The 139,938-nt window shown below is 40.1% G+C and overlaps 1 protein-coding gene, 1 long non-coding RNA gene and 2 pseudogenes across 2 annotated transcripts; 1 reads left to right on the top strand and 3 right to left on the bottom strand.

Moving 5' to 3' along the window:
* Positions 1-22,123: 22,123 nt before the first annotated feature.
* On the top strand, positions 22,124-98,921 carry Trank1 (tetratricopeptide repeat and ankyrin repeat containing 1). The gene is made up of 21 exons (XM_048348658.1): positions 22,124-22,195; positions 28,108-28,206; positions 31,126-31,209; positions 31,857-31,995; positions 34,195-34,326; positions 49,152-49,322; positions 56,181-56,342; positions 61,855-62,109; positions 63,943-64,119; positions 64,732-67,620; positions 71,271-71,470; positions 71,745-71,882; positions 77,521-77,664; positions 83,339-83,495; positions 86,513-86,601; positions 90,466-90,569; positions 90,680-90,812; positions 90,955-91,100; positions 92,315-95,358; positions 96,313-96,411; positions 97,453-98,921. Exons 4-21 carry the CDS (start codon positions 31,887-31,889, stop codon positions 97,551-97,553), a joined length of 8,250 nt encoding a protein of 2,749 aa, XP_048204615.1. The 5' UTR covers positions 22,124-22,195; positions 28,108-28,206; positions 31,126-31,209; positions 31,857-31,886; the 3' UTR covers positions 97,554-98,921.
* LOC125353165 lies at positions 48,090-75,533 on the bottom strand. Its single transcript, XR_007211283.1, has 3 exons — positions 75,445-75,533; positions 57,602-57,605; positions 48,090-48,153 (listed from the first exon to the last, which is right to left on the bottom strand). It is a non-coding gene; the product is annotated as an uncharacterized LOC125353165 (long non-coding RNA).
* LOC125354042 lies at positions 67,747-67,873 on the bottom strand (annotated as a pseudogene).
* A 12,644-nt stretch (positions 98,922-111,565) lies between the features above and the next one.
* Positions 111,566-112,683, bottom strand: LOC125352303 (annotated as a pseudogene).
* Between the last annotated feature and the right edge of the window lie 27,255 nt (positions 112,684-139,938).

The raw sequence follows: 139,938 nt of genomic DNA, 5'->3' as shown, positions 1-139,938 counted from the left end.
AGACAAGAGGCAGATCATAATAATTTTATAGGTGAAAAAGTTGAGGCTAAGGAAAAAACATTACTTTTTAGTCATTATCTTCTAGGTAGTGGTGATCTGAGTTTAGATACTTGACTTCTTGATTTCCAGGATGAATAGAGATTTTACCTTTATTGGTATTCTTAAATTTCCCTTCACTAGTTGGTCCCCTTTTCTTGTGGTTGCTACCAGAGATCCATTTGGTGTATTCCCTCTTAGGTTACTTTGCTTTTTTGGAGGAAGATTCTTTTAGCATCCCAAATAGAGCCTATTCCACGTTTGGAGACAGTAAAGTGGTCCTGAAGACATTTAAGAACTGAAGTGATGTGGGCTTTCTGACCATTGTTTTTTTTTGGTTGTTGTTTTGTTTTAATTGACTTTGAGAAATTATCCCTCCTCTGCCTTTCCAGATGGGGAAGTGGAGCTGACTAGTTAGGATTCTGCTCTAGAGTAACTAGGAGTTCATGATTTTTCTAACAAGTTTCTTTGGAGCTCTGGATTAGATTCTCAAGGACAAAGGCACTCTCCTTATAAGGTATCTTTATAAACAAGAAGAATGAAGTCTCTCTTTGGTAAAAATGATACTTTTAAAAACAGAATTGACAGTGGGAGTAGTGGTGGAGTGAATGGTTGAATTTAAACTTTAAAAACAAAAAGTACTGAACCAGGTAAACAGGCATCTCTGGATTCCAAAAATGCCACAGTGCTAATTTGTGTGTGTGTGTGTGTGTGTGTGTGTGTAATTATTTATTCTCCATGACTAGACAATTTTCTTGGTCTCAGGTTGTACAAGTAATTATTATTTTACTCTTTCGTTGAAAATCTGGAAGGGTTAATATTCTTTACCTTTGATGCCATGGTTTGTTTGTTTGAATCAACTGGAGATATTGAACTTAGTTTTATTGTCCACTGCATTATTGTAAATACTTAACTAAGATCTAGCCTTAGTGAGTGGGTGGGACGATGTCTTTTGGAGCCAAGCCATGTCTGGGTTTAGCTCTGTCTGTCTGAAGTTTGAATGACACTGAGGTTGGGATGTTTTGATTTTTAAGCACCGGGTCTTCCTGGAAATGGGGGCAGCACTTAGAAAGAGACAGGATTACTGGCCCTGAAAACCATTGATGGTAGTTTGGAGAAAACAAAGTCAGTAGTGCACTTGCATGTGCGTGTGCACACATGCACATGCACACAGAATTACAGCACCATAGTGCAGATGACAAGAGTGTTCACATAGAAGCTTTTCTTTTTTGTGCCAGTCCTGGGGCTTGGGCACTGTTCCTGAGCTTGTTGTTCAAGGTTAGTGTTCTACCACTTGAGCACAGCTCCACTTCCAGCTTTTTTGGTGCTTATTTGGAGATAAGAGTCTTATGTACTTTCCTTTCTGGGCTGCTTTGAACCATGATCTCCAGTTCTCAGCCTCCTGAGTAGCTAGGATTACAGGCCTGAACCACAGCGCCAAGTGACACATAGTAACTTTGAACAGTGATGGGCTCATCTTTCTTATCTAGTTGTAGCTTCTAGAGTGATATCCTTTGGTCATCCTTGAACTAGCTCAGTCTACCCTACTTGTGATGAGGAAAAAAATTGGTAATTTCCTTGACTCAATTAATCCTGAATACATTGACCAGGTTTTTAGTGTCCTTGTAATCTGGCCCTCAGACTTCCTGATATGCCTCTGTTCTCACCTTTTGTTTTTTTGTGTTTCAGGTCAGTTTTCCTCAGATATTACTGAAGGTTCTATTCTATATTGGGCTGAGGAGAGTATTAATGTATAGGCAATGATAGATTAAGAGTCAGTGCCCAGTGAAGTGTGAGAATCACACTTAATCATTTTCAGAAGAAAGTATGGGAAGCCAGTATTGGTCACCTAGACAGACAAAGAGATCTTCAAGCAGGAAATGAGAGTTCCCAGGAAGAAAAGGAGAATATGTTATATATAAGTAGCTTTTTAAGAATAATGGCAAACAAAAAGGTTTATACTCTATCAACACAATAATAAATAATAACAATAGTTTACTCCATGTCAGGCTCTAATTAAAGTATGTGTGTGTATACATATACATATATATGTATATATATATATTTTTTTTTTCTTTGCCAGAACTAGAGATTGAACTCAGGGCCTCATGCTTGCTCATTTATTCATGGCTGACACTCTCCCACTTGAGCCAGACCTCCACCCTGGCTTTTCTGTGCTAATTGGAGATATAGTTTCTTGGACTTTTCTGTCCTGACTGGCTTTGAATCATAATTCTCTTAGATCTTAGCCTCCTGAGTAGCTAAGATTACAGGGGTGATCTACCAGTGTCCAGCTTTTTATATGTTACTTAACTCCCACGGAACCGTTAGGAATAGCACCCATTTTATAGATCTGCCTGCAGTAGAACGTGAGCTTCCTGAAGGCAGTAATTTTTTTAATCTGTTTATTCACATATTCCAATCATCTAGAAGAGTGTCTGAACATACGGTCACTCAGTATTTATTAGCTGGCTGAGGAAATGAGTCAGACCATTGTTTAAGGGGATTTCTGGTCCTTTCACCCCAAAATCTATACAACAGTAGTTGATGTTTTAGTTTCTCCTCAAGGTTTGATTTGCCCTTCCTACTGAGGGAATCAGATTGCTGTGATCTTGGGAGTGTAGGAAGTGGATAGGAGACCAGCAATTAGCAGTTAACATACAAGAGCTTGGGTATATAGCTCAAGTGTTAGAGAATCTGCCTGACAAATGCTCTGAGTTCAAACTCTAATACTGCAAACAAAATAAACTACAAGCATCCTTTGATTAATGGACTGCTGAGAAATTCTTCCTTAAGTGACGTTGTCATCATGTGAACATCATAACATGTACTTACACAAACAGAGAAAGCTGAAATGTCACTAAATAAAGCAGTCTGATGGGACCAACATCCATCTATGCAGTCTGCTCTTAATAGAAATGTGTAGTACTTGGCTGGGTGAGATGCTTGAGGCAAGGTCTAGAGGAGGGAGGAGATGTCTTTTTGAACAAGAAAGTGCCTTTGTTCAAAGCTGTAATGGAGTGCTTTGTGCTCCTGTGGCTTCTTTTAAGTGCACAATTATCTATAGCTTCTAGGTGTTCCAAGGGAAGCTGAGGCCTTCAAGGAGGGACTAGGATAGTACCTGGGCATCTTGTATTTAACACAAGGTTTAGATGTATGAGTACCCTGTGGCTGGCCAGTGTCTAACTTCCTTGTTTATTTTCAGGTGGGTCAGAGTGCTCAGGTTTTGGTTATTCTTTTGATTCAATTTTCCAGTGATTTGGTTTTAATTTTAAAGTCCAGACTTTGCTTTTCCTAGTCATTCTTTGTGCTCCCCATATCTTATGGGGATTGTGAACACAGGTTTGGTTTCAGACTTGAGTTTCTGCCTTACTTGGAGAAATCCCTTCACCTTTATAAACCCATTTCCTGATCTGTAAAACTGGGGAAGTTGTACCTTCCTTCCATTGAATGTTTTTGTCTATATTCAATAAAAATGTATGTAAAGGGTTTTACACATAGAAGTGCTATCACATAGTAAGTACTCAGTATATTTTTCCTGTTACCACACCGTGTCTTGGATTACTTTCATTCATATAGCAGGCTGTGGCACATAAGGAGGTATTGTAGGTTCACTGTTGGCCATAAACTGAGAGAGAAATCTCTTTTGGGTCTTTTCATTAGAAATCAAACGTACCAGAAACCGAAATTGATCCATTTTTTCCTCTAGATCTCAAGTGTATGCTTACTTGGCATTTTTGCTTATGGTTGATGCTCTATTGCAGTTCCAGTGTTTTGTTGATTGATAAGAGGTAAGAGTCTCTTAGATTTGTCTGCTTGGGTTGTCTTTGAAGCTTGATCTTCATATCTCAGTTTCTAGAGTAGCTAGGATTATCCTGTGAGCCACTAGCATAGAGCTTTAGTGGTATTTCTTGATTGTTTCTTAAGGACTTGAGGACTTGGCATGTCTGTCTTTCAAAGCCCAAATCATGCAAGACTAAAATTTTGGTGTAGATTGTTCTTGCTTGAGAATGACTGTCTTAGGTCTGCATTTATTTTTATTTTTTTATTATATATATATATATATATATTTATTTTTTTGTCCTGGGCCTTGGACTCAGGGCACTGTCCCTGGCTTCTTTTTTGCTCAAGGCTAGCACTCTACCACTTGAGCCACAGTGCCACTTCTGGCCTTTTTGTGTATATGTGGTGCTGAGGAATCGAACCCAGGGCTTCATGTATACAAGGCAAGCACTCTTGCCACTAGGCCATATTCCCAGCCCCCTTAGGTCTGCATTTATGTGATTCTTCCTTTCTTTGGCATTGGAATATTCCTTTTGTGAAATTATTAAAAATGGTTGTTAATTGGCAAAATGGGGTTGGAAAACCTATTTTAGGTTCTCTTCGATTTCTTTTATTTGTGTGTGCAAATGTTATTGTTAACCACTTCCAATAGTCTAGATGCTCCTGATCTCAGGGATATTCTTTGCTTTTAACAGTTTTGAATCTCCAGCACTATAATTATACATGGAGATATGTGGCTTTGTCAGTTGACCAATAAATTCCAAACAAGTAGTTATTAATTTGTAGACATCTTCCTTTTTTCCCCCTCCTGTAGCTAACAGTTTTAGTGATTTTCTTTTGATTGAACTTATATAGTTGTTTCTGGTTTGTACTTAGTCGGCTTTTATTTATTTAGTTTGTGTCTTTATCCAAGGGAACAGCTGATAGTTTCAGGAAAGGAACAGAAATTCAATATTACCAGTGAATCATCTTGTCCAAATTAATCCTTCCCACACACAACCTTTCTTTGTTACCCATTTCTTTGGCTCCATCATCTGTCTACTAAAGAAGTAGCCAGAGAATTATTTGTTCAATAATGCTGAGCTCTTAGGTTGCAGAAATAATACTTATTCCTGTGTTAGGAGTGCAGACTGCTGGGGAAGCATTTAAATAAGTGTCTAGCACAGAGCTTCTGAAATCTACCATAGTGTCTAAAATGTGGAGACTGTGTATAATTTATGTCAAAAGACTTACTATAAGGTCACACCCTGGTCCTTAAAGAGGTATTAGGAGCAGTAGCTGTTACTGTGGCCAGAGAATCTGAAAGTCCCTGGGGAAGAGCTGGTGTGTGTGAATTGTGCTTGGGACAAATGGAATGGAAGCATGGGTGATCGTGGATGCATTGAAAAAAACAAACCTGGATACAGCAGGTTAATATAGGGACGGACTTGTTCATGCTGGCCTGGAGGCTGGGCTGGAGCTAGCTGAGACTGGCCAAGGAGAACAATGAAAAGACATTAATGGAGGCTGGTGAGGAAAATAGATGCCTGTGGAAGGTGTATAGGCCAATGCTGGGTCAGATATTTTGGGGCTTGCATTCCTCTAATGGGAGGCAAAACTGAGGGTGACCTGGGGATCAGATGATTTCTTATTTTTGTTGATTATACACTCTGGGTCCTTGGGCTTGATACAGAGTTGCTTCTCAGCTCAAATACTTGTTACCATACAAACTAGAAATGGCACATAGGATTAATTTGAGTTATGAACATCTGGCCACCTGGAATGAATGTGGCACAAAGAATTCTAAAACCTTGTAAGGCTCTGCAGGAAGGGAAGGGGTAGCATGACTAGAGACTCCAGAGCATGATGGACACCCCTAATATAGACCTTTACCTAATGTCAAGCTGTAGAAAGAGTGAATTTTTGCCTGCCTTCCTACCTTGCTTCCTGCCTGCCTTAGCAAAAGAGGAAAGTTCTCAGATTTTCTGAGTAACTAGGAAAAGAAGAGAAGGAGGCCTGGGTCTCAATTTCCTGCCTGGGCTGGCTATGAATGTGATTCTCAGATCTCAGCCTCCTGAGTAGGTGGGATTACAGATGTAAGTCGCTGGTACCTGGCCAAATCTCATTTTTTGTATTTTATTAATATGGTCTACCTCCGTGTGTGTGTGTGTGTGTGTGTGTGTGTGTGTGTGTGTGTGTGTATGTGTATATATGTGCTTAAACTTAGGGCCTGGGCACTGTTCCTTAGTTTGTTTTTTTTCCTTCCTTTAAGGTTGTCACTCTCACTTGAGCCACAGCTACGCTTCTAGATTTTTGGTGATTAATTGGAGATAAAAGTCTTACAGACTTTTCTGCTTGACCTATATTCTAACCAATATCTTCAGATCTCAGCCTATTGAGTGGCTAGGATTACAGACATGAGTCACCAGTGTCTGGCTTAACTCATATTTTTAAACAACTTTATAGTGTTCTATTCTAAATGGTATGACACTTTATAAACTTCAGTTGTTGACCTTTTCAGTTTATTTATTTTTTGCTTTTAACAAAGAGTGAAATGGAATATCCTTATGTACTTGAACAGAGTATAAACACAATAATTATATTGTAGAATAAATTTCTAGCAGTTAAAATGCTGGGCCAGATTATATATTTAACAGTTATGGGGCCAGATGCTCTATCACTTTATCCTGCCATAAGCTGTAGGCTGCAGTAGTAGGCTCTTGCTGGTGTGGAGTGCTCTTCACCTCTTTTCAGGACCCTTTGATGTACAGAAGTTTGTAATTTTTGTGAATTCATGTTTATTGCTTTGTTTCTTAATGAATTATGCTTTTAGTATCATGAGAGTAGCCTTCTCATATGTAAAGGGAAACTACCTAAAATTAAATTTCATTGTACCAAAATGTTTTTGAATTGATGTAATTTGAGATTCCAAAAAGATTATGAAGAGTTGGGATTCTGGTAGATAACACCAGTAATCCTAACTATTTGTGACATGAGGATCAGGGATTGAGGTTCAAGGCCAGCTCAAGCAAAAAGTTTATGACACTCCATCTTAGTTAATAGCCAGGCACAGCAATATGCACCTGTTATGAGAGCAATGGCTCAGAATGTAAATGGGAGAATCAAGGTCCTGATTGGCCTAAACAAAATGTGAAATCATATTTCAGAAATTATCAGAACAAAAAGGGCTGGAAACAGTGATACAGTCATAGGCTGCCTGCCTAGCAAGTACAGGTTCTGAATTCAAACTCCAGAACTGAAAATTAAAATAAGATTTGGAAGAGGGCTGGGATATGGCCTAGTGGTAGATAGAGTGCTTGTCTTGAATACATGAAGTCCTGGGTTCAATTCCTCAGTATCACAAATATAGAAAAAGCCAGAAGTGGCACTGTGGCTCAAGTGGTAGAGTGCTAGCCTTGAGCAAAAAGAAGGCAGGGACAGTGCTCAGGCTCTGAGTTCAAGCCCTAGGACTGCCTACCCTCTCCCCCCACCAAAAAAAAAAAATTGGAAGAGAAGTCTGCTTTGCCCTCTGTTTTGTTCTCAATAATGGTATATAATTTTATTTCTGTTGGTTCCTTCCATAATTTCTTATGTATGACAAACAAATGCAGATAATATTTTTAGCCTTTCTTATTTATATTTATTTACACAAAGGGGGAGAATAATGTGCACTGGAGTCTACACAGGCCTTTTTCAAATATATTTTGGAAACTTCCAGATAAAGAGTATGTTCATTCTTTTAAAATATTTGTATTATGTTCTGTTGTGGGGTCTATCTATCATTGTCAGATTTTGGCAATTTGTATCTTAGAGTGTATGGAGATAATTTAAAATTACATTTCTCAGTACTTTTTATTTTTACAGTTTTAAAAAAATGTGGTATTTATATACAATAACAGGCACAAATTTTAAGTGTACTTGGTCAGTGGTTTTTAGTTATATATGCGACATAGCCAATAACAACCATGGTCAAAATATAGAACAATTATCTTCTCCTAGAAAGTTTACTTGCCTCTTTACAGTTAACATTCCTCTTTCTGGTTACCAGTTTATTTCTTAGATTTGCATGGCTTAGAACTTTGTCTAAATAGAATCACACAGTATATGCTCTTTGAATCTTCTCTCTTACTTAGCACAACTTTTTTTAATTCTTTATGCTTCCACAAATATGAGAAGTTTATTCCTTTTTATTCTAGTGGGATCTTTTTCTGCCTCTTTTGTCTTGTATATTCTCTTAAAATTATATTTTCATTATCTTTCAGTAAGTTTACAAAGCAGTTATTTAGCAAATTGGTTTGTATATTCTTTTAGATGAGCTTGCTAATTCTTGCTAATTTCTAAAATTTTGTTTTCAGGTGATATTCTGCAAAAAATACACATTCATTAATAAAAATAACTGACATTTTGTAATAGTGAATTTGCTCATACAGAAGCAATTATTTTCAAAATTCAAGACTATTTTTTGAGGGCTATGTTTTTGAGTGAAATTTTGTTCTGTCTGTAAATAACTTGCAAATTTAAGGATATTCACAAATATTTTTACAAGGAGTTTTAAAAAATATTCTTATGAAAACTACATATATATATTTTTTTCTTTTGGGTAGTACTGGGTTTGAACTCAAGCTTCACACTTGCTAAGTAGGTGTTCTACCACTATTCTTTTTTGCTCTATTTTTCAGACATAGCCCTGTAATACTCCTATCTATACCTTCTTTGTAGCTGGTATTATAAGTGTGAACCATCAAACCTGGATTATTTGTTGTGATGGGGGTCACACTAACTTTATCTTGGCTGATTTCAAACCCATCTTTCCCAATCTTTACCCACTCCTCCCAAGTGTCTCGGGTTGTAGGCATGAGCCACTATGCCTGACTACATAGACACATTCTTTTTCAATTAATTTTTTCTTACTACTGTAGTTTTTATTTGAAAATCTGTTTACTTTCTCAAGATGGATAGATACAGGGTATTTTAATTCTGTGTTAATTTAAGCCTGCAAACGTCAAATCATAAAGTAGTGTTGTGGTAATTAACCTCCTCAGGAGTCTTGTTTCTGCTTTTCTCACATAGTGAACTGTTTCATTTGTAATCTAAAATTTAATGAAAAACATGTTTTGAAATACTGTTTAATCAAGGGTACAGAGTGAATCAGTTTGAGGGGAGTCAAGTCCTATATGCACATCAGGGAAATTTAGGACTTAAACTTAGTTGTATTATACATTCTGAACAGCTGTTAGGCAATTTGGGATCAAACCAGTAGACGAACAGCATGTTTTGCAGAAAACAAGCTGTTTCATATAGTTATATCAGAAAATTTTCTTTATGTTCATTTTGCAAGGTCATTCGTAGTTTTATTGAGGTGTACTTTTATTTCCCAAGTATTGCTCTATATGTTTAAAGCAACAAGTAGGACAGAAACAAAATTCTGTATTTGTAGGGAAGCTATGGAGCAATGAGCTAGTTTCTTGGAGGAGATGTGCCAGGTTTACTCATCATAATCCAAAGTATAATGCAGAAGTACTTCCAAGAGAACTTAGTCCATGATTATAGTTATTATTTGTCATCTTGCATTAAATGCTTTGCAAGATAGCATTTGTTCAGGGATGACAATAGAATAGTGCATGGCGCATGGAAATACCCAGCTCTGAGATTCAGATCCTGTACATCAATCTGGGAAACTGCTTTCACACATCTGTCATTCTTACACATAAGGGACTGAAAGCTAAATTTTGCATTGAGCAGAAAAATAATATTTCAGCTGTTGCACCTACTTTAGATGCTGTTCTATTCAGAACTACATTCTTCTAATACAACTTTCTTCGGTGATGGAGATGACTAGCTCTTTGTTTTCAAATGTAGTAGTCAGGGCTGGGAATATGGCCTAGTGGCAAGAGTGCTCGCCTTGTATACGTGAAGTCCTAGGTTCAATTCCTCAGCACCACGTATATAGAAAAGGCCAGAAGTGGTGCGGTGGCTCAAGTGGCAGAGTGCTAGCCTTGAGCAAAAAGAAGCCAGGAACAGTGCTCAGGCCCTGAGTTCAAGGCAAAAACACACCACAAAAAAACACTGGCTCCAGCAAGCTATGGAGCCCTTGAGATATAGCTAGAGTGATTGAGGAACTGAAGCTTTAATTGTATTTTAGTGAAGTTAAATAAAAATATCAATGCTATTTGTGCCTAATGGCTGACAAATGGGCAGAATGATCCAGACAGAACTATAATAAAAGAGTAATAGTAACTAGATAAAATGGTAGTACAGTTGTCTGTGTGTTTTTAATTTTAAACAACAGAACCTGACTTTCTCAATAAGGATATTTACTGGCTCATTCTGGGATACTTCATTATTTGACAAACCTAACAACTCTTATCAATCTCTTCTTTCGTGGCTACCAGCTATTATTACAGAGCTAATTGCCCTCCTCTCCCTCTCCCTGTCCCCATTCTAGTTCTGATTGATGGAACATAAGAAGTCTATTTGGGAGCCTTAGAAAAGCTTTTTCTTTTTACTTTAATTTTGGTGCCAGTGTTAGGGCTTGAACTCAAGACCTATGCTTTGTCTCTGAACTTGTTTTGTTCAAGGTCATCACATTATCACTTGAGCCATAGTTTTACTTCAGACTTTTGGTGGTTATTTGGAGATGAGAGTCTCATGGACTTTCCTGCTTGGGCTGGCTTTGAACCGCAGTCTTCAGATCTCAACCTCTTGAGTTGCTAGGATTAAAGACATGAGCCACTCACTGGTGCCCAGCCTCAAGTTTTTTCTTTTAGAATTTTTTTCTTCTTTATTGTCAAAGTGAAATCAAGCTTTTCCTTTTATAAAAAAGCATAGTGGTGCCAGCGAGCCAGGTGGCTCTTCTCTTACCTTTTCTCCTGCCTTGAAGGAAATTTCTGGAGGCTTAGCAGCTTTTTTCTACTCTTAGAGGGGAAAGTGAGAACAAGTGTGCCTAGAATGGTATAACTGAAAGATAAAGAGGAAAACGGTTGCTTCTTCCTAGGTTATGTGAGAAAATTAATCTTCCTGGTTCAAGCCACTGTTACATACTCTATTTCTGGAGCTAGATACATTCTTACAGATAACATAAATAATATATACTCATATAAGTAGAAGTCCAGAGATAGGGTAGATTACAGTGATTTTCAGGTCAACAGTTCCCATCAAGTTTCCCGTGCTTCCCTGGGCTCTGCCCTTTCTCTGAGTTTTGGCTTTATCCTTAGGTCAGAAATAAAATGCAGCTGAAGTTGAGGTCCCTTATCTACATACCTCAGTGTCTAGATTTATAGCCTCACTTCCAATGTCTCTTGGTTCTCCAACAAACATCTTTGTAAGTTCTCTGAGCCAGAATTGTGCTCCATATTGATACACAGTTCCTAGAAGGAAGATGAGCTTTACTCATAAAATCCCTAGGAACAGGTGGTATGTTCAGCTTTCTCAAATGCTGAGAAGCTTTTTGAGGTGGAAAAGGCAGTTCAGGGCTCAGTGAGGCAGGAATGGCTACTTTAAAGAGAACAAGAATGGTTCATTATAGCAAAGGAGTTTCTGGCCCAATTTCCTAAGTTATAAATATTATTGATTATTAACAAAGGTCAACTTTCAAGTTTCTGTCATATAAGTTTAACTTATTTTTTAGTTTTTAATTTCAAAACCACGTTGGTAGCATCATGTTATTACTAGAATCTAATAGAACCTTCTTACTAACTGATATTTGGTGTCTTTAGAAAATATATTTCATGTGGCTATTATAGTTTGTATATTGTACAGTTGAATAACAAGTAAGGTGTTTAGGTCAGAATCCACTCTGCTCCCAGCTGTCTAGTAGTATATTTTTGCTGATGCAGAACTAACATTTGTCTGACATATTGTTAGGAACAATATAAACTCTGGGTCACTTTGGAACTTCATGAAAGAGGAGATTCATATGTCCAAATAAACTTTTTTTATTGTCAAAGTGAAGTACAGAGGGGTTACAGTTATATACCTTAGGTAGTGAGTACATTTCTTGAGCAACTTGTTATCCCCTCCCTCATTTTTCTCCTACCTTTCCTCCTCCCCAACCCCCCTAGTTGTACAGTTAGTTTACAACATATTAATCATAAGGAAAATGATAATTAAACTTTAGTGAGATACTACACTGGCTAAAAATTTAAAAGCGTGCCAGTAACTGGCATTGGAAAGTGTTGACGGTTTACACTTCCAGTATATTGCTATTGGGAGTATAAATTAAGTCAAGCATTTGGAAAACTGGCAGTATTTACTCAAAACAGTGCATATCCTCTGAGACCCAGTGATTCTACTTCTGGGGATGACCCCCCCAACCTCCCAAAATGCAAATAATATCCATTGAAAGACATGTGCAAGAACATTTATAACAACTTCATTCAATTATCTCAGGCTGGAAACAACCCAAATGCATCAAAGGAATAAATAAGTAAATTGTGGTACATTTGTATAATCCCACAGTATATCACAACAAGAAAATGAACTATTGATACCTGCCACAATAGAGATGGATCACACATTAGTAACGTTTAAGGAAAGAAACCCATTAGGAAAGGAATCCACTGTAATTCTGAGGTTCCGAAACAGGCAAAACTCATTTATAACTCAAAATACTTCTTACTGTTGTGTCTTACTTGCACAATGAAAGTATTGACAGCCTTTTATCTTTTCTCCAACTTATTCAGGATGCTGAGTTTTCCCTCTATCAAAAAACCCCTCTGGGCACAGTGACCCAGGCCTGTGACCTTAACTGCTTGGGAAACAGAGATGTAGGAATGTGGTTTGAGGTCCTACCTGGGCTAAGCAAAGAATTCATGAGATTCTATCTCAACCAAAAGCTGGACATAGTGGTGCTGGCTGGTTATCCTAAACTACAGGGGCTGAGTGCTGTGCAGTGTACCTGTCATCCTAATGATGTGAAGCAGAAGTAGAAGGATCTCAATCCAGTCCAGCCTGGGTTATAAAATGATACTCTATTTTGAAAATAACTAAGACAAAAGGGAGCTGGTGGTGTGCACCTGGCCTAGCAAGCAAGCTTGAGGCCTTGAATTCAAATCCCAGTACCTCTTAAAAGCAAGACAATACAAACAAATGAAGCAATTTTGACTAGTCTCTGATAACATCTTTTCTTTCCTGGGAGTGCATGTAAATCAGCACTACTAGAGACAAGAGAGAAGAGAGAGGCTCTTGTTTTCTACTTTTTGAAGTATCTTGGTAGTATTGAGTATTTTTGGAGTATTTTTCTGTTAAACATGGAATAGAAGTACAAATATAGTAAAAATTCTTTTACATTATTTATTTCTTCTTATGTTTTGAGATAGAGTCTCCCTGTAGTTCAGGCTGGCCTCAAACTTACTATTTTCCGTCCTTGGTCTCAGAATGTTGGGGTTTAGACCTATGTTCTCATGCCTGGCAAGTTTTGGTAGGACCACTTCACTAGATTTTGGTGGGTTGAGATAGGCTTATAGTTGAGATAAATGGCAAGATGAGTTGTCTTTTTGTTCTGTATAAACATTCTCTGTAGGTAGGCTTGGACCCGGCTCTTCATTCTTTTCCAGAGGTCTTTGAAAGGTTTTGAGTAAATTTTTTAAGGAAAAAACCCCACTCCTCTCCAACAATTGCATCTTTTTTTCCCATGGAGACAGGAGAAAGAAGGTAAACAAATTGAAGTCCTCAAAATGAATTCTGAATTTGGATTCTTTTTTTTTCAAATTTTTATTATCAAACTGATGTACAGAGAGGTTCCAGTTTCATATGTTAGGCATTGGATACATTTCTTGTACTGTTTGTAACCTTGTCCCTCATACCCCCCTCACCTTTCCCCCCTGAGGTGTTCAGTTCACTTACACCAAACAGTTTTGCAAGTATTGCTTTTGTAGTTGTTTGTCTTTTTTTTACCCTGTGTCTCTCAATTTTGGTATTCCCTTTCAATTTCCTAGTTCTAATACCAGTATACACGGTTTCCAATATACTCAGATAAGATTACAGAGATAGTGTAGGTACAACCACAGGAAGGTGATACAAGAACATCATCAATAATAGAAGCTACAGATCACATGGGACGTTGAAAGTAGTCACAACTGTGATATAACAATTGTCTCCATAACATGGAGTTCATTTCACTTGGCATCATCTTAGGTGTTCATAAGGGTATAGCTATTGGGCCTTGTGATGCTCTGCTATGACTTGCCTAAACCTGTACTAATTATTCCCAATAAGGGAGACCATAGAGTCCATGTTTCTTTGGGTCTGGCTCACTTCACTTAGTATAATTTTTTCCAAGTCCTTCCATTTCCTTACAAATGGGACAATGTCATTCTTTCCGATAGAGGCATAAAATTCCATTGTGTATATGTACCACATTTTCCTGATCCATTCGTCTACTGTGGGGTATCTGGGTTGGTTCCAGATTCTCGCTATGACAAATTGTGCTGCGATGATCATTGTTGTGCTGGTGGCATTACTGTGATTTTGTTTGTGGTCTTTTGGATAGATACCCAAAAGTGGGGCTGCTGGGTCATAGGGGGAGTTCTATATTTAGCCTTCTGAGGAATCTCCATACTGCTTGCCAGAGTGGCTGAACCAGATTACATTCCCACCAACAATGAAGTAGGGTTCACCTTTTGGCCACATCCCCTCCAACAATTGTTATTGTTAGTTTTCTTGATATATGACATTCTTACTGGGCTGAGATGGAATCTCAATGTTGTTTTGATTTGCATTTCTTTTATGGCCAGTGATGTAGAGCATTTTTTCATATGTCTCCTGGCCATTCTCATTTCCTCATCAGAGAAGTCTCTTTGTAAGTCTTTAGTCCACTTGATGAGGGGGCTATTGGTTCTTTGCGGTTTTGTTTTGGAAGAGGGTAATTTTTTTAGTTCTGCATATATTTTAGATATGAGGCCTTTGTCCGTTGAATGTCCGGTAAAGATCTTCTCCCAGTCTGTGGGCTTTCTGTTTATCTTGCGAGCTATGTCCTTTGCTGTGCAGAAGCTCTGCAGTTTGATGCAGTCCCATTTGTCCAACCTTTCTTTGATTTGTAGCCTTTCTGGGTCTTTGTTAAGGAAGTTCCGTCCTGTGCTGAATTTGGATTCTTATCCTGGATCAACTATGGATGCTTTGTCAGGAAGGAGGAAGAAATTTTAATTCCGAGCTGGTTTCAGTTTGGAGTCATCTCTACCCTCAGCATTCCAAAGATAATCTTGAATTATTGATTGCTCTTGGAGCCATTTTAAAGAACTTCATTTCATTTTGTTAAAAAACAGTGGGTCAGGCACCAGTGGCTCTTGCCCATAATCTTAGCTACTCAGGAGGCTTTGATCTGAGGATCGCAGCTCAAAGCCAGCCCAGGCAGGAAAGCCCATGAGACTATTATCTCCACTAAAGTACTGGGGGGGAAAAAGCCACCAGTGGCTTAAATTGGTAGAGCACTAGCCTTGAGCACAAAAGCTCAGAGATAGCACTCAGGCCCACAGTTAATAAGGAATGCACTTGCTTTACATATGAAACTAATCCCTCTGTACTTCACTTTGACAATAAAGAAGAAACATAAATAAATAAGTAACAAAAAAATAAAAAATTTTAAAGGTGGTGGTTGGTGAACCCCCACCCAAAAAGGAAAAAAAAAGTGAATTTTTGACTGGATCTGGTAAATCAATTAATACAAGAACTAATTTTCATGAGAAGTGCATAAAGGTTTGATCATTTTTATCTGTATAAGGAGATATTCCCAAGTAAATGAAGTTTGAACAGATGGCCAAAGGTACATTTTCATTTTTTAAACAAACAACAGTAAGTTCATGAAGGAAAAGCAGAGGACAAATGGCTATCTTGAACTAGGGGAGTAAGTTCTGGGGATGTGATTAAGATATACACAGGGAGGAGATGTACAAGTTAGTGAAAGACAAGTGTCAGTTTCATGTGTTTGTTTTTTCAGGCTCATTGTGTTATAGGAATTGAGGAGGCCCAAGCGAGGTTTCCAAAAAGATGAAGGACTCTATCTGGCCTTCACTTTGTGTGCCAAGTTTATAACATTGTCACAAAATAGAATTTTAGGACACAATGAGGTAGAGATAAAGAAATTACTTTGTTTAAAATAAGTCACCATGTATATGTGCTTGGTTCTGCTCCTTTCTTCAGTCCCAAGGACCCATTACCAATGTTTGAAATGATAAAAACAAGTAAGAGCTGTCCAACAAGACAGCCAATAGATTTTATGAATCCGTGGGTACATACCATATGTATCTCTCCTTACCTCTTTGTCTTTTTTTTTTTTTTTGGCCAGTCATGGGGCTTGAACTCAGGGCCTGAACACTGTCCCTGGCCTCTTTTTGTTTGAGGCTAGCACTCTACCACTTGAGCCCACTTAAGCCACAGTGCCACTTCTGCCTTTTTCTATATATGAAGAATAGAACCCGGAGCTTCATGTATATGAGGCAAGCACTCTACCACTAGGCTATATTCCCAGCCCACCTCTTTGTCTTTTTAAACTGCTGTCCTGAGAGGGAGAAATCCTAAGGGACACCTCTCTGTCTCTGTCTGTCTCTGTTTCTGTCTCGGTCTCTCTCTCTCTCTGTCTCTGTCTCTGTCTCTGTCTCTGTCTCTCTCTCTCTCTCTCTCTCGCCAGTCCTGGGGCTTGAACTCAGGGCCTAGGCACTGTCCCTGAGCTTCATTTTTTGCTCAAGGCTAGCACTTTACTACTTGAGCCACAGCACCATTTCCAGCCTTTCTGTGTATGTGGTACTGAGGAATTGTACCCAGGGCTTTATGCATACAAGGCAAGCACTCTACCACAAAGCCACACTCCCAGCTCAAGGGACATCTCTTTTAACACTTTTTCCCTGTTGTTTCTTGAGACTTTCTTGGGTCTCTCCTCTTGGAACTTATTCTCTCCAGCCCTTAGGTCATAGCTGAGACAATTAAAATGTGCACCATTTCTGGATCTGACATTCAAATTATTATTCCACAGATAATTTAAGTAATCTTGTGTACTAGGCTATAGAGCTACAGAAGTGAACAAAATAGATATTGTGGCCCTCAAGTTAAGAAATCATGGGGGGGGGTACTGATAAATTCTGGGGCAAATACTCGACAACTTGTTCTATAGAGTATGAGGAAGTGAGGCTAGAGAAGTTGTGGCCTCATCTCCTTGCTACTTGTCTCTGAGGCCTTCAGGACTACCCTCCCCTCTCCATTCCAGTGTCCAAGAGGGTAGGAGGACTGTCAGTTGAGTATTAATTGCACTCAAGTGGTATAGTGGCCAAAGGGTGGAAACTTTGAATTGATTAGATCTTGGGTCAGAACTGGGAAATACCCTCAGCAGATATTTTCATACACATATATAATATACTTTGGTCAAAACCTCCTCCTGTGTTATTGTTTCTTCTTTTCCCTTCCCTTCCCTCCTTTGAAACAGAACATTTTAGCAAGTCTCATTTACCTCTTCTTTCAATGTTTGCCATACCTTGTTCTGCAGCCTCTGTATACTTGTGGGAGAGTAGGTATGAAAAAACATGTAACATCTTAGTGCTATTGTTCTTTTAGTTTCTCATTGCTATGGTAACAGATTGCCACAAACTTAGTGGCCTAAAACAATAAAAATTATTCCCTTGTAGTTCTGTAAGTCAGAGGTCAGAAATGAGTCTTCTGGTACTAAATTAAAGTTTTAATAGTGCTATAGTTTTGTGTAGGCCCTGAGACACTGTGATCATGAGACCTTACTCTGAGTTGAGAGTCCTACAGACAGGAGTGTGTAGGGCCTCATTCATCAAGTCTTTTCAATCTTTGAGAGGCTACCCATGTTTCTTTCCTTTTGTCTCGTTTTCCATTATCTCAGAGTGTGCCTCAATCATCATTTCACTGCCTCCTCTGCTATAATAGTGTGTCCCCCTGTTTCTCTGTCCTGAAGATCCCTGAGATTATATAATAATGCAGGATGACTTCGCTTTTGCAACATCTGTAAATTAATTGCATCTTCAGTTTTTCTTTTGCTATGTATGAAAAGTGGATTATTTGAAGGCCATTGTCCAGACAATCATAATTGTGAAACATTTTCACTTTATGGGCCACCTGAAATGGTCTTATGGACCCCTAGCGGTTTCTAGATCATCCTTGAGAAACAGTTGTGGTGGAGGAAGTAGAAGTTGACATTGTTTCAATGATTGAAGCATGGCTCTTAACTCCCATCATTTTCACATGCAATGCTTGATGATTTTAGATGATTTTTACTGTTTCAGTTTTGTTTTTATCATCATTGCCTATCTTTCTCACAGTGGTATTGTTTTATACTTAAAATATCAAATAAGTTACAAGCCTAGGTTTTAGTTTTTTAAAAAATTTATTTAGTTTCTCATGGGGCTTGAACTCAGGACCTGAGCACTGGCTTTGAACAGTGATCCTCACATCTCAGCCTTCTGAGTAGCTAGGATTACAGGTGTGAGCCACTAGTTCCTGGCTTGGTTTTTGTTTTGGGTGTCTAAAATGTCAGTAACACCTGAACTTGTCATACACTGTGGTATATTCTGTTTCTCCTTTCAGTCTGGTTAGCAATACTCTTGCTGCTGTATTACCTTTGGACACAGGCAAAAGAGGGAGACCTTGCTTTAGAGGGCCTCTTTTAGCCATTCTCCAGTTGTTTTACTCATAGGCAGGTGTCTGGGGTGCACTCACCTAGAGTTCCTGCTTGCCCTTTGGTCTCCACTATGGGTTTCAAGGTCTCAGAATTCTTTACCAGTGGTTCCTGTTCTCAGAGCCTGCACACACCTTTTATTTTCAGCCTGTTCTTCTGAGGGTTGCTCAAGGATATAGTGTGATTGGGTGTTCCTATGAGTCCTGTAATATACTCTGTGCTAACATGCATGTGAAGTAGCTTATACCATGTGGAATCAGTGGGAGCTTTCATCCTCTCCATCCTATGACAGGCCAACTTTTTTATATCTTCTCCAAGAACTCTAAAGAGAAAAAGGGTTGTGATGATCAATGGGAAATGGAACCAAAGTGTTGTAGACATTTGCTATTAAAAGGTGAGAGCAGAGAATCTAGGAGTGAGGAAGGACAGGCTTTTACATTGTAAATGTTCTAGTCATCCTAGGAGTCTGTAAAGGACAGATAGATCTGATAGACATAGTTGAGACATTGCCTGATGAAAATCCTTATGGCAGTAGCCAGCTCCAAAATGGTGGCCTTCAAAGATTATTTCCTATATTTGCAGAATTATGGCCTTACAAACAGCATTTTGTTCTTTTTTTTTTTTTTGCAGGGTTCCCCCGAGGGACTTGGCTGTGCTTCTGTGCAACAAATCCAGTGCACTTTACAGCCTTGGTAAATGGAATGAAGCATTTCTTGCTGCCAAGGAGTGTCTTCAGTGGAACCCAACCTATGTGAAGGTATGGGGTGGTGTCTGTTTACCTCTTCTTTTCCTTTGCTGTTTTCGCTCCCTTCTTTCAAATATGGACATGCTAGGAATACTTTTTCTCTAATGCACTCTACACTTAAGACAGAATCCCATAGTCAGGGGAGCATTATCATGAGAAGAGCAGAGGCATACTTGTTGGAGAGAGTGGAGCTTGGCCACCTGGCAGATGAAGTACAGAGAGATTGCAGAAGGGCTCATTTTTATCCTGATATAGTTACACAAACACTTAAAGTATATATTCTTCACTGTCTATAGGTTTCATTTTAGTAAAGCCTTATTTCAGCTGCATCTTTGTATAAGGCATGGTGTTAATCCAGAAAGCATTTCTGAAAGTAGAAACCAGTCTCGTTGGAGGGACTAGGGAAGTATCACCATTCTTGGTGCTCAAGGCAGTCAAAAGGACTGGAAGACACCATCCTCACTCAAATCGGAGAGAGGAATAGCATGCAAGTAAAATAAAAATTAAATTCTTTAAATTAAATAGCAGTTCTGGAGGCATCTGAAGTAACAACAATGTGTCAAATTAGTGGCCTAGATGAAAGTTACAGAGACTGTGATAAGTGGGAAAAGCATCAGTTTTTCTATCTCATTCCATCTATGAACTGGTTTCAGTAGTTCCACCAAGTTACTCTTTTTTTTTTTTTTTGGCCAGTCCTGGGCCATGAACTCAGGGCCTGAGCACTGTCCCTGGCTTGTTTTTGCTCAAGACTAGGACTCTGCCACTTGAGCCACAGAGCCACTTCTGGCCATTTTCTAAAAATGTGGTGCTGAGGAATGGAACTCAGGGCTTCATGTATATGAGGCAAGCACTCTTGCCACTAGGCCATATTCCCAGCCCACCACCAAGTTACTCTTAAGCTTTAATTTCCTCAACTGTAAAATGAGATAATACTTGTGCCTTAGAGTTGCTTCAAGGAGATACTAAGTTATTAGTACTCAGTAACTAGGAGTTTTTATTATTATATATGACTGCTGTCTCCTCTTTTTATCCCTTCCTTTCTCCCTTCTATTCTTCTTCTGTTTTGAGGTGCTTGGGATTAAACCCAGGTCCTTGTTAGGAAAGTGCTTTCCTATGGAGCCATACCCTTAGCTCAGAGAATGGAAATGCATTTTAAGACATTCTTCCTAAGGACATTTAAAGATGTTAACATCCTCTAGGTAAGATTGGGTGAGGCATAGTTGGGCTTTTCCCAAATCCCTGAGATTGTGGCTCTGGTCTAAGGCCTGAAAGGGTTCTGAATGATACTCCTAGCTTTACTAGTGGCCAAACCTGCAGCAGAGGTCCTTAATAGCATTACAACCTGGGCCACTTTCCCTTTCTTGCCCAAAGCTCTTGGATGTTTCTCTTCTTCTCTGTCCCTTCTTCACTCTTTTCCACAGAGAAAGGTACAATTTTTTTCCTCTTTGTATTTAGATTCAGTGGCTGTGGCCTTGTGAATTAGAATGACAAGAGATTTGCATTAGAAAAACATTCCTATTTTATTTAATGCTATTTTATGTGATTTGGGGACCTTCCTAGAAAAGAAGTGAAGATCACAAAGAAAGGAGCAAGCCTATACACTATTTTTTGAGAGAGCTAAAAATAGGTAATAAACTGTAGTGACATGACAAGACAAATGAAAAGAGTTTTCAGGTTGTAGACTGTAAAAACTGCAGGAGCTAATATAACTGTATGGAGATAATAAATGGAGGAAAGGGGCTGTTTTATTTTAGCAAGTTTTGTGTAGGTTCATCTTAGTGTTTACTTCTTGTTTCTTTATGAATTCAAACTTCTCCAAGAGATGAGATTTATGGTAGTCTTTATTTCTTAGGAATTTCTGCTTTTAGTTAAGGAAACTTATCTATTGAGTTAAAAAATACCTTCAGCATAGTATGTCATAGTGGTATATTCTGAATACCTTCACCTTTCTAAAAAAAAATGAAACTTAGATTTGAGGAAGCAAAGAAATGGAGAATATATACAAACTTGCCTAATTGGTTAAAAAAAGCACACACAATACACAATACATTTTTTCTTTATTTTACTGATTGTTACCTTAGGTCTTTGACTTTCAAGTGAAGGTTAAAACAGTAATTGAGGAGAGCTCAATGTTAGGTGGAGTTTTTAAGTGTTTGATTATAAAGAACCCAGTGTGCGAATATGTCCTGTTGCCAAAAAAATGTTTCAATGGACCCTGATGCTGCATTGGATAATTATGGTGGAAAAGGCAGAATCATATTACTCCTATTCTAGAGTCATACAATTTCCATAGAGGCAAAACTAGACTCCTTTTCCCTACTAATCATAATTTCTTCCTTCTATAAACATTAGAAAATGGCCTATTGTGTATTTTGTTTATAATGTGGAACTCAGTAAATCAAAGAAATGCTTGTCATTACAAATTTTCTTATATACCCAATGGGAATTATGATTATTTTTCTGAAAGAAGTAGAGAATAATTTCTGTGTTTACATGAAAATCTTATTTTCCTGAATGATAGTCATGGTATTTTTTCATTTCTCTGTTCTGCCGCAGATTGTGATTAGAGGTATGAATAATAAACTGCACATATAATTGAAACCAGGCCTGCTTCCTTATTTCAATACCATATGTTAGATATGTTATTTATGGTTCTGAAAATGATTATGTATTTTCTTGACAGTTTATGAGAGAGGAAAAAATATGGCACAGAATATATTGTGGAAACCTCTGTATTCAATGTTTGTTAGAAATTTGTGTTTGCAAAGAATCAAGGGTTTTGGAATTGGATTTCTTGTGCTACAGTCTTAAATTTTTTTTCAGTAGCAGATTGGAGGAGATGGGGGCCAATACATCTTTGTTCTTTATTCTGTTGCAGGGATACTATCGAGCTGGTTATTCCTTACTGCGCTTGCACCAGCCTTATGAGGCTGCTCGCATGTTTTTTGATGGTTTACGACTTCTGCAGAGCAGCCAGGACCAAGCACAAGTTCCAGATTTCCTTGTTGGGATCTTCACCACTGTGAGCAGTAAGTTGAATTGGGGGACGCTTTTTAGTTTTAAAAAATCGTATTGTTATTATTAAAAGCTGTACAGAGGGGCTACCATTTCATAAATCACATACACTTCTGTTTTTGGACAATGTCATCCCTTCCTTTACTTCCCCCTAGGTTCCCCATCCTAGCCTGCCTACAAGTTACGTAGATAATTTTCTACATAGTGTATACTGAATAGCATGACTACATGTGTTCATCCTTCTTCTCTCCCTTTCTGTATCACTCTCCCTTTTCCCACTAAAAAATAAAAAAGAAACCCAAAGCAAAAACAAACACCATCTCTATCACTACCAGTACCACCAACAGTAACAGTAACAAAACAAAAGCTATGCTTCCATTTTCTGGAGTTTGTTTCAGTAAATAGTATTTTAAATCTTCAGAGAAGTTGCACCTTTGTGTTTCAGAGGCTTTAAAAAATTTAAGTCCTTGTTATTTTGTTTGAATGCCTTGTGGAGAGATTAATTATAGGATATTTCTTTTTGTAGTTGATGTATGTATGTAGTCTGAGTGAGACTTTTTTGGTGCTACTCCCTGGCTTGAACTATTGCTGATCTTTTGTGCTCAAGGCTAGCATGCTACCATTTGAGCCACAGCTTCATTTCTAGATTTTAAGTCGTTAATTGAAGACAAGAATCTCACAGATTTTCCTGCCTGTCTTGGCTTCTAACCTTGATCCTCAGATCTCTGCCTCCTTAGTAACTAGGACTGCAGGTGTGACCCACCAATGCCCAGCAAGTACTAGGCAAGTGCTTTGCCACTGAGTTACATCTCTATTTTATTTGGACTCTTAATTCATTTAACTCTGGTTTAATTTTAATTATTTTGCTTGATCTACTGAATTGGGGGTTAGCTGGTTGCTCTTTTTTAAGGAGCTTAAGATACATCACTAAATGGTTGGTTTGAGATTTCTTCAATTTGTTGATAATGGCATTCAAAGCTATTCATTTTCCTCTGAGTGCTACCTTTGCTGTGTCCCAGAGGAGCTGGTATTTTGTGTGTTCTTTTTTGTTAAATACCATGGATGTTTGAATTTCCAATCTGTTCTCTTCAATGACCCACTGATGGTTCAATAATGTGATGTTCAGTCTCCATGCTTTACAGGATTTTCTATTGTGGCTTTTGGTGTTGAGCTCTAATTTTATTCATTGTGGTCTAAGAGAATGCATGGAATAATTTCAATATTTCTGAATTTGCATAGATGTTCTTTGTGTCCTAAAATGTTATCTATTTTAGAGAATGAACTGTGTGCTGCCAACAGGAATATATATTTTGGGGTTGCTGGGTGCAATATTCTGTAAGATGTCTGTTAAGTCTAGTTGGTCTATGCAGTTGTTTTGTTCTGAAGTTTCTCTGTTAATTTTTTGCCATGTTGATCTGTCCAGAGGTGACAGTGGTGTGTTAAAATCACAAACAATCAATGTGTTTGGCTCTATGTATATTTTTAATGTAAGTAGTGTTTGTTTGATGAAGGTGGTGCTTGGCATTTGGTGTGTAAATGTTTTAAGATTGTTGTGTCTTCCTGTAGGAGCAATCCCTTTGTTAGTATGTAATGACCTTCTTTGTCTTTTCTCACAAACCCCCAAAGAAACAACTACTCCATTTACAAGTGGGCTAAAGACTTTAAGACTTCTCTGAAGAGGAAATATGAATAGCCAAGGGATACATGAAGAAATGCTCAACAAAAAAGAAATGCAAAAAAAAAAAAAGAAATGCAAATCAGAACAACATTGAGATTGCACCTCACACCAGTTAGAGTGGCCATTATCAAGAAATGGAATAAAAACAGATGCAGCAGGGATGTGGCCAAAGGGGAAAACTACTACACTGCTGGTTGGAGTACAAACTGGCTCAACCACTCTGGAAAGCATTATAGACTACACTTAGAGCTTTCCTATGATCCAGCAATCCCACTTCTGGGCATTAGCCCAAATAACCACAAGCAAGGCCATACTAAAGTTACTAGTACAACCATGTACATTGCAGCATTATTTACCATAGCTAAGATATGGAACCAACCCAAATGTCCCTCAGTAGATGAATGCATCAAGAAGATGTTGTATGTATGTATGTATGTGTGTACACACACACACACATGCGCGCGAGTTTTATGCCTCCATAAGAAAGAATGACGCCCCATTTGTAAGGAATTAGAAAGACCTGGAAAAAATTATACTAAGTGAAGTAAGCCAAAACCAAAGAAAAGTAGGTTGCATGTCTCCTCATTTGTAAGAGCTAGAATATATCTATGATATTCTTAACAGGGGATCTAAGCAACTCAATTGCTTAATACATAGGACCATATATGATGAAGTGACTCAACATGAACTCCAAGATATGGAAAAGAAAAAAAGAGGTTCTTATTATGTCCTGTATGTAGTTTTTTATTTTGTTAAATTTTATTTATTTTCTCTCATTTCTCATAATTTTCTGTACCTTGTGTCTTGTATATAAGATTATTCAACTAGGGGAAGGGAAAGGAAATCACAGAAACAGCAGGTAAAAGGATGAACTAATGCAACAATGAAACTCACTTGACATCAGGTTGGATATCAACCTTACAACTTGCAGGTGAGTGGAGAAGGGAGGGATAAGCGAGAGAACATGAAGGATGGAGTAGCAGTGTTCAAAAACAAAAATAATTACTATCTTGTATAACTGTAACCCACTTGCTCATCACCTGTCCAATAAAGATTAAAAAGAAAGAATAAACATAAAAAACTTATAAACCCTTTGCCAGTAATGGTACAGTCGAAAGTCCTGCCACTATTGAAGCTATTGTTAATGAATACTGTTTGATCAAATTTAAATTGCACTTAAATCAGTGTTTAGTTTATGCTCTGCCAGTAGAGACAGCATCAGTTGTAAGATAAACTTCTATTTCAAACATGTTAGAATATGAAAAAAAAATGACACATAGACGAATCACTGAAAAATGTTTTTTGACTTTTAGAAGTAGAGAAAGTGATTCAAATGCAACAGACTCAATTATTCCCATTGTTATTTGTGGGAAACAACTTCTGTGGTCTGTGGAAGGAGTCTTACAGATTTTGACAAGCCTGGAGAGGAGATTAGCAAAGTATCAGGCATAAGTTGTAGGCACAGCCATGGACCCTAGACAGGAAGTAAAAGCTCTTTAGGTAACTGCTGATGAACCACAGCTTTCTAGTCTACCTTTTTGTGCACAGTGGCCAAAGGTGACTCTTACCCCTTACCCCCAGTGTATTGACTTGGTCCATTCCCTAAATTTCCTACCCTTTTTGTCTTGCTGTATTTTTAAAAAATAATCCTGGGGCTTGAACTCAAGACCTTGTACTCTCAATTAGGCTTTTTTGCCTACAGTTACTACTTCAGCCACTTGGAGTTAAGAGTGATGGATTTGTCTGCTTAGGATGGCTTCAAAAATTTTTTTTAAATTTAGGGCTGGGAATGTGGCTTAGCGGTAGAGTGCCTGCCTAGCATGCACAAAGCCCTGGGTTCGATTGCTCAGCATCACATAAACAGAAAAAGCTGGAAGTGGCATTGTGGCTCAAGAGGTAGAGTGCTAGCCTTGAGCAAAAAGAAGCCAGGGACAGTGCTCAGGCCATGAGTCCAAGCCCCAGGACTGGCCAACATTTTTTTTTTTAGTTTAAATTTTATTGTAAAGGTGATATACAGAACGATTGTAGTTATATAAGTCAGGTAATGAGTACATTTCTTCTTGAACAGTGTTACCCTGTCTATTTTCTCCCACTTTTCCACCTCTCAACACCCTTTCCCCAAAGTTGTGAAGTTCATTTCCAACCTTGTGTCTAGTGAGTATCATTGTTGAATTGGTTTACCCTTTATCTCACCATTTCTGTGATTCCCTTTTCCTTCCCCAAATCCGATAAACTTATATACAAAGACAAAGGGTACAGAAATAAAAAACAGTGACATCAGAAAATAAACCAAAGGGGAAAAAAGAAAGAAAAAAGAAACAACTGCAAATTGTACAATAAAAACCCTCGTGTTTCCATTTCTTGGAGTTCTGAAATATAAGCATCATTTTATATGGTCATATGCACATAGCTATCGAGCCATTGTAATCCTCTACTAAGAATATCTTGGACATATTCTAATTACTACAAATGAGAAAAACCATGCAGTCTATGTTTCTTGGGGTCTGGCTTACTTCACTTAATGTAATTTTCTCCAAGTCTTTCCATTTCCTTACAAATGGGGCAATATGATTCTTTGTGATGGAAGCACAGAATTCCATTGTGTATATATACCAAACTTTCTTGATCCATTCATCCACTGGGGGCACTACTACACTGTTGGTGGGAATGTAAACTTGTCCAACCACTCTGGAAAGTAGTATGGAGGTTCCTCAAAAGACTTAACATAGAGATTCCCTGTGACCCAGCAATCTCACTCCTAGGCATTTACCCAAATAACCATAAACCAGACTGCACTAAAGCCACCAGCACAACCATGTTCATTGCAGCATTGTTTACCATAAGATATGGCTTCCAATTTTTATTATCAGATCGCAGACTCCTAAGTCTCTAGCTTTATAGGTGTGAATCAGCAGTACCTGGCTTTTATGCATCTTGTAAAAGTCAGTGCCCTTTCAGAAGCCAGGAATAACATGGGAATTCGCACAATTGCTTCTTGGTGAGTATACCCTAAGATAACCTGGATATATGCACCCTGAGGAAGTGCAGTTTTTAGGACATGTATCAGATATTTTTCTATCAAAATACTATGTTTTAGAGGGTGGCTGTGTGCCTATGGTTCATTTTCATTTTTTTATGCAATATATTTTTATACAACATATATTTGTTTTTGTTTTCATATCCACTTACATTTTGAAATTAGTAAATGTAAAAGTACCATGCTATTCTGCAACTTAACTTGTCTTCTTGGAAATTCTCATCTGAGTTTGAGAGATGTGGTTTGGAAGATTATGAGTTGCAGTATATTGATGAGGCACTAGGTTAGAAAAATACATATTACTAAAGGAGTTGGTAGGTCTGAATTCCAGTCTTGATTTTTGTTATCAGTTAACTGTGCAGTACAGTGGCTCATGCCTGTATTTCTAGCACTTAGAAAGCTCGGACAGAAGGTCATGAGCTTGAGGACTACTTGAGGTACATAGTGACCTGAAAAAGTCCTTATTCTATACCCCAAAGCCCTACCACCAACAAGAAAAATCATTCAGGTACTTACCTGAATAATGTGCCATGAGACTTGTATTTATGTAACATAACTTCGTTCTGTTAGATAGCAGTAGTATTTGTCTATTACAGAAAGTGAGAATTTTTTTTCTTAAATCTCACTTAAACTTGAATTCCTTCCTGTGTCTATGGAAATAATAGACACTGTCTTAGTGGTTTGAGAGATCAAATATACTCAAAATACTGGGTTCTACAAACAGAAAAGCCAAGTGAATACACATTATACTTCCTGATCTTTTAGATTGATTACATGGATAAACTTAGAAGATTTCCACCTCAGTTAATTATAAAGGACTGGGTACTTTGAAAATGCTTTTGTTTTGCTTTGCTGGTACGGGGACTTGAATCCAGGTCTCATGCTCTGGCCTGGCTTTTTTGCTCACAACTAGTGCTTTACCTATGCCTCCATTTCTGCTATCTTTTTGGTTAATTGGATATACTTTTTTTTTTTCAGTTTTGTCAGCTTCAAATTGCTATGATTATAGATGTGAGCCACTAATGGCTGGCAATGCCTTTCTTTTTAATATCTTCATTTACTATTTATCTATATGATTCTCTTTTATTTTGGGGGACCTCCTGTCTCCTGCTGTCTTCATTGGTGGACTTTCTGTTCAATGTTCTAGATTTCTCCACATTAAAATATCTAAACTATAGAACTTTCTTTCAGGTGACTCCATTGTTTTGCAGAATTTCTTGCCCTGCTTTGATCATATTTTCACTGCTGAATTTTCAACAGAGGTATGGCAATCTGCCATAGAAAAGTTGGCAAAGAAAGGATTATGGCATGTGAGTAAACAGAGATGCTCTCTTTTGGAAAGTTCACTCTTGATTAAATGATTTTTTTTCTGTTGGCACTGAGGGATTGTACTATATTATTTATCTTGATATAGAATAACCTTTTAACTCAGATACCATTTAAGATGTTGCTACTTGCTCTGTTGTCACCATAGCAATAAACAGTTCACATGCTAGTGGTATGGTGAGATGAGGAAAATAAACAATCTTATGCTCATCTTCATAACCCTTTTCATCTCATGTTAGCTAATGTATGTCTGGAAGACCTATCTGTTCTGCACAGAAAGGTTTCTGTGTAGTTTTAAGAGACTTTTATGAAGTCTAGCTAAATAAGATGTAGATATACTCTACCTACTATTTTGGGCTAACTTACATCCCTTTTGAGCCTCTCTTTTTCATTTGTAAATTTCAGTGTACAAATTTGTTTTCTCAGAGTTTTGTTGAGAATTTAGAAATAAGGACTAATGCACCTAATAATATTAGCTAATGTCTTATAGTGTGCTAGGCACTGAGCTAAGGAGCTTTGTAATACCTGACATATTCTAAGTGTCCAGTGAATACTGTGGTTTTTGATATTGGTGAGTTATAAGTTCTCATGAGAATGGATGGGCCAAGGATGGGAGTTTAGTTAGAATGGGCTGCTTGACTATAGATTTGGACAGTCTAGAAAGTAACCAAAGGCAAGGACAACCTGTTAAGGACTCTAGGCCAGGCAAGTTGAATGACGTTAGAATAGATAATTTTGAAATTTTTGGCAAAGTCATGAATTTTATTGGAAATGTATCTTAATGTTTGGGGCTCTGTCTATATTTATAGACAATTATATATGAAGTTTAAGGGGTTTATGGGAAACCCCTAACCAACTAATCATGGACTTCCTGATGTTTACTCCCACATTAAGAGATATTGGGAAGTCAGATAGTGAGGATAAGAAAAGGAGATTATTCTCTTATGGAATAGGGTGTCAGAAGACCCAGCCCTGTTAAAAGACATTTGGGGTCTTCTCTTTAATAAAGTAGCTAGACTATGAGATCTATAAGGATTTTTGCATTTTTTAAAGATGAAACTTTTAAATATTTGTTTATTGTTCATTTAAAAATACTTTTGTTGTCTTTAAGTAGTGGTAGAAAGAAGTTGCCATTCAACAAAGCAGTTTATGAATAGTGTGTCTTGATCATTGTCAACATTCTCACTGAATTCCCCCAACATACCCCTTCCCTTTTCTTAATTTTGTGGGATATTTATTGATTTTTTGCTATTTAACAAAGCAGTTTATAACAATACACCTTGATCTCTGTCACCAATTTAACATTTCACCCTCCCTTCCATTCACCCTTTTCCCTAATTTTTCTTAATTTTGTAGTATGTACAATTAATTCTTAATTGTATTCATCCTTCTTCACTTGTCTTCCCATCTTCTCTTGGCTCCACCCTCCTGCTTTGCATCTTCATTTAAAAAATAATTCTGAAATTCCATTATTCCTGAATGTAGGACATGTTTAATGAGGCTTTAGTCCTCCTTAGTAGCAATGCAGTTCAATTTATTAGCCAGGATCTCCTAGTAGATTATCACCTTTATAGTCCAAGGAAGGCCAGAGAATCCAGCACAACAGGCAGTCTAACATCCTGGCCTTAGTGAGACCCCAGTAATTCCTTACTACTGTAGAGCAAGGCACCTTGTAAAAGCCTGGTTCCAACAATGGGATAGCCTGAATCTTGAATGTGTCTTCTGTGATTGACTATAGGGAATGAGTCTTCTTAGAATGTACACTTAAAGTTAGATACCAAGCTAAGAGATCAAGTAGCAAGATGTGGCCTCAGTTCCTGTGGTCCTAAATCTGCTGGCAAGGGCACACACAAGGAAGGTTGGAGCTGAGACTAAACATTTAGTCATCATCACACAGGAGCCTGGATTCTTAGGCTTATTACCAAACATGGATGGTCTCATTAGGGGCCTCTTGGGATGTGCTACACGACTTAGGAAAAGTTTCTTAATGTCTGTGGGATTCAGTTTATTCAGTGTCTTTAGGTAGGGGTCATTGGTTTAAAAACTGACTATGGTAGGAGGCATGGTGATGGGAGTCTTGATTTATAGCACATAGCAGTTTCTGTAGAATAAGTACTCTTTCATCAGGACCATTTTCCAGCCAATAGTACAACATGCAGGTCTTGAAGTTGGGAAGAGATAGATACAGTTAGCTCACTAGTGAATAGGAGCTGGCTGTAACATACCACCTGATAAGGTCTAATAGATCCAAAATACTTGACATCATGGAATATAGATATGCTAAAGAATCGATTAGGAAGAGATATTTCAGCAGGATTTGAGTCTTCTGTTATCTGTGCTTCAAGAAGTTTGCAGGAGGGGCTGGGGATATAGCCTAGTGGCAAGAGTGCCTGCCTCGGATACACGAGGCCCTAGGTTCGATTCCCCAGCACCACATATACAGAAAACGGCCAGAAGCGGCGCTGTGGCTCAGTGGCAGAATGCTAGCCTTGAGCGGGAAGAAGTCAGGGACAGTGCTCAGGCCCTGAGTCCAAGGCCCAGGACTGGCAAAAAAAAAAAAAAAAAAAAAGTATGCAGGAAATTACTTTTTTAAAAAAACCTTATTGCTACTATCCTCTGCAATGCTGCTCAACATCAGCTAGTCTTGTTCTTAGCAGGCCTTGAGGACATGTGGAGTATATGTAGCCCCCAGTAAGACAAGTAAAGTGGCTAGACAGAGACACTTGATTTTCATGGATCAGGCTAACAGACTTGGTGAGTAGTTTTCAAAAATAGACAAAGTTAGAAGATACTTTGTTTTGTACTACTTTTGTTTAAAGCTTAAAATACTTTTTTTTGCTCTAGTAACTTATACAGAGAATATTAATGTTCCAACCTTCTTTTTAAAAATTCCTTCCTACCAGTCATTTTTACTATTGTCAACAAAGAAAGACCAACTGCCAAGAAATATCCATGTCCCTGACTTAACACTGAAAAGACTCTTTGAGGTAAGAAGTCTTCAACATGTGGCTTCAAATCAGACCACTTACCTGTGTTTAGCACTTCCCTTACCACTGATACATATTATAATATTATATTTCAGGTGTGTATGATGTATGTACACATACATGTGTATACATATGTACTTAGAGTTTGAACTCAAGGCATTACACTTACTTGGCTTGCTGGCTTAGCTGGATCTCCACTTGAGCTGTACCTCTAGCCCAGCTTTTGCTGGTTATTTTGAGATGGAATCTGGCCTTTAGCCACCTGGAAGTTAGGATTACAGACAAGGGGCACTGGCATCCAGCTATTTTTAATTTTTTAAATTCTTTTTGGCACTGAGAATTGAACCCAAGGTCCTATGCATATTTCAGTTTACCACTTGAGCCATAATCCCAGCCTTTTTGTTTGTTTGAATTAGAGTCTTGTTAGCCTGGTTTGGCCTTGAACTCACCATCCTCCTATCCCTGCCTCCAAAGTAGATGGGATTACAGGTATACATCACCACATATGGCAAAATACATTATTTATAGTAATCTTGGGCTTGAGACATAGGGAATAGGATTTACTGATTCCAAACTATGTAGATGAGAAACTTAATTTCATATTAATGTAGCAGCTTCCATGATTTTTCCTGTATTGATTTTTTCAGAAATATATATTCATTGGGATTTATGAAAAAATGGAACAGGTGCCCAGATTGGTCCAGTGGCTGATCTCCATTGGTGCAAGTGTTGAGACCATAGGACCATACCCTCTCCATGCCCTCATGAGACTCTGCATTCGAGCAGGTAAATGCTGTCCTGTCAAACACTTGCCTCTCTCTTCTTTTCCAGCTCAGATGGAGCCCAAGGACCTTGCTGAGCTCAAGTGAATGCAAAATTTAGCTGCTTAGATGTAGACTATTCAAATGATTTGAGTTTTTAAATGAAAGAAAGAGAGAAACATCACTTTTATGTCTTCTGGGACCTAGTAGCCACACAAGAGGTCAGAATGAAAGGATTTTGTTTTCTTAAACACAGACTCGTGTCTACGAGTGAGCAACAGCTGGGCGCTGATGGCTCACACCTGTTATCCTTGCTTCTCAGGAGGCTGAGATCTGAGGATCCTGGATCAAAGCCAGCCCGAGTAGGAAAGTCTCCATGAGACTCATCGCCAATTAACCACCAAAAAGCTGAAAGTGGAGCTGTGGCTCAAGTGGTAGAGTGCTAGCCTTGAGCACAAAAGCTCAGGGACAGCACGTATGGCCCTGAGTTCAAGTCCCAGGACTGGCATGCATGTATGTGTGTGCATACGCACGCACGCACACGCACAGGAGTGAGCAGCAGAGTGAAATCCTTGGACTCAAAGCGAGTGTTTGGGAATGAGAACTGTTGCTGGCATCACCTCCAAGAGATCTGTGGTCTCTCTACTAGCAAAAACAGATTATGTGATTTCCTATCCTCCATATTTCTTTCTTTCTAGCCCAGAGGATGCTATATTATTGGACTGTAGCTGGGGATTTCTAAGGGAAGCAAGGACTATTGCTGATGGAATTGTTGTGGCTCTTTTAGAATACAACTATTTTCATGAGACTGTTCTTTTTTTAAAGATTCACAAGATGGTTATAATATTTAATTAAAAATATTTTTATTCTGTCATTTCACTCATACACACACAATAAGGTTATAGTATTTAATTTTAAAAATATTTTTATTTTGTCATTATGTGCGTGTCCACGCACACACACACACACACACACACACCCCACACTGACAGGAATACACACACACACACACACACACACACACACACACACACACACACACACTGACAGGGAGCATCACTGGTGAAATCTAGTTATAACATTTTAGAGCCAAAAGGGACCAAGAGAGTTTGTCTACTTGGCCTTTTAGGTTGTGCTATTTTCCTAGAAGGGGTGTGGGGTGACCATCGCTTTAGGCTTTAGACACTCATTTTTGTTTTAGCCATACTTTCCCTGCCATTTCCATTTTATATATTGGGGCATCCATAAGAGAGTTTATTCTTATACAGGGATTGGTGGACAGAACATTTACAAGTATAGTATGATTGAAAGTAGTATAATCCAACTGTCCCATTTTCAGATTAGGAGACTGCAACCCAGAGAAGTGTGCCTCTGGTCATGAATGTCATGACTCTTGTGTCTGCTCTTTAAGTTAGCCCCTGCAGTTACCGGCTGTCTTGATAAGATCAAGTCTTCAAGTTTATCCCTGATTGGCTTCTCAAAGGACAACTCTGACATGGTGACATTTGGTGTTCATAGAATTGGCTGAGGTGTGTAGCTTTCCTAGATTTCAGGAGCTACAAGGAAGATGTCTAAGAAAAGAATTAAAAATATATGTAGTAATGCAGTAATGAATCATGCTGGCTTGATGACTCAAGTGGAGGTTGCTGGTGACTCTCTTACACCAGTGCTTTGTCCCTGCCTGCTGTCAGCATTGGCTGCTAACGATGATTATTTACCCCTTTAGGCAGAGAATTATTTTTGGCCAGTGTACATCATTTCTTCTTCAACTTTGTTTTCTTCCCTTGGAGTTCTGTAACTTTGGACTGACTGACCAGGGGATACAAAAAGCCAGTCCGATGCCTCAAAGTGTGTCAGTGCTGTAGTTCAGGTCATGCTCCAGAGCTTTTCACGGCCATCAGGCTAGAGCTAATTTCAGCTGTGACTACTTCCTTGCTTAGCTCCTTACCCACTCTGTCCTGTTTCTCATTCTTTTTCTTTTGAGTCTAAGTCACATGTTAAGAATCCTTGTCCTAGGATTCCAGCACCTTGACCTAAGGGATAATTTTTTTCATCATTCTGGTTTACAAATGCCTGTCCTTTCCCCTCCCCATACTTGTTTGTGGTGAGTAGGAATGTGTGTTGGGTTCCCCATTTGGTTACATTAGCATGGTACATATTGATTTATTTGCTGATTTTGTGTATGCAGAAAATTATATTTATAAATTACTTTATTTCACTTCAGGTGAAAACCAACTTTTTAGATGGCTAATGAACAACAGGCCTGAGTGGAAAGGTTGCATCAACCAGAAGGATGAAGCTGGGTGCACTGTCCTGCATGTTGCTGCTGCCCACTCCCCAGGATATTCCATCAAGCGTAAGTAACAACATCATACCAGAGGGTGTGTTGTGTGCCAGGTGATCAGGCATCCACACCGTCCTCTGAGTTTTATTTATCCTACCCTTTGTCAGGCTTAAAGGTCTGAATTTTCCCTTGTACTCTTTTGGCTTTAAATGGCTTTTTGTCACAGTGAATGATTCAATGACCTAGGCTTTGGCTGCATTTTTTCACTTCCTCAGTTACAGAGTGCCTTTATTTTGTGCCAAATCTGTAGTAGCTGCTCAAGATAAATTGTGAGCCAGACAATTAACATAGTTTGGCCCTTCATGGCATTTAAAACTTAACATAGGAATTACATGTCGCTGTACTCCCAGGGGCCAACCAAGCCAATGGAAGGGATTGGCACATGTGAGGAAAAATTATTATGAGATAGACAGCCTTGCTAGACCGCAAATCAGGAAAACTCTGCTGCCAAGAAATTCTTTTCCCTTACATCATCAGATCCATTTGTGTGTGTTTTCTGTTTTGAATAGAGGAAAAAAAACCTTTTGTTTTCCATTATGGTAAATGAGTTGGTGGGAGAGAGGTGACAGAATGGCAACCTTAAACCTGGTGCTGCTGCAGCGTGGAGCTATCTTGCAAAGAAGGATGTGTATGATCTTCTGACAAAAAACATTTTGAAATCCGAATTAAAAAAAACCTGAAATAAGGATTTTCAAATGTTAGACCAGAATAAAATGTGCCTGTGGACTAGACATGGCCTATAGCTTGCCTCCTTTCGGGGGGGTCCTTTGGTTTGGTAAGGCCTTCTAGGAAATTGCATCTTTTCTATTTCAGCAGGTCTCAAGAAGAGCCCAGTAAGGCTTGCTTTAATGTCATTCCCCATTGGTGCTGGGCTTGAATTTAGAGCCAAACATTCTTGCTTGACTTTCTCCCTTAGGGCTGCTGCTGTACCACAGGAGGAGATATGCCTCCAGTGTCAGATTTTTTTTGAGTTGTAGTTGAGGCTCATGGATTTATTTGTATGAGCTGGCTTCAAACTAGTCTCAAATCTCATCCTCCTGAGTAGCCAAGATCATGGGTATGAGCCACCAATGCCCCTTCCTTCCTTCCTTCCTTCCTTCCTTCCTTCCTTCCTTCCTTCCTTCCTTCCTTCCTTCCTTCCTTCCTTCCTCCCTCCCTCCCTCCCTCCCTCCCTCCCTCCCTCCCTCCCTCCCTCCCTCCCTCCCTCTCTTCCACTCTCCCTCCCTCCTTCCTTTTCTCACCACCAGCACTCAATTTGTTTTAGTATCTCTTACAGGCAATAATGTCCTAGTAAATGTTTAACAACTGGCACACCCAAAGAGAGTCTTAAGTTATAATGTTTATTGAGTTTCATGGTATAAATGCCCCCTCAGTGGTTGATTTTATGCTACCAATATGACATTACTGGCCACAGAATTGGGAAGAAACAGCACAGGCACTATTATATTAATTATATTTTCAGTATACAGATACATGTTAAGGTAAATGTAAAGAAACTTCATTATAGATGATAGCAAATGAATAGAATGATTTGAGAGCAATAAGTTTTGTTTTTAATATATTTGTCATAAACGTTATTAATCAGCTTGAATCATTTTATCATTAGCAACTGTAAATCCGTATGTGCCAGCTAGAGTTTTCTTTTGTTGACTTGATCTCTGTATCATTATATAGTGACCTATTTTATCTTTTTTATACTTTCGAATCAAAGCCTCCTCACTTTTGATCTCCATTTATATAATGTATGTCTTTTTTCATCCATTCACTTTCAATTTTTGTGTGTCTTTACTGATGATATGAGTTTCTTGTAGGCAGCATATTATTAGATCGAAGTTCTTAAAAAATTCATTCAGCCAGGCCAGGTGCTGGTGGCTCACACCTGTAATCTAATCCTAGCTACTCATGTGGCTGAGATCTGAGGATCTTGGTTTGAAGCCAGCTTGGACAGGAAAGCCCATGGGATGCCTATCTCCAACCAACTACCAAAAGCCAGAAGTGCAGATGTGACTCAAGTGGTAGAGTGATAGCTTTCAGCAAAATATATTTCAGGGACAGCACCAGGCCCCGAGTTTAAGCTCCAGGCTCGGTACTTGTGCACACATACACAGACACCATTCAGTCAATCTAAATCTTCTAACTAGGTAAGTTAGTGATTTTAAATTTGAGGCATATAAGATAAGTAAAAATGTTCCTTTCATTTTTTCCCTAAAATATTATTATTTATACTTGTGTTTTTCATATCAATAGAGATTGAATATCTTCTTTTTCTCTTGTGTTTCTTGTTTTTGTGTTCTGCTGAGTTTTGTATTACTGTATGTATTCATGATGGTTATTACTAGCTCCCTGCTTTTAGTATAGGACTCACTCTAGCATTTCCCTTTTACTCTTTTCTTCTTTCTCTCTTTCTTTCTCTCCCCTCCCTCCCTCCCTTCCTTCATTCACTTCTTCCCTTCCCTTCCCCTCTCCTTCCCTCCCCTCTCCTTTCCTTTCATTTTCTTCTATTCCTTTTTTTCCTGTCCCCCTCCCTTCTTGTCTCCCTCCCTCCCTCCCTCCCTTCCTTTTCTCTTCTTTTGTCCCTCCCTCCCTCCCTCCATCCCTCCCTCCCTTTCCTTGTTTCTTGTTTTATTACTGGGATTTGAACTCAAGTCCTTGCACTTGCAAGGCAGGTGTTCTTCATCTACATCCCCCAGTCCTTTATGGTCTCCTTATTTTTCAAATAGGGTTTTGCTCCCTGGCTAGCCTGGATCGTGACCACCCTAGTTATACCTCCTAGATAGCTAGGGTGGTAGGTCACATGCCATTGTTTGAGATGGAGGGAAGGCTGTCTTGTGAATTTTTTGCACAGACTGTCCATCCTACAGATCTCTACTTACTGAGTAGCTAAGATTACAGGCATAGCCATCCTACTCTATGCTTAAGCATTTATTGTAGGACCCATCTGATGGTGCTACATTTCCTCAGTTATTGCTTATCTTTGAAAGTTTTTATTCCTTCTTCATTTATGACAGATAGCTTTGCTGGATGTAGTTTTCTTGGTTGAAATTTTCTTTCAGTATTTCAAACATATTATCCCATTCTGTTCTAACTGTAATATTTTCGTAGCGACATTTGCTATTTATCCAATGGCAATTACCTTATAAGTGACGATGCTTTTGTAGTTTTTAGAAATCTTACTTTGTATATTAGTTTTGACAGTTTGACTACTTTATGCCTTTGAGATCTGACTTTTTTCAGATCCATTTGATTTGCCTGCACCTGGATGCACATATTGTTGAAGGTGAAAGTCTTTTCCTTTCCTTTCTTTTCAAACACCACTATATTATGGTTGCTTGCGTATTGGTGTTAGTGCAATTGTAGACTAGTTCTTATAAGCACTAAAGCCTTTTCACCTTTCTGAAATGGACAGAATACATATGAAGGTCCAGTCTTCATATAGATTTAAGTATAGGCTGCCTTCATGACTTCTGCTAAAGTTAGACCTGGAAACTCATATGGTTTTCTTTCTCCCCTGTCTTTCTCCTTTATCTTCTTTTTTTTTTTTTTTTTTGCCAGTCCTGGGCCTTGGACTCAGGGCCTGAGCACTGTCCCTGGCTTCTTCCCGCTCAAGGCTAGCACTCTGCCACTTGAGCCACAGCGCCGCTTCTGGCCGTTTTCTGTATATGTGGTGCTGGGGAATCGAACCTAGGGCCTCGTGTATCCGAGGCAGGCACTCTTGCCACTAGGCCATATCCCCAGCCCCACTCCTTTATCTTCTTATCTTCTTCCATGTTCAGGTTTTCATTAGAAAAACATATTCAATTTTTTATTTTGAAACAAATTTAGACTTACATAAGGTTGGCAGAAATAATTTTCTTTACTCTTCACCTAGCTTCTTAAAATGATAATATATTCTACAATCAAAGCTGAATTTCAAAATTGAAAGAATGACATTTTTGGGCACTGGTGGCTCACATCTGTACTTCTAGCTACTCAGGAGGTTGAGACTGGAGGTTTGTATTTTGAAGGCAGCCCAGGCAGAAAAAGCCCAGAAGGCTCTATCCCCAATTAACCAGCAAAAAGCTAGGCTGGAGGTATGGTTCAAGTGTTAGAGTACCAATTGTGAGCAAGCAAGCTGAGAGAGCTTGAGTTCAATCCCTTGAAGCAGAAAAAAAGAGAAACATTGACATAGTACTAATATAACCAATATATACTCCTCATGCAAATTCCACTGGTTGTTCAGATGGCTCCAACTTTAGTACCTGTGTTTCTTCAACAAACCTTCATTCATGTTTGAGCATTTTTTAATTTTCAGGAACCGTAAGATATTTCAGCTTTGTCTTGAGTATCTATTCCATCCCAGGAAGCAGCCACTTCTCTAAGAATTTCTGTTTTGTATTACTGGAGGTGGTACAAAAAGCAATATCTAGTAATAGGTGGGATATTGTTAAGTGACATGCTGTTATTTATAGGGCTTCTCAGCATATAGAGCTAGAACATACACATTTATAAAATAACCCATAACATCTACATCTGTATTACTCTGTATATATCTGTATTAAAATGAGTTCATATGATTCTTCTGATTCCAGTTCAATTCCGTGGTGATTTTGCCTTTTTTTTTTTGCCAGTCTTGGGGCTTGAACTCAGGCCTGAGCACTGTCCCTGGCTTCTTTTTGCTCAAGGCTAGCACTCTGCCACTTGAGCAACTTCTGGCCTTTTCTATATATGTGGTGCTGAGGAATTGAACCCAGGGCTTCATGTATACAAGTCAAGCACTCTTGACACTAGGCCATATTCCCAGCCCTGATTTAGCCTTTTAAAAATTGGAACTATAAAATAAACTCTGTAATTTCAGGGTTGTAAAAATAAATAAAAGTTATAACATCTCTTATCTACAAATATTTATTTATTTGTTTGGTTCTATGAGTTTCAAACTTGTTAATTTACACTGCTGGAAGAAACATATTACTGACTAGGTTTATGTTCATTTTTACACTCATTTTTTTAATCTTCAGCTTTGGAGTATCCAAGAAAAATACTCTTTTCTTTCTCATCTCCATTACTATGGTTATATTATGCTAAAGCTATTTAAAAAATTTTTGTATTACATTTTTTGGTTATCTCCATATCCTGATTGATCTTTTATGTTGTTGCTTATGCTCTGAGCATTTGAAATATTACTGGAAGTTCTAGGAATCTGACTTTATAAAACAATACATTAGAGAAGCATGACTTCTTCCTCATCGCTGTTCCACTTGCCTAGTTCCTACTTCTCTGTCCTTCTACCCCTTTTCTATCTACTCCTGTATAAAAATAAATGTTTTTAACTTTATGCTTTTCCCTTTTGAATTTCTTTTGTTGCAATAAACGTGTGTATTTTATTTCATCTTTTTTATACAGAGTCATTTTGTATAGATGCTCGGTACTTGGCTTTTTCTCATTAACAATATATGATGAAATCACTTCATATGAATTCATAGGTATAAATATACATGCAGTTTTATTTGGTATTATCAAGTTTTCATGTTAGAAAACTGCAACAATTTCATTATAACCAACAGTGTATGAGGTTGCTGTTCCCACATTCTCAACAACAGTTTCTTGTATTTATTTTTCCCCTAGTCTGGTAGATGAGAATTGTTTTTTCAATATTTCTTTGAATTTATGTTTTTATAATTAAATATGAGTTGAACTTTTTATTCTTTTGATATCCATTATATATTTATCCTTAATTCTCAACTTTAATAATTATTTGTTCATTATATCTTTGTGGCATGCATTATGAACATTTTCCAATGTGTCAGTTTTCCTCTAACTTTTTCCTATTTTTGTCCTGTATTTTTCTTTTTAAATAGATTTGTTAGTCTATTATTTTGTTACCCTTAAATTTGGAGTTAGAATTAGAAAGTTTGTCCCTGAAGCAAAATTAAAGAGATTCATGCCAGGCATTTGGTTTCTCATATCTGTAATCCTAGCTACTCAAGAGGCTGAGATCTGAGGATCATGGTTCAAAGCCAGCCCAGGCAGGTTAGTCTGTGAGACTCTTATTCCAATTAACCACCAAAAATCTGGAAGTGGAGCTATGGCTCATGTGGCAGAGTGCTTGTTTTGAGCAAAAGCCCAGGGACAGCATCCAAGCCCTGAGTTTAAGCTCCAGGACTGGCACATACACACAGAATAGATTCATGAATACCTACTTCTAGTATCTCTGTGTCTTTATTTTTATACTTAAGTTGCTGGACCTTTGGAATTTAATAAGAATCAAACTTTGTCTTTATCTAAATGGCTATTTGGTTCTGCTTCATTAATTTAATGGCCTGTATTGACTTCAGTGATTTCACATGCCACTAATTCTGGACTTTCTGTTCTCTTCTGCTCATCTTGTACCTGTTCATACATTGTAGACTTCTCCAAATCGCCTTTTCTATCTAGTTAAAAAATTTAAGGTACATCTTATTCCCAGTAGAATGACTAAAACAAAACCAGCAGTAACAAATGTTGTCAAGTATGTGAAAAATTAGAAAGTTCATTTGCTGGTGGATAAAAAAAATGGTGTTTTCCACACTAAAGCTACCAGCACAACAAGGTTCATTGCAGCATAATTTGTCATAGCTAAAATATGGAACCAACCCAGATGCTCCTCAGTAGATGAATGGATCAGGAAAATGTGGTACATATACACAATGGAATTTTATGTCTCTATCAGAAAGAATGACATTGCCCCATTCTCAAGGAAATGGAAAGACTTTGAAAAAATTATACTAAGTGAAGTGAGCCAGACCCAAAGAAACATGGACTCTATGGTCTCCCTCATAGGGAATAATTATCACAGGTTTAGGCTAGTCACAGTAGAGGATCACAAGAGCCGAACAGCTATGCCCCTATGAACACATACAATGATGCTAAGTGAAATGTCCTCCATGTTATGGAAACGACTGTTATATCACTGTTTTAATCACTTTCAACATGCCATGTGAAACAGTAGTTTCTATTGTTGATGATCTTCTTGTATCCCCTTCCTGTGGTTGTACCTGCACTATCACTGTATCTCATCTGAGTGCACTGGATACTGTATATACTGGTATTAGAAAGAGAATAACAAAATCGAGAGACAAAGGATTAAAAGACAAAAGACTCCAAAAGCAATACTTGCAAGACCTTTGGTGTAAACCAACTGAACAACTCATGAGGGGAGAAGGAAAGGGGGAGGTGGAGGGGGGAATGAGGGAGGGGGTAACAAACAGTACAAGAAATGTACCCAATGCCTAACGTATGAAACTGTAACCTCTCTGTACATCACTTTGACAATAAATAAGGAAAAAAATTTAAAAAAAAGAAGAAAAATGGTGTTTTGGAGCTGTATCAGTGACTGAAAAAGTTAAAGTTATCATAAGACCTAGTAATATACTCTTGGATATATAGTTAAGATATAAGTTAATATAAGATATAGTTAAGATATATATAAGTTAAAATGTAAGAATATACCCAAACAAAAACTTACACATTATTTTAATAGCACTACTATTTATAATAGCACCAAAGTAGAGACAACTTAAGTCTCTACAAACTTACAAGTGGAGACAAAATGTACTATATCTATATAATATTCAGTCATAAAGGGATTACCAACCCTTATCTCGATTATAGGGTAGATGTAGGTAATATATTACATGATTTAATTTATGTTCAATGTTTAGAATAACAAAATTCTTAGATACAGAAAGTAGATTACTGGTACTGGTTTCCAGAGATTGGGGACTGGAAATAGAAGAGTACCCACTAATATGTATGAGGTTTCTTTTGGGGATAAAAATGTTATAGAATTAGATAGTAGTGGTAGTGAACAACATTCTATTAATATACTACATCCCATTGGGAAATTTGGTTTGAAGGCAGCTTAGGCAGACAAATCTTCAAGAATATCTTAACCAGAAGTAGAGCTGTGGCTCAAAGTGGTAGAGCCCTAGCCTTGAGCAAAAGATCTCAGGGACAGCGCCCAGGACTTGAGTTCAAGCCCCCAAACAAGCAACAACAACAACCAAAAAAAAAAAATGTGTTTGGGCTGGGAGTATGGCCTAGTGGCAAGAGTGCTTGCCTCCTACACATGAAGCTCTCAGTTCGATTCCCCAGCACCACATATATGGAAAACGGCCAGAGGGGGCGCTGTGGCTCAAGTGGCAGAGTGCTAGCCTTGAGCAAGAAGAGGCCAGGGACAGTGCTTAGGCCCTGAGTCCAAGGCCCAGGACTGGCCAAAAAAAAAAAAAAAAAGAAGAAAAAAAAAGAATATCTTAACCAACAAAAACCTTCACTTCTGGTGAAAGTGTGGCTCCATGACTAGAAATAGCTGAGCAAGTGCACAAAGCCCAGAGCCCCAACTAACACACACACACACACACACACACACACACACACACACACACACGATCCTTTTCTATAGTGTTAGCCACCAAACTTAATGAGTCTTCTGCATGTATGTGTGTATGTATGTATATGTAAGTTGGGGCTTGAGCTCTGGGCCTCAGTGTTGTCCCTGAGCTCTTCAGCTCAAGACTAGTGCTCTACCACTTGAGCCACAGCGCCACTTCCGTTTTTCTGGTGGTTAATTGGAGATAAGAGTCTTATGGACTTTCCTGTCCAGGCTGGCTTTGAACCTCAATCCTCAGATCTCAGCCTCATGAGTAGCTAGGATTACAGGTGTGAGCCACTGGCACCCAGCCCTCGAGTGTATATTATGTATATTTATAATATTCATACCACTTTTCCCTTTTATTTATTTATTTTTATTTTTATTTTTTATTTTTTGCCAGTCCTGGGCCTTAGACTCAGACTCAGGGCCTGAGCACTGTCCCTGGCTTCTTTTTGCTGAAGGCTAAGCACTCTGTCACTTGAGCCACAGTGCCACTTCTGGCCGTTTTCTACATATGTGGTGCTGGGGAATTGAACCCAGGGCTTCATGCATAGGATGCAAGCACTCTTGCCACTAGGCCATATTCCCAACCCCCCCCCCCCACTTTTCCCTTTTAAATATAAATTCAGGCACACGGAATATATACTGACCATCTTTCTCTGATAGTGCGGTCATAGCTGTTTCATGATATCATTATGGTATTCTCTATGTGGTATTCTCTATTCTCCATATGCTACTAATGAGTGTTTAAATATTTTTTATACTCAGACACCACTTGTATATATGCTTTTCTAAATTTGTGCATGTGTAGGACAATTTCCTAGTTGAGACTATCACTAGTTTAGTCCTTTGGAAAGAGATAAATTGTATTTAAATTTAAAATAGAATATAAGGTTAAAAGGTACCAGTGGCATATGTGGAGAAACTCTATCCTTCAATAACTTGGGAACAAATGTTACTAAAATCTTTTAAAAAATTACTTATATATTGTCAAAGTGATGTACAGAGGGGTTACAGTTTCATATGTTAGGCCATGGGTACATTTCTTGTACTATTTGTTACCTCCTCCCTAATTCCCCCCTCCTCCTCCTCTCCTCCCCCTTCCCCTCTCCCTACATGAGTTGTTCAGTTGGTTTACACCAAATGGTTTTGCAAGTATTGCTTTGGGAGTTGTTTGTCTTGTTTATCCTTTGTCTCTCAATTTTGTTATTCTCTTTCACTTCCCTAGTTCTAATACCAGTATATACAGTATCTAGGGTACTCAGGTGAGATACAGTGATAGCGCGGGGACAACCACAGGAAGGGGATACAAGAGGATCATCAACAAAAGAAGCTATGGTTTCACATGGCATGTTGAAAGTAATTACAACAGTGATATAACACTCATTTCCATAACATGGTCTGTGTTTATAAGGGCATAGCTGTTGGGCTATTATGATCCTCTGCTGTGACTAGCCTAAACCTGTGCTGATTATTTCCTATAAGGGAAACCATAGAGTCCATGTTTCTTTGGGTCTGGCTCACTTCATGTAGTATAATTTTTTCCAAATTCTTCCATTTCCTTATGAATGGGGCGATGTCATTCTTTCTGATAGAGGCATAAAATTCCATTGTGTATATGTACCAGATTTTCCTGATCCATTCATCTACTGAAGGGCATCTGGGTTGGTTCCATATTTTAGCAATGATAAATTGTGCTGCGATGAACATTGTTGGGCTTGTGGCTTGTGTTCTTGTTTGTAGTCTTTTGGGTATCTAGGAATAACCTTAACCAAAGAAGTGAAAGACCTATATGATGAGAACTTTAAAAACATGAAAAACGAAATTAAGGCAGAATTAAGGAAATGGAAAAACCTCCCATGCTCCTGGATTGGGAGGATTAATATTGTGAAAATGGTAATATTTCCAAAGGCTATTTACAAATTCAATGCAATACCCATTAATATCCCAACACCATTTTTTTTTTTTTTTTTTTTTGGCCAGTCCTGGGCCTTGGACTCAGGGCCTGAGCACTGTCCCTGGCTTCTTCCCGCTCAAGGCTAGCACTCTGCCACTTGAGCCACAGCGCCGCTTCTGGCCGTTTTCTGTATATGTGGTGCTGGGGAATCGAACCTAGGGCCTCGTGTATCCGAGGCAGGCATTCTTGCCACTAGGCTATATCCCCAGCCCCCAACACCATTTTTTAATGAAATAGAGGAAGCAATCCAGAAATTCATATGGAACAATAAAAGACTCCGAGTAGCAAAAACAACCCTAAGCAGAAAGAACAGTGCTGGAGGATTTACAATACCAAAGTTCAAGCTGTATTACAAAGCTATAGTAATAAAAACAGCGTGGTATTGGCACAGGAACAGGCCTGAAGACCAATGGGACAGAACTGAAGACCCAGAAATGAACCCACAGAACTATGCCTACTTAATCTTTGATAAAGGAGCTAAAAAATAGGACGGAAGAAAGATAGCTTCTTTAACAAATGGTGCTGGCAAAACCGGTTCAACACCTGCAACAAACTAAAACTAGATCCTTATATATCACCCTGCACCAAAATCAATTCCAAATGGATCAGAGACCTCAAAATAAAAACAGATATCCTGAAAACACTACAAGAAAGAGTAGGAGAAACATTTGGGCTCCTTGGCACAGGACGAAACTTCCTTAATAAAGTTCCAGAATTGCAACAAATCAAAGAAAGGTTGGACAAATGGGACTGCATCAAACTGCAGAGCTTCTTCAGGGCAAAGGACATAGCTTGCAAGATAAACAGAAAGCCCACAGATTGGGAAAAGATCTTTACCGGCCATACAACAGACAAAGGCCTCATATCTAAAATATATGCAGAACTGAAAACATTAAATTCCTCCAAAATAAAACCCCAAAGAACCAACAGCCCCCTCAACAAGTGGGCTAAAGACTTAAAAAGAGACTTCTCTGATGAAGAAATGAGAATGGCCAAGAGACATATGAAAAAGTGCTCTACATCACTGGCCATAAAAGAAGTGTAAATCAAAACAACATTGAGATTCCACCTCACCTCAGTAAGAATGTCCATTATCAGGAAAACTAACAATAACAAATGCTGGAGGGGATGTGGCCAAAAGGGAACTCTACTTCATTGTTGGTGGGAATGTAAACTGGTTCAGCCACTCTGGCAAGAGGTATGGAGATTCCTCAGAAGGCTAAATATTGAGCTCCCCTGTGACGTGGCAGCCCCACTTTTGGGCATCTACCCAAAAGACTATGAACAAGTTACTAAAATTTCATGTTTTCTTCAAGTATTTTATGATATACAAATGAAAACATGTAAATTTAAAATTCCAGCGCAATTGGTCTATATTTGGACTTTCAAAACTATTGAACTAAAGAAAAGTTGCTCTAACAGTGAATGATATTATCTCCAAATTAAGCATTGAGTTTTTTTTTTCTTTGTATGTTAAAAGTCAAGAACTTTTCAGAGTCTTTTATCTGGCCTGAATTTCAAATGTGTGATTTGATGTTGCAGCATCATTAGGGCATTAGTTCTATCTTCAGTTCTATTGATGTTTTGATGGCTATTACTAGTTAGAGCATTTAATGGAAATACTCTTGGTTCTGAAGCAGAATGAGTTTAGAGGCCTAGGAAGACAACATCTCAAGGAATTGATTGTGAGTCAAGAGCAAACCCAAGCCTAAAAATTAGGCCATCTCCTAGAACTGAAGAAGTGAGAATTTATAGGGACTTGTTGGAAGTCACAAACTCAACCTGGTTTAGAAAAGAAAGAGAGCAATTTAACTTGCTCATATGAATGAAGACTTCTGAGTTTGATTCGATGATATCTTCAAGTATATTTTTATCTTGAATCTGTTTTTTAAAAATTAATTTTGTTCCTAGTCAGGTGCTCTTTAAGTTTAGGCATTAGAAATTCAGACTTAAATTTTCTGCCGCATTTTGCTTTCAGCCAGATATACCTTCTCCTTATATTTCACTAAAAGTTTTAACAGTGTGTCTAAATAATAAAGGATAGAATGATTTGATTGTGGCTAAGTTTTGGTCAAGTGTTAGTCTTTGAACAGAGCTAGCAGGATAGGATGATTTGATTGGCTAGGTGATGGTGAGGCCTTTGCTTCTTCTTCTTTTTTTTTTTTAAGTACAAAGCTTTATTTTTCAGTAAAATGTTGTAAATGACATTGTAGAGATCAAGACTCTGGAATTATAAACATTATTTCTAGATAGCTCAGACTGACATAATATATACTATATATACAAAACAAAATGAGTTATCTGTGAGGAAATAAAATGGAGCAGATAAGTTTACTGGTGTGAAAAATTATAATAATTTAGTGTAATATTTATTAAAATCATGTTCCTGGTACATTTTGTATAAAGTTATTTTTTAAATAAGAAATTGGTTTCTATTTGTAGAAGAAAACTTAAGAATTCACACACATATATAAACATAAACAAGAAGCCATTAAGAGATTACCTAATTAGTAGAGTTAGCAAGATTATAAGATACAAGGCTAATAAAATGCATTTTATATACTAATAAACATATAAAAATCAAAATTAGGATCACAGTGTTGAAAAATTTGAGACAAAAATAAATAAATAAATAGAAATAATACAGTACAAAGGACTAAAAGACTCCCCATAATAAAATATTAATTCTGTTTCAAGCATGAGGTTAATTTACATCCTACCAAATTTCCAGCTATTTTATTAACGGACATAGGCAGTCTTATTTTAAGATGTAGATAGGAAACAGGCCTTTGCTTCTTGAGGTGTATACTTTAATTATATTTGTAGAGTTTCATCACCTACATTAATATTTGATTGAATAACTGAGAGGTATTTATATAACATGAATCAGGAGTGTTGGATGCTTAGAATCCTGCCTATCACAGTAAGATTCTTTGTTTTGGGGGGGGATATATTTATTATCTTCAAGTAGTTGTAGGAAGGAATTACCATGCAGCAAAGCAATTTGTTAGTACAGAGCATCTTGATCACTGTCACCCCTTTCAACATTTTCACCCATCCCTCCCAACCTACCCCCTTCCTTACTTAATTTTAGGTTATATTGTGGAATTTTTTTGTCTTTTAACAAAGGCACGTCAAAACTTTCTAAGTAAAGATTCAGAATCATAAATTAAAAAAATATTGCATAAACAGGATTTCATCAAACTTAAAGTTTCTTCATGGCAAACACTATAGCTAACAAACTAAATAGAAAGTCCACAGAATGGGAGATTTTTACCAGCTATATGTCAGACAAGGGCCTAATAATCAAAATATACCCCCACCAAAATAAACTCAAAGAAACAACAACCCAATTAATAAAAAGGGCTAAGGACTTCTCAGAAAGGAAGAGTAAGAATGGCCAAAGGAAGAGTAAGAATGGCCAGATATTGAACACGAAGAAGTGTTCAATATCTCTGGCCATAAAGGAATTGCAAATCAAAACAACATTGAGATTCTACCTCACCCCAGTTACAATGGCCAGTATCAAGAAAGCTAGTAATAACAGATGATGGCATGGATGTGCCCAAAAGGTAACTCTTTTACACTGTTGGTGAGAATGTAAACTTGTTCAGCCACTTGGGAAAGCAATATGGAGGTTCCTCAAAAGACTAAACATAGAACTTCCCCATGACCCAGCAATCCCATTCCTGGTCATTTATCCAATAGAGCACAGTGGGATTCTTGATGGGTAAGAAGAATGAATTTTATTTGTGTAAAGCAAATGATGAGAATGTGTGACTGGGGAGATGGAAAAAGAGAATACCATAGTGAACAGAGATGATATTTGAAATAAAGATGACAAGCTGAGTTTTAGTAAAGGTTACATGTGGAAGTTGGATTTCAGGTATTGATTATTTAACTCTATGTGCCTACTTAAGTGTTTGTACATCCCCAGGAATATATGGTTTATTCTGAAAACTGTTGCATCAGTGGTCACAGAGTCACCTTGATGAGTAGCAAATAGGTAAATCAAAGCAACAAATAGAGCGGACAGCCAGAGGGATGGAACTGGGAGGGTTATAAGAGCAACAAAAGCCCTGATGCCAAAGCATTGCCTCTCTTTTTTTCTGTCCTCAGGCAGGCTCCCCCCCCCCAAACAATATTCTATTTCCACTCTAGGGAATAAAGAAATCTGAAGTCACAGCTTGCTCTTATCCTTACAGCTGTAGCTGTTGCCTGGTAACCAGATTTCCCCTCTCCTTGCTGTTGCCAAGGAGAGGGGAAAAAGGTAGAGAGAGGAACGCACTTCTGAAAAGCTATTGTCCTTCCCACTCCACATAGGACTTCTTGCTTTGGGGAGTTGGGTGGACTGCCAAGGCTGGTAATTTAGGTTCCTTAAAGAGGGGGCCTGGTCCTTTTTCTCTAGACAGTTTGGAGAAAGACTACTCATGGGAACATCTCCTTATGGAAGGAACCATGACAATCCCCCCTTTTCATTTTGGCCCGACCTAGGACAGACAGAGAATGTGCAGATGCTTCTGCGCCTTGGAGCAGACCCCACTATTCTGAATCGACAGTCTCGGTCTCCTGTGGATGTCCTGAAGAGGAATAAGAACTTCAAAGCCATTGAGAAAATCAACAGTCACTTGGAAAAGCTGGCTACATGTTCTAAAGACCTATCAGGTATGGCTACAGTTTTTTGGGGTGGGGTGGGATGGGTGGGGTAAAAATGGTTTTGTGATACTAGATACAAATTAGGTTATCTCTTTTTGGTACACATAAATGAAGTGAGACTCCTTGCTCTCCAGTGTTCAGAAAACTTACTTTTTAAAGACAGACTGAGACAACTTTTACTTAGAGATATTCTGGGAACTTTTCCTAGCCTACCTTTGGAGAGGCTGGATGATTTCTCCATGCACGCACATAGCAGAAAAGAAAAGTCAGAATAGTAATGACAAAACCCAAGGATGCTCCTCAGAAGTAATTACTGTTAACAATTTGAAATAGTTTGTTCTCCATTTCTTGATTTGACTATGTCAGATAGTGTTCAGGTGTTAGTCCTACATGGTGGGATTTATCTTGTAATACCACCAGCATCATCTACATTCTATTCCTTAACTCGTTAAGATTTTCATGCTTCATCTATGGATTGATTCTAAAAATTGAAAACCAGTGGAGAACATTTTTGTGATAGTATGATACACATATAAACATTACTCTTTAAAAAATTAATTGTTAGAAAAGTGATGTACAGAGGGGTTACAGTTACATAAGTCAGGTATTGAGTACATTTCTTTTTGGACAATGTAACCTCTTCCTTTGCTCTCTCCCAGTTTTTCCTTCCCATCCCCACCACATGGCTGGATCTGTAAAAATGAGTGTCCTGAAACTTTACTTTTTAAAAAGTGATATCTTCTAATCATCCTAGTTTAATGAAACATGGATGCATTTTTATGGTTGTTTTTTTCTTGCACTCACATATGACTCATGTGGCTCTTGTGATCTGCATAAATTTTTTTTCTTTTCTTTAAAATTTTTTTTTTATTGTCATGGTGATGCACAGAGGGGTTACAGTTACAAACATAAGGCAGTGAGTACATTTCCTTGTCAAACTTGTTACCTCCTCCCTCATTTTTCTCCCACCGTCTCTCCTTCCTAATTCTCCCCCCTCCCTCACTTTTTTCTTGATCTACCAAAGAACTTACTCAAATTAGCCTATTCTTCCTCATGGGGAAGGTATGGATAATAAACTTAAGATTAAAAAAAATTTTAATTTTATTCCTATATTGATCACTTGTTTGAATATAGACTTTGAGTTTCATTTATAGCAAGTCACACTTTTCCTTTGCACATTTTACCATCTCTGAGTGAGAATGTGTTTTACAATAAGTAACAAGCCATAGTTTAATTTGTTTGTAACCCATCTATCTTTAGATTCATAAACTATATTATATATAACCTTGTTACTTTGTCTTTAAATTTATAAAATATATCACATTTAGTCCTGTCACTCACAACTGTGAAAAAAGCTTCTGTTGCTACTGATTAGATGTGTCTGCTGTCTCATAATGTGTCTACTCCATAGTGGTATCTGTTCTTGAGTTCTGAAATTTCCTTGTGGAAATTTTTCTTTCTTTTCAAAGAGAAAATTAATTTTCAATTATTTTATTCCTTTCCATTATTTTTTCATTTTCCAGTAGCATTAAATGGATGAGTTTATTGAATTGATAATATATCCCTTGGATTCTTTTTTTCCCCCCAAACTTTAAGTTGACCTTTACATTTCTCATTTATAATTCAGTTTATCTACTGCTACATTTTATAATCTGGGAAAAATCATAGTTTTATTTTTCTAAGAATTATGTATTTTTTTATCGCTTCTTGTAGCAGCTTCCTTCTTCCTTCCTTTCTTTCCTTTCTCTTTTTCTGTCTTTCAGATTGAACTTAGGGCTTGGCATTTGCTAAGCAAGCACTCTACCATTTGAGCTAAGTCCTGAGCCTATCATCTTATATTTGTATGGCATTTGTCACAGCCTTTTAAGTTGCATTTAAGGATATTAATTTTATATGTATTTTACCTATATTTGAAGAACATTTTATTCCTGAATCATGCATGTTACTTTCAGGGATAGTTGTTTCTTTTTGCTTCTCTTTTGTGCTTTTGCTTTTCCTTAATCATCTCCTGTCTTTGGTCTGATAATATTTATGAATGAGGGACTAATCAGTTAACATGTATGAAATGGTTAGTGTTCATATCTTGTAGTTACTTAAATTTGTTTCCCCAGAAACCCTGCCTTCCATGAATGGGTAGGTGAAGACAGCCTGCAAGGGATTTGTTTTGGGGACAGGAGACATGAATGATTACATTTCTCTACTTGTGTTTTATTTTTTTACTTAATTACTTTTTCTTTTGTATCTTGCCATGATAATGAGGAGAGAGAAATGAATTTGTAGAGATCTTTTTTTTTGATGGATGTTATTTTCAAGTTGTGATATGCCATGTTTCATCTTTAAAGCAATTCATATTTTAATGATTGTGATTTTATTTCTTTGCTGAGGTGGGGTAATTAACAAACCACTGTAAAATGCTTTTTCAGTTTCAGAATGGCTTCTACTATTTGAAAAATTTTAAAATAGCAAAACAGGTTACTTTGTTCATGAATTTCTAGGTTTGAAAATAACAGTAATGAAAAGAGATCACTAGTTAATGGTAGGAAATCCTAATTTGTTTTCAAAATTATCTTTTATCATAACTTTTAATTCTTACAGAAATATGTATGTATAGTGTCTCAGTTTTTTAGCCATATCATTTGGTTAGTTTTAAAAATTTTAATTGTTTGAATATCTGTTAATCCTAAACACACTCCATATCAGACAAGTTTTGTTTTGCTTTTTTTTGGTGGTGCCGAAGACCCATGGCCTTGCCCAGGCAAGGCAAGTGCTCTTCTACTGAGCTAGCCCTCAAAGAGAGTTCTTGATCTTCTGTTTTCTCTTCTTTCCAGTTTATAGGATTTTGCCCAATGCACACATCTTTCTAGATCAGCTCTATGCCACATAATTTTCTGACGGAAATATTTTGAAACTGCTTTTTCCGATATGCTAGTCATTAGTGGCATGCAGTGCATGTGGCTGATGCATCTGAAGAACTGAAAATTTAATTGTATTCAATTAACTGTTATGTAAATCAGTTACTGGCTACCATATTGGACAGTGTAGTTTTAGACTTTAAACCTCAAAAGATCTTTCTGTTCAGAATAATAGCTTAGATGGTGAAAAAGTCAAAGAAAAGGGCCCTGGGCCATAAGAATGAAGATGGACTACTTTGTTCTGTGGACCTTAATCCCTTGTTATACACTGGCAGAACAGAAGGAGGCTTTTTCTTTGGGAGGAGCTGCTGTTAAGATGTTCCTACCTTCATTCTTTTTTTTTTTGCCAGTCCTGGGGCTTGGACTCAGGGCCTGAGCACTGTCCCTGGCTTCTTTTTTTTTTTTTGCTCAAGGCTAGCACTCTGCCACTTGAGCCAAGCGCCACTTCTGGCCATTTTCTGTATATGTGGTGCTGGGGAATCGAACCCAGGGCCTCATGTATATGAGGCAGGCACTCTTGCCACTAGGCCATATCCCCAGCCCCTACCTTCATTCTTGAGTAGTCTGAATTAATGTTTATGGTCTCCAGTACAGCACCATTAGGACATGAATGTTTTATATTTAGACAAGTTATATATGAGGACTAAAGATACTTTCATTTTTTCTTCTTTCTGAAGTTCTCTGTACTCCATTGCTGATCTCTTTAGTTAGCGATGCTTATGGCATCTATCTAGATGCGGACAAAAAACTTAAGAAATAAATATCCTTGAGGAAGATTTTTTTTTTTTTGCCAGTCCTGGGCCTTGGACTCAGGGCCTGAGCACTGTCCCTGGCCCTTTTTCTCAAGGCTAGCACTCTGCCACTTGAGCCACAGCGCCACTCCTGGCCATTTTCTATATATGTGGTGCTGGGGAATCAAACCTAGGGCTTCATGTATACGAGGCAAGCACTCTTGCCACTAGGCCATATTCCCAGCCCTTTGAGGAAGATTTTTGCTATTCTCTAAACAGGAACTTTCTCAGTGTTAACATGGACATCACCTATTGGGAGCCTATTAAGATGCAGATTTTGATTCAGAAGATTTAGAGCAGAATCTGAGATTCTGTATTTCTCCCCTATCGCCAAAGTGGTTACCACTTTGAATAACGAAGTTTGATCTTAAAAAATAGTCAACATTGCAGAATTATATTTTCCTGCCTTTTCATGGCCGCCACCAGAGGGCGACGTGTTCACTTTTTCTACTAGCTGTTACTGCTAAACTCTTTAGAACCAAGAACAAGATTTGCGGACTGGGAGTATGGCCTAGTGGCAAGAGTGCTTGTCTTGTATACATAAAGCTCTGGGGAATACATATATAGAAAATGGGCAGAAGAAGTGGCAGAGTTCTAGCCTTGAGCAAAAAGAGGCCAGGGACAGTGCTCAGGCCCTGAGTTCAAGGCCAGGACTGGCAAAAAAAAAAAAAAAAAAAAAAAAAAAGAACAAGATTTGGATGCAATACTTGAAAAACCATTTGGTGTAAACTAACTGAACAACTCATGGGGCAGGGGAAGAATGAAAGAAGGAGGAGGGAAGGCGGAAATGAGGGAGGAGGTAACAAGTTGAACAAGAAATGTACCCACTGCCTTATGTATGAAACTGTAACCCCTCTGTACATCACTTTGACAATAAATAAATAATAATTTTAAAAAGATGATAATTTTAAAAAAGATTGGATGGAGCCTTTGTCTCATTACAGCTTGCATTCTCTCTGGTTCACTAGTACTTTGGCTTTTCAAGGGAATATAGATCCAAGTAGCTGAAACAGAGCTAGATGTTTAAAGTTTTTAAGAAAATCTATGAAATGTAAGAAACAGCATACTAATTTCCAACAAATCTACCTTCCAGGAACAGAATTAATATATTTATGAGTTGGTCATTAGTCGTTTTAAGCATTTATAGTTAACTGTTTTTATTTTATAAAAATGAGATTGATATGCTACTTTAGCCTGATCAAATTATGTACAGTAAAATTTACAAGTTTTGCATTTTGTACCTGAAAGAAAGATTTTGGGCAAAAATGAAGTCTTTTTGAAATGATTTCTTTTTTCTAATGCTTTTGAACATTGTTGCAACATCAGGAGATTCTTTCCAATTTTAATTTCAAATCTGCTTATGTGTATTTTCTAAGTGTGGTTATTATAAAAAATATTTTAAGATGTAATTTATATAACAAAATTATTGTAATTATACTTTTTCAGACCTTTCTTGTGGATTCAGGCTGGAGCCATGCTCCAGCTTTGCCTAAGCTCGCATCCTCAATTGGCCTCCTCTTCCTGCTTCCCTTAACCTTTTGCTGTTTTCCTCCTTAATAAACCACTTGTACACAGCTCCTTGACTCAAGGTCTGCTGCTGGGAAACTTGTTTGAAGACAGGATGCTTTAAATTTTTCTTTCATTTTCAAATAGTTTATCCTTTAACTGGTTTCCACTGAGGTAAAACTTGACATTGAACATTAATTCATTTCTTAACAGTCATGAAAAGATGTCACTTCTGAGGTTGGGCCAGTCTCTTCCTTTGTTGGGAAAACAAATGTTCACTTTTGCTCCCTGTCTGTCCAATAAGATTCCACTTAAACTAAGAATGCTCTTGGAGAGTATAATGTAATTTTTAACACATTATCAATGGGCGTTTAATCATATTGAACCAAAAGGATATTGTCTTTTCTTGGCCAAAGAGATGACTTTTTATTTAACTGCTAATAAAGCATTCAGATTCAGGTGGCTGGCATGTAGTTGGGTGTTGCCATTGCACTAAGATAACTTTCTGCTCTCACTCTCCTTAATTATTGTATTGGCTATTTAAGCAAACTATCCCAAAGCTTAGTGCTTTCAATAAAAAGTATTTATTTAGCTCTTGATCCTGTACATAAGAGATTTAGTTTGGGTTGCTCTTAAAGTCTCAATTGAATTTTTTTTTAATGTCTGAAAACTACTGATTTTGGCTGGATTCAAATACCTCTGAACAACTGGGTTGGTTACTCTTTGTTGTATATTGTCTTATTTCCCAGCAGGCTAAGGAAGATAGTTGTTCTCAGGGAAGAGGCCAGGGCCTCAAAAGAACAATAAAAGTACCAAAGCTTCTTTAGGCCTAGACTCAGAACAGATAAAAAAATCACATCCCCTGGCTTGGCAAAGTGGCTTAGTGGTAGAGTGCTTGCCTTGCATGCATGAAGCCCTCGGTTTGATTCCTCAGTACCACATAAACAGAAAAAGCCAGAAGTGGTGCCATGGCTCAAGAAGTAGTGTTAGCATTTCCCTAGCCTCAGGTCCTCAGCTCCTCCCACTAGCCCCCAGATCCACCCATACCTAATGAGCCACACCTACTCACTACCTACCTACTTCCCCTTCACCGCCAGAGAGAGAGAGAGAAGCTGCCACCTGGATAAGGTGCAGACGTCATGTAGCTCCCTCTCCTGTGGGAACTATGGCCCTACTAATAAACCTCCTTATGAACCTTCTTCTCCTGTGATTATCTCCGCGTGGTCCTCTGGGATGGCCGGGAAATATCCTTTCAAGTAGAGTGTTAACCTTGAGCAAAAGAAGCTCATGGACAGTGCCCAGGCCCTGAATTCAAGTTTTAGGAGTGTGTGTGCACACAAGCGCACACACATACACATACACACACACACACACACACACACACACACACCACACCACACCACACCACACCACATCACATCATATCACATCCCATCCCCTGCAGTTTGTTGGCCATACCAAATCATGAAGCCAGGTCAGAATGAAAGGAGAGTGGGGGTGGGGGGAGGCGAGAATAGTCTACTTCTTGATAAAAGGAGTTGCAAAGTCATAATGCAGAGGATGTGGATACCTGGGGGGGGAGGGTGCTTGTGGGTATTCGTGCAATGTCCCACAGCTGTAATCTGTATTCAGAAGCATCACCTGGTGGTATTTTGCAGGACTCAGAAATGGTAATGGATCCATTACTGATGGTGACATTTTCCGGAAGACTTCTGAGCAGCTGGTGCAGTACATGAACTCAGGAAACTGGTTATTGCATAATAATTTTCTGAAGGAAGAAGTAGTTCAGAGGTTCTTGTACCTCCTTTCTTCTCTGCAAGGTATTTCTCCCCACAACTTTCAGCTGTGTTAAAGATGGTTAATGTTCATTAAAAAAACTTTCCTATCGGGGCTGAGTGTGATGCTTCATGCCTATTTGGACGTGGAGACTGGGAGGATGGCTATTTTAGGTTAGTAATGCCTAATATACATTTTTGTTAAAGTGCATGCACTAGTATCTAAGACAGGGCATATTTCAACTGCCTAATATACATTTTTGTAAAAGTGCATGTCAGTTATTCAAAGGGGCTTCACTCTAGTGTCTCACACATGCATATATCATACTTTTAGTCAGATTGATCCCGTATATGTATATGACACTGTATGTGTTGCTGTATGTATTTATTTTTTAGGTCTAACATCCACAGATGAGGGGAGAACCCAGTTTACTTTTCTTAGTATGATGGTTTTCAGATCCATCTGTTTATCTGCAAGTGATATAATTTCATTCCTCTTATGGCTGAATAATACTCTGTCCTGTGCATCTGTGTCTGTGTATCTGTGTATATGTGTGTGAATCACATTTTCTTGACCCATTCATCAGTTGTAGGGCATCTGAGTTATTTCCATAGCTTGGCTGTTGTGAATAGTGCTTCAGTGAACATATGCAGGTGCTTTTATTATATCCTGACTTTCATTCCTTCTGGTAAATGCCCAAGTGTGATATTGTTGTATCGTAGGATAGTTCCTTTTTTTTTTTCAGTGCTGGGCATGAGATATTTTGCTAAAGAGTATAAGCACTCTAACATTTGAGCTATGGATCCACTTCCTACTTTTTGGTGATCTCAGTTGGAGATAAGAGTCTTAACAGACTTTCTTCCTGGGCTGGCTTTGAAACACGGTCCACAGATCTCAGTCTTCTGAGTAGCTAGGAATATAGGCATTAGCAATCAGTGCCCAGTTTCTTTTATTTTTTCTTTTAAAATATATTTTTATTTTCTTTATGTAGTTTTACAAAAAAGTTGCCATTCAACAGAGCAGTTTATGAATACAGTGCCTCTTGATTAATGTCACCCCTTTTCCATTCTCACACCTTCCTCCTATTCCATGTCTACCCTTGCTTTTCTTAATTTTGGGGTTGTGTTGAATTTTCTGCCATGTAACAAAGCAATCTATATATACAATGCATCTTGATCTGTGTTATCCCTTCAGCATTTTCACTCCCCTTCTACTCATGTCTTCCCATATTTTCCTCAGTTCAGTGGCACATACAATACATTATTGGCTTCATTATACTCATTTCCCCCATTCATTCTTCTACCCCTCTCCTCTTGACCTCTTCTACCCCACAAATACCCATTTCCTAGTACTCATTTTGTTGGGCTTTGACTTAGCCTTTCTAAAGAATTATACTATTTGTGTTCTCCATAAGTTCTACTATAATTCAGTTAATTCATTTATAACTGTTTGAGTGCGTCCTTGTGTACTTACTTCTAAATTTATAGGCACATTCTAGTTCCCACTAATGAGGGAAAACATGCACCCTGTGCTTCTCTGGGCATGGCTGCCTTTAATGTAATCCTCTACAAGTCTTTTCATTTCCTTATGAATTGTTCAATGCCATGCTTTCTGATGGATGAGTAGAATTCCATTGTGTACATACGCCTCATTTTTTTTATTCCATCCATTCATTCATTGAGGGGCATCTAGGCTGATTCTATGTTTTGGCTGTTGTAAATAAAGCTGTAGTAAACATGGTTGTAGTTGTGGCTTTAGTGTATACTTGTTTGTGCTCTCACAGAAACAGCAGCCCAATTAACAAATGGGCTAAACACTTAAGAGGTTTCTCAGAAGAAGTAAATATGGCCAATAGATACATGAAAAAATGTTCAGCATCTCTGACTGTAAAGAAAATGCAAATCAAAACAAAACTGTGATTCCATATCATCCCAGTTAAAATAGCCATTATCAAGAACACTAGCAATAACAAGTGGTGGTGTGGATATTACCAAAAGGGAACTCTATTACATTGTTGGTGGGAATGTCAACTTGTTCAACCACTCTGGAAAGCACTATGGTTGATCATCAAAAAACAACATAGAACTACCATATGACCAATCAATTCCACTATTGGGCATAGAGCAACAACAAGGGTACACTTCTTTTGTTTTTTTGAGGAACCTCTATACTGTTTTCCATAGTGATTGCACAAATTTACATTCCTACCAACAGTGTACAAAGGTTCCTTTCTCCCCTTGTAAGTATCTGTTATTGATTCATGATGGTCATTCTTACTAGAGTGAGATAAAGTCTTAGTGTCATTTTGACTTGCATTTCCTTTGTGGCCTGGGATGTTGGGTATGTCATTCTATATTTATTAGCCATTTGTACTTTGTTTTAGAAGTATCTCTTCAGTTCATTTTCCCCTTTATTACTTGGGTTATTGATCCTTTCAGGTCTTACATTAAGATTCTTTTTTTTTCCTTCATTTCCTGGAAACATTAAGATTCTTGATCAACTTTGAATTGGAATTAATGACAATATAGTTAGTCACCTAGTTTCAGTCTTTGGATATGGATATTCAGTTTTCCCAGCATCATTTATGGAAGAGGTTATCTTTCTCCAGTGTACATTTTGGGCTATAGGTATGTAGATTCTTTTCTGGCCCTTCTAATTCATTCCATTGATCTTAAAACGTGTTTTTTTTTTTCCTTTTGCCTATACTTTGATGGTTTTGTAGCTTTTCTTCCCTCAAGTTTGCTTTGAGCTTTTGGGTTTTGAACTTAATGTTGAGGGTTGGGAATGTGGCTTAGCACTAGAGTGCTTGCCTAGCATGCACGAAGCCTTGGGTTCGATTCCTCAGCACCACATAAACAGAAAAGGCCAGAAGTGGTGCTGTGGCTCAAGGGATAGAGTGCTAGCCTTGAGCAAAAAGAAGCCAGGGACAGTGCTCAGGCCCTGAGTCCAAGCCCCAGGACTGGCAAAAAAAAAAATAGTGAACTTAATGTTTCTGACCCATGAAGATTGTCTTCATGTGTACTTACTCAGCATTGTAAAAATAAAACAACTTACTGGTGTTCAACAGAAAGCTCACAAAAGATCACAAGTGGGCTGGTAATGGTCTTCTTTTTCCTCCTCTTTTTGTGATCTGGGCATTAAATTCAGGGCATTGCATTTGCTAAGTAAGTGTTCTACCACTTGGGCTACAGTTGTTTTATTTCTAAGTTTATTTTTCAGATAGAGTCTTATGTTTTTGCCTGGGCCAGAACTTGAACTGGGATCCTGATACCTCTGCTTCCCAAGTAGCGGGAATTACAAGCATGTACCAATAAGCAATGATACTTCTTTAGTTCCTATTATGCCTTTATGGTCTGGGTTCCCAGACTTTTTGTTTCCTGGAGAGGAATTGTGTATGTTGATATGGGTTCTCTGGCTAGAATACTTTTTTGCTCATGGTTTTTGCTCCCTATGTCTTTTTTTTTTGGCCAGTCCTGGGGCTTGGACTCAGGGCCTGAGCACTGTCCCTGGCTTCTTCTTGCTCAAGGCTAGCACTCTGCCACTTGAGCCACAGCGCCACTTCTGGCCATTTTCTGTATATGTGGTGCTGGGGAATCGAACCCAGGGCCTCATGTATATGAGGCAAGCACTCTTGCCACTAGGCCATATCCCCAGCCCCATCCCTATGTCTTTAATGATCTTCCAGATCATTTTTAAATTGATTGGGTTTGCAATCACTTAACTCTTTGGTCTCTTTCTCTTAAAATTTCCTTTTCTGTCTTCTTTACATCCTTAACTGACTATATAGTGAAATACTTTGAGCTGTTTCTGTTGGAAGTGACTTCGATTGGCATAATTGTAAAGCAAAAGGTGATTTTTTGATCATATGCTAGAAATGCCTTCATTATCACTAGGACTCATCCTCTCTCATTTTTTAACTCATCTGTCCTCTGGACAGCTTTCAGCTTTAATCTCATATTCTCGGTGGAACAAATCTAGGTAGGTCTCTAACCTGTGACTTGGCTAGCATTTCTGGACTTCTAGGCCTGCCCCCATCCCCCTGAATAATTTGGTCAAAACTTTTATCTTCTCTCATAATCAATAATTTTGGTAGGAAGCTGCGAAATCTTGATGGCTATAGGCCCAGATTTCATGCTGCCTATCCTTTCTGTAGGAGGGGTGTGGGAAGGTAAGTGTATTATTACCAGAAGATACACGAACAGATTCTAGAGTTAAGACAGCAAATTTATATCTAAAATGCTTGCATTTACATTTGTATTCTAAGCCGTATTAAAAATAGGATGATAGACTAGACTATATTTAATTTTTCTTGTTTTAAGTGAATATTTAAAATTCTTCAAAAATTTGGAAAAGATGAGAAGAAAATCTAGCAAATACAAATAAATTGCTCTTTTTAGGTAATCTTTGACTTCTTCCAATCTGCTTTTCTTCCCTGCTTTCTTATTAGTAAGATTGTCCAACAAAACACAGAATGTCCAGTAGAGTTTGAATCTCAGATAAATAACATTTTTAATATAAATACATCCTGAATATAGTATGAGATCTACTAAAAATCCACTAATTTGAAATTCAAATTTAAGCAATGTCCTATATTTTGAATCTGCTAAATCTCACCTTCTATTTACTGAGGACTTTCCTTTAAAAATTATCTTTAAGTAGTTATACCAAGGGCTTCAGTTCAACCTGTCAGTTTATGAGTACAATGTATCTTAATCATTGTCACCTCTTCCATCATTTTCCCCTTTCCAGGATCTAATTTTTGAGTTTCCCACTGTTGAGAATGACCAGCAGTAGGGGGCTGGGAATATGGCCTAGTGGCAAAAAGTGCTTGCCTCGTATACATGAAACCCTGGGTTCGATTCCTCAGCACCACATATGTAGAAAACGGCCAGAAGTGGTGCTGTGGCTCAAGTGGCAGAGTGCTAGCCTTGAGCAAAAAGAAGCCAGGGACAGTGCTCAGGCCCTGAGTTCAAGCCCCAGGACTGGCAAAAAAAAAAAAAAAAGAATGACCAGCAGTTTGAAAAGGCTAACCATTATTGTGTTTCTAGGTTTCAAAGATCAGATTATAAAATTAAGATCAGGTTATAAAATTAAGAATTGAGGGATAGATCATCTCCTCCTTGTTACCCTAGTACTCGACTTTTTAATTATTTTGTATTATTTTCCAGTATTTCAAGTGTTTTTTAAACAAGGCATAGTGTTAATAATGTGAAAATGGGAGTCACTCTTTTGCCTGACAAGTATTTACCCCAGACTCAAGCATTGTACCTTCAGACACAATCATTGTTTTCTTGTCTCTGGGACAGAGGCTCTGTTTTGTCACTATGGTGTTTTTAACCTCTAGAAGTTCATGCGGTCAGTGCTTATGCTGATGTTCATTTGTGGTTAAGCAATTTGCCCAGAGTAGTTACTTTCTTACAGTAAGTAAAAATGTTTATTTTAAAAGCTTTTTAGTGTTTAGAAATATTAGTCTGTAATCCATATTATGTATGTATATTGAGTTGTAGTTGGGAAAGAAACCTCTTTTAGAATGTGGTTTATTTTTATTTTTGAAAGAAATTCCTTCTGATTTGATCTGTGACATTAATCAAGATTGTGCCAACACCTTCATCAAGTTCCTACTGGAAAACCAGAAATGGCCTGAAGTACTTTTGCTGCTGACTCGAAAAGTGAGTGGGGAGCCACCCCTGGGAGATTGCCTCATCAAAGACTGCAACCTTTCAGACTTGGACATTTGCACTGTCATCCCCCACCTCAGTACCTGGGACCAACGGAAGACACAGCTTCTGGGTTGTCTGATAGACAGTGGAGGTGAGAATGCCTTGATGAAGAGCCCCGAGGAGTTATCTCTGAGTTGTCTGGGCCACAACTTTGTTCTCCCTTGCTTTTGGAGACACTATGAAATTTTGCCTCATTTTCTCCCTTATATCTTCTTGTTTTGAAACAGTGATGGGGTCAATGCCCCATAATATCCTGTAGGAACTCTACATTTTTTTCTGAGTTCCATTAACCCTCGTTGTCCTTTCCTCTTATGTAGAAAACAAGTTATGTGATGGTCCTTGGCTTTGATTCAACTAATAATAGCTAAATCCATGTGGCTTCTAAATAGACTTGGATATATTGTACAGCTCTTTGTAACTCTTGCGGCATTCTTTTCTAATCAATAGATTGGAATTTGAAGCCTGATTTTAGAGAAATAACTAAGTAGTTGCTGAGTAGAAACATCTGCTGCTTTAATCAGAACAATCATTCATGGCTAGGTATATCTGGAATGTACAGATATCTTGATAGATTGAATTTTATTTTTAAAATAACTTAGAAACACCAGCCTCCTGCTACACTCACCCTCAGCATCCCTACTCAACAAGCTACTACTTACTGTGTGCCCTTGGCCATGCTGCTCATGCCTTCACTTAACTTAGAAAATTGGAATATAATAATGTGTCTTTCTTAGGGCTGAATGTTAATGAATTAATGTATACAGGATTTTGAGAGAGCACCTTGGCTTTGTGGTTTTTTGCTTGCTTTTTGCTGTGTAAGGAATTGTAGCATATTGGTTTTCAGCTTTTAAAGTGCCACCCACAGTGTAAATAAAGCCTTTACCTACAGTGTAAAGTGTTTATATTTTGGAGGTAGAATGTTTCATACAATTTTTTTTATGTTCCTTCTTTTTTTTTTTTTGGCCAGTCCTGGGCCTTGGACTCAGGGCCTGAGCACTGTCCCTGGCTTCTTTTTGCTCAAGGCTAGCACTTTGCCACTTGAGCCACAGCGCCACTTCTGGCCATTTTCTGTATATGTGGTGCTGGGGAATTGAACCCAGGGCCTCATGTATATGAGGCAAGCACTCTTGCCACTAGGCCATATCCCCAGCCCCCCTGGCTTCTTTTTGCTCAAGGCTAGCATTCTGCCACTTGAGCCACAGTGCCACTTCTGGCATATGTGGTGCTTGGGAATCGAACCCAGGGCTTCATGTATTAGAGGCAAGCACTCTTGCCACTAGGCCATATCCTCAGCCCTTCATGTTCCTTCTTTATATGCAGAGTTACTTTCTTTGCTTTGAAACTACTGCCATGGAATATGTATTTTGTTTTTTGACCCAGCCAGCACTTACCAAGCATCTCCCAGGATCAGATGCCAGGAACAAGATCCCCGAAGGCACACAGCTGCTGTAGGAATACAGGAGAGTTGCAGAACTACTGAGTTGTACTATATTGAGTTCAAAGGAAGGTGGTGTAGGGGGTTGAGAGGTATCAAGGAAGATGACTGTGGAGGGTAGAAGCTTAGTAGAAACAGGATTAGTAAGTATGCTAAAATGCTGGTTACTGACTATGCCAAGAATGATGTTAGGAAACATTAGAGTTTTCTTTTTGTGTATGTTCTGTTCTTTCCCTGGTGAGGCAGTGCATGATAGGAACTAGATTCCTGCAGTGGGATAAGAAGAGAGGGCAGGACAGGTGAGAGTGACATGGCCCATGTATTCCAAGAGCACTGGGAAGGATGTTTTCCAAAAATGGTGGTAGTAGGAGCAATGGTAGTAGTAGTCAAGTCAGCAACTTAATAGCAGGAGCAGCCTCCTCACCTCAGTGAGCCAGGCTCTCCTTCCCAGGGACAGATCTCATGGTTCTATCTCTTCTGCCTTTTTAGCCCTGCCAGAAGGCCTCCAGGAGAACCAGGGGAGGCCACTTCTCATGTGCCTGAGATACAAGGACTTTGAGCTGGCTTTTCTTCTTTTGACCAAGGGTGCAGACCCCCGTGGTATTTCTCTCACAGAAGGTGATACTCCTTTACATGCTGCACTCCACATCTTTCTAGATATCAATGGTAAGCTCGATTCTATCTGAAGTCTTTTTTCTTGAGGCAGAAGCTAGATATTAGGACTGATGCTTTGCTTTTTAGTCTTGCCATTTGGGAAAAATTGACCTGAAAAGGACTATTTCTTGTTCATGCCTGCCCATATTTTCTAGCCACTTATAACATGGTGGGAAGAAGTGATCAATATGGTGAATGTTAAGAAGTAGATACAATGAAGATTTTGCCTGTAGCTGACAAATATTTTTCATTTATTTATACAGTTTTCAAGAATCCTGACCAAAGGATCTTGCTAGAATATCATAAGGTTATTTTAGGAGGTACTATGACATTTGGACTGGTGATATTTCGTAAGGAGCTTACTTATGCAAGCTGGGCTGTTCAGAAGGATCCTTAGCCTGTACCTATAGGCTGCCAGTGCACTTTCCTGATTGTGACAACTAAACTGCACCCAGACATGGTCAGATGTCCCATGGGTCAAGACACTTTGGTTGAGAGCATTGTGTAATGGGTATCAGATCCTTGGAAGATGTCAGTGCTGTGAATTGACCTCTCTCAAACCCAGGTTCTGTTGTTTCCTGAGAAGAATGATGGTACACTCATAGTATTTTTTTTGTCTTCCAGCTGACATTGGTTTTAACTTCCTCAGTCATATGTTGGACTTATTTTGGTCTAACCCCACTGAATTTTACTACCTGAACCCGAATGTCCAGGATAGCAATGGGAACACACTGATGCACCTCCTCTTCCAGAAGGGTATGCTGAAGCGTACAAAGAAGCTGGTAGACTTGCTGGTGAAGTTTGACATCAACTTTAACCTGAAGAACAAAGAAGGCAAAGATGCACGGTATCGGATTAAGAAAAATGATGCCCTACTTTTGACCTGGAACAAAGCACTGACAGAAAGCAAGAGGAGGAGCCGGCAAGATTCTTCTGCCCACTTTGGGAAGCTCTTGAAGCCTTCTCCCCCTTGTCATATGTCTCAGCTCAAGTCCCAGGGTTCCTTCAAGTCACTACCATGTGGCATTACTGCTAGATCCCTTTCTGCAGGAGCCACAGTTTCTAATAACTGGGATATTCTCCCTGATACCCAGGTGGGAAGGCAGGAGCCTGAAGCCACCAGGCCTCTCTCCCAGAGAGACCGCCTTGTGAAAGACATCACAGTTTTGATTCAGCAGGTTGAATTGGATATGTCTCTGTCAGAGAACTGCCCTCAGCACTCTGAGCCTCTTGAGGTAGGAACTGGCATGAAAGGAAAGAAAGATAAACTCCGGCAAACCTCGAATGTGGGAAGCTCTGACTGTAGTCGGAACAATTCTGCTGTTCCAGAGGCCAGGAAAGGACCTGTTCAAGTAGGTTCTGGGGCCTCACAGCTTGTTCCTAATGGTAACAAAGAGAGAGAGGGCAATGATGACCAGGATAACCAGAATATGCAAGATATTGAGGATTGCCTTCAGGACTTTGATAACATGACCTGGGAGATTGAATGCACTTCAGAAATGTTAAAGAAGCTGTCCAGTAAGATGATGACCAAGGTCTTAAAAAAGAAAGTTATCTTTACCATCCAGCAGCTAGGGAATGGTGAGTGGACCCAGAGTTTGCAGAAACGACTGAAGCACTCTAAAGGAGACATCCAGCTCTTTGAAGCAAAGCTGGACAGAGGAGCCAGGATGCTGTGGGAGCTTGCCATTGACTTTTCTCCTAGATGTAGTGAGAACCCAGAGAAGGTTGTTGCCACAGATCGGAAAACATGCTCCATGGAGAAGTCAGGAAGGGTCTACACAGAAATCATCCGGATCTGGGACATTGTCTTAGACCACTGCAAGCTTTCAGATTCCATCATGGCCATCTGTAGTGCCTACAACCGAGGTTTGTCCTGTGTCCTGCGTAAGAAGCTAAAGGGTATCAACAAAGGCCAAGTGTCAGCAAATGTGAAAATCCAAAAGCGAATACCCCGCTGCTATGTGGAGGACACAGAGGCAGAGAGGAAGAGGCAGTATGTGGATCCTGAGTATTTCCCACCAGCTAGTGCTGTGGAGACAGAGTATAACATCATGAAGTTCCACAACTTCAGCACCAACATGGCCTTCAACATTCTCAATGATATGACAGCAACCATGGAATACCCTTTTCGAGTAGGTGAACTTGAGTATGAAGTGATCAACCTCAACCCCAGGCCATTGGAGCCCATCATCCTCATTGGGAGGAGTGGCACTGGGAAGACAACTTGCTGCTTGTACAGGTTATGGAAGAAATTTCACACTTATTGGGAAAAAGCTGATCAGGCAGGAAGCCCATTGCTAGCCAAACAGGTCTTTCCAAAAAGAAAGTTAGAAGAGGAACCTGGAAAAGAGGATCCAGGTAAGGAAGAATATGAAGAAGAGGAAAGTTTTTTCAAAATGGAAACAGTAGACAGCATAGATGAGGAGCAAGAAAATGAGTCTTGTGCAACAGGAGCTGGAGTGGAGCCTGCAGAGGAAGGCCAACAGGAAGAAGGATATGTACCAGAACAGCCCCAACAGCTGGAGCATCTTCATCAGATATTTGTAACAAAAAACCATGTCTTATGCCAGGAGGTACAAAGAAGTTTTATTGAGCTTTCTAAGTCTACCAAGGCCACTAGTCACTACAAACCACTGGATTCCAGTGTCCACAAACTTCAGGACCTGAAGGATGAGAACTTTCCTCTATTTGTTACTTCCAAACAGCTCCTTCTTTTGCTTGATGCCTCTCTACCCAAACCATTTTTTCTGAGAAATGAAGATGGAAGTTTGAAGAGAAGCATCTTAGGATGGTCCACACAGGAAGAGTTGAACATTCCCATTTGGCAAGAAGATGAAGAGGAGGCTGAGGCAGAGGGGGACAATAGTGAGGAGGATAAAACTGCAGAAGCCCGTTCAGGCGACAGTGATCCACGTATATATGTGACATATGAAGTATTTGCCAATGAGATATGGCCCAAAATGGTCAAAGGAAAAACTTCCTACAATCCTGCATTAATTTGGAAAGAAATAAAATCTTTCCTGAAGGGTTCTTTTGAGGCTCTGAGCTGCCCTGATGGGAGGCTCACTGAAGAAGCATATAAAAAATTAGGGAGGAAACGATCGCCCAATTTCAAGGAAGACCGGAGTGAGATCTACAGCCTCTTCTGTGTTTATCAGCAGATAAGATCTCAGAAAGGGTATTTTGATGAAGAGGATGTTCTGTACAATTTGTCCCAGAGGCTGTCGAAGCTCAAAGTACTCCCTTGGTCCATCCATGAACTCTATGGTGATGAAGTTCAAGACTTCACCCAAGCTGAGCTGGCGTTGCTGATGAAATGCATTAATGACCCAAATGCCATGTTCCTTACTGGAGACACAGCCCAGAGCATAATGAAGGGTGTGGCCTTCCGTTTTAGTGATCTTCGCTCTCTGTTCCACTATGCCAGCAGTAACACGGCAGATAAACAGTGTGCTGTTCGGAAACCCAAGAGAATCTACCAGCTGTACCAGAATTACAGGTCCCATTCAGGTAAGTCTAGGTCTTTGGCTCACCTTCTGGTGAGATACTTAGGTATTGACCTTGACTTTGGACTGCTTTTGAAACTGCAGGCTAGCTCTTACTCTATTTTTTTTTTTTGTTTTCTTTTTTTATCACCAGGGGAGAGCGCGAACGCAGTCCCCCACTACCACAAATTATGCAGTCAAGTTTCCCACATTTGGGGAAATCGCAGGGGTCAGCACATCCGGAGTACAATCTTACTCTATTTTTGCAGCTTAAGTATGAGACATGTTTTGGAGTTTGTTAGTAAATATATTTGTGAACAAGAGATCCTACAATTTCTGTGACCACTCATTTGTAACTTGATAATTCAAGATGTGTTTAGGTAAAAATGGATCTTTAAATAGTTATATCTTAAAGGGTTTTACATGACATGAAAACATTTTAGAAGAACATTTAAATTGCTTTCAAATTTCTATTATAGTACTTTGGAAGCACTTGCTTAATCTATGTGAAATGATATGCCAGTTATTGGTCATTAATTCTTAAAACAACTGTTCTCCCAAAGAGTAGCAAAAAAGGTGATAGTAGGAGATAGCACACACTCAGGCATTTTTAATTTTTATCTCAGTTATGCCTTTTTTTCTGTGCCAAGCATGATGCTAGTAAGTTCAAAAACAGTAACTACACTTAGTCCTCACAACACTACAAGGTAGACATTGTACCAACTGTAGACAGGAGGAAACTGAAGCACAGAGGGTTTAAGTTATATGACACCAATACCAGAATATTTCCTTGATGATTTTGTAGATGCTCACAAATTCTCATCCTACATCCTCCAACTATTCATAAACAATAAAGAGTACTACTTTACATGTGTAAAGACTTTATTTCATAAGTTCATGCCATACATATCTTTCTGCAACTGTTTGGTTTTTGGTGGGGGAGGCGGTGCTGAGGCTTTGGTATGTTAGGTAAGTGCTCTACTACTATGCTACACTCATACCCCTTATTTTTTTGGAGAAAGTTTCTCAAAAAAAAAATCCTATGCTAACTTCAGACTCAGTCTTCCTGCCTCTGTCCCTGGAATGTTGGAATTACAGGAATGTCCCACTATGTCAATACAACTGCATTTTTTTTTTGCCAGATGTTGTGTTATTAAAACTTCTATAAGTTGATAACATGGCATTCTAGTTCATACATCTCTACTCTTGTTAGCATTACATTTTATGACTACCATTACATTTTATGACTGTTCTCTATCCATTTTTCCAATGGTGGATATTAGGTTACTATTAAATTTTTACTGTAACATGATTCTGGACTGTAACTTCTTAAGCAAATCTCTTTGGATATGGTGTATATTCCCATATTTGTTCATTCTTATTTTATTCATGGTGAGTGTAACATGGCTTTTGTCAGTGATTTTAATTTTTACTTCTTTGAGATATAGTGTGGCAATGTGTTTACTGGACCTTCTGTATTCTTCTGTGAATTGCTTGTTATTATTTTTTGCCTACTTTTCTGATGTATTGTTTTCTTACTGATTTATAAGATTATTTATGAATAATCTCACATCCTTTGATTTTATTCATTGTAGCTTCTCACATTTATTTCCTTCTGATCTTTTAAAAACATATGCATTATATGGCTATTACATAATATTTATTGTTACATATATAACAAATACTGTTTGGTGGCTATTTCCCCCATATTTTAGTTATTTTTTTGTCAGTTGTGGGGCTTGACCTCAGGGCCTGGGTGCTATTCCTGAGCTCTTCCACTCAAGGCTAGTGCCCTACCACTTAGAGCCATAGTGCCACTTCCATCTTTTTCTGAGTAGTTTACTGGAGATAAGAGTCTCATGGACTTTACTGCCTGGGCTGGCTTTGAACCTCAGGTATCAGCTTCCTGAGTAATTTCCTGGCATGAGCCATCAGAGCCCAGCTTTTAGCGTTATTTTTTAGGTCGAAATTCATATTAAAAAATATGTACAATAATTTAGCCATTACCACTACCTAATTCCAGAACATTTTCATCATCATCCCAGAAAGAAGCACCATAATAGTAGCAGCCGCTTTGGATCATCTCCTTCCTCATACCTCAAGGCAAAGAATCACTTATCTATTTCAATGGATTGGCCTTGTTGTAGACCTTTCATATGAATGAAATAATGTAATATGTGGCCATTTATTGTGTCTTTTACCTAAGATAATGTTTCAAGATTTATCATGTTATAGCATATATTTATACTTCATTCCTTTTTCTTGATTTTACTATCTCAGTCCTTGAATAAAAAAAACTACCTATTTTCTTGAGTGATATTCAAATGGGTTCCAATTTTTCACTACAATGAACACTTCTGTTACCTTTTCTGATTCTCTAATTAATATTCCCTAATTAATGAAAATACTGGTTCTTGCTAACTTTAAATGATTTGCTTAAGTTCAATAATCATTTTCTAATGATACTCATGGTATGTTTTTATTATGGGGTTTGCATTCAGGGCTTTTGTTTGCTTGTTTTGGCTGGTTCTCTACTACTTTGGCTGTACCTCTAGTCTAATTATTTGCTGGTTAATTGGAGGTGGAATCTACAGACTTTTCTACCTTAGCTGGCTATATACCTTGGTCCTCAAGATTTCAACATCTTGAATAGAATTATAGGTGTGAGATATTGGCTCTCTGTTTTCATTGTATTCTTTAATAGTTGTGGTATTGGATAGTAAAATTTCCTTTTACCATCTGACAATAGCATTGGGGACACATAGGCTACTTTATGGTGTTCTACCTTGACCATTGTAATTGATCTGGTATTAGGAAAAGGGCACGGCTCACCCAAGAGAAGAAGAGAGATGCAGGAAGATCCTTATTTCTGTTCAGCTTTGGATTTCATCATTTGAGATTTTCGTTACCTTTGGAAATCCCATTTGTAAAAGTGTGATTGTCTCATATATTCCACTGGGTTGTTGTGAGGATTAAATGGAAAGATTTTCATGAGGGTGACTGTCATATGGTAAGGTAGGCTTTAGTTGATATCATTACTGAACTCAGATAAGAAATGAGATTGTAGGAAAAGCTGTTTGAATTTTTTTTCCTTCTCTGAGAGCTATTCTTTGTGTAGTCATCTCTCAGGTGTAAATTTGGAGGAAAAAGGCAATAGAGGGATTGGTTGTTGCCTCAGTTAACATCTATCACTGCTGGTACCATAGTATCATTGCTTCCAGTGCTCTGAGAGCCAATTAGTCATGTTCTGTTACCATAGTCTATGCTAGTCCCTTCTATGGGAATGGTAACAGCCCTCATTGTTTATATTACATTTCTGCCTTATACTCTGGTTTCTCTCCAGATCATATAAATCTTTCGCCTTTTACATTTCTGCCTTGACTACAATAGGAGGTAGTCTTCTATAAAATATGACTATAAGTCGGGAATGAGTTCACACAAACAGCACAGCAACATATTTATGCTTTCAACCATTGTACTCGAAATAGTGGGTCACAGTGACAAGCAAATGTGTATCAGAAATTAGCTTACAACTAATATACTTCTAGGTCCAGTAATGTTTCTCAGTAAGAAAACAGAGCAAAACAATTTCTGAAGAACAAAATAATGGAAAAAGCACAAAAAATCCTCAGCCATGTTGGCATTATCTGACATGTATTTTCTATTTTGTCTTAGGAATACTCAATTTGGCATCTGGAGTGGTAGATTTACTCCAGTTCTATTTCCCAGAATCTTTTGATCGCCTTCCAAGGGATTCTGGCCTCTTTGATGGTCCCAAGCCAACTGTCCTGGAGTCTTGTAGTGTAAGCGACTTGGCAATTTTGCTACGAGGGAACAAAAGGAAAACCCAGCCAATTGAATTTGGTGCTCACCAGGTGAGCTTCTTTGGATTATACATTTCTAAAAAAAAAAGGCAAGTTTGCAATCAGAAAAATGTTTGAGAGGGTAAATTATTCTGTAAGGTAGAATTCAGTAGCCTCTAACCCAGAATGGATGAGTGCCAGAGGTAGTTGAGTGACTAGTAGAGTTAAAGATTTCTGTGATTCTATGCTGGCTATTTCCCTTTAAGACACTGCCTGTGTCCTCCTGGAGCTTCACCAGTTTTGTTTGTTTGTTTTAAGAATCTGATGCTGTTTTGTTTTACTTAAGGTAATACTTGTTGCTAATGAAATGGCAAAGGAGAAAATTCCAGAGGAACTGGGATTGGCACTTGTGCTAACCGTTTATGAAGCAAAAGGATTGGAATTTGATGATGTCCTTCTTTACAACTTTTTTACTGATTCTGAGGTATGTCACACTGAATCTTTTTACATAGTTTAAGTCTGTGTATGAACTGCAATCGCTCTCTGGGGAAAATAATTTAGAGCCAAGATAAGAATATTTTCAGTGCCTTTTGTGTTTTGGAGCATCAGTCTGTTTATTGTGTAGGTTACATATTTAGATGTGGATTTTGACAATGGGTTGCTTTACAGTATGCCATGAGCTAGTTCTCCCCATGCTTTCCTCTGGCTCTCTTGTATTCATACCTAGTTTTCATCCACTGCTGCCATCCTTTGCTCTTGGGGATACTGGAGTTGGAGCAAGTTGTAATGAGAGGATTATAAATGAAATCAAGGTTAGTAATATCCAGTCTGTGAGGACAGAACTGGATATGGTCAATTCATAAAAAGACAACTTCTGGAAGATAGTGAGTCTTGGTTCCTGACTGCTGAGTCAGATAATGGAGGGCTAAGACCAGCCACTCTGCCTAAGAGCTCTCTTCTGGCATGGGTTCGCTATTGCTGTTTGAAGACCATGGAAACCAGACACCTTGGATTGACTGCCAGTTACCTCCGTGTTAGTCATTGCTTTAACATGGTTCCTGAATCCTTGTGATGGTTTCCTACCTATAGTTAGTTCATTTTTTGTAAAGCCACCAACTCAAGACCATTATCCTAGGGTTTTAGCTACTCATTTTTTTTATCATGGGCTTGCTAGTAGATTCCAAGCATTTTCTTGCACAATTATTAGCTAGTAGATGCTTCATCTTAAAATTCTTCACAAGCAATGGAAATGCTTACCAGAATCAAGAGACCATATATAGAATGGCAGCAAATCATTGGCAGTTCTTCTTCTTCTTCTTCTTCTTCTCTTCTCTTCTCTCCTCCTCCTCCTCCTCCTCCTCCTCCTCCTCCTCCTCCTCCTCCTCCTCCTCCTCCTCCTCCTCCTCCTCCTCCTCCTCCTCCTCCTCCTCCTCCTCCTCCTCCTCCCTCCTCCTCCCCCTCCTCCCCCTCCTCCTCCCCCTCCTCCTCCGCCTCCTCCTCCTCCTCCCCCTCCCCCCCTCCTCCTCCTCCCCCTCCTCCTGAATATAAATATCATAATGATACCCCTTTGTAAATTAAAATATACTAATTAAAATGAAAAAGAGTGTATAAGGTAATTAGGTTAATTTAACTGTATGACTTATGTGGCAACCAAGACTAGGTAATCATTTGTATCCACTTCATCTTTTGGACATCCTTGAAACATATAAATAGCAGCACTATTTCTTGTTATTGTGCCATCCTGGGCTTAAACTCAGGGTCTGAGTGCTGTCCCTGAGGTTTTTTGCTCAAGGTGAATGTTCTACTTGCTCAACAGCTTCACTTCTGACTCTCTTTCTGTTTCTCTTTTTGTTGGGACTTTAGACACACATGCACTGGTCCTGGGGCTTGAATTCTGGGCCTGGGTGTTGTTCCTGAGCTTCTTTTTGCTCAAGGTGAGCGCTATACCACTTGAGCCACAGTGCTACTTCTGGCTTTTTTGAGTAGTTTATATGGAGTTTCCTGCCTGGCTTTGAACTGTGATCCTCATGTCTCAGCCTCCTGAGTAGCTAAGATAACAGATGTGAGCCACTCGTGCCCTGGCCACATCTGGCTTTGTGTGTGTGTGTGAGTGTGTGTGTCTTGTGAGTTGGAGACAATAGTCTCAAACTTTCCTGACTTCTCTGACTTTGAACTATGGTCCTCAGATCTCAACTTCCTGAGTAGCTAGGCACCAAGGTACTATTTTATAAAAACAAAAGTAAAAGCTGGAAGAGTTAACCAGCTACTCTTACAAGACAGTACAATATGAAATCTGTAATTTTTAAAAAAGAAAATTTAGATTCTAAATGCTGCACCTAATCTTGGCATTTTAACATTAACTTTGCTGGGTCTGCCAATTACAGCCTGTTGGCCAAGTCCAGCCTACTGCTTGTTTTTTTTTAAATTTAATTATTTAATGTTTAAAATTGTTTTTGTGTAGTTGATGTACAGAGGGGTCACAGTAACATGAATCGGGTACAATCAGTAAAATTCTTTTGAACCATTTTTCCCCTTTAGTCTTCTCTCCCAAAGTTTCCCTCCTGTTCCCACCTGTAAGATATCTAGTTCATTTTCTTTTTTTTTTTTGCCAGTCCTGGACCTAGGGCTCAGGGCCTGAGCACTGTCCCTGGCTTCTTTTTGCTCAAGGCTAGCACTCTGCCACTTGAGCCACAGCTCCATTTCTGGCTATTTTCTATATATGTGGTGCTGGGGAATCGAACCCAGGGCCTCATGTACACGAGGCGAGCGCTCTACAACTAGGCCATATTCCCAGTCCTAGTTCATTTTCTATATAGTGCCTAGTGAGTATCACTGTTGTATTTGTTCATCTTTGTTCTACCCTTTACGTGACCATTGTACCCTCCCAAATACAAAGTAACAAAAAATATAAAAGGAAAAGAGAACAAAAACAGAAACAATGGCAACTAAAGAGTGTCTCTTGTTTACTTTTTTTGGAGTTCATTTCATAGAATATTATTTTATATGGTCATATGTCCATGGCTATTTAGCCTCTGTCCACTACTCCTACGCTTAGCCTCCTTTGGCCTCTCTGTATGTTAGTGATTAGGATCCAATATAATTTATCATTTTCCAATTTATTTATTTGTTTTTGTCATTCAGTGTGTTCACTTGTAGAGTTATAGGCACATTCTAGTTACCACAAATGAGGGAAACCATGTAGACCCAGAATAGCCAAAACAGTCCTTAGCAGGACAAACAGTATTAGAGGAATAGTGATACTAAACTTCAAGCTTTATTACAAAGCCATAGTAATAAAAACAGCTTAGTACTGGCACAAGAATAAGCCTGAGGACCAATGGAATAGAAGACACAGAAATAAGCCCACAAACATATAGCCACCTAATATTTGATTAAAGGAGCCAAAAACACAGGTTGAAAGAAAGCCTTTTCAACAAATGGTCCTGGAAAAATTGGCTATCTACATGCAGAAAACTGAATCTAGATACCCATGTATCACCTTGTACCAAGATCAACTTTAAATGGATCAATGTAAGGCTAGCTACTGTGAAAACATTACAGGAAGAGGTAGAAAAGACCATAAGCTTTCTAGGCACAGAGAAAAACTTCCTAAACAAAGATCCAAAATCACAACAAATCAAAGAAAGACTGGATGCATGGGATTACATCAAACTAAAGAGCTTCTGTTTAAGAAGGTCATAGCTAGCAAGATAAATATAAACCCCACAGAATGGGCAGAAATCTTCACTAAGCTATATACATCAAACAGCTATATACATCAGACTAGCTAGCCCAAAGAATGGGAAAAAAAGCTTCACTACCTATATATCAAACATCATACCACAAATATACTTATAGCTCAAAAAATTAACCCCACTCAAAATGAACCCTCAAAAATACAACAACCCAATCACAACAAATGAGCTAAAGATCTAAAGTGAGACTTCTCAGAGAAAGAAAAAAGAATGGCTAATAGTCACATGAAGAAATGTTCAACATCTCTGGCCATAAAGGAAATGTAAATCAAAACAACATTAAGATTCTACCTCATTCCAGTTAGAATGGCCACTATCAGGAAAACTAACAATAACAAATGCTGGCGGGGATGTGGCCGAAAGGGAAACCTATTACAGTGTTGATGGGAATACAAACTTGTTCAACCACTCTGGAAAGAAGTATAGAGGTTCCTTAAAAGACTAAACATAGAGCATTTCCACTTCTGGGCATTTGTCCAATGGACCACAAACCAAGCCAAACTAAAGCCACCAGCACAACCATGTTTATTGCAGTGTTGTTTACCATAGCTAGGATATGGACTCAAACACTGCCTGTTTTGTATAGCCTGTGTTCTAAGAATGGATTTTATAGTTTAGAATGGTTGGGAAAGTACTCACATGAAAATTATGTGGAAGTTAATTTAGTGTCTACATTTTATTAAAGTACTGTGCATTAATTAATTAATTTTTTTTGTCTGTTGTGGGGCTTGAACTCTGGGCCTGGGTGCTGTCCCTGAGCTCTTCAGCTCAAGGCTAGCACTCTACCTCTTTGAGACACTTCCAATTTTCTAGTGGTTAATTGGAGATAAGTCTCATGGACTTTCCTGCCTGGGCTGGCTTTGAGCCTCAATCCTGATATCTCAGCCTCCTGAGTAGCTAGGTTATGTGCACCAACGCCCAGCTTTGTATATTTATTCAGTTACATGTTGGCTGTGGTTGCCTTAGCACAGTGACTGAGTTGACTTTTTTTCCCCCAGTCCTGGGGCTTGAACTCAGGGCCTGGGCACTGTCCCTAGGCTAGTATTCTACCACTTGAGACAGAGTACCACTTCCAGCTTTTTCTGCTTATGTAGTACTGAGGAATCAAACCAATGCTAGGTAAGCAAAACACTCTACCAATAGGCTACATTCCCAGCCCTTGAATAGTTTTAAGAGACCACATGACATACAAATCCAAAAGTATTTATTATTTAGGCCTTTAGAAAAAAGTTGCCAACTCTTGGTTTACAAATTTGGGGGTTTGGGTAAAGGAAAACCATGAGTCAAATGTGAAACATTGGGCTGGGAATATAGCCTAGTGGCAAGAGTGCTTGACTCGTATACATGAAGCCCTGGGTTCGATTCCCCAGCACCACATATATAGAGAATGGCCAGCAGTGGCGCTGTGGCTCAAGTGGCAGAGTGCTAGACTTGAGCAAAAAGAAGCCAGGGACAGTGCTCAGGCCCTGAGTCCACACCCCAGGACTGGCAAAAAAAAAACACACACACACAAAAAAAGTGAAACATTGTCCTAAATACTTGATATTATCTCTTTATTTTCCCCACAAACTTGAGTGAGTCTATTCACACTTACAAAGCAGGAGAATGAATAATGTGTCATATAATTAATAAGTGGAAAAGCAGAGTTAAGAATTTGTCTTATCTGTTCTAAGTCATCTTTGCGCAGTGCACTCCATAGCAGCTGAATATTCTTTCATCTTTAGTTTAATAATTTAGATAGATAATTTTATCACATGTGTCCTAATTGTGGACCCTAAGTTACATTTCTTCACCACATTGTGAAAAAGTCTGAAGATTCTTCTGTCCACATGCTTGTTGAAATTCTTTCTTCTTGTTGTATTTTTTTTTTTTTTTTTTGGCCAGTCCTGGGCCTTGGACTCAGGGCCTGAGAACTGTCCCTGGCTTCTTCCCGCTCAAGGCTAGCACTCTGCCACTTGAGCCACAGCGCCGCTTCTGGCCGTTTTCTGTATATGTGGTGCTGGGGAATCGAACCTAGGGCCTCGTGTATATGAGGCAGGCACTCTTGCCACTAGGCTGTATCCCCAGCCCTGAAATTCTTTCTTAAGTGGGTTTTTTCCCCCCTCAGAGTGGGCACCTGTACCTGGCTTCTCTACTGTCTTGGCCAAGTTCTGGTGAATTTTTACAATAGTTTTCTTGATCTCTGCCTGTGCAACCTTTGCCATCTATCATCCATTCTGAAGCCACAGAATTGTTCCCTCCTCACACCTGGGGCTGAAGGATTACTCTTCTCCCCCCACGTCCCATGGGGATCAATTCTCATGAAGCTTGGTAAAGACTGTTCAAAGCATGTTCGTTGGTTTTTAAGTTTGCTATTGTTGTTTTCAGGCTTACAAAGAATGGAAGATCATTTCCTCATTTATACCACCATCTGACTCCAGAGAGGGAAACTGGCCATTGGCTGAAGAGCCCTTGGAGAAACCCAGCTCTTCTCAGGCTCGGTCCCTCATGGTGAATCCAGAAATATACAAGGTGAATTTCTGCCATATGTCCATATACACATTGACACAGCATCAGTACATAAGGCTTGGAAGGGAAGATGAGACAAAAAATGCAACCTTGAACTTGCTTCATTGTTTTTTACATCAACAATGGGGTAGGGAAAGGCAGATATGTCAGTGTCAGTAAACTTCTTTTCTCTTAGCAGAAAGTTGGTCTCGAAACAGTAGTCTGAAAGTGGAAAAAGACAGTATTTTTCACCTCTGACACTCACTGTATTGAGAACTCACTTTTTAAATTCTCCCCCATAAATTATTCTTTAACTTTCTGTCAAATTTTTTAAAATGGGTTTCATTACAACCTTTTCATACCTGTATACAATGTATTTGCATCATATTCTTCCTTCCTTATCCTCTCTTTTCCCCTTCCTAACTACCATTTCTTCTAGCACCTGTTAATTTCAGTTATCTTTGATGTCATTGTTTTTTTTTTATGTCAGTACTGAGGTTTGACTTTAGTGTCTTGCAATTGCTTGGCTTACTTGCTCACCTGTTGAGTTATCACTTGAGTCATACCACCTGCCCTGCTTTTTTCTGTTTTTTTTTGACCAGTCCTGGGCCTTGGACTCAGGGCCTGAGCACTGTCCCTGGCTTCTTCCTGCTCAAGGCTAGCACTCTGCCACTTGAGCCACAGCGCCGCTTCTGGCCGTTTTCTGTATATGTGGTGCTGGGGAATCGAACCTAGGGCCTCGTGTATTCGAGGCAGGCACTCTTGCCACTAGGCTATATCCCCAGCCCTTTTCTGGTTATTTTGGAGAAGGAGTCTCATGGATTTTTCTGCCAAGGCTGGCTTTGAACTGTAATTCTTTAGATCTTAGCTTCTATGGATCATAGACATGAGGGATTAGCACTCAGCTTGATCATTTTTACTTTATTTTTTATTGTTATTGTAGAGTTGATATGCAGAGGGACTACAGTTACATGAATCAGGTATGAGTGATGAGTACAATTCTTTTTGAACCATGTCTCCCCTTCTCTCACTCTCTCATGGTTTTTCTTTCCCATCATCACTCACAAGATCCAGTTCATTTTCCATATACTGTCTAGTGATTGTCACTGTTGTATTTGTTCATCCTTGTTCCACCTTTTATGTGCCCTTCTCTACCCTCCCAAATACAAACAAACTAACAAGACAAAAGGAGAAGAAAACAAAAACAGCAACAATGGCAACTAAAAAATGTCTCTTGTTTCCATTTCTTGGAGTTAATTTCATAGAATATTACTTTATATGATCATCTGTACATAGCTATTGAGCCTTTGTCCACTACTTCTAGGTATGTCCTCCTTTGGTCTCAGTATGTGAATGACTAGAGTCCTATATCACTTTAAAAAGTAGACTTTTGAAACATTTTTTTTGGTAGTTCAGCTATTTTAGTACCTTTGGATTCAGTTTTTGAGGAGTTAGGGGCTTATTGCCTTGCCTTACTGTACTTTTTGTTTCTATATTGTGCTTTGCATATCTGTTGGGATAAATAGCCCTTCCAATTTTATTCAATTGACTTTTTAGTGAGCAGTCTTTTCTTGAAGCTCCAGTCTCCACTACCACTTAGAAAGGAGGAGACAAAGTGCCATAATAACTACTAATGTGTCAGGATGGAGCCATATGCAGGCCGAGGGTCAGGGCAAAAGCATTAGTTATCAGTGTTAGGGCCATATTCATTTTAGAAGCTTCACTTTAGAGTATAGGATCACAGAGAACCCTGAGGTCACATGTGTGTGCGTAGACATATGTCTGCCAGTATTAGAGCCTTCACATCATACCCAGCAGAATACTATTCCATTAGAAGAAAGAAACTGAAGAAATAGCATTATCTTTTGAACTTGGATCTCAGCAGGGAGATCTATCTTAAGACTAAGCAGTCCTTTGTCACAACCTTGGGCTCGAGTCTCTCAGTCTCCATAGTAATGTATGAGCTAGGAGATTGCTTCTTGCCAAAGAGATTGGAGGCATTCAATCCCCTCTCCCTTTATAGTTCAGGCTCCTTTCCACTGAGGCTTCTCAGTAGGTCAGAATGCAACTTTTCTGTACCCTGTGATTGCGTTTGTGGTCTGTGGGTAGGTCTGTGGGTATCAGAGATGGGAAGTTGTTCCTATGTTCTCTGGCCTGCAAATCTGTCTTGTTTTCTGGTCCCCAGAATAGCTTAGTCTCAAATAATAGGTCTTCTCAAGGTGGTGCCTGGCTATAGTTCTCTAAGGGGAGCAAGAAAGTGAATTTCTTCCCTAGTGCTGGCCTGTCATACAGAGTCACGGTTGCACTAAACCCCACATGGGATTTATTTGTTTGTTTGTTTGTTTGTTTGTTTATTGCCAGTCCTGGGGCTTGAGCTCAGGGCCTGAGCACTGTCCCTGGCTTATTTTGCTCAAGGCTAGCACTCTACCACTTGAGCCACAGTGCTAATTCTGGCTTTTACTATATATGTGGTGCTGGAGAATCAAACTCAGGGCTTCATGTATGCAAGGCAAGCACTCTACCACTATGCCATATTCCCAGTCCCACCACACGGGATTTATGGCGTACAAGGATAGTTGGCTTGTTCTGCAGATAGAACTACGAGTCTGTTATGAGAGACCACTTGGCTTATCTTGTTTTTGTGGCTTTGGCTTCTCCTCCTTCCAGAGTTGGCTGTGTCCTAGTTTACTCCATGTGCCTTTTCTGTTTCTATTAGTTTTGCATCGTTCCCGTTGCCTCTTTGAGATTCCTAATGCTCTTCCCTCTCTTTTTTTCTTTTTGTTTTTTATAATTATTTTTATTTGAAAATGCTGAAAACAGGGGTTACATAAGTCAGAAAAAGATTTTCTTTTTCTTTTCTTTTTTGTACCAGTCCTGGGGCTTTTGAAGACAGGGCCTGGGCACTGTCCCTGAGCTGCTTCTTTCCCCCTGAAGGCTATCACTCTACCATTTGAGCCACAGCTCCACTTTTGGCTTTTTGGTGGTTAGCAGAGCTGAGCATGTCACGGACTTTCCCTCCCAGGCTGGCTTCCAACTGTGATCCTCAGATCTCAGTCCCCTGAGTAGCTAGGGTTATAAGCTTGAGCCACTGGTGTCTGGCTTCCTCTCATTCTTTATTTAGAATAAAGCCTGTTTTTCGTTGCCCAAACTTCTCATTTGTGGAGTCACAGAGTGGAAGCTTCTATTCCACCATCTTACTTTCTAATCAGAAATCTTGGTGTGGAAGGCATAACGCAAATGGTACAACACCTGCCTAGCCAATGTACGGTTCCAAGCTCAAACTCCAGGACCACTGAAAGGAAGACAGAGAGGCAGAGCAAGGAAGAGAGAAAGAATTCTTAGGTTTTGAGTAGTTTGATAGTAATGATAGCTAGATGCTATGACTAGTTTAATTTTGATAAAAAATCATAGCAGTTCTGTAAGATGTAACCACTAGAATAAACTGAGTGAAGGACACATTCTATCTATCTATCTATCTATCTATCTATCTATCTATCTATCTATCTATCTATCTAGTGTAATACAGACATATATATGATGTATATGTAATATATTGTGTATCCTTTTCCTTATCTTTGTAACTTCTGGTGAATCTACAACTATTTCAGAACTATAACCTATTTCTTTCAGGTTCTCAAATTTGTTGGCATAAAGGTTTGCAAAACAGTCCCTTATTGTGTTCTGAATTTTGGTTGTTTCTGTGGTGATGTTACCTGTTTCATCTCTGATCTTGATTTGGGTGTGCTGCCTTCGATTTTTGGTCAGATTTGCTAGGGGATCTATCTTGTTAATTTTTTCAAAGAACCAACTCTTTGTTTTGTTGATTCTTTTGATGTTTTTTTTTGGTCTCTAATTCATTTAATTCTGATTTGATTTTAAGTATTTGCTTCCGTCTGTTGACTTGGGGTTTGGCTTGTTGTTCTCTTTCGAGGAGCTTAAGGTGCTTCCTTAAGTTGTTGAGTTGCTGTTTCTCCAGTTTGTTGGTGTAGGCACTCAGAGATATAAATTTTCCTCTGAGTACTGCCTTTGCTGTGTCCCAAAGGAGCTGGTACTTTGTGTATTCATCTTGGTTTCCATAAGCATTTGAATTTCTGTTCTAATTTCTTCAATGACCCACTGATGGTTCAGCAGTGTATTGTTTAGTCTCCATGAATTGTAGGGTTTCTTGTGGTGACTGTTTTTTTTTTCCTTTGCTTGAGCCAAGCAGCTGTAATATTTTATTTCAAAACTTGCTTTCCTTTTTTTTCCCAAATGTTTATTATCAAACTGATGTACAGAGAGGTTACAGTTTCATACGTTAGGCATTGGATACATTTCTTGTACTGTTTGTTACCTCGTCCCTCATTCCCCCCTCTCTCCTCCCCCTTTGTGGTGGCTGTTCGAATTGAGCTCTAATTTTATTCCATTGTGGTCTGAGAGAATGCAGGGAATGATTTCGATACTTCTTATCAAGAAAACTAACAATAATAAGTGTTGTCAATAAATGTGACCAAAAGGGAACCCTACTTCATTGTTGGTGGGAATGTAAACTGGTTCAGCCACTCTGGAAAACGGTATGGAGATTCCTCAGAAGGCTAAACATAGAGCTCCCTATGACCCAGCAGCCCCACTTTTGGGCATCTACCCAAAAGACCACAAACAAGAACAAACTAAAGCCACCAGCACAACAATGTTCATCGCAGCACAATTTGTTATAGTTAAAATATGGAACCAATCCAGATGCCCCTCAGTAGACGAATGGATCAGGAAAATATGGTACATATACACAATGGGATTTTATGCCTCTATCAGAAAGAATGCTCCATTCATAAGGAAATTGAAGGACTTGGAAAAATTATACTAAGTGAAGTGAGCCAGACCCAAATAAACATGGACTCTATGGTCTCCCTCATAGGGAATAATTAGCACAGGTTTAGGCTAGTCACTATGAATGCATAAGATGATGCTAAGTGAAATGAACTCCATGTTATGGAAATGGCCGTTATATCACTGTTGTAATTACCTTCAACATGCCATGTGAAACCATAGCTTCTATTGTTGATGATCCTCTTGTATCCCCTTCATGTGGTTGTACCCGCACTATCACTATATCTTATCTGAGTACACTGGATACTGTATATACTGGTATTAGAACTAGGGAAGTGAAAGGGAATATCAAAATCTAGAGACAAAGGATAAAAAGATAAACGACTACAAAAGCAATACTTGCAAAACCATTTGGTGTAAACCCACTGAACAGCTCATGGGGGGAGAGGGAAAGGAGGAAGGGGGAGGGGGGAATGAGGGAGGAGGTAACAAACAGTACAAGAAATGTACCCAAGGCCTAACATATGAAACTGTAACCTCTCTGTACATCACTTTGACAAAAAAAAATTTAAAAATGTTAACTGTAAAGCTAACAAAAAACAACCCCAAAACTATAACCTAAACAATGACAGCAGATTCAAGAGTCCTCTGATACTGGTGTACTATCTTCTATTTTTGAGTGGAAATAGGTGGAATTTCTCATAGGTTGATTTTAGAGCATCACTTAACCTGTTCTGAAGTATCTGTAATACTGGAATTCTGTTCAGAGCCATGCTGAACTTCTTTAAATTTAGTTCTTACATTTTTCAAAAATAGGAGTAAGACCCTTTAAGTGTATCATGGTGTGCTACAGACAAAAGGATCTCATGGTTATCCTCAATCTTGACTTTAGCTACTCAATGGAGAGCTGAAGAAGCTGTACACTGCCATCACCCGGGCTCGAGTCAACCTCTGGATCTTTGATGAAAACCTAGAGAAACGGTCTCCTGCTTTCAAATATTTTATTAGAAGAGATTTTGTTCAAGTTGTGAAGACAGATGAAAATAAAGGTAAGGTCTGAAATATTCTTATTGCAGGAAGAAATGTATGTCCTTCAGATTTTCTTACAGTCAGGATTAAGGGATGTCAGTTTTACAGTGGTGGAGATGGAATTTAGTTCCCCATAAATGGTAGGCAAGTGCTATACTACTGAGTTTCACTCTCAGCTGAGAATGTAGCTTTTTTCTTCTCCACACACAATCTTCTGAGAAAGCACATTTCCATTCTGATGTAAAGGTGTGTGGGAAAGTAGTTCAAGTAGAATAGGGAGGATTAACTCTTCCAGAGGGTTGTCCTTTAAAAGTGTAATCTTAGCTACTTGGGAGGATAAGAGTAAGATGACCATGGTTTGAGGCCAGCTCATGCAGAAAAGTTTGCAAAATTCCTTCTCAAGGGTGTCATGGTATGGGCCTGCTATCCCAAGGTATATGGAATGCTGAAAATTGGAGGGTTGCAATATCAGGCCAGCTCTGTCAGAAAAAGTCTAAGAGTCTGTCTCTTCTGAGAAAAGCAAGCTGGATGTGATGGCTTATGATTGTGTGACCTCAGAAGTTTGGGAAGATCGAGAGAAGGCAGAGTCAGGTTCAGGCATGCACCTAACTAGAAATTGAGACCTTGTCCTAAAAGTAGCTCCAATGAAAAATAAAACTGGAGGTATGGCACAACTGTATGTCATTAGCCTGGCAAGTACAAGGCTCTGAGTTCAAACCCTTGTACTATTTTTTAAATTAAATTAAATTAAGTTTAATTTAATTTTTTGCCAGTCCTGGGGACTGGGACTCGGCCTGAGCACTGTCCTTGGCTTCTTTTTGCTTAAGGCTAGCACTCTGCCAACTTGAGCCACAGCGCCACTTCTGGCTTTTTCTATATATGTGGTGCTGAGGAATTGAACCCAGGGCTTCATGTATATGAGGCAAGCACTCTTGCCACTAGGCCATATTCTTAGCCCCATGTACTATTTTTTTAAGTATTATGAGCAAAGATTAGATAAAATAGGACCTATTGGAAACACTATGAGTTTTTGGGAAGCTTATTGGCAGTGTCTATCAAAAGAAATATTGCAGAGTCCTGTTTGTAATAATAAGAAAAGCAGCCTAAATGTTCAGTAGGCAAAGTCTACAAACATGTTTCTTTTGCTAGAATACCATGTAACCATTAAAAAGAATAAGACTTTCTGTTTACTGATTTGGGAAGATGTTCAAGATGTAATTAGATGAAAAAAGAAAATATAAAGCGATACAAGTAGGATGATTTGATTTTTAAATAGCTGTGGATTATTCAAATGAAACTGTAATATAACCAGGTACCAGTGGCTCAGGTTTATAATCATAACCACTTAGAAGGCTATGATCTAAAGATCATGGTTTGGAGCCACCTTGGACATAAAAGCCTCCAAATTCTTATCTTTAATCACCAGCAAAATGCTGAGTGGGAGATAGGTAAAATTAATATTGTGAAAACACTGCCAAAGGTGACCTATACATTTACCACAATCCTCATCAGTATCCCAATGGTATTCCCAAGTTAGAGAAAAACAATCCAAAAATTCATATGGAACTGCAAAAGACCTCGAGTAGACAAAAAATTAAAAAAAAAAAACAACACTAGGGATATCACAGTCCCAGATCTCAAGCTCTACTGCAGAGCCTTAATAACAAAAAGAGCTTGGTATTGGTACAAAAACAGCACTGAAGATCAATGAACAGACTAGCAGACCTAGAAATGAAATAAAGCCATATACTTACAGTTATCTGATATTTGACAAGAGAGCAAAGATACATGGTGAAAAAAAGATAACCTCTTCAGTAATTGGTATTGGGATCTCAACGTGAGATCTGAAACTTGAAATTGCTACAAGAAGGAGTAGGAGAAGCAATAGAATTTATAAGCATAGGGCAGAAACTTTCTATAAAGAGTCCCGGGGAAAAAGCAGAAATGAGAGAGACTTTAATTGGGATTACATAAAAATAAGTTTTGGTACAGCAATGGGCATAGTTACTAAACTAAAAAGAAGCCAACAGACTGGGAGAAGATCTTTACTAGTGACACATCTGACAAAGTCCTAATATCCATGCAGCCCCAGTAGATGACTAGTACTACTCAGTTTGATTTAATGCTGAACCATGATATTTGGTGTATTAGATGTATTTAATCACTTTTGAATTGTTAAATTTTAATTTACCATGAGAATATAACCCCATCATCAATCAAATAGCATCTGTACTATGTACAAATACCCTGTTAGTTTGTTCCTCATCCAGGCGCTTACTAAGAGCTATCTGGCTTTAGATTTTCAAGGAGGAATTAGTAATTGGTATTTGTCTTCTTATTCATAGCCATAGAAAAGGAAAACCGGCCAAAATTTAGAAAAAAAACCATATACGTTCTCACCCATACCTTCTCTGAAACCTGCCCAGGCCAACCTAGCTTTGTAAGCTGAAATATAGTCTTAAACAAAAACTAGAAAGATAACAGGTGTATTAGCCTGTTGTGGCTGTCATAACAAAACACCATAGACTAGGTGGCTTAAACAACTGAAATCTTTTCCCCATAGTTTCTAGTGATTAGAAGTCCAAGAACAAGGAGTTGGTTGGGTTGATTTCTTTCTTCAAAGGTCTCTCTCTGTTTTTGGCTTCTACAGTTGAAAGATGTCCTCACACACACACACAATTTTTTTGCCTAGTGTTTTCCCTTACTGTCCCTCCCTTCCTCCCTCCATCATTGAGTTATTCTTTCTTTCTCCCCCCATTCTCCACTGTGTGTGTGTGTGTGTGTGTGTGTGTGTGTGTGTGTGTGTGTGCTTTTTCTCTTCACAAGGAGAGATTGGATTAGAGCCCACCAGGAAAGCCTCATTTTAAATTAATCTTTTTAAAGGTCTCCAAGTACAATCACATTTTGAGGTAATAGAGATTAGGCTTTCAGTACCTAAAGTTTGGGGTGTTGGAGGGGACACAATATAGCCCATACCAGCATGATTAAATAAATGAGTGCTCAGAAAAGCAAACCTGCTTTTTATTTTTATTTTCAGATCTTGATGATAGCATGTTTGTTAAGACCTCAACTCCTGAGGAGTGGATTGCACAAGGAGAGTATTATGCTAAGCACCAGTGCTGGAAGGTAAGGAACTGGGCCAGGAGACAGGGGTGAGGGGTCCCTGCAAATGTTCTTCTTGTCACTCCTCAAAGGTGAATCTCCCACTCTTGCATGACAGCAGGACAGGGTGAGGATAAAGGTTTGTTTGCCACTTCTTCTGAACTATCAGGGTACTGTGGAGATGAGGGGAACTCATTTCCTCTTCCGTCCCATGTTCGTAGAGGTGTGACAACCTTCATTTTAGCCTTGCTTCACCAAGGAATCTTCCTATTTATTTTCGTTTTCTTCTGTGCTTAAACTCCTTTGTTGTGGTGGTTCATTCCTGTAATCCTAGCTATCCAGGAGGTTGAGATTTGAGGATCCTGGTTCAAAGTCAGCCCGGGCTGGCTTTGTGAGATTCTTATCTTCAATTAATCACCAAAAAAAAAACCAGAAGTAGAGCTGTGGCTCAAATTGCAGAACACTAGCCTTCTACAAGAAAGCTCAGGGGCAATGTCTAGGTCCTCAGTTCAAGTACCAGAATTGGCACATGTGCATGCATGTGTGCACACACACATGCACGTGTGCACACACATGCGTGCGTGCACTCACACGATCTTTTGTTATCATACTGCATTGTAAAATGCTAACAGATGAATCTTTTGTTTGCCTTTTGAAATCAGACTTAGTTTTTGCTGCTAATCTGAGGAGTGAGCATGGCTTAAACCTTACTACTGTATTCTAATGTCTGACTTCCAACCTCAGGCCATCTTGGTGAACCGAAACACTTGTCTTCTAGAAAATGATTCGTAGTGGATCCATTCTTCCCCACAGTCAGAATCCCTACACCATGGCACAAGGTAGTAGGGATGCTTTCACTTGCGATCTATTAACACCCTTCTACAAGTGTAGTGTTAACTTTTAAAAAATCCAGTAACAAGAAGTCTGATCTCAGGATTGATTTTGCTGTTCACAGACATCAACATGAGCCCAATCTTTTTCCTGTATCACCTGAAACTTGTCAGAGATGTTCCTCATCATTTTGAATAATGGCTGAGAATATGAGATGCTTAATGTCCTCATGCTTTTAATTGATCAGTACTAGGTCACTTGTCCCCCCCCCCCCCCCCCCCGCATCAGCTGCAAAGGAATCTGGTAGTGCAGTCCTGTTTGGCAGTTTCGGCCCTTTATGGATTATAGGTTCTTCCATCCGGAAAGAAATGGAGAAAAGTGGTGTAGTAATCAACAGTGTTTGCTACCACAGGCAAAGCCCCACAGAAATGCACTTTGCTGGGGTTTGACTGCCTTTGGTTTGTATGCCTCTGCCAGAAACTGCAAGGATGCTTCCTGAAAGAATAGCTGGGCTAAGTTTTGGCAGATGGCTTCCTTTACTTCTGGCTTCAGTGCACATGTTGGGGTCAAGCTCATTAAGGGTCACAGGACGAGTGCCTGTAGTTTCTCTTCCACTTCTAACAGATGTTTATTGAGACATATTTCTCCAGAGAGCTTGTTCTGATACTCCAGTGATACTTCTTCTTCCTGGAGTTTCATGGAGGTAGGCCTCAGTGAAAGGAGTAGGCCATTGTGAGTGATGCCTGCATATCAGAGCTGACAAAAGCCATAGGTGAATTATCTGATCTATGTACCTATGAGCACGAATTCCCAAAGTTTCTGCAGCCTCCATTCTTAGAGGAGTTCCAAGCTCTGGCAGGGAAAAAAGGTTTACATCTACAGCAAACAACTCACTTCTGAGGTTTGTCAGTTACTATAGCTGCATAATAGCTCTCAAACTTAGTGGTTTATGCTGTTCCTGATCTTGAGGGTTGTCAGTGTGAATTCAACTTAGTAGTTCTTCTGACTCAGCTAGGGAACTCCTATGTCTGTATTCACTTCCCATCCAACTGGATGTATCTGCTTCTGGGAATTGGTTGGTTCTTGGTTCCTGTAATGGGATCACAGGTTCCTGGATCACTTTCCTGCATCCTCCAATGGGCTAGCATGGTTTTGTTCTTGTGATACTAGTGTTCAGACTGAGCAGAAATACATTTATCCCTTTGAGGCCTGTCCTTGGCTGGTTCAGTGTCACTTCTGCTGAATTCTATTGACTAAACCAGTCAAAATACATGTGGGAAAAGAGAGGAGACAAGGAGCCTTCCTGACAGGAAAGGTCACTACCTTATACTGTAAAGGGGTATGGGTAGATACAAGAAAGAATAAAGGACTGTGACCACTGTTGTCACTATTATAGGAGGTAAGAAGATAGAATTTGTACTGTGGTAGATTTGGTATACATAGAGAATAGTTCTTAAAATATGTAATATTTAGTTGCTGAAGTTGATTGAGTTCCAGACATTATTCAATGGTTTAATTTATTCAGTGTTACAATTGGAAAGAAATACTGAATATTTGCAAAGTTTTATTGGTGGGGTAGAGGGCGGGCTATAGGGAGGGAAGGGAGAGAGATATGGGTAGCAGGTATCAGTATGAAATTGGAAAACTGTATCAAATCCTACTTTTATTCCTTTCCGAACACCACTGGTGTTGTTCATATGTGTTATTCATGGATTTCCAATAATTATTTACCCCTTTAAAAACACTTTTGAATGTTTGAATCTAAAATCTTTTTAGGGGAGCCGGCACAGATGAGAATGTTATAAAAGTCCTCCTCGCCTGACTTTATTTTGACCCTGCTAAAGGACTTCAGGACTCAGGTGGTTTATTGAGTTTTTGGCTGCATGTCAATGAATGTTTCAAAACCACCATACAAGATCATTCATGCAACAAATACTTGTTGAGCTATGGACCAAACAGTATTAGATTCCAAGAATATGATGGTGAGCAAAGTAGGCACACAGGGGAGTGAGGGCATGGTTCCAGCTGTTTCAGGCATCATGCATAAGAAAGCAGCTGCTTCCAGAGCCTCCCGTTCTGAATAGGAAGACTAGGGAAGCCTTCTCAGAGAAAAATGAGTCTTGATCCGAGATCTGTAGAATGAATGAAATGAATTAGGCAGAGAAAGGATAAAAGAACATTTTAGTTAGAAGGAACAGTGCGTGCAAAGGCCCTGTGCTTGGAAGGAGAATGGTTCAGGTCACAGAAATGAAAGGAAGCCTGTAGGGCTGGGGAATCTGGAACAAAGAGCATTAAGGAGGTAGAGAGACCAACTTGTCCATGTATCAGCAAATGCCAGTAAGTTCCTCCCATGCCCTCACTAGCACCCAATGCTGAGCAGAATGTGGAATTTCTGCTCTTGTGGCTTGTACTTTGAGAATTTGTGCAAATGTGCTTGTTTTAGAAAAACAGCTTTTTTTCTGGCCAGGATCAGGGTTCAGGTGACTCCCCTGTAACACTTACCTGCATACCTCATAGTGAGAGGTAACATAGTTCTGCATGCTTGGAGGAGCAGGATTTGCTATAGTTTCATTGATTGCTGCTCCATTTCTACCTCCACTACCTGTAATTTGGCTGTCTCAGCAGCACACAGGTAGCCATTGTAGTATTTATATCCCAAAGCCCACAAAAGCCTCTGGTAATTTAGGCCAGCTGTTCCAGTGGCTGTGACCATTGTACTATGTGCAATGGGAAGGATGATGCCTTTTGCATGTGGCCGTGGGAAGATTAACAGGGCGTTACTCTGGTGACCTATAGAAATGTGTGGCATGCACCCTTTCTGTGGCTTCTGGATACTTCCTAATAAAACCTTTAGGTATGTTAGCTGGCCATACTACCAGGCTGTGTCCTCTGAGACTCCTCTCTTTAGCATGCCTACACCTTCCTACTCCCCTCCCTCAGATTGGGCAGGGTGAGATCCAGGGCTCTGTCCATATGAACGTAATGCATGCTTTAACTCCTGTCCTATATGTCACCTCTGTTATTTTTCTGGGAATCAAAACATTTGGCCTATTCCAGGTTGCAGCCAAGTGTTACCAGAAAGGAGGTGCATTTGAGAAGGAGAAGTTGGCCCTGGCCCACAACACTGCCCTGAACATGAAATCCAAGAAAGTCAGCCCCAAGTAAGTGTCTCTAGATCATTTCAGATATGTTCCCATGAAAATAATAGGTTCAATATATTGTTATTGGGTCAGTATTTCATGAAAATACTGCTTTGTTTTCCTTTCCCTAGGGAAAAACAGTTGGAGTATTTGGAATTGGCTAAGACTTATTTGGAATGCAATGAGCCAAAGCTGTCCCTTAAGTGTTTGAACTATGCCAAGGAATTCCAGCTCTCTGCCAAGTTGTGTGAGAGGCTTGGAAAGGTATGGCTACCAGCCCACAGCTACTCCTAGGATAACTGGGTTTTACTTGAGCAGACTGAGGGATGGACCCCTCAAGTTCTGTTTGTGGAAGAAAGTAAAATATTTTACGAATACTCTAAGGGAAACTTTTACTGTGTCCTAGATAAGAGATGCTGCATATTTCTATAAGCGAAGCCAGTGCTACAAAGATGCTTTCAGATGCTTTGAGCAGATTCAGGAATTTGATCTAGCTCTCAAAATGTACTGCCAAGAGGAGCTTTTTGAGGAAGCTGCTGTTGCGGTGGAAAAGTAGGTGGTTTTATTCCTTTGCATTTCCCTCCTTTCTTTCTGGGGGCAGCCCATTCTGGGTGGCTAACCCAAGGCTTCTGTAGTGGCATAACCATGTTTACTTCCTTTCACTTAAGTGGTAGCCTTGGTACTGGGAGCAGGAATCTATACTTCCCACTCTTTATAAGTTTTGACACAGTGTCACGAGGAGAGGGCCTGAAGAAGTAAGGGCGGGTTGCATTGTATTTGTAACAAGTAATACTGACAAAAGGTACTGACTGATCAGCAGAATAAAAGTGATTCCATAGTTTCATTAGTCTCATTTTCATTAGACTCCAGCCACATACATACCTGGCAAAAGAGGAGAATTACAAATTGTATATAAGACAAGGCCTGAATCAATCACTGATGTGTGTATATAGCATCTCTTATTTTTATTTTATTTTTTGCCAGTCCTGGGGCTTGGACTCAGGGCCCGAGCACTGTCCCTGGCTTCCTTTTTGCTCAAAGCTAGCACTTTACCTCTTGAGCCACAGCACCGCTTCTGGCCTTTTCTGTTTATGTGGTGCTGAGGAATCGAATCCAGGGCTTCATGCATGCAAGGCGAGTACTCTACCACTAGGCCATATTCCCAGCCCTAGCATCTCTTTTATTCTTTCCCATTAGTCATATTCAACTTTATAAACATGTATGTCCACAATGATTATCATGCTATTATGACGACAGAAGAAATTGTTTTTTTTTCAAGGATTTTGAGTGTACAAATTCTGCTATGTGGACTAAATTTCAGACCTAACTTCCACTTCCTTGAGTTGCAACTTCACTGTATTTCTCCAACCAAGTACAGGAATGCTTTATTAGTACTAATAATGCTTTAATATTTTTTTTGTTTTGTTTTATGCCAGTCCTGAGGCTTGGACTCAGGGCCTGAGCACTGTCACTGTCCCTGGCTTCTTTTTGCTCAAGGCTAGCACTCTACCACTTGAGCCACAGCGCCCCTTCTGGCTTTTTCTATATATGTAGTGCTGGGGAATCGAACCGAGGGCTTCACGTATACGAGGCGAGCACTTTACCACTAGGCCATATTCCCAGCCCTCTAATAATGCTTTGATGCTTGACACATTTAGGTCCTATTTTGTGATATCTGCAAGTAGGATCTTTATTGAAGTAGCTTCCTATTACATTTTGGAAGAAACAGGTGACAGTAAGTTGACAGCTGTACTTTGTCTTTGCAGATATGAAGAGATGCTAAAGACCAAGACCTTTCCTGTTTCTAAGTTGTCCTATTCTGCTAGTCAGCTTTACCTGGAAGCTGCAGCAAAGTACTTGAGTGCAAGTAAGACCAAGGAAATGATGGCTGTCCTTTCCAAGTTAGATGTAGAAGATCAACTGGTGTTCCTGAAGTCTCGGAAATGCCTAGCAGAGGCTGCAGACCTGCTGAACAGAGAAGGTCGGAGAGAAGAAGCTGCTTTGTTGTTGAAGCAACATGGCTGCCTCCTAGAGGCTGCTAGGCTCACTGCTGACAAGGACTTTCAAGCCTTGTGTCTGCTGGGGGCTGCCCGCCTCAATGTGGCTAGAGATTCTGACATAGAACATACCAAGGTCATTCTAAGAGAAGCACTTGATCTTTGCTATCAAACTAGCCAGCTTTCTGGCATTGCTGAGGCTCAGTTCCTGCAAGGTGTTATCCTGAGAGACTTTCAGAAGCTCAAAGATGCCTTCCTCAAGTTCGACATGCTTAACCATTCAGCTGGAGTGGTGGAAGCACTCTATGAAGCAGTCAGCCAGTGTGAAGCTGAGCCTGAGAAGGTTCTGGCTCTGGCTCCATGGGGCTTGGAAGTCCTTCTTAATCTAGTCAAGGCTCTCAAAAGAGTGACCAACAATGCTGAGAAAGAAATGGTCAAGTCTTGCTTTGAGTTTTTTGGAATTTCCCAGGCAGATGCCAAGTATTGCCAGATAGCTCAGAATGATCCTGGGCCTATATTGAGAATAATTTTTGAGCTAGACTTGAACATAAGAGAGAGGAAAACTAAAGATCATTTTATGATAATGACTGACCAAGTGAAATTAGCCCTAAACAAGCACCTTTTGAGCAGACTGTGCCACATTACACAGAGCCTGCTTGGAAGAAGCTACCCAGAGGTCTGCATGAAGTTTATTACTGGCTTAAAATGTGAAGATGAAAACTGTGAAGATTTTCACAGGCCTCTGAGGCGCTGTGAGGCCAAGTGTATGGTTCAATCGAAAATGCACCTGGTGGCAATCAATGGATTGCTTTTGGAAGCCAAAAAAATATTTCCTAAAACCTTAACTGAAGAACTTGAAGAAATAGATTGTATCTTGTCTACAGATATGTATAGCTTTTGCAAATCCTTTCTGAATGTTCTCTTCCCTCGACATTTCCATCAGAGAGTGCTGTCTGAAAACCCCATGGCATGCAAAGAAATCCTCAAACCCAATTATAAATCCTTTCGATTCTACAGAGTTGCCTTGAAAGCATACATCCATGATCTGTTTCGAAAAGAAAGTGCACGCAATCGCCGGGAGTCCACAGACCTGTGGCTGAGTGCCATGCAGGCTTTCCTTCTCTCCTCCAGCTACCCAGAGGAGTTTGAGAAGCTGCTCTACCAGGAAGAGGACAACTATAACAGGGAGCTGAAAGCTCTGGAGTCTGACAAAGAGGAAAAGGGCAGGGGGAGAAGCAGCCATATGAAAGGAATAGAAGGGAAATTTGGCATGCTAGTGCCCAACAAGGAGGATGAGAGTACAGAGAAGATCTATCTATGCTTCATCCGGCTGCTGGAGAATTCCATTGACCAGCTGTATGTACACCGTAATCCAGAAGACTACAAGAGGCTCTTTTTCCGTTTCATGAATGTTCTCATCAAGAGGTGCAAAGAGCCGCTCATCCCCAGCATTGGCAACACAGTGGCACTGTTGGAATTCCAGTTTGTCCACTGTGGGGTGGTGCTGGTCCGCCTCTGGAAGAATTCTGTTCTGTGCCTCCCCAAGAGCTATATTGCACTCCTGCACTACTGGGAGTTCCTATCCAGTAAGAAGGACAAGGAGGTTGGGGATGTATTCTCCATCATTCAGGAATACAAGCCAAAAGATATAAACAGAGCCATTCAGGACTTCCGCTTCCACCTCTCCTACCTTGTCAAGGTGCTATGTGGCTATGAGAATGTGAACTTCAATGTCCTGCTTGATGCCTTTGGTGAAATAGACTATGTGGTCTCAGGTGAGGCTGAGCGGGCACTGGTGCTGTGCTTGGTAATGTTGGTAAATGCTGAGGAGGTCCTCCAGCCCTTCTGCAAGCCACTTTTGTACCGCAATTTTCAGGAGATTGAGACAAGGCTGCAGCTAATGAGCATGGACTGGCCTAACCAGATTCCTGAGAGGCTTCGGAAGGTTGTACAGCGAGTGTTAATGGCAGTCAGTGTGAAGTCTGTGGCTGAAGCTCTCCAGGACCTACTCTTCGAGCGAGATGAAGAGTATCTGATGGATTGCCACTGGCGATGGGACAGTGCTCACACTAAAGGGTCTGTGGTCCGTGGCCTCTGTCATGAGGAGGTTAGACTAAACCGCTTGCTCTGTGTGGGCCCTGTGGACTACTTTGGTGAACTTGAGTCTGAATTTAGTCAGGATGAAACAGATGAAGTGATGTTGGAAGATCGAGATCACATTCTGGCTGCCATCCTTTCCCAAAAGCAGTGGAAGGCCTCCATCCAACGTAAACTTCGAAGAACCTGCCTGGTGGTATCTTTATGTATTAGTTGGAAGAGATGGGTCCATACTAAACACACCAAGGAGGAGGTCAGGGAGCCTGGGGCCAGCAACTTCAAAAGGGCTGATGTGGACAGGACCCAGTGTGATCTCTGTGGAGTGAAGTTCATTCGCAGCTCTGAGAGCTACTTTGGCCCCCAAAAAGCATTTGAGGGAGCAACCTCAGAGGTTGCCATCCTTTCCAGGGCAGATCTGGAAGGGAAGGAATGTCGGGAGAGGAGCAGTGAGTCTTATGAGCAGCATATCAGTCTGGAGAGTCACCAGAAGCAACAAGTGGCCTACCAAAGATACTTAGAGTTTTTTCATGAGAAGGTAGACCCAGCCATTGGTCAAGGCAAATTGGTAGTGCAGGACATAGAGGAGAGTGTGTGGGTCCGCAGTCACCTGGGCTCCAAAGAGCACAGCCACATGCTGCAGAGGAAGATTCAGGAGCATATCAGAAGAGTTTCGGACTTGGTGGAGGAGCTCTATAGGCGAAAGGCCTGGGCTGAAGGTAAGGGCTTGCTCCAGTTAAGTTCTTTGTAGTGATGTAATATTGGTATTGGCAGAAATATGACTAAAGGATATTCTCAAAATACAACACTGCAGTTAGGAACACAGTTTGCTAATTCTTCTATGGAGGGGATATCTGGACAATGTTTAAAATATTGAGAAAACTCTTGAGGTTCTTCTGATTCATTCCTTCAGTGATCTTTCCTTGAGTACCTAGTATGTACTAAATGCTATAATCAGCACTGGAAGTACATAGTCTCTTTGGTCTCTCTTACGATGTTGCCTTATATTAGTTTTACCCAGTGTGTCTTGAATAAGAATTCTATGTGGCCGGGGGCTGGGAATATGGCCTAGTGGCAAGAGTGCTTGCCTCCTATACATGAAGCCCTGGGTTCGATTCCTCAGCAGCATGTATATAGAAAAGGCCAGAAGTGGCGCTGTGGTTCAAGTGGCAGAGTGCTAGCCTTGAGCAAAAAGAAGCCAGGAACAGTGCTCAGGCCCTGAGTCTGAGGCCCAGGACTGGTGAAAAACAAACAAACAGAATTCTATGTGGCCTCAGATGCAGCTTTCATCTAGGTTCCTTATTAGCTGTCTCCATCTTAGCAAAACTGAACAGAAGTTAGATATATAAAATTAGTGGAATTTCTTTTTAAAAATATTTTATAATGGAGATACTCTTTCCATTTAAGGATTTAAAGACATTTTGAACCCAGGTTTTCTTGGAAGGTTTTCTATTGGCAGTCTTACAGACGCTTAGTAATGAGGTTGGACTACCATTTACAGGTGATTTATATTTGTCATAGCAGAAGGCAGCTTCTGGCCTCTTACCCAGTAAGGAAGGCTGTTTTCCAGGAAAGCACAGACTATCTCTTGGAGCACAGGGCATCATACTAGCACTTACAACTAGCTATTGTAGCTGCATCTTCACGCTGAGCCCGTTATTTCATTTCTGTAGCGGAGGAGGCAATGGCTCAGCGGATCAAAGTTCTGGCCCTGTCAGTCAGAGATGCACAGGATTGGCTGATGAAGACAGAACACCACTTAAAGGCAGAAGGTAAGAAGTTCTTTACTTATAGGGACAGGTGACACTTTGGGCCCTCTGGCTTTTTATATTCCTCACTTCCAGATGAGTCTCTAGGCTACCAGAAATATTAAGACTGGCCCTCTGCTGCCCAGGAGCACCACTCTCATCCCATGAGTCAAACTGTTAATGACACAATTATCAAGCTATAGATGAGAGCTATTATTCTGGGCTCATGTTAATAGTTAAAAACCTCTTGTGGTTTTTGAGCTGCTATCAATGACATTAGTCACTGAGCATACTCATTACTATGACTTCCAAGGATAAAGTATGGCAAAGTCATCACTTGATGAATATGTTTACCTGGGACAGTCATTAAGTCAGTGGATGTGCATTGACTTTCTAGTGTGTATCTATTTGTTTTGTGAACAAAGCAAAGTCATTGGGGGAAACTTTCAGGTATCTTCCTAGAGAGCATTCTAGGCTTGTGTAGATGACCCAGGTTTCTTTGCTGTCAGAATTTTCTTGCCAAGTTCTGTATGATCTGAATGTCTTTCCTCTTGCCCTTTTCAACTTTTATCCCCTCTCAGCTGGATCACATTTCTTTCTACTCCAAGTATTTCACCAGCCTCAGGTGTCCTTCCAAGTCCTAATCTAGATGCTACTACAAAGCACAGGCTCCAAGGCTGGGGAAAACATGAAGGAATTTGGCTCAAATGTTTGTGCTACTACAAAAATGTTTAGCATATAGTCCCTTCTGGGAACTGTGATGTTATGATTGTTATATAGTTGTTATACCAATTCAAGAATGTGATTAAGTTTAGATTTTACTTGATTTTTCATTTAAAAGGCCTTCAAAGACTAGAGGAACAAGAGTATAAAGAACTTAATTCTAAAGTGTGGTTACTTTAACTCTTCTTGAGAAGAAATATCAATACTCAAAGGAAACTTCTCTTTGACATTCTAGTAGAAGGTGTTATTTCTTTAAACAATGATTACAGAAATATTACGTTTTACTAGGATATAATAGTAGAATAAAAAAACTACACTTTTCCTATTTTTTGTCTTATTTAGGCATTGTTCAGGAAGATGATTATGAAAATGAAATTGAAGACTTTGGTGAGCTCCGTCCTAGAAGACGGTCACGGAAATGTGGAAAGCAGAGAAAATACTAGTGCATTTTCACATAACTACTGTCTTTTAGCCTTCAGAACATTCCATTCTGTCTTCGAATTCTAGTTGGTGCAGAAGAGAAAATGAATGTAAATGAGCATTAATAGAAGACTAGGCCAACTTTGCTTTTTTGTTCTTATCATTTCTCAGTGGTGGCTTGAGATCTGATTACTCCTTTACCTGCAGGGACCTTTTAAGTGTTTACCAAGGGAAAGCCTAGCAGTCTTGGCCCCATAGCATGTCTGGTTTGGAGGAGTGTAGTTGAAGGGAACATTGAGACTCCTCAACCCAAATCTCTGGTTCATCACTATTTTGACAAGAGACAGCACCAGGGGGCTAGACATTTGTGATGGACACCCTGTACCTCAGAGTATCACTGCTCTGGGCCAGAAAATTCCTGTGGATCCCCTGATCTCCTACCACACTGCTGCCACAGCAAATAAGAACAAGAGCTGTGTGCACCTGTGGTCTATGTGTGCCATGCAACAGCCACTCCTGAATTTGGACCACATTGTCATTATCTCCAGGCCCACTTAGTACAGGCTTTTTTTTTTTTTTGCTTGTATATGTTAGCTTTGTCTTTGTGGCAGCTTTGCTGTTCTCCCTTCCTCCAATTTTTTTTATGATCATACTCAGCTACCTGTGCAAGTCATGGTTAGACTACCTCAGAATGTAGTCAAGAATTCATCTAGTACCTTCTGGATGTTGTTTCCCCCTAGAGGAATGTTGCTAGGGGCATTCCTGGCTTGCTTCCCCAAAAGTGGCCCTGACTCTGTCTTGCCTATGGTGCAGATAGTCTAAGAAATGCTATGTATATAACTCTCTACATCTAAATTTATTGCTCCTCTCTAACAAGTTTGAAACACATGCTTAGCTTAACATCTTGAGTTTCTACCCACTGAGATCTCCATAGTGGGACACTGACCTGCAGGATTACAAATTAGGAAAAATAAAAGGAGGAGTGCCAGTTCTTCAGGATTTGGCTATGAATCACTGCTGTGGGGCCACTGTAAGCCTGTAAGAGGGGGCTGTGATGTGCATATTGGCAGAAGGCCTGTGTTCCACCTTCCCCATTGAGCCAGTAGTCATCAGCCTGGTCCATTTGCAAAGTCTCCATGCCTGTGGGATAGTTACTGCCAATTCTTTCCCCACTCAGCCCAGCCAGGTATGAATGGCCAGGTTCACCTGGCCTTTCTTTTATTTTCACAATAGAACCATTTTTTTCCTCCATGTCTCTGCTGCATTTGCTACTTACTGTTTTCCTTTTACTGTTTTTGTAACTCATTTGTCTCCTTGAAATGCTTGCAATTGATAATTTTTATTAGGTTATGTTTTCTCATTTGCATTCCAAGTTTTTAATAAACTGTACTTGCCAGAAAAAATTGCTGTATTATCACATTTTTTATAAAGGTAAATCAACTCTCTTAGCTATTGCTGTCCTTGTGCTTATTTCCAATTTCTACTGAGAATAAAGGAGTAAATCTTGGAGCTGGTTCCATCTGGTGTACTGACTGCTAGCCAATCAGTGAACAATCTCTATTGCCTTCAGAAAGTAAGACATCCAAGTTCATAGAACTAGGGCTGAGTATGGAGATTCTTGATGGTTGGAGTATTGTTGCAGACCCACTTTTTGCATGTTCATTCCAATTTGAATGCGTCTCACTCTGGGTCCAACGGTTTGGACTGCATGGAATTTTGTCAATATTGTGTACCAGAGCTTACCCTAAGCAAGAATCATTGCTCTAGGAGATAAGAGACCTGGAATCATCTCTTTCCGCCCCAATGAGCCATATAATCTATGGTAAGTTAAATCTGTCAACACAGTGCCTAAGTGCAGCATCACTGTCCAGGGCTTCATGAGCTAATGTGGGAGAGATAATGGCATGAAAAAACTGATGATAAAAATGTGCACTCTATGGGGGAAATAGCATTTTCATAACTCATCTGGGCCTTAGTTTTTCTTTTGGTAAAATTGCTCTAATATCCCTTCCTACCTGACATGGAGTGGTTCTGTGAGTTGTGGGGTTTGGATACCCTCGGGCCTTGGTCCTGTGATTACAGTGTTTATATAGGATGAGCAGGACATCTGAGCCAGGGCAAGCCAAGTGTCCAGTCCTCTACTTTAGAATTTAAGAGGCTTCATACTGAATCAGATAATCTTGCTGCTTTCTCCATCTCACTGTCAGACAGGTTTTGTGTGTGTGTGTGTGTGTGTGTGTGTGTGTGTGTGTGTGTGTGTGTGTGTGTGTGTGTGTGTGTTGCCAGTCCTGGAGCTTGAACTCAGGGCCTGGGCACTGTCCCTGGCTTCTTTTGCTCAAGGCTAGCACTCTTATCACTTGAGTCACAACCCCACTTCCAGCCTTTTCTGTTTATGTGGTGCTGAGGAATCAAACCCAGGGCCTCATGCATGCTAGGCAAGCACTCTACCACCAGGCCACATTCCCAGCCCTCCATCTCACTGTCAATAGATCCTTCCAAGAATCTATCTCTGCAGCTTAGAAGGCCTTCAGAGATGTTTGTGGAAGTGGAAGGAAGATAGAAGTCAGCAGGAGGATCGGCATTGCCACTCAGGACCTGAGCTCAGTAGTCCAGTCTAGTAAGCAGGGCCTTGATGTCCCAGATCTGCCTGGAAGTACACACTATGTGTGTGTGTGTGTGTGTGTGTGTGTGTGTGTGTGTGTGTGAGAGAGAGAGAGAGAGAGAGAGAGAGAGAGAGAGAGATCCCCAAAACTACTTTCAGGTGCATATCAGGCACAGCCAACAACAGGAAACGCACATGGAATAAAATGGGAGGCACCAGGCACAACTTTCAAAGAGTCATTTCTGGAGTTACAGGGGATGAGCTTAGTTCCTTTGCAATGAGTTGTGACAATGTGTGAAATATCAATCATGGAAATGTATTAGAAATTCAGTACTCAGGGATTTTATTGGGCCTAGTAATGTAGGGAATCCTCAGCCTACCATGTATCAGACTCTCTGAAGGAAAGTAGAAATTCAGCAGAAACTATATTTTGTATAAACAGTTTAGGCATTTCAAGCCACAGTTATCAATTGTAGGAATGATATAGTTCAATCATGTTCAGATTACTATACTAACTTGCTTTATGAGCTGTCTTTATTCCGATACTTGGTAGGGCAGCCTGCAGGAGAAGTGGATCCCTCGGACCATAGTTGTAGGGATCTTTCCACTCAACACCTAGGTTCTTAGTTCCATTGGCCACTGACATGCAAGAATGCTATCACGTAAGGGCTGGCCTGCTTCTAACAACTATAGGATCTGGAGTAAGAATACAATTGGAAACTCTAATTTTTCTTTTCCCACTTAACTTCATTCCATACCATGAATGGTCTCATGGCATGTGTGGACCTTGTAGTTACACATTCAAACTCATTCCCTGTCTAGATCCCCTCTAAAGTCACTCTTAGCCCATGTCAGACCCAGAACACCAGGGAGGGAGCTACGTAAGTAATGGGTTCTGGGTATTGGAATATGATTGGAAGAAGGTCTTCGATAGATACTCTTTTCTTTCAGGTTTGGGGTGTGATACTGAGCTTAAAACAAAGAAGCTTATTCTTGTTACTCCTAAGCACCTCTTCTGCAGACTCCTTGCAGGATAGGAACCCAAAATTCACAGATTCTCTATGACACCACCAAAATCTTCCTCTGGCCTTCTCCAGCAGGCTGATCTTGATGGGGGTAGGGTGGGGTGGAATGCTTTAAACGTGTTCTGAGATCAGTACCATGCATTTGTCAATAGTCTGTGTCTTTGAGGACATCCTTAATTTCAGGATTCAGAGGACAGATAAATCAGTACAGATAGATAACTGTCTCCTTTCTGCTACAAGTATCTTTCCTGGGCTAGTTGAGACTGGTTAATCTTGTCACTCTAAATCTGCCTCATATTCTGACTGTGGAACAAAAGGCTGAGTGGGTGGTTGGAGGAGCCATGTCCCCCACCCAGCATAATCATTGGCACAGAGGTTATAAGTTCATTGCAAATTTCTCCATTTAACTTGATAGCCTTTGATTCCATATTGCTGTGGAGAAATTAAGTCTACCAACTGTACTAGACAGCTGATCCTCACTCCCACCCACCACCTAGAAGAGTATGTTTCTGTAATCACCAAGGAGGAGGGAGAAGCCATCAGCAAGATACCCAGATTTCTTTAGGTGGGTGGTTGTTTAGAAACCTGTCTCTATGCTGCATAATTCTAGCCCTTTTCAGAATGTGTTCTCTGCTTAAGACACATTTATATTACTCTGCATTGACGATGATCTGATAGGACCTTTTAAGAGGATGATTGGCAACAAGGAATCGGGGCACTGCCACCATAGTATCTAAAGTGACACACAAGATTAAATTTTGGCATATTATACTGACTGAATTCAGAAACTCTCTTTAAAGTCTCTGAGCCTGTTTGGGAGTTTATAAAATAGAACTGGTGACACAAGCTTTTGGCTTGGGTGTAATTACATGATCTCTCCTCCCTCCCCACCTACTTTCCATAGACGGACCAAGAATATGAAAAGCTTTCAAGTAGGGATTTGTTTCCACAGCAGTGGGGGGTGGTCACGAGCCATGAAATGCTGGCTACAAAGCTGGGTCAGCTTTTGTGTGTCCTTAATGGAGGTGGGAACATTTTGAAGAGGGTTTTGTCCCCAAGGATCCAGCCTTCTTTTAGAGATCCAGATTATTTTTGACCCAAGTTGTGGTGATTTGGCAAGACAGCTGTTTCAAGGAAATATGTAGGTCAGTCTTTGATTTTTACGAGTCATCATTTTTAAGGTTAGGGAGTGGGATGGGAGAAGAGAACTAGAATAACTCTGGAGTTTACTTCTTCAGGCATCTGCAGAGACTTAGACCTACCCTGTAGAAGGCGAAATCCCATATTTATTTTATGGCCCCACTGGAGTGTCTGGATGGGGCTAAGCAAATGAACCCTCTTCAGTCATATTTCATAGATAAGTAGATAGTGTCTATTTCTCTCCTCTTTCTTCCTCACTCACTATTACAAAATCATAAAGGATAAATATTGGTAAAGCTTATGTGAAAGGGTGCTGCAGTTGAAATGACCCATCCATTATTGGCTCCCATGCCCATTCCCCCAACTGCTGGCAGCCATTCTTCTGCTCTCTATCTCTGTGAGTTTGACTACTATAGTTGCAGCAAATAACTAAAACCATACAGTGTTTATCCTTTTGTGGCTTATTTCACTTAGCATAATATTTGCAAAGTTGATAACATATGATAGTGTGTGTTAGAATTGTCTTACCTCACAGGATTACAGTCCATTGTATGCATATATCCAGCATTCTCATGTACAGGAAAGTTTAAGACATAGAGAAATTTTCCTCCAAGTATGCAAAGAAATGTTCATTTCAGGAGTGTCTAGGAGAATACAAAATTTGGAGATGCTTAAAAAATAGATCTACATATGCTGGCATAGCAATATGGCAAAAATTAATTGCTCACTGAAAACTGCAGAAAATGAATTTTAGCTCACTTTTGTAAAAAAATTAAAATGCAGTAATAAATTGTTGGTGACATTGAGTATTCTGTAAGAGCTGGATTTAAAATAATTTAGATTACATTTATAGACACACACACACAACAAAAAAGGTGTTTTAAGAAGTCAAAATTGAGGAATGTAAGAAGGAAAATATCTGTCACCAGAAGAACCCATTCAAGTGTCAATATGGGCAGGGCTTTACAAAGCCATAGGAAAAGGTATTGTTGTGTTACAAAGCCATAGGAAGAGGTATTGTCGTGTTCCATGGTGATAACAACCTAGTAGGAAAGGATGCCTTCTGGAAGTTCTTACAGGTCTGACTTGGTCCAGGTCTGTGATTCTCATCCAATGGCCCCAAATGTATTTATTTGTGTTTATCTCTAGACTCTCACAAATAATAAAAAGGGGATCTCAGCTTCTGATGTTCTTTATGATTCATATCTTGAACTTCATTTCCTGATCCTTCTGTGTCTTGCTCTTGGTTGCTTTGGTACTCTGCCTTCTGTCTTCCTCCATGAGACAGAAAAGAGCCACATAGCTAATTGTTTCCTCCTGCTTCCTTCCCTGGATTCTTTCGATGGTAAGCTGAACAAGGCCCTTCATACAAACCCACACAGGCTCTGAGTCCTTCAGCAGTACTTCAGTGCTGAGTCCTTCAGCACTATGGAAACAAAATGGCCAGAAACAGGATGGAAGTCTTCTTGAAGTTAAGGACATCTTTTTTCTATCTTCCACTCCATCACTTTCTTACTTTCTGCTTTCTACTAGGCTGATTTTTTTAACCTGTTTGTCATGGCCATCATCCCTCTACAATATACTACCTTCCTCAGCCAAGACAGTTCCATGTCTCTTTGTGGTGGGTTGACCCTAATACAAGCTAAGCCAAAGAAGCACAGTATGGATGGATGCCCTAGCCTTCCAGGATGCTGGACCACCACTTATCTTGCTAGACAATGAATGAGACTAGGCTCAGCTCTCCAAACACTCATCAAAGTTGGTGGTAAGGAGACCTGAACTCCAGCTTGGATTCTATATAGTCCCTACACCTCTAGAAGAAAACACTCATCTCTAATCACATTACTATTGTCTGAACAATATAGCAGAATGAAAAACAGACAAACCAAGCACTTAGAAAGATCTAAGTGTGAATTCAAGTTGGTCATTGGAGTAATTTCACTATTCCCACAGCTGAGCTTGCAGGTACTAATTTGGCAGTGGGAAGGAGGTGGGAGGGCCTGCTTTTCTCACAGATTCCAGCAGGCCTGCCCGCTGCAGGGGCAGGCCAGCTACTCATGAAGTTCATTTTCCTGGAGGAGAGTCAGGGATGGGTAACTCAGGGATTCATTCACCCTGGTCTTGGAGGGGGAACACAGGCCACTAGCCACCTTCGACGGGTAGTCCCTCACATGAGTATTTCTGGTTTCACGAGAGGGACCGAATTAAGTTGGTGACTTTGTCAACTTTATTTCAAGAAGGGGCAAAGACATTGGACCACTGAAGCTGGAGCTGGTCAATGAAAGACAGAAGGTGCAGTCTGTCATCCTGGAACTGTCTGATGCCAAACATCAAAAGTTCATAGTGCCAATAACAGATTGCTAATCCTGAGAAGCAGTTTTGAACTCAGATCTCTATGTGTGTGTGTGTATGTGTGCATGCACGTGTGTGTGTGTGTGTGTGTATGTATGTTCTTGAGGCAGGGCTTTATACTACATAGCCCAGGCTGACCTTGAACCTAAGTTTCTCCTACCTTAACTTCTTGAATGCTGAGATTATAGATGTGAACTAGCACATCTGGCCACAAAATCAGCTAAGAACTAGAATCAGCAAGTGTTGGCATGGGGACCTGGGCTGTAACAGGGATATTTTCCTTGAAGAATTCTAATCTTTCTTTTAGCAAGGGCTTTCAAGTAAAAATAAAAAATCAAAAAAGTAGAAATTCTATGAGTGATCTAAAGTACATTCTCTGCTGGGTGCCAATAGTTCACACAGTTCAAAGCCAGCTCAGGAAAGAAAGTCCATGAGCCTTCTATCTCCAATTGGCTTAAGCGGTAGAACACCAGCCTTAAGCACAAAAAGTAAAAATAGTGTCCAGGCCCTGAGTTCAAACCCCAATACTGGCACCCCTTCCAAAAAAAAAAAAAAGAAAAATAGATTTTGGAGGTACTGGGCTGTCATATTGTAGGTGCTGAAGGAGGTAGAATGTGACCCAGGTCCCAAAGTATAGCTGTGGAATGGGCAGGACACTTGTATGCCTGTACGCAAATGTGCCAGTCGTGGCTGTGTGTGAGAATGGAAGAGGGTGTCTATGGCCAAATCTCCTTCCTCTGTTACTTACCTTGTATTTTATCCAAAGAAAAACAGGTATGTAGGTTGCCTGGGATGTCCAGGTGCAATTAAAGACACTGAATATTTATCCTAGAGAACTGCAACCTGGAAAAATAACTAAGGAGTCTTTGCCAAGGGACAAGTACTGTTTTGTTTATCCTTATTAGGGAGATTAGAGCTGGGAAGGGTGGCTCATGCCTGTAATCCTAGCTACTCAGGAGGCTGAGATCTGAGAACTGTGGTTCAAGGCCAGCCTAGGCAGAAAAGTCCCTGTGAGACTCCTATTTCTAATTAACCACTCAAGAACTGGAAGTGGGTTGTGGCTCAAAATGATAGAGCACTAGCTTTGAGCAAAGGAGCTTAGGAACAGTGTCCAAACCCTGAGTTCAAGCCCCATGACTGACAAAACCCAAACAAAACAAAACAAAAACACAAACACAAAGAAAAATGGAGCTTGCAATCTGAAAGGATCTAAGAATCCTTTGTCATCCTCCCACTGATGGGAGTAGGTGTCTGAGAGGAGAGGGTGTTCTGCATGGTAGGAAAGGGCTGCCTGTTTGTGTGTGTGCATGTGCATGTGCGTGTGCGTGTGTGTGTGTGTGTGTGTGTGTGTGTGTAGGCTTAGATACTTTCCTTGCCATGGCTGTCACTGCACTGACAATAACCAGTTGTACTGGATTATTAGAACTGCCCTAACAAAGTATGGAAGACTGAGGGGGCTTAAACAACATTAATTCATTTTCCTATACTTCTGGAGGCTGGAAGCCCAAGATCAAAGTGTGGGTAGATTTGACTTCTCATGGGTCCTCCTTGGCCTGTGGATAGCACCTCTCTCCCTGTATCTTCACGTGGCTTTCCCTTTGTGTTGTGTAGCCCATCCTAATGACTTCATTTTAACTTAATTGCCTTTTTAATGAACTCCATCCTATCTCCATCAGGGTCAAAATAGGTACTCAACATATATGAAAACAGAACAATAAAAATCTGTTGAAATTATATTAAGAAGTGGGGAGGAGGTGAGGGAGCACTAAGGTGGGGAATTGGAAACATTGTATGCAAGTATGGAAATGTCACAAGGAAATCCTGCCTTGCCGTTGGGAAAGATCGGGAGAATGATGAAAGTGGTAACACTGAGAAAGATGAATTATACTATAAACTGACATGTTGAATTGAAACCCCTTTGTACAACTACTTACAACAATAAAAATACTAGAGAAATCCCCTCTTGTATAGCTACTGTATGCATATATGTATATATATGTATATAAAGAACCTCATCTCCAAATACATTCAAAGTGAATTGGGAGAGACCCAATTCAGTCCATAATACTAGATAAAGGCCTTATCTTTTCTGAGCAAGGACTGAGGAAGAGTAGGCTTGGTTGAATCCATTCATTTCACTTGTCAATCAGAGGCCAGAGCCTGTTCTGGTGAAGTTTTGGCTAAGCAAAGGATTAACATCATTGTGGTGAGGAGAACACCACAGGCAGCACAGAGCTTGGATAGCTGGCTTGTCACAAGAGCATTGGGGGCTGCTCATCAAGCTCTGTCTTCTGTCTTTTCTGATGCCACCCCCAGGATGCTTTACCACAACTGTGGTCTCTCTAAACTCTACTCAAGGCTTCACACTGAAGTCTTGCTGCTCAACTCTTCTTCCAGGGACCTGCTATCACAAACACACTGAATTCAGCCTGTCTCACACCAAAGTATCTGGTTTGTAATGCTAGCTCTGCTGGCACATTTTCCCATGATCCTGGGGTTCCTTGAAGGTAGAGCTGGGCTGTTTTCTGCCACATCTCTCAGCTACTAGTAGGTGCTCATGAGCTCTCTAGGGTCTGAGGGAATAGATCCCTAACCCTTATCACCATGGCTAACTTTCGTCCACTCACACCAGTGTGTGCTCAATTTCACCCATCCTTCCTATCCTCCTGCAAGCATTTATGGTGTGCATGCTCTATGTTTTGGACTCCTTTTAGTGCCTGAACTTAGTTGGGTGCTGGGGACATGGTACAATGTAGGAGGCATGAGGCACAGTACTGAGAATATGATTGTACCCTTCAAATCCTACCTCTCCTCTGACTCAGAGAATATCCCCTCTTGTCTGGCCATACCTCCTGCCTCCTGGGGTGACCTAGTTTTCATTGGCATTTGTGTCTTAGATGTAACTGCCTACTTCTTAAAGCTCCCACGTGCTGGCACCCCAGCACTTAGCTAGCTAGTCAAGCTCTCCTCAGTCAGCCTACTCAGCCTCAGATCTTACTTTACTGCTTTTCCCCCAAGATAATCCAGTCTCCTCTGAACCAGTATTCTCCTACCCCTGCCTGGGATTACAAATATGTTGTCACTCCCCGTTTATTTTTGAGACAGGGTCTCAGTAACATTTTCCTAGTCTGGCCTCTACTTACAAACAATCGTCCTATTTCTGTCTCTCAAGTAGCTAAAATTAGAGATGCAGACCATAGCTCCCATCTCACATTTGCCACATTTTAAGGGCTGTAGTTACCAACAGCCATATGTGTCTTGTGGCTACATTGGATGACACAGAACACAGAGTATCTCTGTCTCCACAGAGTCCTGTGAGGCACAACTGTCTACATGGCCAGCTCCTGGATCCCTATTCCTATGTTAACCACAGGGCTGGCACACAGTAGGTGTTTAACAAATGTCTGGGGAATTGAACTGGCTATATGTTTCAGGAGGAATCAGAGAATCAGAGAACCATTGAAATGAAAAAGAAACAGGACCATTTGGTTCCCTTGAGCAGTTCTATAGGCTCCTGAAGTGAACATCTGGCCCTGAGGGGAGAAAAGAAAGGTCAGAAGGGAGTCCTTGTTGACCCTCTTTCATGGGGTCATTGGGATATGGTATGGGGCTGCAGGCAACTACTGTTATGGACAGTTTTTGGTCTAGATGAAACACATTTTGGTTCACAGTTTCACAGAGGATGGGGACCAAGTGTGTGCACTTGAATGGGTGCACTGAAGACTGCTATCATGTTTGAGGTCTCCTTGGACCGTATTATGGCATTTCTCAGCTCTAACCAGCTAGGTGTGTGGTTCACTAAGGGGCCAGGCCACCCTGGGCTGGGCTCCTGAGAGAAACATGGGAAGAACAGCAATAGTGAGGGGAAGAGCTGTCCTTAAGGTGTCTTCCCAGACCTAAGTTGGGCATTCTGCTGTTGTCAGTTGGTGCTTCACACAAAAGCAGCTTCCTTACCATGGGAGCAAGCTGCTTTCTTTGGGAAACCAGGCTGCAGATCCTCCATTGAGAGTGGGGGACAAGATGCTGAACTTTGTGGTCAAGAGATGGATCACACCGCCCCCCCACCCTTTCAAACTTTACTGCCTTCCCTATAAATGTTCCTGGGAACTGATATAGCAAGATTTTTTGTGACTAAACAGTATTCCCTTGTGTATAGGGATCATATATTATCCATTTATCAGTGAATGGATGCTTAGGTTATTTCTATTTTTTGACTATTATGAATTGTGTGGAAATTAACATGAATTCGGGTATCTATCCAACATATTGATTTCAATTCCTTTTGATACATACCCAGTAGTAGAATTGCTGGGTAATATAGAAGTTCTATTAAAAAATGTTTGGCTAGGTTTGAACTCAAGCTCTTGTGCTTGCTAGGCAGAAGCTCTACTACTTGAGCTGTTATGCCCAGATTTGGGGTCCCCAAAAACCACCAAGGAACCGACTCTGATGCAAACACATGAGAGTCTTTATTGCAAGCTCCAGCTTGGACTCACAACGGTCACCAGTACAGCAGATCTGGATTGAGAGCCCCGACCCTTCAGTTAGCAGGGTTTATAAAGGTAAAAGTGTAGCAGTGTAGGGGCTTGATGCAGGGGGTAGAGTAAGCAACAAAGGTTGACCTAATAATCAAGATGGAGTCAGCTTTATTCCCCCCAACATTTCCTACCATGTTTCCCTAATCAAGATGGAGTCAGCTCTACAACATCCCCCTTTTTCTTTCAACCTAGTCAAACCATTGACTTATTTCATTTATGTTGAGGGGTGTGTATTGGGTGTGTAGGACCATAAGTTTTATGGCTCCAATTCTTTGTACATATGGGCCAATCCAGCTTCCTGTGCCTCTAAGTGCCTAAGGTTGGCCAGTGATATCTGTGAGGTCCACCCCCAGGAGGGCTCTGTGCAGGTGTTCTTACCTATTTAAATCTCCATCCAGTTACCTAGGTGACTGGCACACCTGGAGGCAATTACCTCCCTCCCTTCTGAGGTCACACCCTAATCCATCTGGACACATCCTAATACACTTGGACACACCTCCCACCCCAGGCTTCACCTGGGAGTGTCTCTCTATCCTGCCACACATGCTTTATCCAATTTTTTTAATAGAGCAAGTGAGTCAACTCAGGAGTGGGGAGGTTACCACAGAAAGAATGTCGCCCCCAAATCATAGTTTCAGCAGATCCAAAGCAGCCTTCCAGCAGCAATCAGTTGCGTGTGATGAAGTACCATCTGCTTTTACCACAGTAGAGGTTTTCAGGTGTGAAGATGTAGTTTCCTCCAGATGTCCCTCAGGCCATCCATGATCTCAATCCAAACGGAATGGGCAGGGGTTGTGACGGCAGCAGGCAGCAGTTTCTCCCAGTGGCTCCAATAGAATGTCACACCTTCTGCTGGGTTGTTCTGCATACACTGGTTAAAGAACCATCTCTCATAAGTGCAAGTTTCCACTCATACATTTGTTACCACTGTTTTCCATGCCTCTAAGTTATCCTGCCTCATCTTCCCCAAAATGACTCTGGTATCTTGATCTTAAAGGGGAGCTGACGGGCAGAGATCATCCATATTCTGTAACTTCTTCAGGCTGACTCAGGGATGCTGACCCTACCTAGGAAACTATAATCTTACTTAGCCTACTTTACCAAGGGGTTGCCAGTATCTGATGGCCATTAGGAGCTTTACTCTAGACTGGAAATTACATATAACAGTTAACAACTGCACAGACCTCTCCTTGGGCTACAACATTGTAGTCTTTTAGCACTCTGGTTTGCAGAAGCATTTTCCTGACTGGCTGGGGGAACTGATCTTTGGTGACCTAACAATGCCTAAATTACCTTTGTAGGCCTTAGATCTCCTCAATAAAGACATGATCTTATGTCCACAAGCTTCCTTTCCTGAACTGATGTGCCAGCTCAAAATTTACTCAGGGCTTTGAGCAGATGCAGGGGGCTTGGATTTTAAACCATACCCCCATTTGACAAACTTAGTTTTACTACCCACTATCACTGGCAAGTTCCTGCCCAGTTACAAAGTAGACATGGGCATTAGAAAGTCATGCTTACAAACTATTCTTCTAGGACCTCCTGGCTATGATTAACTTTTGAAGGGCCAAACACACATGACTCTAAGACCTGACACCATCTGTGCCATCCCAGCCATGGCTTACTGCCTCTGGATGCCCCATCACTTTGTTCCAGGAGTGACTTTTCCACTTTTATGGTCACTGGACTTGAGCTCAGGGCCTGAGTGCTGTCCCTCAGCTCTCCAGCTCAAGGTTAGCACTCTGCCACTTTGAGCTCCACACAACTCACAACTCTGTTCCCAGCACTCTGCTGGATGCTTGGAGATAAAGACTCTTACAGGGACCTGTGGTTTGAAGCCAGCCCAGGCAGAGAAAGGTCCCTGTGAGAGTCTTCATTTCTAATCGTCCTTCTCTGTAGGCCTGTCTATAATTTTTACAGAAAACCTGCAAGGCAAACTGGAGTAACATTTAAACAATCATATTGGTAGCCCTAATTTTTCCTTTACCCAATTTGAATCAAACATTTAGGACAATTTCACTTCCAAATTTCATATCTAGAAATGCATTCTTTTTTTTTTTGGCCAGTCCTGGGCCTTGGGCTCAGGGCCTGAGCACTGTCCCTGGCTTCCTTTTTGCTCAAGGCTAGCACTCTGCCACTTGAGCCACAGCGCCACTTCTGGCCGTTTTCTGTATATGTGGTGCTGGGGAATCGAACCCAGGGCCTCATGTATACGAGGCAAGCTCTCTTGCCCCTAGGCCATATCCCCAGCCCTTACAAATGCATTCTTGATTTCTAAAGCATTTTACTAACCTCTGCTTTATCACTTACACTTTAGCTTTCATTTGAAGAACTCGAAGCCCAGACAGGTACCCATTGTTTCAGGCTGTTTATCCAAACTGAGCCACGAATATCTGCTCCTATTCAACAGCAAGACTTCTGACATACTGGGGAGTCAGGAACTGCCACTTCATTTCTTTCTGTTACTTCCAGTTGCTAGCATAGTTGTGATGCGCATAAATATATTCAGTGTATCCATGTAGATTCCCAACATCGAACTGATTGGATCATATCTGTTCTGTCCATACATTGGCATTACCTCTGCACATTTGACTACTGAGTATCATACAGAAAGAACATGATGAAAAGAACTAATCCATCATACATTGCCACTGAGTACAGAGTAGCACTGGCCACAGTGTTAGGTGGCAGAAACATGGACCCCAGTGAAGACAAAAACACAAAACCCAGGCCTACTCTCAGGAGTGCACCCATGTTCAAAAACTTCTCCCTGGGAGCACACATGGCCACAGTGGAGAGGCCTCCCACAATGCTGGTGGTGTACCACGCAGCTCTTATAAGAAGGGGTCCCCCTAGTATAGTCACAGGAGCCACCACTGCGCCTATCACACCAGAATGAAGAAACCAAGTAAGATGATTTGCACCTGTGTTCTGGTGATACACTATAGATTGAACTAGCATTCCAGCTCCAATCATGGCTGTGAGAGTTGCACCAATTGTCACCCAAGAGCCTCTCAGCATGAAATTCATGAGAACAGGAGATCTGGCTATTGCCAAAGCCAACAAAGCTGTTACACCAATACTTCCTCCTAAGTACATATAGGTAGAATGTCTCCTTTCCTTCACGTACTGAGGCCAGATTACAGACTTTTCAATAGCTCCAATCTCATTAGACATTCCCAAGCCATAGTAACAGTATGCCAAGACCCACAGCAGCCCCTCCAGCAACAAACCACCTTCCCATCTGGTCAGTTTAAAATACTTTTTCCATTGATGGTTTGAATGCTGCTTCTTTGAGTTCTTGGGCAGTTTTCCCATGGCACATCCCAACTTTTGTCTTGGTGGCATATTCCTTGCTGGGTGTTAAGAGTCATTGATTCTTTGTGGTGGAATTCTTCACAATGGGGGAGGCCTTGGTGAAAGATGGGTGGGAAACCGTAAAAGGTAGTGACCAGAGACACACCACCCTTGCAGCCAGCATGGTGATGAACCAGGTTTACTAAGAAGATCTGAAATGCTCAGCTCCCGATGACCTCCACCACAGTTTTCCTTCCTGGCTTGCAAAAACGCAGACGCCGTACCTTCTTGGCCCTCCACCCAGTCCTTACTGTCCCTGCACGTGCAGTCGCTCTGACTCACTGCCTAGAACATCTGAACTCAATTGAGGTTTTCCTTAATGCAAGAATTATAAGCACCAGAATTACAAGCACAAGAACCTGGACTTAGCATCTTCACTTTTTCAATACATCCAAATTGCAAAATAGCACAGAAATCAAGTTACATCATACAAATAAACCCTTTTAGCCTTTTTTAATTTCTAATTTTAATCCATCCTAAGGGGTAGTTTTAGAAATAACAATCAAATCATTCATTTTTACCATCAGGTTTCTAGTGTTCATCTGAGAATAAAAGAGACAGGATGAAGAAAGGCCTCCATTGGCCTGTCCTACAGAATGGGCATATATCCATCTTACTCCTTGGGGCTTGATGAATTGTCTTTGTGCCAGCTTAGTCTTTTTCTACCATGCCTGGACTCCCCCTCGGGGCCCATACTTTCCACCAGGCATGGACAGGCTAAGCTGCACTTTTGCCAGATCACCCCTCATTCCTGAGGAGAGGCTCACAGGCCTGCCCCAGGTTTTTCCTGTCCTTTCCTATTGATCTCTGAATGAGAAACCCAAGCAGTTCTTTAACAGTGATAATCAAACATTAATATCCAAATTTCTAACATTTAGTCCCAAACTTTTAACAGTGGAAATAAATTTCAAGTTCCCAATGCCTTTTGCTAAACCAGATAGCTTGACTACAGTGCAAATAGTCTTATGCATTAAGATACCAAGTTTTTCAACCACAAATTAGAAAAATATTTTTAACTGTTGTTTCTCTCTAAGACAATGCAATATCCTTTTAGACTTTTGGTAACAGCAAAACTTGATGACCTTTTGAGTTTAAACTTAAATTCACCCACTCCTACTATGTTGACAGTTTTAATCTTGAACATATTCACACACACACACGCATTCATGCAAAAGATCTTAAAGCGTACAAAATAAAGATCGGCCATACAGTTTCCAGTGGCAAGAGGTATTTTTTGCCAATCTTACTCCTGCAATGACCAAAATTTCAGCCAAAACTTTCAACAAATGATTTTAGCATTCTCCAGTCTCATTTACCAGGGCTTGTTTGTTAACAACAAAGCATTTTAGCATCAAATACTTTTCTGCTGGAAAAAGCTGGAAGGGGTTTCCCTGGAGTAAGACTCAGCCCATAGACAGTAGTTGACTCTAGTCTTTAGCCCAATTTACTAGCACATTTTACATATTAATTGACCCTTAAGTACCTTTAGTTGGAAGAATGGTGGTTACCTGAGGCTGATCTCTTAGCTCACCAGGTGGTGTGACTATTTTAGGCCAATTTTAGCCAAGAGCCTTCACAGTTACACCTTGTTAACTTTAGTTAGTTGTTAGTACAGTGTCCTCAGCTGCCTGCACATTCCCAACTGCCTCTTACAGAAAGGAACACAGCACATTGCAGATGATTTCCCCCCTATAAATGTGCAAATGAACAACAAAAACATGGAAACACAAATTTATATTTAAAACTGGTACCAATCTAAAAGACAAAACCAGTCAAGACAAAACACGACAGAGAGACTCTGGCCTCTGGCGTGATGGAAAGACCATGGGGCTCTGAGAAGTCTCAGGGGGATCCTCCCCTGTGGAGATTTCCATCCTCCCCAGCAATCAGCCTGCCGAGGCCACCACCAGAGGCTTTAAAATCCCAATGGGGACGAGTGAATGGGAAGTTGGTATTTATAATATCAGGATTCATAGTGGGCTGTCCATTGTCTCCCGGGACCAATTTCTGGGCTTCCACCTGGATCCTCTCGCACTCCTCAGTAGTGAAGAGCACCTGTAAGAGCTGCTGGCAGTCATCCCAGGTGGGCTGATGGGTAAACAGAACAGTATCTAAAAGGCTAATTAAATCTTTAGGGTTATCAGAAAATTGGGCATTTGGAGTTTTCCAGTTATACAGGTCACTAGTAGCAAAGGGCCAGTAGTGATGGGGTTGGTTACCGGCTTCATCAGGTGGTCCTGCAGCACACAGGGGCAGAACAACAGTCAAGTCTGCTGGCCCATTGGAAATCATGGAAGCCACCCTGTTAGTCCTCCCTCGGATTCTCGCAGCCATTCTGTGCTACAAAGTTTAATAAGTTTACCTCTTTTAATTTCTTGTGCCCTTTTTCTCACACCATTAAAGTGGTCAGTCAGAAGTGAGACAGGTGTAGTCTGAGTCTGTCCCATCTCTCAATATAGCAGTTCATACACAACACAGATAACAAACAGGAATAAGGACATGAAAAACAGTACAGGAAATGAACAGCCCCGGCGCAGATTGGAAATGCAATTGTGGTAAAAACTCTCCAGAGGTGAAGCGGCCCTTCAAAAAATACAAGGGGGACTCGAACCCCAAAATGAGGGCCTGGAACATCTTCCAAGACCCCCAGTTGACGACCCACCAGTGCGTCTGCTTAGGCCAATGCCAATTCTTACAAATTCTGGTACCCAAACTACAAATCAAGACAGACAAACAAACAAAAACTCACCGATTGGTGTAAGACTCTCCAGTTTGGGGGTCCTGGAGTCTGGGGAATCCCGGATGAGCCCCCATATGTTATGCCCAGATTTGGGGTCCCCCAAAACCACCAAGGAGCCGCTTCTGATGCAAACGCATGAGAGTCTTTATTGCAAGCTCCAGCTTGGACTCACAACCATCACCAATGCAGCAAATCTGAATTGAGAGCCCAGATCCTTCAGTTAGCAGGGTTTTTATAAAGGTAAAAGTGTAGCACAAATGTAGGGGCTTGATGTAGAGGGTAGAGTAAGCAACAAAGGTTGACCTAATAATCAAGATGGCATCAGCTCTAATCCCCCTAACATTTCCTACCATGTTTCCCTGATCAAGATGGAGTCAGCTGTACAACAGAACCATACTCCTTGCCCTTTCTCCCTTATTTTTTGAATATAGTCTTGTGTTTATGCCTAGGCTGGCTTTGTTATGCCTAGATTTCCGGTCCCCAAAGACCACCAAGCAGCCGATACCGATGCAAGCACATAAGAGTCTTTATTGCAAGCTCGAGCCTGGACTCCCAACTGTCACCGACACATCGGATCTGGATTGAAAGTCCCGACCCTCAGGCATGGTTTTTATTGTGATTACAACAGGTACAGGGTATTTCCAATTTGGCAGATACTTGATTGGATGACATTTAGCAAGCAAGTCTTGTCCTATTTCTATTGGCTATCTACCCTTTCAGTTATCTATTTTGGCTTTGATATTGGGAACTGGCCTTGATATCAGGAATTGACAACAGGTGGTCATGTAGCACTGATGCAGGGGGTTAGTGCAGGGGGTAGAGCAAGTCACAAATGGGTTAAGCAAGCCATTTACAGAAGCAGAATATTGCGGTCAGGCTGACCTAGTACCAACTTTATTTTAACAATTGTGACCATGTTTTCCTGTGGGCGCTCTCTCTCTCTCTCTCTCTCTCTCTCTCTCTCTCTCTCTCTCTCTCTCTCTCGACTTCCCCTCGCTTGGGGAGGAAGGGGCTTGTCCGCCTCTTCCTGGGTGGTCCTTTATCGCTCTCACGTGGGAGCGATGGCCACGGGTAGCCTCGGTGGCGTGTGGTAGCAGGGTGCCCCAAAACCGCCAAGAACGACACGGATGCGCGGGCCCCTGGAGAAAACCTCTAGGGCTTCTGTTTATTCAAATGAGGAGCCTCCCAGATATACCCCAAAGGCGGGCACAAGAGAGGGGCCCCTGATTGGTCCCAAGGGGCTGTCCTTCAAGTGATGTCAGACTTCCTTCTCTTCCTGTTAAAGACAGGAAGGGGAGGGACAGGCTGAGGTCAGCTGTGTCCCCTTAAAGGTGCAGCTGACCCCAACATTTTCCCATTACCACTAAGCAAGCTTGAGCAAGCTAAAACAATCCAGTATTCAATCATAAGTAAACCAACCTGACAGTTACTATGGCATTTCTACTACTATTATGGTTATTTCTATAGTCTATGACTATGATCATTTTTTACTGTCTGTTACCATGGTTGTTACCCAGGTATAGAGGTGAACAAGTGCTCTCTACATTTGTAAATGTCAAACTATAAGAAACTAGTCTCATGGGTGGAGGTGCAGCCCTCTATCATGAAGTCATCACCAGAGTTTAGAAGCTGTTATAATTTTAATACTAAAACTTATATTTAGTTACTCCAGTTTTCAGGTCAGCCTTAACAGCTTGAACCACAGTCCTCCTATTTATGTTTCCTGTGCAGCTGAGTTGACAGGCATAGATCACCAGATCCAACTTTTTATCATGAACTTTTTGTGCCTTAAGTTTTGAGCAGCCTCAAACTTCAGTCCTCTCCATATCAGTCTCCAAAGTTGCTAGAATTACAGGCATGAGTCACTGTGCCCAGCTATTTTTGATTTGTTAAAGAACATCTCTCCTATTCTCCATAATGTCAAGATCAAATCCATTGTTAAGAGCTCACTTTTTCTGGACCACCCAGCTAACTTGTATGCAAGGACTGTCTTATTTCATGTTCACCTGGGCTATGGCCTTTGAGGTTCCAACTTAAAGTATGAGAGTTTACCAGTGACCATATCCTTGGTGGGATGAGACTGCATTTTGTTTCCTTAGAACCAGAGTATAGTTTATCCCTTTAGTAGATTTTTTTGGAATTGGAATATGGTACCAGAATAAATGCAGCCCTGATTCTGGACCCCCAGTTGGCTCCAGGATCTGACTAATGGATTGACTACCTAGTGTGAGAAAGAAGTATGATCCTTGACCTGTGAGAAGGCCATCAGTAAACATCCCCTGAGGCTGGCCAGGGAAGCAGGCTCAGGACATTGACAGATCATCTTCCTGTCACTGAAGCTGAGGAAATACAGCTCCACAGCCTCAGAGTTGAGGATGTGTCAACACTCAACAGGGAGACCTCAGAGCAGTGTGCAGCATGGCAAGTGTCAGGTGACAACTGTCAAGTTTCCAATCAGAGGCAAGGAAGACTCGTGCAGACAGGAAGCCCCTGCGCTGTGTGGGAGAAGGTAACAAGAAAGATGCCCAATACTCTTTCTGGCTTAAGTCTGGTGCTCAGTGTTATTTCTGTGGACATGGCTGCTGGCAGAAAGACTACCATTCTGTGTTCTGGAGTTAGAACTGCCAATGCTGTCTCTTCCTCAGTGTTTCTCCTCCTCTCTCTCCTTCAGAGTACTACTACCTGAGACCCTGGGGAGGCTCCAAGGTGCCACTGGAAGGGACCTTTTCAACTCAGCAGAAACTGGCTTTGCTCACCTGGGGTGGAAGCTTTGTGTTAGATTTTCCTGTGGCTTGTCTGAGTTGCCTGGCAACAGGGCTGGATGACAGCAGTCTGCTCAAGTGACAGAGCCATCCACCCCCATCCCACCCCCTCACCCAAGGTGTTTCTCTCCTTCCTCTGGAGGAGGCCACTGGCCCAGCCCAGGACCATGGAGAGGCTCACCTTCCTAACCCCTCACTCACGCTGAGTCACAGCGTACAGTCCTGGTCCCCTCATAGCATCTGCAACAACTAGAAAAGATCTTACTGATTTGTTTTCTTCTGTATTGCCTCCCTTAACCCACTAGACTACAAATTCTGTGAGTTAGAATTCTGCACTTGATTTGCCTTCTTGTCCTCTGTGCCTGGAGCCTGGTAAATGGCCTCCCTCTATTCCCTCAGGGTGAGGAGAGGATGGGTGGTCAAGGATTTGAAATAAGAGGCTTTTTGTTGTTGTTGTTGTTGTTTTTGGCCAGTCCTAGGGCTTAAACTGAGGGCCTAAGCACTGTCCCTGGCTTCTTTTTGCTTAAGGCTAGCACTCTGCCAACTTGAGCCACAGTGCCACTTCTGGCCTTTTCTATATATGTGGTGCTGAGGAATTGAACCCAGGGCTTCACGTAAATAAGGCAAGCACTCTTGCCACTAGGACATATTCCCAGCCCCTGAAATAAGAGGTTCTATAGAAGAAAAGGAGAGGCTGAGGAGAGAAAGTCAGCTCATGGACTGGTCAGGATGTGATGACCACTAGACAGGAGTGTCATAATTGTGGCAGTTGAATGTCCCAGCTCTTGTTTTTTCCCCCCCAACAGCCTTAGTTATTCTTGGGGCCCCACTTGCCTCTTCTCACTTCCTTTGGCTTTGTGGGTTAGGAAAACACCACAGGATTGTATACACTTGATCATAGTTCTTCTGGATAAGGTTATCACCCATCTTCCTTCTACTGGTCCCCCCAAGCCCACTGGACTGGAGCTCCCCAGTCAAGTGTGAAGGTAGATGTAATAACCTGGGGATGGGGACTGGGAAGCCCCACCCCATGTTGTCATTGCCACGCCCCACTGTGGAGTGTAAAAGGGGATCCTGCCCCACATTGAGGGAACGGGAACTCCCTCCCCCGCCACTCCAGCCTGCAGGCAGTCAGGGATATAAGAGGGCAGGATTTCCAGGGGGAAGGAAAAGAGGCGCGCACGGGTGCAGGGGTACCCGGGCATGCGGATGGAGGAGACCTGAGCCCAGATGAGGGGCGCAGGGAAGCCGAAGCTCGGACCCGCAGTGGAGGGAGGCCCAAGTCTGGGACTGTAGAGAATGGAGACCAGAGTGGCCTAGTTCCGGGCTGGAAAGGAGGAGAGGCCTGCAGAGCCGAGGCCTGCTGAGAGCCAGAGGCCCGAGGAGAGCGGACAGAGAGGAGCAGAGCAGAGGTGAGCAGAGAAGAGCCTGAGGCCTGCTGAGGAGTCTGGAGCCTAGGCCTGTGGGAAAGCCTGAAGCCTCATTTGTCACCTTCAACAGTGCTCAGTGGATTTTCTTGTTCCCCAGAATACAACAGTAGAAAGGACAGGGTCTCTATCTTAACAGCAAACAGCAGGATGCACTGAGTAGTTGTGAAAATAGCTTTTCACATGTAAAGCCCTTCAACACAGCCTGTAGATGGGCAGCCTAGCCACACCCAGGGGAGAAGGGTGGATAGCTTCCCCCTGACCTGCAGGGCATCTGGCTGCCTCACAGCCCTGCTCCTCTTCAGGGCTTGACTTGTTCTTACCAAGTCAAGATTTTTTTTTTTTTTATCATTTCTAATAGCTGTGTAGAATTCCATTATATACAGGTACCACATTTTTTGGATCCATTCATCTGTAGTGGGGCATCTGGGTTGTTTCCATTTCTTGGCTATTGTGAATAGTATAGCAATGAAGATGATGGTGCAGGTGTACTTATTGTATCCTAGATCCTGTTGCTCAAGGTATATGCCTAGGAGCGGTCTGGCTGGGTCATAGTGTATATCTATGTTGAGTTTTTTGAGGAACCTCCATACTGCTTTCCAGAGTGGTTGTATTAGTCCACATTCCCACTAGCAGTGCAGTAGGGTTCCTCTTTCTCTGCAACCCCTCCAGCATTTGTTGTTGCCTGAGTTCAGAGTATAGGCCGTTCTAACTAGGGTAAGGTGGTATCTCAGGGTTGTTTTTATTTGCATTTCCTTTACTGCCAGTGATGCTGAACATTCCCTCATATGTTTCTTTGCCATTTTTATTTCTTCTTCTGTGAAGTCTCTCTTTAGCTCCCTTGCCCATTTAATGATTGGTTTACTAGGTTTGGGAGTGATTAGTTTCTTAAACTCTCTTGTAGATGATGGATATTGGGCTTTTGTATGTTGCATTGCTGGTGAAGATCTTTTTCTAACTGGTTGGCTGTCTTTCTAGTTTAGTGGCTATGTCTTTAGCTGTGAAGAACCTTTTTATTTTAATGTAGTCTCATTTGTTGAGTCTCTCTCCAATCTGTTGTGCCCTTGGAACTTTGTTCAGCAAGTTCCTGCCTGTGCCTATAAATTCTACTCTCTCTTCTACTCTGTCTTTCAGTAGTTTCAGAGTTTCAGGTCTGATGTTGAGGTCTTTAATCCATTTTGAGTTGATCTTGGGGCATGGTGATAGGCTAGGGGTCCACTTTGAGTTTTCTGCCTTTCCAGTTTTCCCAGCACCAATAGTTGAAAAGGCTCTTTTTTTTTCCTATTGTATGTCTTTGCCTCCTTTGTCAAATATGAGCTGACTGTAAGTATGTGGTTTAATTTCTGGATCTTCTAATCTATTCCATTGATCTTTAGGGCTGATTTTGGGCCAGTAGCAGGCTCTTTTTGTTATTATGGCTCTGTAATAAAGCTTAAATCTGGTATTGTGATACCTCCTGCACTCCTCCTTTTCTTAGAGTTGCTTTGGCTATTCTAGGTCTTTTGTTGTTCCATATAAATTTTTGGATTATTTTCTCTTTCAATAAAGGATGTCATTGGGATTTTGATGGGGATTTCATTGAATTTGTATAATATTTTGGGCAATATGGCCATTTTCATGATATTGATTCTGCTTATTCATGAGCATGGAAGGTCTTTCCATTTCCTGGTGTCCTCTTTGATTTCTCTCTTTAGATTTTTTTTTTTTTTTTTTTTTTTTTTTGGCCAGTCCTGGGCCTTGGACTCAGGGCCTGAGCAATGTCCCTGGCTTCTTCCCGCTCAAGGCTAGCACTCTGCCACTTGAGCCACAGCGCCGCTTCTGGCCGTTTTCTGTATATGTGGTGCTGGGGAATCGAACCTAGGGCCTCGTGTATCCGAGGCAGGCACTCTTGCCACTAGGCTATATCCCCAGCCCCTCTCTTTAGATTTTTATAGTTTTTATTAAATAGATCGTTTACATCTTTGTTAGGTTAATTCCTAGATATTTTATTCTTTTTTTTTTTTAGCTATTGCAAGTGGTGTTGTTTTCATGATTTCCTTTTGTGCTTGTACATTATTGGTGTCTCTTGGTGAGAGTGGAGTATTAAAGTCTCCCACTACTATTGTATTTGGGTCTATCTTGTTCTGTAGTTCTGAGAGTATTTGTTTGACATATAGATGCTCCATTATTCGGTGAATATAAGTTGATGACTGTTATATCCTCTTCATGGATTGTTCCCTGTAATAATATGTAATGACCTTCTTTGTCTTTTTGAACTGATTTTAATGAGAAGTCTAGCTTGTCGGAAATCAGAATGGCTATCCCTGACTTCTTGCTGGGTACATTTGCTTGAAGACCTTTTTCCATCTTTTCACTTGGAGTTTGTTTTTGTCCTTGGCAGTGAGATAGGTCTCTTGGAGATAACAGATGGATAGATTTTGTTTTCGGATCCACTCTGCAGTTCTTTTTCTTTTGATAGGAGAATTGGCCACTCCGGCAAGGGGTGGGGAAGAGGTCTTCACGATTTTCCAACTTTGTGCAGTTTATGGGCTTTTTTCATTGTTCTTTTCCTGTTCCTGCAATTCTCTGCTTGTTAGAATTTTCTTTGTTGCTGATCTGTGTGTGTGTGGGGGGGGGTGTTGTTGGAACTCCCAACTCACTATTTGGTTGGAGTGAGCTGGGGTGATTCCCTACTGTTTCTATGCCATCTTCAGTCTGTCCTTTTGTTTTTCTTTCCTATGGTTTATCCCCTGTTGTCACTGTATTTGATTTTGGTACCCTGGGTATTGTATATATGTTTATCTGAATCAGGGAAGGAAAGGGGAACATCAACATGGTGAGATAAAGGACAAAGCATGAACGAGTGGAGCAGCGATACTCGCAAGACACTGTGGTGGAAATTAACTGTACAACTTGGGAGGGGGGCTGGAAGGGAGGGAAGATGGGAGAGAAATGAGGGAGAGGGTACCAAGTTTGATAAGAACTGTCATCACTACCTTATGTATGTAAATATAACCCCTCTGTACATCACCTTGACAATAAAATTAAATAAAAATATTTACTTGTTTTTAAAAAAGAAGTGTACTCATTACCCGACTTATGTAACTATAACCCTCCATATATCACCTTTGCAATAACAATTTAAAAAGGCCTGTCACTTTATATATTACTGGTTTCTTTCTCAAATCCCCCGGCTTTTCTTTTTTCCTTCTTTCACATCCCACACACTAAATCTCCTCAAGATTTAGGGAAGCATGTGCACAGAGCAAGAAGGTTTTTGGAAAATTCTGCCAAGATGCACATATTTGGTTACTGCTGTCTGGCTATTGCCATAGCAACTGCTCATAAGCCAGAGCAGAGATAAATCCCCAGGGCATTGCTTTGTCACTTGGTGAAAACAGCTTTTAAGCCTAACACCTATGCCAATACCATGCCCTGTGGAAAGAAGAGTGAACTTGTTTTGTTGAGAGTTGAATAATGCTTAATGTCTTAATACTATATAAAAAATAGCACAGACAAGATGGTTTATTGAAAACATTTTATATTTTTTCCTTTCAATCCTGAAGGTTGGGAAGCCCCAAACCAAGGTGCTGGCAGATTCAGTGTCTGGCAAAGGCCTGCTTCCTGGTTCATAGAAGGCTCTCTCTGCTATATATAATCTCCATTATATATAATCTCTCTCTACTATATATAATGGGAGAGTGAGGGGAAATCACTGGGACCTATTTCACAGGATCTCTAACATAAATCCCCTGCCTTCAAATACCATTTTATGAAGGATTGGACTGTAACTTATGAATTCTGAAAGATATCTCTGAAGGGAGATAGCTCTTGAACTCAGGGCCATAGCTCTGCTTAGGACTTTTTGGTGGTTAATTGGTTTCATGGACTTTTTGGGCTGGCTTGGGACTATAATCCTCAAGTTTTAGCCTCTTCAGTACCAAGGATTACAGGTGTGAGCCACTGTCATCTGTGTCATGTCTTAATATATCAGTATAAACACTTGAAATTATGTTCCTTTTTGGACTTTTGTCTGCTTTCTGTTTCATCTTATTTCTTTTGGGAAGACTACCCCAGACCTGAACTCTGGGTTTGAGCCCTTGTCTGTGCCTATAAAATGTGCCTTTTTTCTTGTCTGTGTCCTCAGCTAATCATGGGCTTCAGTATGTTGATGACCATGCCCATTTTGCTCACTCATGCACCATTTGCACAGCATGGACATTCAAGTAGTCAGACACAGGGGTTTTGTATGACTGACTATAACATTCTAGCCAAATTACTGAACACCTTGGTGATCTTTGAGAATGGACCTTATTCTACTTTGATTGCTTTTGTAAATCTTCAGAAAGATTTCCCCCCTAGTCTTCCTTACCCTGGTTTTAATTTTAATATATTTTTTCTTTCGAATGATGTCAAACTTAGGGAAGAGTTGTAATACAGGCATAAAAAAACTTCTGAGCTATTTGAGGATAAGTCATTGACAGAATTGACCTATCATCTTCCAAAAAGTTTAATGCGTATTTGCCACAAATGAGGAGAGACATTTTCCTTCATGGCCATAGTATAGACATTAAAGTCAGAAAATTAAGTTGATGGGCAAATAAGCCTAAAGGCTGCAAGTTGCTGAGCTGGCCACTTAGGGGCCTGGCCCTTTCCATGAGCAACTGCACTGCCATCACAGAGCAGCTGTGGGTGCCACTAAAGGAGTTCCTACCCTTTTTGATGAGAATGAGGAGGATTCCTAAGTCTACTGTATCTATAGACATGGATTTCAACCAGCTGGAGGCATTTAAAGCATGAGGCATTAAAGCTGGAGGCATTAAAAAGCTCTGTACCTGATTAGACATTTGACATTACAAAATATTAGATAAAAAATTTATTTTCCAGTCCTGGAGCTTGAATTCAGGGCCTTAGATAAATATTTTGGTGAAAATATTTGATATCATGAAACATTTGAAAGTAATTTTGTAAAGTGTTCTTTGAAATCATGTAAATTCTGTTCAGCAAATTTTCAGTGTCATTGATTCATTTGTTTATATCAGGACAAAATCATGTATTCCTATTTTGTTTAATGGTTTTTAGCCTACTACTATCATTATTTAACATAATAAACAGACTGCCTCCACATAGTACATATTTTAATAGCAGAAAATGATAGTGAGTGGTCATATAAAAGTTTTCTAGAATGAAAGTGGAAGAGAATTATGGAGACATGTGCAATATAACTCCTTTTTTTCTGTGCCAGTTCAGGAGATTGAACTCAGAGCCTGAATGCTAGATATAGCTTATTTATATATATATATATATATATTTTTGTGCTTAATTGGAGATAAGGGTCTCACAGACTTTCCTGCCCAGGCTGGCTTCAAACCACAATTCTCAGATATTAGCCTGCTGAATAGCTAGGATTATAGTCATGAGCCACCAGTGCCTGGTACTGCAATGGAGAAAAGGAAATGATGAGTTCTAATTATTATCAGCTTATTCATGTGAATTTTAAAATTTTAGTTAATTAATTTACTTCATAGTTTTTTTAACACATTTATGTGATAGGGGTTCACTGTGATTTTTCCATCCATGTATATGTCAGACTTTGAACAAGTTCTCCCTCTCCTTTTCAAATAGTGTTTGGCGGATTTTATTGTCATGATATATACATATACATGCACTCATATACATACACATACATATAAAGACACACACATGTATTCATGACACACATCTCTATGTGTATGTATAACATGTATATACATACACTCATATGTGTAGACATATATGTATCTATACATATATAAGCTTATCTTATCTTGCTCAACATGATGAGCTTTAGATTCATTGTCAATTCACAAGATCCAACTAGAGTGAAGAAGTGTGGATGTCCCTGATCCAAAACAAGGTACCATTACCATACCACACTACATTTCTGGAAAGATTTATTATTGCCCTGCCCCTCTCCTCCCCAACTTTGCCCTCCCCTCCCCTCCCTTCCCCTCCCCTTCCCTCTCTTTCTGCCTCTTCCCTCCAAGACCCAGAGCTTTCGTTGCTTTATAAATGTACTTTCATTTTAGTGGCTATGATATATATGTATATATGTGCATATATACATATATGCCTATATGCATATTTATGCATATATACATATATATATACATATATATATGTCTTTCCTCTTGCCAAAGTAAAAGGAACTGAGGACATTTGATATAATGCTTTTGATATTTGATCAGTACTTGTGATATCTGACATAATACTTTTGAATCACAAAAGGAAACGGAGAGAATAGGGCCCCAAGAAATCTGTGGGTCATTCTTAGGAATGTCAAAATGGATCAGGCCTTCTCCAATCACAGAACATGCAGCTACATTCATAGGATCATTTTATATTTGTCCTGGGTAAAATCAAATGAATGAATCAAATTATTCCTGGTTGGCTCATTATTATTTGTAACCAAAGGAATGTGGTACAGACATGTTGTTTGCTGGGATCTGAACTATTGTAGAGAAGGAGATTAAAAATATTGGAGGGCAGAGCCAGTCTTCTCAAGCATCTGTCATCTCTACTGAGCTTTTGGCAGGCATCTGAGAATTGAAAAGGCAGCTGAAAGTGGAGTTTTCTGTAGAAGGTCTCAAGAAGAGGCATCGCATGTTTAGTACAAAATATTTATGTCCAGGATTTAAATGCTTTCCTATATTTGTGGAGTTTTACTGCTTTTTCTGAGCCAGTAGTTTTTAACAAGGAATAAATGTGTGTGTGTGTGTGTGTGTGTGTGTGTGTGTGTGTGTGTGCCTGTGTGCACGCGTGCCACTCCTAGGCTTAAACTCTGGAACTAGGTACAGTCCCTGAACATTTTTCTTCTTGGGGCCAGTGCTCTACCACTTGAGCCACAGCTCTGCTTTTGGCTTTTTGACGTTTAATAAGAGATAAGATTCTCAAGGACTTTCTTGCCCAGGCTGGCTTCAAACCATGATCCTCAAATCTCAGCCTCCTGAGTAGCTAGAAGTTACAGGCAGAAGAGTAGGGAAGTTTTTCTTTTTCCAAGAAGATGTTTACTGAGTTGGAGACATTTTTGGTTGTCATGATTCAGGGGGTGAGGAGCAGGCCTGGAGCTCTACCCCACTGTGACATGCTCACTCTGTGGCTCCTGGAACCCATTACTTGCTCAAAATTCCATAGTGCTATGGCACACTCTAAATGTAAAACCTTCTTTTGCATGGTCTTGATTTTGGATGACAGAGGGAGGTAGGATAAAGAGGAATCATTTATTAATTGTATATGTATTAAATGCATGTACACACATGTATCTGTGGCTTTTGGAGTGATTAGCTATTGCATATCAGGGTTCAAGTCAGGCTGCAAGATGTTTATTAAGTAGGAACCTTGAGATTAACTCTCATGGAGGCATCTCTCCTAATAGAGAGTCTTGCTGGTTTCCTTTCATGGCCTCCCTTTCACTTCCAAATAAACATACTCTCTTTATATTAAATAAAAAACAAACAGCAACAACAAAAACTCAGATGGCAGACAGTATATACACACATACGCGCGCGCGCGCACACACACACACACACAGCTGAGGAACTGAGCCAGAAAAGAAACTCTGAGCCAGAACTAGACTCCATCCTCAATAAGCTGAATAACTAACTGTTAGCTGCTGCTCTCTGTTAGGTTTATCTTGGTAACACCTTCCCGGATGTCCTCCTGTAGATGGATTGCATTCCCACTAGCGACATTTCCACAAATGGCCATTTTGACTTGCTCCAACTTCTGTACTGTGCTGTTCACAATGTGTAAACATGAGCTTTATGTGCTTTGCAAGTTCCACCATTGCTCCTTTCCCTCTTTTATGAACATGGTATGTCCTAGAGGGGGCTGACCTTTTAGCTTAAATCCTAGAATGCAGAAGATACCTGGAGAACTGGTGCTGCTTCTTACTAGGAATGGGACCAAGGCAAGGAGTATTTCTTGGTCTTCTTGATGGTCCAGACAGGATGATGAGCCAATCAGAGCCATATTAAGGAAGCTCCCAGTGATCAGCAACTTGAGAGGCCTCAGCTGTAGAAAGGCTTCCTTGGTGGACTGAAGCAGGAGGAGGTATCATGTCCAGCTTTCAGTGACCCACAATAAATGTAGGAGTACTATCACCCTTTTCAGACTTCCCTCTCTGCCCAGACTTTACTCACTTACCTGAAACTGATTTGGATTCCTGGTAAACTTTTTTCTCCAGTCCTGGGGTTTGGACTCAGGGCCTGAGCACTGTCTCTGGCTTCTCCGCGTCCTCCTCGTCCTCGTCCTCGTCCTCCTCCTCCTCCTCCTCCTTCTTTTTCTTTCTTTTTTTTTTTTTGGCTCAAGGCTAGTACTCTACCACAGTGCCACTTCTGTCTTTTTATGTTTATGTGGTGCTGAGGAATCAAACTCAGGGCTTCATGCATGCTAGGCAAGCACTCTACTTCTAAGCCACATTCCTAGCCCCCCTGGTAAACTTGTCTTGGCATCTTGTCTGTTTACATCTAGACAACCCAACTTGTGACATTTATTATATGGTGTTGAAAGAGTTCAGAGTCAGAGGGCCCTGGGCTGGAATCCGCCCCAGCTCTTCATGGTTGGGTGGCTTTGGGGAAGTAGCTTCCCAGCCTTTGCCTTCTCATCAAATTGCAGGAGTAACATCTTCTCCTGCAAGACTGCTTTCAGCATTGAGTGGAGCAATTTTTTTTTTTTTACAGGATGCTAAAATGGGTGTTGGAAATGAGCACCCATGACTATAAATACCTGATATCATGGTGGGGAACCACTTCTGGACAGCGGTGAGGGCATGGTGGTAGCAACTTCTCTTCCATAAAGTCATCAGCTGGAGGAGAAGACTCTAGCACTCAGCTGTGTTAAATAACTGAGTGGTAGTTAATTGGAGGTAAATCTCTCACAGACACTCCTGCCCTGGCTAACTTGGAACAATGATCCTCAGATCTCAGCCTTCTGAGTAGCTAGGATTAGAGGTGTGGGCCACCCACACCTGGGCCTGGAGTGGCCTCTTTCATCAAGGATGTTTCAGCTCATGTGTGGAACAGGGAATGTACATCCAAGGCAGAAGTTACAGCATGGGCAAAGGCCCTGAGGCATACCCTGGACAAAGTCTTAATGAGATCAGAGTGAGCAACTATGGGACAGAAGGCCAGAGAAGCACAAGGAAGGCCAGACTTGCAAGGACTTCATAGACCTTGACAAGTTTTGTATTTGCACTAGGGGCAAGGGAAGCCATCCAAGGATGGAGTCAGGATAGCCTTGGAAGGAAAGTCCAGTGGATAGACCATAATGACCAAGGATTCTTATAACAAAGGGCAAAGCCGGAGGTTTTGCTTTTTGTTTTCTTCTGAATTCTGGAAAGTGAATAGGAGTTAGACAGCTGCAGAAAGTCAGCATCTGAAAACGTTCTAGGCCAGGGTTGGTGAGTTTTCCTACAAAAGGCCAGATAGTAAATATTTCCAAAGATGTGGGCCATTGTGATATCTGTGGCTGTTACCGGATCAACACGCCACCGACAGTATTTAAAGGGATTGGCTCGGCTGCATTCCAGCATAACCTTGCTTATAAAACAAGTGACAGGGGCTGGGGATATGGCCTAGTGGCGAGAGAGCTTGCCTTGTATACATGAGGCCCTGGGTTCGATTCCCCAGCACCACATATACAGAAAATGGCCAGAAGTGGCGCTGTGGCTCAAGTGGCAGAGTGCTAGCCTTGAGCAAAAAGGAAGCCAGGGACAGTGCTCAGGCCCTGAGTTCAAGCCCCAGGACTGGCCAAAAAAACAAGTGACAGGTGGGATTGGGAGGAAGGACTGGTCTGTGGAATATGATTTGCCAACCACTGTTCTAGGCCAAGGGAACATCATATGCAAAGAAACTGAGGAAAGAAGGGTGGAATAAAGTAGTTGTACAAAGGAGTTTCAACTTAACATGTAGGCATATGAGTATAATGCATCTTGATCTTGATCAATGTCACCCCTTCCCTCATTCCCCCCCCCCCCATCTCTCCCAATCCCGTTCATCCCCTCAAATTACCTGGTAGGGAACCAGGAGAACAGAATTGACAAGACTTGCATTAGATGCTGAAGAAGAACTAGGGCCAAGTGCAAAAACAGTGTCTGTAGAATTTGCAGTTAACTCACTCTTCCTTTCTTTTCTGTGTTTCAGGTATGCTCCCATCACATTTATTTTCCTTAATTTTTTTGTTGTTATTTTCAAAAAGCTAGACAGAAAACAGGTTGTTTTTTTTTTTTTTTTCCTTTTTCTTGGTGCCAGTCCTGGAGCTTGAACTCAGGGCCTGGGTGCTGTCGCTGAGCGTTTTTGCCTCAAGGTTAATGCTCTATCACTTGAACCACAGCTCCATGTCTGGCTGTTTTTAGTGGGATGTTGTCGGGGTTTTTAGCCTCCCATGCTCTCCTGACCTGTGGGAAAGACGGGAAAACACGCTCCAACCGGATGAGTCAAGAAGAGAAAAGGGCAGACAGACTGCCCACACCCAGCCCCCCTTTCCTCGGAGGACAAACAGACAGTCCGGGAGCCAAGTCAGCGCTAAGACTCTTTTTTTTTTTTTTTTTGCCAGTCCTGGGCCTTGGACTCAGGGCCTGAGCACTGTCCCTGGCTTCTTCCCGCTCAAGGCTAGCACTCTGCCACTTGAGCCACAGTGCCGCTTCTGGCCATTTTCTGTATATGTGGTGCTGGGGAATCGAACCTAGGGCCTCGTGTATCCGAGGCAGGCACTCTTGCCACTAGGCTATATCCCCAGCCCAACTAATTGCCTTTTAATAATGCAAGGCATCCAGGCAGGCAATAAGAATTTCATGAGTCTTCCTGTAAGGATTGGTTTCAAATTGCAATCCTCAGATCTCAGCCTCCTGAGTAGCTAGGATTGCAAGTACAAGTCACCAGTGCCCAGCTGGAGAAGAAACTTTTGATTGGAAAAAAATGAAATATTTAATATGCTAACTGATATGACCATGTTATTGTCCATTTTTATTTGACTTTTCTTTCTTATTTTGTAGAGTTTCCAATTGTTTAAATTCCAGATGACTCAGAAATGAAATACTTGCCAAGAGCTATATAAATATAGTATCAATGATAAGAGGATTCTTAGAAGTATAAGGTCTTTTAGAAACTGCTAGTCTGGCTGATGGTGTAGAGTTGTGACATCTTTTATGATGGGAGTAGAGTTGAGTCAGCTTCCCCAGAATGTACTTGAGATATGAGGGACCTTGAAATCAAGTGAGACAAGCCAGTACAGGAACAGTAGCCTGTGTCCTGGCAAAAGCACAGAGAGAACAACCATGAGCACTTACCACTTCTGTTCATATTTTTTATTCTTTTAGATAAGCTAAAAACTGCTGTTTCCTTCCAAAGTATAACCTTTGATCTTGTTCAGCACTGGTGGCTCAGGCCTGGAACCCTTGCTACTCAGGAAGCTGAGAACTGGAGGACTGTGGTTTGAAGCCAGCCCAAATAGAAAAGCCTGAAATGCCAGCTTCGATTAACCAACAAAATGCCAGACTAGAGGTGTAGCTCAAGTGGTAGAATGCCAGCTATGAGTGAAGAAGATGAGTGAGAGTGTGAAACACTGAGTTCAAGCTCTAGTAGCAGCACAAAATAAACAAATAAATGGAATAATAAAGCACAACAGAAGTCTTACCTTAACCAGAGCAAGACACTCTATTCCTGACTTTTGCCAGAGCAAGTTGTATCGTGGGAACTTGATTCTCTGTCCTCATAGGAACACTACAGATGGCAATTATCACTTATGTGCTCTTGCCCAGGGTTAGGTTCAGAATGAAGAATGAAGTCCAGCAGCCTTATCCTGAATCTTTTCCTTGGATGGTTGCCCTGCCCTGTCTACCCAGGACACACTAGCCCTGAGGCTCCCCTTTACTTCATGTTGCAGGCTGAGCAGAAAGAATTTTCCTTGGGACTGTCATTAGCTGTTACTTGGAATGTGCCTGGGTCATGGTGACTGTTCCATGAGTTAGCACCTATGGGAGTTGCTGGAGTCTGCTAATGGAGCAGCTTAACTCTGTCTCTGGGACATCTTCTTTTCCCAGAGAGCTGATTTCTTGTGAACAATTCCCATGATGCACTGGCATCTGTCTCTAATACCTTTAATGGTGGAACTTTTCGTGGGGAACAGAGATGTTTATAATGAACTCCCATAGTTATACTCTTGGGTTTTTCTTGAATTTCCTCTCTGACCCAGATATTTTCCTCTTGCAATTTCCCAGATGTAAAGAGAGTCAAAGTGTGATGTTATCTGCTTGGAATCTAATCAGTTTCCTCTAGTATCCTTCAGCTGAGGGCTGAGAATGTGTCTTTTAGGGCCTCAAATTTCTGCAGAGCTTCTCATAGCTATTATGTCTCTCCCTGATGATCCTTCTGAGTACAAGTTCTAGAAAATCAAGAGAGAATATGGGCTTCAAAGTTGGGTAAAGTTGGCCAAAATGTGTAGCTGTGTAACATTTGCTAAGTTATCTAGGCAATATGTCTAATGTATAGAGTTTGTAGCATCTCTTTCACCCCAAACTAGTAGCTCTTCAGGGTGAGAAGTGCTCAACATAAGGTCAACAATGAACACTCAGTTATCATTACTTTCTTTCATCTTTCCGAATCTCAAGGTATTTCTTCAGAACAGAGCAATATTCATACATACAAGTATATAGCTATTTTTAGAGACTTTTTTTTGCCAGTCTTGGGGCTTGAACTCAGGGCCTGGGCACTGTCCTTGAGCTTCTTTTGCTCAAGGATAGCACTCTACCACTTGAGCCACAGTGCCACTCCCATATTTTTCTGTTTATGTGGTGCTAAGGAATTGAACCCAGGGTTTCATGCATGCTAAGGCAAGCACTCTAGCACTAAGCCACATTCCCAGCCACTAGAGACTCTTAAAGCTAATTTTCAAAAATTTGTGACCGTATGAAACCATGTGTTTTGTGACTATATCATTACATTTGCCAGCATGGAAGACTATGAGAAAAGGAGGTTTCATCACTGTTACTGTCTTCTCACTGTATCAAATGACTCTGAAGGAGATTGTAGCTGTTTTATCCTCTCTCTCTTTCTCCCCTCTATTCTTCTCCCTTCCCCTTCCTTCATCATTCTTTCCCTCCTTTTCCCTTACCTCTGCTCCCTTCCCTTCCCATCCCTTCTCCCCACCCCCATCTGTCTCTCAAGGGTATTGGGGATTGAATTCAGATTTGCTAGGAAAGTGCTTTGCCACTTGAACTACATTTCCAGTCCTATTTTTCTAAATATTTGCTAAAACTGGGCAGCAATATTTCATACCTGTAATCCTATCTAGTCAAGAAACTGAGGTTTGAGAATCATGGTTCAAAGTCAGCCTGGGCAGGAAAGTCTGAGACTCTTGTTTCTAATTAACCACCAAAAATCCAGAAGTGGAGCTGTGGCTCAATTAGTAGAGCATCATCCTAGAGCAAAATAGCTAAGGGGCAATGCCTAGGCCCTGAGTTCAACGCCCCCCGCCCCCCAAATAGGCAATTGCTAGACTTCTGGCTTTTCTTGTCCTCTGGATAGTGGGGCTTGCACAACGCTATCTGCTATCAGTTTTTATTTCAAAATTTGGGGTTAGTCAAATAGTCACATCGTACTTATTTACCTTTAGCATAAATCCATTGTAACTTTGAGCATAGAAGCATTAATGTTTGCCAAGAAAATCCTGCATTGTTGTTGATCTGATTATTAAGGTTTTGTGTAACACCTTACATGAAAGGGAGTATGTTGAATCTCTTACTATTAAAAAAAGAGATAGTGCTTTAAAACAAACCAAAACACTAGTTTGGAGTTTGCCATTATATGTAAAATGTCTTCCTACCTCTTCTTCACTAGCTTACTAAAACTTTTCATCTTCTAAGAGCCAGTGAAGGCTCTGACATTGACTATCTTGTCCAGAGTAGACAGGGCCTTTGAATTCACAGTTCACCAACCATCCGGGCATCACAGTGTTAGAGATGGAGAAGGTCAGGCTCCATTCCACACTTCAGGAGCCAGAATCTACACATTAAAGAATCTGGGGATCACTGGAGTAGAAGAAACAGAGTCTTAGCAGCCAAAAGACCTAGAACAATTTTCAGGCCCACAATTGATTTAGCTGAACATTCTTGGGTAAGTCACTTAACTTCTTGGAGTGTCTGATTCTTTTGAAACATTTCATTGAGGTTGATATCATCTCTGCCCTATAGGTTCTGTTCTGGGGATGAAACGAGCTAAGATCTGGACGGCTACACTGTGACAGGCTCCTTAAATGAGAATCAGGACTAAAATGGCCATTACCTGAAGGTCATTATTAAATGGCCTTTGAAATTTAGTGAGTTAAAACTCTTTAGTTTTATGTGAGATGGCTTGCTTCCACACTTTGCATTCCAGTACTACTTCATTTACCTAAATCTGCTTTGAATTACATTCTGGGCATAGCCATTTAGACATCTGTGCCAGATTCCTTTAAGCCAGTAAATTGGATGTGAACTTTAATCTAATTCATTTATTTTCTTCACTATTTAGATTGGAAACTCTCCAACTGTTAGGTAAAGTAAGTAGAGTAGAGTAACCAAAGAAGTCTGCAATTTACCAGGAGTGGTTTCCTTAAGTCTGTGCACACAGTCAACAGATAAGAAATCATCTATAAGCAAAAGATGGAAAATATATTCTGGCTTTAAAAATGAGTATGTGGGAAATGGTAGGACAAAGAGTGAACAAATGCAGCAATGATACTCACTAGATGCTATTTTGAAAATGAACTATACAACTTGTGGGGGAGGGGATCAGGAGGGAAAAACTGGGAGAAAATGAGGGAAGAGGTGACACCATTCAAGAAATGTACTCATTACCTAACTTATGTAACTGTATAACCCCTCTGTACATCACCTTTACAATAACAATACAATTTTTTAAATGAACCCCCCGGTACTTTTAATTGATGTGAATAAAAGTGTGGGGAAAATGAGCATTACATACTCATATATTCAAAGCAAAAAATATGGACAGTAGACCCAATTCATATTTATCAAAACGAATCACTGAGACAGGTTAAATATGTGCATAGTTTATAATATTTTTGTTCTCTTTGGTAATTAGTCTACATTTTAGATGCAAAGCCTTGGCTTGGTTTAGGTATTCTCCATCAGGGTTTTTACTGCAGCTTCATTGTCATCCTGTAACTTCTCTGAGAAGTACTTAGAGATACTCTATGCATCAGGACCTTGAAATAATTCACTTCCTCTATGCTCAAATTTTATTTGGACTGAACGTCAGTAAGTATTCACATCTTCTTTCTCTGAAGACTTTAGAAGTTTTGCTGGACTCTCTCCAATGGGAAAGGTCTAGAAGCCTGCCTCACCAGCTTGTATTTATTATTATGACTCATTTAATCTCACCAAATATCTATTTTGTTTTTATATTTGAAGTTCAGTAACTTTTCAAGAAATAGCTCAGTGGGGGGTTATTCTGAGCTTTTAAAAACTCATATGTATTTTTAAAATATAGGACAGGTTTCTTCTATTATCTACTGTTTTGTCATTTCATTTTTTCCTTGTATTTCATTTTCTTGATGTGCTTCCTCTACTTTAAAAGTTTTATCATTAATTAGTTGTACAAAGGATGTGGCCTATCACAAAGCAGTTTATGAATATAATGCATCTTGACCCGTGTCACCCCTTCAGCAGTCTCACCTCCACTTTGACTCGCCTTTTCCCTTACTTTTCTTAATTTGGTGGTATATACAACAATTTCTTATTGACTTTTAATCTTAATAGTTTTTTCAATACTGCTTAAAATTTTTTGGTTCAACTTTCTATTATTTGTTGAAATTCTACATGCTTAACTCTACTTCCATTGATGCCTGTTCTTTTATTTCCTAAACTAGTATGACTCTTAGTTTGATTTAAACAAATTTATTTATACTTCCATTTGTTTTCTGAGCTCTACAACCTTCCCTTTCTACCTTTTTCTACTAGATCATCATGGTTTTTCTGAGCTCTTGTTTTAGAAAGATCACAGATTCTTCCATTTGGTACAATGGACAAGCGTTTGTTCCAAAACTTCCTGCTAATTCATGGTGAACTTCTACTGTGTATTCATTTTTTCCTTCTATGTTAGTTAGGCTAGGTCCTAAACTTATTGTTTCTCAGTATTGCTCACCTGTGAATGCCAAACATCCCCTCCCTGCTGAAAAGAGCAAGGTAAAAAGAACTAGTTCTTCAGTAGATGAAAGATATTAGCTCTTCCATGGCCTAGGAAAATAATCATGCCAGGGCTGAACAGTTGTTCTTGGCTCATGTGAACACCCATGTGTAGCGCTACCACATGTGTCTTTCAATTTATCTGCTAAACATGGGTACCTGAAGAGCTGATTTTCATCTTGTCACAGGGCCTGGAGCCCCAAATTTGCAAAGGCAAGAAGATCTGAGAGCCTTCTTTCTAAGCTCCGCCCACCCCCCACCCCACCACCTCCAACTCATTCTGAGAAGAGCACAGCTTAGAAATACTCCTCATCTCTTCTGTTCTCAGAAAAGACTAATGGTTTAGTTTATCAGCTCTACCTTTTCCCTGATTTCTTCCTTGGGTCTGTAAAAACACAAGTTCTCATCCAATATCCTTCCTTCCTCTTTTTGGTTCAAATTTTATTGCACTTGACAGCTTATTTTTCTAGACTGAGGAGTTAAATATTTGTTATTTCTTAGTCTTGCCGGAGGCAGAGTTATTTTACTCTGTCTTCTTTTAGCTTCAGAGAAGAAAGTTTTAATTTGCAAAATTTAACTGCAAGTCAAAAATTACACATTTTTTCTTTCTAAAGAGACCTAGTTTTTTTTTTTTAATGCAAACTCCCTATGGAAAAGAAAATACTGAAGTGATTTTTTAAAAATTTTATTGTAAGGGCAATGTACAGAGGGATTACAGTTACATAAGTAAGGTAACATTTCTTGTTGAACACTGTTACTCCCTCCCCCTTTTTCTTCCACTTTCCCTCCCCCTGACTCCCCTCCCTCCTAAGTTGTAAAGTTCATTTTCAACACAGTGTCTGGTGAGTATAGATGTTGCTTTGGTTCACCCTTTGTCCTTTGTCACAATTTTATTATTTCCCTTTCCTCCCCCAGATCCAATAAACATCAACACAAGGTATCAAAGTCAAAAACAGAACAGGGGATAAACAAAAGGGTGGAAAAACAAAACAACAAAAACCAAAGGAAAAAGAAACATACAGAGACTAGAAATGTGGCTTAGTGGTAAAATGCTTGCCTAGTATGCATGAAGCCTTGGGTTCGATTCCTCAGCACTACGTAATCAGAAAACGCTGGAAGTGGTACTGTGGCCCAAGTGGTAGAGTGATAGCCTTGAGCAAAAAGGAAGCTGGGGACAGTGCTCAGGTCCAGAGTTCAAGCCCAAGGACTGGCAAAAAAAAAAAACACACACACAAAACAACAACAACAAAAAAACATACAATGAAAAAGTATAGATGAATTTTAAAATAATCACACTAACGTAGATATAATAAACTATAGTTTAAACATTTTCCAGACCAGATAAAAAATTTTAAGTCTGATATTTAAACTCAACTAAAATATAAGGAGGTAGAAAGATATCAATTCAAAGGTTAAAAAAATATGATACCAAAAGAAAGCTCTAGTAATTACAGCAATAGTAGTTAAAAATGTACCTAAAAGTGCTATTACAGCTGGACATGGTGGTTCACACCTATAATCTTTGCTACTCAAAAGGCTGAGAGCTGATGATTGTGGCTTGTATATAGCCTGGGCAGGAAAGTATGTGGTACTCTTGCCTCCAATTAACCACCAAAAAGATGATGTGGAGTGGCGGTTCAAATACTTGGTAGAGTTCTATTCTAGCCTTGAACAAAAAAGCCAAAGAATAGAGCTCAGACCCTGAGTTCAAGCCCCAGAACCCGCATCCATGCACACACAGAACAAGAGTGCTATTCTAGATAAAGGGAATCACTATATAATGATAAAATATTTAACTTTTTAGGGACATAATATTTAAACTATATAAAGTAGGACTGTTAGGTCAATAAGAAGAAACAAACAAATCTATTATCTTAGTGAGGTATTAAAAATAAAACTCATCACAAACATTAATAGGTGAACAATAAAAAGTCATTAAGAATAGGAATTTGGAAAACCTAACCAAGATTAATCTAAGGACATTCATAGCACATGACATTGAAGAGTCGTGAATGCCCATTCTCTTCAAGAACATCAAAACTATAAAATACATTGGTCATAAAGTATCTTTAAAAAGTTTCAGCTGGGCGCCAATGGCTCACACCTATAATCTTAGCTATTCTGGAGGCTGAGATCTGAGAATTTTGGCTCAAAGCCATCCCAGGCAGGAAAGTCTGTGAGATTCTTATCTCGAGCTGGGGATATGGCCTAGTGGCAAAAGTGCTTGCCTCCCATACATGAAGCCCTGGGTTCGATTCCCCAGCACCACGTATACAGAAAACAGCCAGAAGTGGCACTGTGGCTCAAGTGGTAGAGTGCTAGCCTTGAGCAAAAAGAAGCCAGCGACAGTGCTCAGGCCCTGAGTCCAAGGCCCAGGACTGGCAGAAAAAAAAAAAAAAAGACAGATTCTTATCTCCAATTAACCACCCAAAAACCAGAAATTGCCCTGTAACTCAATGTGGTAGAGCACTAGCCTTGAGCTGAAGAGCTTAGGGACAGTGTGCAGGCCCAGAGTTCAATGCCCGTGGCCGACCCCCTCCCCTGCCAAAATTCAAATATTGTATTATGTAGACATATAATTTAGTTAGAAATTGTTACAAAATATAACTAGGAAAACATTATATGTCTAATTAAAAAAAACCCTCACATTCTGAGAAAAACATCTCTACCATGCTAAAAGTGAAACCATAATCAAAATGAGAGAATGCTTAAATCAGAATAGAACTTGTGAATATTACTTAGAAGAAAAAATATAGAACTTTTAATATGCTTATAGAGGAAGAAAGCTTTCAAATTAACTAACTCTATCTTTAAACAAGAAAAACAGTATAAATCAAGGGAGAGTAGAAGTGCACAAAAAATGAGAAGTTAACAAAACATAAGGGAGCATAAAATAGGTACTTAAGCTTAAAATGTCTTTAACTAATAAGATATGCAAAAGACAACGTACTATATAAGTCATAAAAACAAGCAGAATGTAATTAGTGTTGCAGAAATTAAGCAGAATTTAATAGCATATTATGAATTACTCTTATGCCAGTAAATAAAAAGCATCGATTAATGAGAAATTCTTAGAGAAATGTGACATATACAGATCAATGATAGAAGAAACAGAATCTGAAAAAAATCTGATCATAAAATAAATTGAATGAGTATTTGCAATCTTTCCACAAAGAAAATTCTGGATTCACATGGTCTTACAGGAAGATTTTATGGAACATAGAAGGGACAGTTAATTTTAATATGAAATTTGCTGCTTTGAACAATGTAAGAAATTACAATATTCTGTTCGTTTGAGACAGGCTACTACATCCTTGATATAAAAAAATCTTACAGAGAGAGACTAAATAAATTGTATTTCAATCCTACTCATTAAAAGAAATGCAGGGCTGGGAATATGGCCTAGTGGCAAGAGTGCTTGCCTCGTATTCATGAAGCCCTAGGTTCGATTCCTCAGCACCACATATATAGAAAATGGCTAGAAGTGGCGCTGTGGCTCAAGTGGCAGAGTGCTAGCCTTGAGCAAAAGGAAGCCAGGGACAGTGCTCAGGCCCTGAGTTCAAGGCCCAGGACTGGCAAAAAAAAAAAAAAAGAAATGCAGACATCTAGAGAAACATTATAAATACAAATTCAGCAAAGAACTAAAAACGCAATGCATGATGGTCCAGCCAAGATACTTTGAGAATATAAGATTGTTTGAGTTCTAGGAAACTAATTATATAAATTATGGATGGGTGAATTATTAAGACACAAAAAGATGACACAAAAAGTAGATATAGAACAAAAGATTTACTAGCAATTCAGCATGCACTCATTGTTCAAAGCTCTTAGCCAACTAAGAATAGACAAGAATTTCTTTAGCCTAAGTAAGTGTCATCAACTAATACTACAGCAAACACCAAGCTTAATAATGTAGCGAGAAAAATATGCCTGTGAAGGTCAAGACTATGTAAGGTAACTTTATAATAATCCAAACCAAGACCCCTTACAACAGACTTTGGAATTTGTTAGTCTCTCTATCAATGTCCTTCTGTTTGAGGATCCTATTCAATATTTTGTGTTGAATTTAGCATCCCTTTTTCTTTAGTTTTCTCCGTGAACCTGTAACAACAGTTCCTTGGCTTTTCTTTGTCTTTCATGATGCTGAAGACTCTCCCTCACTTTGATTTCCTTGGTCCTCTCTCATGGTTGGAGAGAGTCTGTGGCTTTGGGGAAGGAAGTCCCAGGGGTGATGTAGCTTTTCTCTTTAAGAGATGAAATGTGC

This window comes from Perognathus longimembris, chromosome 6 (assembly GCF_023159225.1).
Source record: "Perognathus longimembris pacificus isolate PPM17 chromosome 6, ASM2315922v1, whole genome shotgun sequence".
Lineage (NCBI taxonomy): Eukaryota > Metazoa > Chordata > Mammalia > Rodentia > Heteromyidae > Perognathus > Perognathus longimembris.
Note: the sequence above shows the minus strand (reverse complement) of the source record. Positions and strands in the feature narration are given on the sequence as shown.

Excerpts from the sequence above, each read along its gene's own strand:
- Trank1 (XM_048348658.1), top strand. The coding sequence starts at position 31,887 with ATGGAACAGGTGCCCAGATTGGTCCAGTGGCTGATCTCCATTGGTGCA. Across the intron at positions 49,323-56,180 it reads ATGTTCTAAAGACCTATCAG|GACTCAGAAATGGTAATGGA; the intron begins GTATGGCTACAG and ends GGTATTTTGCAG. Across the intron at positions 83,496-86,512 it reads GAAGACAGATGAAAATAAAG|ATCTTGATGATAGCATGTTT; the intron begins GTAAGGTCTGAA and ends TTTTATTTTCAG.